Here is a 144179-nt window from a genome sequence, read left to right as displayed (position 1 = left end):
TTTTTCTGTACACATTTATAAAGTATATATATTTCATGGTATGTCTGTGTCTATAGGACTCAGGGAGTTCAAGTCTGTGATTCTCTTTAGGGCTTCCTTGACAATAAGGAGTGCTTAGGTGCTGTTATTGATGAATACACACACACACACACACACGCACACACACACAATTAGAATTTGTGTCCAACCTGTCTGTATATATTATAGAGACATCCATGCAGGCTGCTTGCTATTGTCCGCACTAGTGAGCTATAGCCCATCTCCAATTGGAACCCAATGAAATAATCATAATAATTTTGCCTTCATGTATCACCTTTCATCAGGGAGGATGAAAGGACTTCACAAACTCTGGGTTCTTCTTTGATCTAGGCGCCTATCTGGTACACCGATCTCCATTGTGTATTCTGCCCTCACCCTGCAGATGGGCCTCCCATTGACAGTAATTGAACTTCCATATGCAGAGCAGCCAAAAGGCTGGTCTGGCCAGAGAGCCTTCTGCCAGCTGCCAGGAGGGAGAGGGCTGCTTCCAGAAGGGACTTGGGTTGCTGTTCTGCATCTGCAACCGGGGGCAGGGATTATAAACGTGGGGAAAGAAGCAAGTAATTCTTAAGCTGCAACTTCAGTTTTGAGAGAGGGGTGCTTAATAGGAGGTGGAGGAACATTCTAGGTAACGTGATAAAATAAATCTCCAGAATGTGGGTGTTGCCTAAGGCTCTGCTCTTTACTATCTTCTCTTCCATATCCAGACTTTAGCTATTAGCTTTATGGGAAGGACTCTGAAATATGTATCCCAGGCTCAAACTCTCTCTTGGGTCTAGCCAGGCATCGCTAGCTGTCTCCTGGGCATTTCCATCCACATATTTCACTGGAACATCAGTTGCAACTTCTACCAAATATAATATATGATTCTTCCTCCTCCTTCACTCTCAAATAGCTCCCTTCCCTGACTTTCCTACTTGTAGTCACTGATGTTACAGCTACCAGTAATTTAGCCAATATCTGTGTTCTTGTGGAGCTTGCATTTTAGAGAGGGGTGAGAGAATCCAATAAACAAGCAGTAAATGAAGAAGAGAAACAGCAGGAAATGATAGTTTAGGTGGTTATGGATTAGGGGTATGGACCTGTTTGGACTGAATGACCAACATTGGCTTCTCCAGGGAGGCGATCAGGGAGGACACTATTCCAGGTACAGGGAACAGCAAGCACCAAAGCCCTGAGACAGTCAAGGCCCCAAACAGAAAAGATGCTGAGCTGCTGCAGCATGATAACAGGAGAGTGGGAGGAGATGAGGTTAGCGAGGTGGCCAGTGATTAGATGAGGTGAGGCTTTGGCAATGGGTTACAGAGCTTGGAATCTAAGCCAAGTGCTGTCCAAAGCCAGGCAGGGTTTCCAGCAGCGGCTTATGGGAGCTGATGTCCATTAGAAGCACCTCTCAGCTGAGACTTTGAGTCACTTCGACTCTTCTCTGTATCACACACCTCTCTCTACACAGGCAGTGTCTAATGGGGAAAGAGAGAAAGGTTTTGGTAACCCTCCAACTCCCTTTGCCTCTCCCCTCCAGGGTCCTGGACAGAGTTTTCTGTGTTCAAAAGAACTAGCAGCCAAACAGAAAATAAAGCATCCTTTTTGTGATCACTGGGAAAGGACAAGATACCCTTCAGGCTGAATGTGGCTTAGGCTAGCAGACTAAAGCTTAGTTTCCCAGTTTTTCTGAGAATTTAGATCTTTGGACCCACCTGCTCAGGCATGTTTGTTGTTGGAGGGGGTGAGAATGGGTGGTCTCATGGAGAGTGGTTGCTACCCCCATCTCCCAGCTGCTGAGAATGTTGTCTGCTAAGGAAATCACAGCTGCCCTCAGAGAATCACCCTCAGGAGGTTTCCCACCTTCCCAGCAGGGGCTGCATGCAATCCATGACTGGCATAGGGTACAAAAGGCAGACCCCTTACCACTAGGTGAGACAATTCTGTGGTACAGTTCAAGCTCCGGAGCTCCCGTGGGAACAGGTCCAAGAAGTGTCCAGCTGAGACCCCAGCCTTGCTCTGTCCTCTGCTGCACCTGGCTTACCTTCCCCTCTTCTCCTGAGAGCATTTTCTCAACAGACATGTGCACTTCATCACCTTTTCAGGATCTGCTTCTAGGGAATGCAACCTAAGACAAGTGGAGATAGAGCCAGACCTTTTAAGGAGCCCTGACAAATCTCTGCAAAATTTCCATTCACTTATCCCTTTTAAATTCATTTATTTATTCAACAAACACATTGAAACATGTTTTGCACACTCTGGCACACAAGAAATCAGGTGGGCACAGCCCATTCTCTCATAGAGCTTACAATCCAGGAGAAAAGGCAGGCATCAAACCGGTAAATGCATTCATTTGCATGCATCGTGTTGAGAGTAGTCTTCATCATTTAACAGGGACTGTTTGCCTCCAAGTCCCTGTTTCGAAGACGATGAAGGAACAGGAGTAAGCCTGGACACCAGGGCCTTTCTTCTGCTTTGGGAGCTGCTGACATGTAGCTGGGATCTCTTTGTGTCTCCGCTGGGCTGACACTCACCAGTGAGCCAAGAAGGGAGGGGCGGTTAAAGGCATGAGGACCCCGAAGGAGACCCCTTGAAAGTGCTCACTCCTCCTTTTACTAATTATTCTGTTTTTTGAAAAGCTTGCCCTGTTTAGTCTGTCAGGAGGCCTTCCTGCCCACAGGGGATATGGCTGCCTCCCAGGAGAATCTGGCCGGGATTTATACCACCCAGCCCACAAAATCCTGAACAACTCAGGACCAGCCCATGCTATTGTGAGCTGAGAGTCACTCTTCAGTTCTCATGATTGCAGGTAAATAAATGTTCCAGCCATCCTGAGCTCTCACATGGTCACTACCTGCCAAGGAATTTCTCCACCCAGGACCCATGACCACATTGCTGGGCTGAGACTTTCTTACATTCATAGAGTTCCCCTGTTCCAATGGCCACTAGTCAGCTCCCATTGCCTTTGTTTCCTGCTTGAAAGAGGTAGAAGAGAACTGCTGGCTGATGCTTGTTTAACTCACTGCCAAGGGTGCAGTTTAAGGAAGATCTCCCTCAAAGGCAGCCACATTCCAGCCTCCTCTATAAGTGCTTACTAATGGAAGAGATAATTTGGGGTCAGGGCCAGCTTCGTGGGCCTCTGACCTGTGCAATTACACAGGACTGCACACTTAGAAGGGCCCTACTCTTGGTTTAATGTTCTGCTGTTGCTGTCTTGAAATTCTTAATAATTTCTAAACAAGGGTCCCTACCTTTTCATCTTACCTTAGGCCCCACAGTTTATGTAGCTAGTCTGGTTTGGGATCATGCATCAAGTGTTGTTCCAGGTTGCCTGCCAAGAGGCAGAGAGAAATGTAAAACTTCCCTGAGATCTCTTTCACCCCAGGATGCTGGTGAATTCTAAAGGCACAGGGGCCGATTTCTGCAGTAAAAAAGTGTCCCTGGGGAGAGTATATTCACAGTACAGAACCATCAGACTGTACAGAGCCCAACATGGTGGCCAGTTGCTGACTGTCAGGGTAGCTGCAGAGGAAGAATGGAGACGTAAGAGCAGGAGAAATCTGCTTGATTGTCAACAGAACTAGATCTGTCTTTTCTTGGTCTGGCAGATGTTTGGAGCTGATCATTTTTCTTAGGGAGCATCTGGGGGCTCCTTGAAGGTCTCCTGCTGGCCCTTCACGGGTGTTCCCTTCATCCTGACAGATGCTTCTCTCTTCCTGGAGTCAGTTGAGGCCTCTTCCACAGCCCCTAGAAAGCCAGCATGTCCCCTCAGCTCCTGGGGCCCCTGTCGAGATAAACCCAAGCAAATCCCACTCCGTTCCTCTCTCCTGCAGGGTCCACCTCCACCCCGCCCCACCCCCTCAACCTTGAAACCATGGCCCATTTCATCTATAGCAGTTGCCACAGTAAGACACTGATCTTTCCTTCCACACTTCCAAATGCAGGCAATGCGTTTCACAGTTTTCTGAGTGATCCCATGGAGGCCTCCTTGCTAGATCTGAGGCAAAGACGGCACTCCCTTCCTCCTTCCCATGGGTGGAGTGGGAAGCTTATGACATGACCACAGCTTTCTCTGAAAAATGAATACACCACACATACTCACACACACGTTCAAAATTCTCTCATTCTCTCTGTCTCTTCTGTTTTTTATTCTCATAGTAGGTAAGAGGGGACTTAGAAGTTGTGAAACCAGTTCCTCACAATTTTCCTTATAATTTTTGCATGAGAGATCTGGCTTTGGAATTTCACACTACTGTGTTTCATTGTGTCTGTGGAAACTTCAATATTAACACCTTAGTACAGGTGCCAGGCCCTGGGTTAAGCACCGTAAGTTGAGTCATATATTATTCACACAACTCTGTAAAGTTTACAAAGCAGCTCACGTGCCCTGCCTCATTTGGCTGTCCCCACTGCCCAGCAGAGTGAATCTATTGAGATTCGGGAGGCTGTGTGGTTTGCTCTTGTCACTCAGCTTGTGAATGGAAGGGCTGAGGTGGAGACTTCTTCCCAGATCTCCCACTGCTGACTGTGGGCTTTGCCTTGGCACTTCTGCCCAAGAAACACACAGGGATGTTGGTGACTATTACATGAAGCAGCCACTGGTTAGCACTCTACCAGATATGGAGATTATATTAGTTTGCTCTCACTCTGCCGATAAAGACATACCTGAGACTGGGTAACTTACAAAGGAAAGAAGTTTGGCCAGTTGCGGTGGCTCATGCCTGTAATCCCAGCACTTTGGGAGGCTGAGGCAGACAGATCACCTGAAGTCGGGAGTTCGAGATGAGCCTGACCAACATGGAGAAACCCCATCTCTACTAAAAATACAAAATTAGCTGGGCGTGGTGGCACATGTCTGTAATCCCAGATACTCAGGAGACTGAGGCAGGAGAATCACTTGAATCTGGAAGGCGGAGGTTGCAGTGAGCCTAGATCTTGCCATTGCACTCCAGCCTGGGCAACAAGAGCGAAACTCCATCTCAAAAAAAAAAAGAAGTTTGATTGACTCACAGTTCCACATGGCTGGGGAGGCCTCACAGTCATGGTAGAAGGCAAATGAGGAGCAAAGTCAATGTCTTACATGATGGCAGGCAAGAACATGTGCAGGGGCACTGCCCTTTTAAAACCATCAGATCTCATGAGACTTATTCATTATCATGAGAACAGCACAGGAAAGATCTGCCACATGACTCAATTACCTCCCACCAGGTCCCTCCCGTGGCAGGTGGGAATTATGGGAGCTACAGTTCAAGATAAGATTTGAGTGGGGACACAGCCAAACCATATCAGAGATAAAGCAAAAGACCAGCAGAATGTGTTACTATTCTTGTGGTTGTTACTTTTAGTTCCTGGGTCATCTGGGTTGACTGTTTAGGATGTAGAAATTCATACTCACCTCTGGTGGCCATCTCGCTTCTGGACTTCATCCAGACAGCCCTGACCACGGCCTACCCTCGTCTTTTCCCTGTGTGCCCTGGTTGCCTTGGGCATCTTGGGGTTCTGATGTACCCTCAATATCCCCTACTGAAGTTTACTTTTCCTGCCTCTCAGTGCTCCAGGCCTCTGCTCATTCTGTCACCTAATTACCTTGCCTTCACTAAGGTGAGAAGGTTGAGGCAAGCCCTCAAATCCCTTGTAGGTGGCCAGTTAGCTTTTTAATGGTCTTTAGAGATCATAACACCAGACCTGGCCAAGTCCCACCCTAGTCACCTAATCCTAAAGAGTGTCTGACATGGTGGACAAGGGGACAGAAGCTTGGGATCAGGCTCCCAGGAGACTCACAGGTGTGGGCAGGATTTTGTATCTCTAGATCTTACACCACATGTTCAGCCATGCAGAGGACATGCTGGCCTTGAATGGAAGCTGCTTGGTAGCTGCTGAGGATGTTATGAGTGTCTAGAAAAGTTATTAGAGGGATTCAGGTTAAGGGAACATTGGCTAAGATCAAGAAACAAAAAATGGTAATATTTAGTACATAATACATTCAGTGCATGCTAAGTACTGTTGTGCATTATTTTTTACCCCCTCACTAACCTCGTGTGTATATGAGGAGGGTAAAATAATTATCTTCAATCTACAGGGGTATAGAGAGGTTAGGTAACCAGCCCAAAGTCACACATGGGTGGTAGGGTTCAAACCCCGATCTTTCTGAGTTTGAAGCTCATGTTGTAAAGCATTATGCTGTTTTGTGATCTCACCCCTTGGGAACACCAGAGATGAAAATTGCCCATGTATCAATGTGGGGAAAACCATAAGAACTGTTTTAAAGAAAAAATAAATTACATTTGTTGCAAAGTTCCACCATGAAAACATGTATGATTCCTCCAGCTTCTTCTCTCCCAGGGTTCCCACGTGTTCTGCCTTGGATTATAAAGTAAATAATGGCTCTTCATTTGAAGTTTTGCAAACTAAAGTGTCTTTAAAAGAACTCTGAGTGTGTTACAGAAAAGTGATTTTCCAGAAATACACATTCCTTTAAACTTCTATTCTGAGGGGCGGTCATAAGACCTACTGCCCCCATGGCCAAATCCACCACATTAAAGCAAATGAAAGCATAACTCAGATGATTAATATGAATTATTCCTTCCATAACCCTTTATGTTGTCAAAGTGCTTTGCCCTGTTACTGTTGGTTTATACAAATTAAGTGACTCCGCCAGCCAAAACACCAGGAAGAAAGATTTCACCAGGCTTTGATAGAATTAAATAGTCCAGCATTCTTTGGCCAACACTAAAGTTTTCATATGAAATTGAAACAAGAACAAATGCCAGGCCAAGAGAGTCCAAGGACCAGAAAAACTTCTGGAATAATATTTTCACAACAGTGAACCAAGAAAATATTCAAGGCCAGATTACCCCTCCCAACAAGGTCATAACTCTGTAAGAAAATAATTAGTAGAAGACTCTTTGTTCTTCCCTCTCTGCAGAGTGAAGGCACCGGCCCTTTGTATTTGGTTGCAAGGCTGATCTTTTAGAGAGCTTTGTTTCCTCATGCCCCAATGCAAGCTAACCTGAAGTGTAGTTGTGTTAGGCTGTTCTTGCATTGCTATAAAGAAATATCGGAGACTGGGTAACTTTAGGTTTAATTGGTTCTGTGGGCTTTGTAGGAAGCATGGTGCCAATGTCTGCTAGGCTTCTAGAGAAGTTTCAGGAAGCTTACAATCATGGCAGAAGGCTAAGGGAGAGCAAGCATGTCACATGGTGAAAGCAGGAGCAAGAGTGAGAGAGCGAGGTGCCACACACTTTTAAATAGCCAGATCTTGCGAGAAGTCACCCAGTATCATGAGTAGTGATGACACCAAGGGGATGATGCTAAACCATTCATGAGAAATCCACCCCTGTGACACAATCACCTGCACTAGGCCCTACTTCCAATACTGGGGATTACAATTCAGCATGAGATTTGGACAGGGACTCAGATCTGAACTATCTCTGGAGTGTCTCAGTTTGAGTTCTCCCAGCAGCAGACTGAGACAAGGATTTGAGTGTGAATGTTTGTTTTTTTTTTTTTTTGGGAGGAGATCCCGGAAAACACTGGCAGTGGGGGAGTGAAGGAGTGAAGCAGGAAAGGGAAACTAGCCAACAGAAGTTCATACCAACCAAGTTACCACATTGGGGGACTAGAGGTTAATCTTGCTTAGGTCCTCTGGGAGTCAATGAAGAACATGTGCCTCTGAGGGGAAGGATTTGGGGTATTTAAATACCATCTCCCATTACCTATTGTTTAAGAGTTGTGGGATAAGGATGGCAAATCTCAGCTGCCTCCAACAGCCAGAGAGAGCTCTCAGGCGAAGTGCTGTGGGTGCTGGCAGCTGGAAGATGGACTGAGGCGCATGGAGATGGTAGTAAATGCCAGTGCAAGCTGCATCTTACAGAAGAGAAGAAGGAGTAGGCAGAGCATCTAGGACCCACGATACTTTTAGGGGTTCATGAAAATGTCTTAATTTTGATTCCTTTCAAGATCAGCAGAAAAACATGAATATAATACTCACGATACATAACAATAAATCCAGTCTGAATTGTATTTGTCTTTATACCAATACCATCATAAAATATAAATTTTAATATTTTTAATGGAGGAAAGGGCCCATGAAGACTGACAAAAGTCATATGTGTCCCTGGATAGAGGAAGAGCTTCAATTATTTTTCTTGATTGTTGGCACATTCTCTCATTTAGGATGGCTCACACAGATCCCAACCACCCCACCTCACTTTACCAATTTCTTTCCACTTTTCTTTCTTTCTCTTCTGCTTCCTTGCTCCTGTGTCTCTCCTGCTGTATTTCTTTTTTTTCTATCTACAGTGAACATTTGTTATTTTTGTCTGCCCATTATTCATTCCCAAATCATCTAATAAATAGCCTCTGAATTTGCTTCAGAGGAACCAGTCTTTCTCACCGCATGCAGTCTGCCCTACCTGCTCCTCGCCAAGAGGTGGGCGCTTGACACAGATCAGATGCCTGCTTCTTGGAATTTGACTTTTGAACAGAGTAATAAAAAAATGATATTAGTTTCTGCTCCTCAGATCCCTGGCCTGCCCTCGCACCTATTCTCTTTGAAACCTGGTTCTTCAGCTCTTCCTTCCATTCTGTGAGTGGTTATTTTGTGCTTAAGTTGTGCAGAGCTGAGTGTTTGTTGCTTACAGCCAAACCCCCTCATTTATGTGTACACACACTGAATATATATACATGTATATATAAATTGTCTCCTGGGCAAAAGTGGCTCCGAGTTCCAGGTTCATCCCTCCTCTCTGAATCTCAGCTTAGTAATTCTATATGTAATTACCAAGCCAAGATTCATTCATCTCAGGTAATTACAAAAAGAAGGTAAATAAACGGAAAGAAATAATACAGAAAAACATAGATATTAATAAAATAGAAAGCAAATATATTAAAGAGAAAAATCAACAGGACCAACACATTTGATTATTTGGAAAGCTTAATGAAATTGATAAACTGGCCAGGTGAGGTGGCTCCTGCCTGTCATCCCAGCACTTTGGGAGGCCAAGGCAGGGGGATCACCTGAGGTCAGGAGTTCGAGAGCAGACTGACCGATATGGTGAAACCTTGTCACTACTAAAAATACAAAACTTAGCCGGGCGTGATTGCATGGGTCTGTAGTCCCAGTTACTCAGGAGGCTGAGACAGGGGAATTGCTTGAACCCAGGAGGCAGAGGTTGCAGATTGCACCACTGTACTCCTGTACTCCAGCCTGGGTGACAGAGCAAGACTCCGTCTAAAAAAAAAACAAAAAGAAAAGAAAAGAAAAGAAAGAAATGGATAAACTTTTGGTAAGATTGATCCAAGAAAGGAGAAAAAGGCCCACAAGTGACCAGTGTAATAATATTATACAGACATTAAAATGACAATGAAAGAATGTTTTAAACATTATGCCAAATAGTTTGAAAATTTAAATGCATGGACAAAATCCTAGAAAGATACAATTTACAAAAAAGACACGAAGTGAGAATTTTAAACACCTGGATAATCCTATTATTATTGAATAAATTAAATCCATAATTAAAAAAATACTTCCCCTGTATAAAACTATAGGCCCCAAAGCCATCATTGTTAAATTCCATAAAAATTTAAGGGAGAAATAATGCCAATCTTAAACAAACTCTTTTGGAGAATGGAAAATAATAAAAAAGACATGCCTCAATTCATTTTATGATGCTAGTATAACTTGATACCAAGCCTGCGTGTGTACACATAAAGTTATGCTAGTATAACTTGACACCAAGACCAGAATAAGAGACAAAAGTAAGTTAATTTTATTCACAATCATACATTAAAAATTCCTTTAAAAAGTTAGCAAACACAATCCAGTCATACACATACACACACACACACACATATTCATATATATGTATATAAAAATATATCATAACCAACTTAGATTTAGTCCAGACATGCAAATGCAAGGTTAGTGGAACATTACTAAACCCATTAATGTGATTTACCATATTAAGAAATAAGAATGGAAAAATCATGTTTTTCAAAACATGCAGACGTATTTGGCAAAATTCAATATTCATTCATAATCTTAAAAATAACAATGAGCTAGGAGGAGAAGGAGAATTCCTTACTCAATTAAAGAGTATCTAATTTTAAAAACCTGCAGAAACATTATAGTTAGTGATGAAATATTAAAGGCTTTTTCTTTGGGACCAGTAACAAGAAATAACTGGTACAGTTATCACGTCTTCTAGGTGACATTTTCCTGGAGGTCCTAAAAAGTTCAGTAAGTCGAGAATAATAAATAAAATACACAGTGATTAGAACGGAAGAAATAAAATTGCCTTTATTGAGATATGCTATGATCATTACACAGAACATTCAAGAGTATTAAAAAATAAATCAGACTTAATAGCAATATTGTAGAATGCAAAATCAATCTACATTTGTATCCATTTCATTTCTATGTGTATTAGCAATAAATAAATTATAAACAAAATACATTGTCTAGATAATAGTATAAAATACTTTGTAAACTAGAAAGCCTCTCCCATCAAAATTACACATCTGTGTATGTGTATGTGAAAGGCACACCACGTTCGGAGATTAGAAAACTCAATATCATAAAAGATTCTTATCAAATTGATATCTCAAATGAAATATGAATAGCTTTCTGTTTTCTGAAAATTAGTAAGTTCTTTCTAGAATTTATATGGAAGTGCAAAGGGCCCAGAATAACGAAGACATTGTTGAAGAAGAAACATAAAGCAGGATGATTTGCTCTAACAAGCAAGAACTATTATAAAGGTCTAATAATTAAGGTCTAGGCTGGGCACAGTGGCTCATGCTCTCAGCACTTTGGGAGGCCAAGGTGGGTGGATCACTTGAGGCCAGGAGTTCAAGACCAGCCTGGCTAACATGATGGGACCCCCATCTCTACTAAAAACACAAAAATTAGCAGAGAGTGGTGGCACAGTCCTATAGTCCCAGCTACTTGGGAGGCTGAGGCACGAGAATCACTTGAACCCAGGAGGTAGAAGTTGTAGTGAGCTGAGATTGTGCCACTCCACTCCAGCCTGGGCAATAGAGTGAGGCTCTGTCTCATACACACACAAAAACGTATAGATAACTAAGGTGAAAATCTAGACAAATACACAGTGATAGAGAACACAGAGCCAAGAAACAAACCTACACAGGTATAGAAACTTAATTTAAATCAAGGCAGTACTAGAGAGGATTAGAAAAAAGACTTTCCAATAAATAGTGCTGAAACAATGGCATATCAATGGGGTATCAACATGAAAAAATTTAACTGAATCCCTACTTCACACTACACAAAACTAAATTCCAGGTGAATTTTAAACATAAATGTGAAAGGCAAAACAACAAATTGTCTAGAAGACAATGTAGGAAAACATCTTCATTATCTTGGATTAAATAAGAAATAAAACCACTGACTATCATAAGGAAATGATTACTCAAAATCAGGCTCAAAATCAGTAACTTCTGTTCACAAAAATAACATTTAAGAGCATAAAAATGCAAGCCGTTGACTGGGAGAAAAATATTTGGAACACAAAATTGACAGAGGACCTGTATCTGGAATGTAAAGTTCTACAAATTCATAAGAAAAAGGCATAAAACCCAGTGAAAAAATAGGCAAGGGGTTTAGAACAAATCACTTAGAGAAGAGGATACACAAATGGCCAAAAAAACCCAAAACAAAACATGAAAAGCTGATTAATTTCTTTGTAATGAGGGCAGTATAAATTGTAACCACCACATTGAGATACCAATAGATGTTCCTGATGAGGGAATCCAAGGGTCACTGATGTTAAAAGGAAATTTACTTTTTATCATTTACTGTTTTGCGTTGAATTTATTTTACGTCATCCTTGTATTGCTTTACATTTAAAGAAGAAAATTGAATTACATGTACATTAAAGAAGGAAAACAATGAAGCTAAGAACAGAAGTGACTGGACAGGCCCTATCTCCTTGCTTGTGGATTAGTGACAGCCATTAGCTGATTGATGTTCTCAAGCTCTGACAACTCCACAAAGATAAATCAATGGCTGAGAAATCAATTGATGGAGCAGCCCAACAGGTAATTCAGGCTCTAGACAACTTTTTCTTTTTTAATAGCAGAGTGGTTTAGTAAGACAATCTGGTTTTCTTTAGCTTGTAGGGGCTAAAGATGGGGCTAAGATGACACCCCACTGGCTTGAAATAAAACCCCTATGAATATACCTATGTTTTAACTAAAGTATTTATGCAGGGGCTAATTTTTCTATTTTGATGGTCCATTTACTCACTAATATTATCTGAATGCCTATCATATACCAGACATTGCTCTAGATAATCGGGATACAGCAGTGAACAAAATAAACAAATTCTCTGCCCTCTTAAGCTTATATCTTAGAGATACAGAAAATAAGTAAATAAATATGCAGAATGATACGAAGAGTAACATGTGTTCTGAAGAAAATTCAGGCAGAGTTAGGGTTGCGGGTGGTGCTATTTCAGTTGGGATGGCCATATAAGGCCTCTCTGAGGGATTAGTATTTCAGAAGACAATGGAATGAAGTGAGGGAGGGGACCACACACATATCTGCAGAAAGAGTCCTAAGCAGAGGGAACAGCAAGTGCAAGAGGCCTGAGGTGGGCCTGTGTATCCCTGGGCTCTACTTGAGTTATTGTTTTACAGGATGGAATGTTTTTGCTGTGCTATCTCCTTTAAAGCGGTAAAGCCACAAGTGGGTTTAGTGCCTATTGTTTGTCTGGATACACCCTCCAGACAGGCCTGTGCATGATAGGTCAGTAGCAGATGGTGTCAGCAACTTGCTATGAAATAACAGATTGTCTCCCCTGTTGTCCTGGTTATGCCACTCATATCCCCAGAAGGGCTAATAAGTTGTCTTCTTCTGGTGTAAAAGGTAGTATCTGGGGATTTCCACACTAATTCTGTAATGTCACCAAAGTAAAGAAGGCATCACTAATCCTATCACATACTAGGGGTCTTGGGCCCCCCACCAACCTCCCCTCTAGGTGTTCAGATGGCATGTCTCGAGCTTCCAGGCCCTACCCCAGATCCTATTTGCTTGCTTCTATTCCCACAGTCTTCCTTCCGGTTCTGACACACAAAAGCTCTATTTTACTCTTTCACAATTAACTTTGGCTCATTAAAACCCAGAGCTCCCATATTTAGCAATCATGAAAACTGGCTCCCCTTTCCTTGAGGGCAAGATGAGCTTACTCTTTAAATTCTGCGAGCAAGTGGTGAGACATAGGTACGTACCACCCTGGTGGGTGGTAAGTGCCCTCCACTCCCAAAGTCGATAGTGCCCGGCTAATGAGACAGAAAAAAAAAAAAAAAAAAAAAAGAAGGAAAAACAGCTGTCAGCATGTACAACCAGGTTGAATAGTCCATTCCCGCTGCACTTTCTCCTGCCAGCGATCCTTTGCGCATCCCTGTGTCCTCAGGGGAGCAACTTCCTCTCATTGGGTGGACACACCACCCACCACTAAGGGAGTGACTCTCTCTCCTGGCTTCCTTGAGTGTGTGTGTTAGCAGGGCCCCTGGGTGAATTGCTCACCTCCTTTGTGCTTTTTCTCCCAGGGTGTGATTTCCTAATGATTCTATCTCTTGTCCACCTCTGGGCCATCCCTGTGTGTGTAGTTAGGCTCCAACATCATCATGCAAGTGTTCACTGAAGCTATGGAAATGTGTTTGCCTCCCTGGCCCGCCGGGACCACCCTCTCTTGTGGCTGCCTCTGTTTTCCTCAATTAAGGCTCTACTTTCTTGCCACAACCCAAGGGCATCCACCATCAGACCCACCTTTCCAGAAAGCTCCCTTTCCTGTCCCTTGTCAAGTGACCCCACCTACACTTGACATTTGCACACATGAGGACAATTTTCTTATTATCCTGCTTAGGAGAAATAACCAGTTGTTTCTAACCTGAACAACCTTAGTGTGCTCTCCTCTACTCTCCTACATATTTTGTTGAAGAATCAAATCTTACACTGGGAAGCTTTAGTATTGATCATTTTGTTCCTCCTATGCTATCCTTAGTTTTGTTCCTCAGTTGGTCCCCTTCTTGAAGCCCCTGATATCTTAGGGTAGCAACATAATATAATCAGGTCCTTGCTGTGGCAAACAATAGTGGTGGCTAACTGGTACTCTTACCATGTTTTGGCTCTGAGGCCACCTGTGCTCTTGATCCTGTGGCTCACTTTCTTTGCTTATCTTCAGCAGAGATGGTTGGCAACCAAGGTTCCCAACCAAACCTAATGGCATTTTTCTCGGTAGTAGTAGGCATGTATTAAATAGTAAAAGCACCACACAGAGTCTCTATGTCCCTTTCACTCAGGGGGCAGTGATCCTACCTGTGTGCAGGGTGAGAGGAAAGTGAGCAGGCAATGCAAAGAATGACCTCCATCCAGAAGGCAGGCGAACATGTAATGTCCTACAATCCTCCTGATGTAGTATGGCCAGGGCAGTAGATTCCAAGATAGAGTGTGTATCATATTCCCTTAGCGATCCTGTGAAAATGCAGATTTCGGAGATCCACTGACAGATATGGAAACTGAGGCATAGAGATTAAGTAACTTGCCCAAAATTTTACAGTGAAGTAAATTCTATATTATGATTTATTTTTATATTCTGAATTTGATACTCTTATTGTCTGAAGTTCTTAAAAGTCTAAATTTGCTGTTAATTGATTCTCCTATGGCTCATGGCATTTTATTCCAGGATATGTTTCATAATTTGAAATTGTGAGCTCATATTTCATAGGCTTTATTTGTGAATGTCCTGTGTAGCGTAGGGAGGAAGCATCCTACATTCTTCCCAAACGGTTTTAGTTTTGCTTCCTTCCAGATGCTCCAGAGATGTCGCTTGCTGAGAATCACTTTTTATTAATTTCTAGGTTTGGGGTCTCTTGCGATACATTTGCAAATTTTGTAGGTAGACTCATTTTCGTTAAAAAGAGTGTTTAAGAGAGATTCAAGCTTGTTGGCCATCTTCTTTTGAGAGCAAGTAGACTTTCTCTAGTTCCCTGTGTATGTTAGTCAGCATCCTCCAGGGAAACACAATCAATAGGGTATGTGTTTATGTGTCTGTGTGTGTGGGAAGGGAGAGAGAGAGAGATTTATTTTAAGGAATTGGCTTATGTGATAGTGGAGGATTGGCAAGTCCAAAGTCAGCAGGATAGGCAGCAGGCTGAGACTCAAGGAAGAGTTGAAGCTGGAGTCCAAAGGTGGTCTGCTGGCAAAATTTCCTCTTCTCCCTGTCAGGTCAGTCTTTTCCTAATTAAGGCCTTCAACTGATTAGATGAGGCCCATTCACCTTATGGAGGGTAATCTGCTTTACTCAGAGTCCACTGGTTTAAATATTAATCTCATTTAAAAACTCTCCACAGAAACATACAGAATAATGTTTGACCAAATATCTGGACACCATAGCCCAGTCAAGTTGATGGGCAAGATTGATCATCACATTGTGTCAGAGACTGTGGGACATTTGACGATTCTGGATTTATACAAAGATTCCAGTTCTAACTTTCTGCCTCATATAGGTACAAATGCTTCATCTCTTGCCCTGCATGGAATTAGTCTATTTTTAGGCCCAGGTTTCTGAGTTCCACTTAGGATGACCTAATTCTCAGAACCTGAATTTTTATTTGGAAGTCTGTTATTGCTCTCATTAAATTACTTCCCTCACCTGATGTTCTTGAGAAAACGAGCTCTTTAATGATGTGTAGAGATTGTGATGGTGTATTCCCTTGGCCCACAGATCTCAAATCAAGTGATCTGGTAATAAATTTTAGCACCTGTAATTCATACAGTATTCACTTGGTATATGAAAGGAAATTCAAGTTTAAATGTTGTCACCTCAGCGAGCAAGTATGATCTGAGCCCAGCTGATTTAGGTGTCATGTGAGATCTGGCTTTATAAACTAGGCCATAGATTAATCTGGAACCTACTGCAGAGTGTGTATACCACAGTCATTGAAAAGGACCCAATACGTGAATCTTGTAGTGCTATTAACATTGATGATGATGACAAGGCCACTCTTTTGAAGCACTTATTATATATGCTGCATGCTATATTTAGTATCTTACATATGGTATTTCCTTTGAAACTCATGGAACCAGGAGCTGCAAGAAGTGTGTACTGCAAATGGAAAACAACCAAAGTTTGGAGCAGTTACCTTATTAGGCAGGTTTTTAAAATTGTAGTGTTATTGTATAACAACCCCCAAATCCTAGTGGTCATTGAAGCTCTCTCCGGAGAGATGGGGAAAACATTCAGAATAAAACATATGGCTGGGATGACTTGTGTGCAGCCTTGCCTAAAGGTGGAGGTGGCTTTACATTGCGTGGTCTCTCCTTGAAGATTTGAAACAGTTAAATACGATCTATTACTAAGAGAAATCTTTTTTCCTTATCACACAGGGAAAAAACAAGTTCTATGGGTTATTCCTGGGATATTTATTTGCATCTATTCCTCTCCACTCCTATTAAGAAACCTTAGTCTGGATCTACATTCTTGGATTGCCATGTCAGTTTCTTCATCATTTCCCACTTCCAATTTCTCCTGCTTCCATCTAGCCTCTGTTCAAGAGGCTAGAACCTCTGTAGCTCCTAGCCTGATCAAAACACTAGTGTCATCACACCTCTTCTAAAATTCTCCAGTTGAAAATCTGTCTGCCACTTAACATTGTCTATGGTTTGGCCCACTGTGCCTTCACCGTTTCCCACCACCTTCCAACCCCTTCCATCCTCTCCTCCATTGCTGTTCTCTACAGTGGTTCCTGCTCATGTCCATTGGTGTCTTTGCACCATCATTAGCCCAGGCCTTTGGGGTCTGGACATACAGTTCTAACAGGTCTTTTAGCCGGTTTCCACTTCTGTAAAGTAGGAAACATTTTTTAGCTTGTGGGTGGATATCTAAGTGAAAAACTGTATTTGTCATGTAATTCTGTGCCTAGCACAGAATTTTTCACATGGGATGTTCAATTAGTCTTTAGTCTTCTCATATCTCTCATCACATTTTCTCCCACAGGAAGCACTGCTCTCTCCCCTTGGAGTGAACTTTAAGTGTCTGTGCTAGTTATGCCTCTGCAGAACTTCCTGAACTGCTCCAGCACCAATTCTATTTTCTTATCCCCCATCTGACACACAAGGCCTCTAACGAACTAGCAAGCAATGCCGCTTTAACGTATGTTCTAACTATCACTATGTGTGTGCCTTCTACCCACCCTGCAGTGTTATGCCATTCATCAATGATGCAGGTCCCTCCTTGCCTGGCGTGACTGTCTCAAGCGTTAGAACCTATTCTTGATCTGAACTAAACCAGCTCAAATTGATGTCTTGACCTGGAACAAGCATTAATACCACCCCCACCCCCCCGTTATTCTCCCAAGGAAAGAATTTGCACCCTCCTCTGAATTTGTGCAAATTTGGAATATCAAACTATGCTGGCTGAATACAGATTTCAAAACCATTTTCCTTTTATTTTAGATCCAGCCCTCAAAGTCTGGTTGAAAAGTCTGGCTGACATGGTTTGCTTTTCATAACAAAAGGGTGTCTTAGGAAAGGTTTGCCTATTGGGGAGAAAAGCTCTGAAAAGTCCAAGAGTTAAATTCTGCCGGTGTGGCCACAGCTCCTCCAATCCTGTATTTCATTATTTTCCTCTGCCCTTGAACAGTTGATAATATTGGGGGTGGGGAAGAGAGGAAGAGAATACAAGCCACCTTTTTAAAGTCAGCCTGCTTTGGCTCTGAGAACTGAAGACTATGAAGATCAGAGCAAGTCCATATTCCAAGTCTTCAATGGACCGTGTCCTTTGAACATGAAAGCCCTAACTTAGGCTCCCCAAGGCATGGAATTACTTAAGTGATGGTCACCCTGGGCCTACGTCCAGCTGAGAATAAAGCCAAAGATTTCAAGGCTAAAATTTTTATGAGAATGGGACATTTACCTACACCATATATTTCCAAAAATATACTGAGGACCGGAAGTGGGAGGAGACCCAGTGGCTTTGGCTTTCCTCCGGATGCCATCCAGGGCCACGTCTAGAGAGCTCTGCTCTCCCATCCTGGTTATCTACTGTAGGACTATCTGAGCAATGCCACCTCAATAAAAAAGGGCTCTACCCCTTAGATCTTTCTGTCACTATTTCTCAATTTAAAAAAAGACTGTGTTATGGAAGCAAATGTTTTAGAAATATTTATGTATCAACTCAGCTGCCTTTTGTCTCCTTCCCTTTATCTCTAGATGAAATAGGTTCTGGGTGCAGTGCATAGAAGAATAGGATCCATCTGCTTTCTCATCTGCTGCAGTCCTCTAGCCTCTATGACTGGAGACACTCTCACTAGTCTCTTCGACTCTTTCTGGATCCTAAGGTAGTTAATGGGGTTCTAGGCCAGGCATTCTGTTCTACCCACACAAGACTTGTGTTGGTCTTGTGTTGCATGCTTTGTACCAGGGGCATCATCCCGTTGGGGTTTTTTGCTTGATTTATTTTCATTTTTTGGAAGCGAGCTGCTGTTTTACACTCTACTTCCGGAAGGTTGGTTTTGGTTTTCTTTCTCCACCTGCCTTAGTTCCTACAGGAACTTTTTCGCTCTTACCCATTCTGTGTCACCTCCCTGACACTCCCTGTCTTTCCCTCTCTCTCCCATTCTGCCTCCTGCCAAGACATCTTGCTATTAATTCACCTCTACCAGGACACTCTGTCCTTCTACCTACTGTCCAGATGACATCTTACATCCTTCCAGACCTTTCTGGGTCACTTGCAGCCTTGTGATGTATTTTCAGTGCCTGAGAGGCCTCAATAGTCTGCCCTGCCAGACCGTGGTATCTGGCTATATAAGAGGCTATGATTAAGCATCAAGGAATTAGCCATAGCTTGGTGCATAGCTTGGTGCCCTGCATGGAGAACTGAAAATGTGGGCCTAGAACTTTGACTAATTTTTACTGAAGTTATAGCCCTGCATTTATTAGAAATATAAAGGTTATAGAGGACCTGGGTTTTCGTCTTAGCCCTACCTTTTATCTACTTTGTCACTCTGGCCAAATCCTTTCTCTTGGTGGGACTCATTTTGCTTATTTGTGAAATGAGTGTTGGAGTTGGAAGCATCCTGAAACATGCTTCCAACTCCAAAGTGCCTTGACTTCTATCCACTTTGATCTGAGGTAGTTCTGCTTTCAAAGATGCAGGAAGACCTTGTGAAACTCCTCAGTTTAGGTGGACAGAGCTGATCATTCTCTACTTGGTGTTTGTCTACAAACTTTGTCACTTAACTAGGATAATCCTTCCCCAATGACATTTTACTTTATATTGCTTTAATTAGCATCTCATTAAACCAATTCAACATGTATCTATTTTGTATTGATGTCAAGGTAGAATGACTTTGAGAATGAGTTGAGAAACTGGCACATGAGTGCCTCCCTCCTTATGGAGATGAAACCACCAAAACTGTCATCTGGGAACCACCCCAAAGTGGTTAAAGCTCCCAGATGCTCCTACCCTGCTCTGCCTTTCATAGACCTGCAACTGGGAATTCTATAAGCTTTCCTAGATTTGCATTTCCTCTTCTTGTTCTTTTTTTTTTTTTTTTTTTTTTTTGAGATGGAGTCTCACTCTGTCGCCCAGGCTGGAGTGCAGTGGTGTGATCTTGGTTCACTGCAACCTCCACCTCTCAGGTTCAAGTGATTCTCTTGCCTCAGCCTCCCGAGCAGCGGGATTACAGCCATCCACCACCATATCTGGCTAAGTTTTGGGATTTTCAGTAGAGATGAGGTTTCACCATTTTGGCCAGGCTGGCTTCAAACTCCTAACCTCAAATGATCTGCCTGCCTTGGCCTCCCAAGGTGCTGGGATTACAGGCGTGAGCCACCACACCTGGCTGCATTTCCTCTTCTTACAGAGGAAGAAAATGAAATCGACCTATACCTTGGGAAGGATCATAACAACAAGGGTCCTTAAAAGAGTAACTCCGAGCTGATGCAATCAAGGCAGGCTCTTCTCCATGTTTGCCCTGAGAATTCTCCTTGCAATATGGCTGGGCCAAATAATAGCACCTCATATTTCTATAGTGATTAAAAACCCACATTATTTTTGCTACCTTATTTGAGCCCCCAAATAACCCTGTGAGACACGCAAGGCAAATATCTAGCTGTGTACCTGGTGAGATAGCTATTCTTATTCCCATTTTTTAGATGAGAAAACTGAGTCTCAGGAAGATTGCATGACTTGCCAAAGTCATTTTCCAACCCAGAATCCCATATCTGAGACTTTTCTCTTCCATACTTTACCATTTTTATCTGAGAGTGTGTGCCTCCCTGTTCAGCCATGAGCCTGAGCCTTGCTCTGCAGTGATGAGCAAAGAACCTCTTCAGACAGATTCACAGATCATTTTAATGTAGCTGTGGAGAGGACAATAAACATGATCTTATAGCTCAGTGTGCAGAGGAGCAAGCAAGATTTAATATTATATATGGCCATGGAGCCCGGAGCCCCAGATCCAATCCTTCTGGTGGTGTGACAGATGACTTCAAGCTCCAAAAATATTGTTAGTCAGTTTCTCATAAGCTCCAGTTGTCTAAAGCTTTTGGAAGCATTTATGAATGAGATGGGGAGAGGGGTGGCAGGAGTGGTGCTTATTGCTGCTTTGCTTTAAACAAAATTACAAAATGAGGCTCTTAATTTGCCTGCTTCTCCAGCAGCTCTACCAGCAGATATGCGTGGGTTTATGAGGTCTTTCTTTCCTCCCCTCTGCTTTTTAATAGGAGAGTCGTTCTTGGGGTAAACCAGATGCTGCAATTACTTGGCAACAAAAGAAGGAAACAGCCATGTGTCTAATTACTAAGGCAACCCCACATGTGTGTCTGCTTCCCTCTTATTATGTAAATAGGCAGATAGTCCTATGTATGGAGAGCAAAACCCACATAAGCGCAGAGATTCATCCATGCATTGCCCCTCCAAGAATGACCCTAGAAGGGCTCCCCACATGGGCATGGCAGGGCTGAGTCTTTGAGAGTGGGAAGGAAAGGCTTGCCCTTCTGAGCATGGCAGCTGCTAATGGGGAAAGACTGTCTGGTCTTACAATGTCAGAGGTGGGAAGGCCCCTCCAGACTCCCTGCTGCAGCCTCCTAGTTGGATCTAGCTACAAGGAGGAGTAGGGGACCCCCACAGCCTGTGGGTGGCTGGTCACGCTTCCTCTCCCAAGGCAATCCCAGAGGGAACAGTGATAGTCAGTAGCCACCGACTTCCAGAGCCTCAGCACCTGCTGTGGGCCTGGGTAAGGGGGAGCATTCCAAAGATGCCTGCATCCCTTGTGTGCTAGGGATGAAGGCAGAAGGAAACAGAATGCAGGAACAGACTGGGCAGACTGCACGTGTCTCTAGTGCAGCCTACAGGGAACACAGACAATGCTCAGCTGGTCCTGCGGCCTCTATTCTGATAGAGAAGACAGACAGAGCAAATGAGTGAGCTAGAGAGAGAGAGCTATCCAGACTCACTCCTAAGTAACTAGGAAATCCAAAGGAAGCTAGAACAGTGCTTGGCTTGCTGATAAAGGTCTACACTGTGAGGCTTATCAGGTGTGTTTGTGTGTGTGTGTATGTGTGTGTATGTGTGTGTGTGTGTGTGTGTGTGTTTTCACAAAGATAGACAAACTGTCCCAGGATTCAGCTACTGAGCTAGGCTTCCTCTAAGTAGATAGAAACTACAAGGCTGCAGAAGTTCTGGTGGACTCTAGAATCTTTGCTAATGTACCTTGGAGACATAAAACACGCAGGGCAATTTTTAGAGATTGATTTAACTTCTCAAGACATTTTAAAATTCCTTAGAGACTCACTATAACAACTAGCAGTCTCTGCTATAGGTATTTGATGCAGAGGAATGAACTGGGTATCATTCTGTGTGAGCATGAGGACCCCGTTGTGAGGATTAGCCCCACTATCTGATATCAAGACCTTCCACGGAGCAGCAACCCTCCCAATGCTTGGTTTTCTCAGAAGGCTGCAGTCAAGAGTTCTTTCTGTTTTACTTTGCTTTCCCACACAGGAATGTATTTTAATTCATTCCCATTGTTGCTGTTTTTCCTCTGTTTTTACCCCCAGGTTGGCTTTTTGTTATGGCAAAATTAGTGCATTGAGAAATAAAGCTTAAAACCTGAAAACTTCCTTATCTCCAACAGTAAAAATCTCAAATCTCAATCTTATACAACTGGTATAAGCCCAGGCTTTTGGTTTGGTTAACTCAGAAAGACTGCAGACTTTGGAGAGGGATAGACTTGAAGTCAAATCCCATTTTTGCTATTTACTTCTAGGTTACTTTGGGCAAGTTCCTTAACTTCTCTGTGTCTCATTTTTTTCATCTACTAAGCAGAGATAATTATGCTGCCCTTATTAGGTTGCCTAAGGATTAGTCAGTCAGTCATGTACAGATAGCAGCACATGGCAGCTATTCAACAAATGCCACTTCTTTTCCCAGCTGTCCTCTTGTCCTCTTGTTCCTGTCAGCAGCTGTCATTCCCAGACATGGTTCACACGGCCACCATCTATCTTTGTAAAAAGTCTGACATAGGGAACCATGAAGGAAAGGGGTAGTCAGGAGCCATTAGCATCTATTAATCCAAGCATTCTAACATATTTCCTTTGAACAAAGGGCACCACTATTATATTCCATGTACATGGGAGTCCTGATTCCCTGTGGAGAAGTATTTTGGTTAAGTGAGAAGACTGAAATCAGGCAGCCTGGGATCATGTGTCAGCTCAGCCATTTATTAGCAGTGTGACATCCGGCAGATCATGTAATTCGTAAAACCTCAGTTTCCTCATTTCTGAAATGTGGGGAGTAGCTCATACCTAACAGGGTTGATTGTTATATTTATTAATTTAAATAATACTTATTAAGCACTGTTTCAGTTATCTGCTACTATACAACAAATCATTCTGAAACTTAGTGACTTAAAACAATAGTTATGATTTCTCATAATTCTGCCATCTAGGCTGGGCTCAACTGGGTGGTTCTTCTCCTCTGTGCGGTGGCTGTTGGGGCTGAAACATCTAAGATAGTGCACTCTCTCTCTGTGTGTGTGTGTGTGTGTGTGTGTGTGTGTGACCTCTCCATCTGGCAATTGGGCTTTCTTTTTTTTCTTGTTCATGTTTACTGAGACAGAGTTTTGCTCTGTCACCTAGGCTGGAGTACAGTGGTATGATCATGGCTCACTGCAGCCTCAAGCTCCTGGGATCAAGCAATCCTCCCACCTCAGTCCCATAAGTAGCTGGAACTACAAGTGCACACCACATCTGGCTGATTTTTTTATTTTTATTTTTTATGGAGATAGGGTCTCACTGTGTTGCCTGGGCTGGTCTTGAATTCCTGGGCTCAAGCAATCCTCCTGTCTTGGCCTCCCAAAGTGCTGGGATTACAGGCACAAGTCACCACACCCAGCCTTAATTGTGCTTTCATACAGCATGGTAGTATCAGAGTATTTGGTCACACTACTTGGCAGCTGGCTCCCAAGAGACAGGAAGCAGAAACTACCAGTCTTCCTAAAGGTTAGACCTAGAACCAGCACAGTGCCATTTCCACCAGTATTTATTGGTCAAAGAAACTCAAAGGGCCAGCCTAGATTCAAGGGAAGGAGAAATAAGCGTCATCTTTTCAAATGAGGAACCATGTGCATCCAGGAGGGGAAGGAATTGACGGTGGCCATGTTTGGAGAAGTGTTACTGTAAGCACTTAGTCTGGTGCCTGACTAAGGACTAAGTAGGACTAAATAGGAGTCATTTACAAAAAATGCATGGTCGAGATCAGATTGAGAGCTCTAGACACTTTAGGATAGGAAATAAAACATGGAATTTTCACCCAAAATTTCAGGAGATCTTGGGTCCTTCAGACTGATGAACCAGAAATAATTCCTAGCAAGCATTCCCAATAGAAGCACCAAGAATGCCACATTTATCCACATCCATTAAATCTATGCCTCATGTAAACGTAAAGGCTTATGTAAATGGCCTCTTGGAGTTTTGTAAGCAGTGCAGAGGTCCTGCTTTCCATGGAGGTTAATGCAAATAAATCCAAAGAAACCTGGAAACATGTGGTTCTTGCAATGCAGAGCAGAATGTGGAACCCATTTTACAGGAGCCTGTTGGCCAGAGTTGAGTCAGAGTAACTAGCAGAAAACCGTTTGGGTGAGAGATTTCTACTACAATAAGGAATGATTTTGTGTGTCTATCATTCTGTCAGGCATGAGACAGTGATGGATGTGGAAGAGGATATTGCTGCAGCTAGCCGGAGGTGGAGAGAACACGGATATTTTCATTCATTGGGCCTCAGTGCAGTCAGGGCTTCATAAAATGCCAGGACCAATCTGCTCTCATAAAAGAATCAGTTGTTTTTCCATCACGCTCCCAGATTGGCAAAGTTGTATAATGTTCTTCTGAAATAAGAATGGAATAAAGGATAAAGCAAGGCAAGGAGTGGTTGGTGTGTATGCTCAAAGCCCAAAGATGATGATCAAGAAAAATTTCATTAAAATGTTTGAGAAAATACACATATCTGCTGGACTAAATTTCCAGCTTTTCCTTTCACAGCTTATACCAGTATATTTCATTGCAGGAGGAAACAAAGCATCCCAATGATATAAAATCCTGCCTTTTGAGGTTACAAAATATTCAGTTTACAGAGTTAAAGAAAAAGATTTTATCTGTTACATGCTCTGTATTTGGACTCTGGACAAATTTAAATGTGTTTTGGGCACACAGCTTGTGGTCACAGTAAAATTGTGAAGCAATCAACTTTTTCTTAGGCCTGTTCTCTACCTTTATTCCACAATTTTACCTTTGATTTGGCCTTCCTTTCACCCTGTCCTTGAGTGCCAGTGCTCAGGTGATTCAAGACCCATAGTGCAGCAATTTATACTAGAAGAATAAGTGTATTCTTTATTTAATACTGGTAAAAGAATTTCTTTTAGAGAGGAAATTGTCTTTGTTTAGGGGAATACCTTGATAAATTACTGGAGGGTAGAAGGGAGCAGCGCCCTGAGGGCATGATCTGAAAGGAGGCAGAGAAACCGAGAAGATGACTAAAGGGTTCTGCATGGGAAGCAAATAGCAGCTGGGAAATAGAAACACAGCCAAGAAAGACAATAAACGCCTAGCCCCTTAGCCAGGAGCTGACACCTAAGATGGTAGAAATGACCCAGTGACTTTTTTTCAACAGTATTAATTACTGTAACAGCGGTTCCCAAACTTTCTTGGTTCACAGGTCCCTTGATGCCTCCGGCATTTTTTCATAGTCTCCCCTGGGCCACAAGAAAGAACAGTTCCTTTATTAAGTAGCAAACCCAACCAGCTTCATATGTCCTAACAACTTAATTGTAGTTTGAAATAATAATGTAAATTTAAATAAAAAGAGTGTTATTTTATTATTAAATAGCTAAAATGATTTATTAATCAGGTGTGTGTACCTTGGATGTGCACACCTCTCAAACCTTGGCCTAAGGTTGGACACCTCCACCCTCATTTCCTGTTCCATGTTGATTTTCACTCAGTGCTTGCTTTTTGTCTCAGTAACCCAGAACATCCTGATTCACAAAGATATCATTGAAAGGATGTGGCGCAATCTACTGTTGAAACAGTGAACTACTTTGAGCCAATAACTTCTGCTGCAGTACCTGACGGATACTGAATATCGCTTTGTTTACCTTGAAAATGTAAAATACCTCATAGCATTTTTTTTCTTTTTTCTTTTTCTTTTTTTTTTTTTTTTTTGAGACAAAGTCTGGCTCTGTTGCCCAGGCTAGAGTGCAGTGGTGCGATCTCAGTTCACTGTAACTTCCACCTCCTGGGCTCAAGCTATCCTCCTACTTCATGCTCCCGAGTAGCTAGGGCTACAGGTGCATACTACCGCACCCAGCTAATTTTTGTATCTTTTGGAGATGGGGCTTCGCCATGTTGCCCAGGCTCATCTCAAGCTCCTCGGCAGATTGCTTGAGCTCAGGAGTTCGAGACCAGCCTGGGCAACATGGCGAAAAAAATCCAAAGTGCTGGGATTTAAAAAGGCGTGAGCCACCACGCCCGGCTCCCTCGTAGCATTTCCGTAAGTTGGCTACAGCATCACAAGGTGTCTCCGCACACAGTTTGGGAACCATGGTACTGTAGTGTTTACTTGTAAGTTGCCGATGTTGGCTGCCGCGTCGAGTTCTTCTGTCTTTCCTAACTTTCAGCATATTCTCATAAACCTTGAGACAGTCTTCTGTGAGTCTTAAGAGTGGATGAGTGTCAGAGATGGTTCAAGGAGGCAGGCTGGGCACAACACACACGGGGGGGAAGAGAAGCCCAGAACATAACTAGTTCAGCAGAGACAGGAGCTCGGTGTGAGTGACCCTCTGGACATAACTTCCAGAGTCCTGGTAGAATATCAGGGCAGCATTGCACTTTCTACAGGATTCAGAATGGAATTTGAGCCAATCTTCAGACGCAATGACTCCAGTTGGCATTGTTTAAAAGAACTGAACACCTATTATCTTGGTTGTTGGCAAGGTTTGTAGAATATTGAATGTAAATTACCATCATTGCTAAGCCTAAAATTAGAGATGTGTGTCATGGGGACCAAAAAAAGAATCCTTATATAGTATGTATATATATATGTATTTTGAGATGGAGTCTCACTCTTGTTACCCAGGCTGGAGTGCAGTGGCATAATCTCAGCTCACTGCAACCTTCACCTCCTGGATTCAAGCAGTTCTCCTGACTCTGCCTCCTGAGTAGCTGGGGTTACAGCCATGCACAATCATGCCCGACTAGTTTTTGTATTTTTGGTAGAGACAAGGTTTCACCATGTTGGCCAGGCTGGTCTCGAACTCTTGACCTCAAGTAATCCACCTGCCTCGGCCTTCCAAATTGCTGGGATCATAGGCATGAGCCACAGAATCTGGCCTATAGAATATATTTTGATGACAGAGGTCAAGGTGGAAGCTAGTTTTAAGGGCTGTCATTTTACATTAATAGAGCAATAGTGCCACACTTAACTAGCAATTTGCCCTTCTTTTGCTGAATCCATTACTGTGCCTCATTCTCCTTGTCCTGTATAAACCATCCTGATAATGTTGTCCCATGAAAGACAATGCCCATATTTAGTGACCCTCTGAGTTCATACTCCCAATTCCCAGGTCAAGGTCAGGTCCAGGTCAGGAGCAGGAACTGGCAAATTTTTTTTTATAAAGAGCCAGACAGTAAATATTTTAGGCTTTGCAGACAGTACCACCTCTGCCACAATTGCTCAGCTCTGCTGTTGTAGCATGAAAGCAGCCACAGACAATACATAAAGGAATGAGCATAGCTCATTCTAATAAAACTTTATTTGTAAAAATAGACAGTGGGCCATATTTTGCCTATGGGCTGTAATTTGCAAACTTCTGATCCAGGAAGTGACAATTTGTGATAGAATGCATATGATAGAGTTCAGTAGCCACTGTAATGAAATACACAGCTGCAATGAGTTTGCCAAACTCACAGTTAAGGGCACAGTCTTCCAACACAACTATCGCATCTGCTCAAAATTCAGATACCAGCTGAAAGTTTAGAGATCTTCAGGGCCACCCTCACTTCTGACCAACTGGCTACAAATTCAAGGGTCCCCACCCACAGACTTTCTCAGGCATGACCATTTGCTAGAACTACCCACAGAACTTAGGAAAGAGCTATGTTTCTAATTATGGTTTTATTATAGCAAAAGGATACAAGTCAGAACAAGCCAAAGAAAGAGATACATAGGGCCAAGATCTGGTAGGGTGCCAAACAGAAAACTGTCAGTCATCTCCTGTGGAGTCCTTGATCATGTTACCTCCTCCCAACTACAATTAGTAATAATACTCAAGAGTACTGCCAACTAGGGAAGCTGAACTGAGTTCCACTGTCCAGTGTTTTTATCAGGGCTTGATCTCATACTGCCCATGTTAGCTGATCTTTAGTTCCTCTGCCTCTCCTGGAGATTGGGGCTAAAAGTTTTAGTTTCCAGTTCTTAAACTGAAACTGGGAAAAGATCAGAACTGATATGGCATGTGCCATAAGTCCCCATCATATTGCATTTTTAGGCTGTCCAGTGGCTAAAAACCCTTGGAAAACAAGAATACTTCTACCAAACAAGACATTCAAGGGACCTAGAGATCAGCTTCTAGCAGCTGAGGACAAAGGACAGAACTTGCTTTGGGTAAAGTTAATTCTTCACTACACAATAATATATAACAGCTTCAAAATTCCCTAATTTTATGGTTTCCATTTATTTACCTGTTTCTTCATTCGTTTCTGTATTAAAGCAACATTTTTACCATTCTAACAGTCTCCTAAATGGTCTTCCAGCTTCTACCCTTTCCCTTGTTTAGAGCCATCCCCTGTAAACCTAAGTCAGATGATGTCACCCCTCGGCTAAGGACTCCAATGGCTCCCATCTCAGACAAAAAGCCAGAGTCCTTACAATGGTGTACAGGGCCCTTCATGACCTGGCTCCCATCACCTGACTACCCTCATCTCCCTCTGCCCTCCTCTCACTCCTCTCCAATCGTATCAGCTTCCTGACCATTCTTCACACATACGAAGCCAAGGCCTCTCCTTTGCATTGTCTGTTCTCTCTGCCTGGAATGTAAATATCCTCCAGATAGCCATGTGGCCATCCCCTCCTTCCTTCAAATCTTCACTGAAACGTTACTTTCACAATGAGACCTATCCTAACCACTCCATTAAAATTGAGACCTCTCTGAGCCCCCTGCCCTCAGCACACCGGTCCTACTCTCTATTTTTCAAATATTTTTAAATTGTGGTAAAAAGTGCTTAATATAAAATGTACCATCTTAAACCATTTCTAAGTGTATAGTTCAGTAGTGTTAAGTAGCTCACATTGTTTTTACTAATATTCAGAACTTTTTCATTTTGCAAAACTGAAACTCTGTGCCTATTAAACAACAACTTCCCTTTTCCTCCCCCTCCAGCCCCTGACAACTATCATTCTACTTTCTCTTTCTATGAATTTGACTACTCCAGGTATTTTATGAGTGGAATCATATAGTACCATTCTTTTGTGTCTGGCTTATTCCACTTAGTATATTTTTCTCAAAGTTTATCCATGTTGTAGTGTGTGTCAGAATTTCCTTCCTTTTCAAGGTTCAATAATATCCCCTTGTACTATGGTCTGAATGTTGATGTCCCCCTGAAATTCATATGTTTAAACCTAATATCCAGTGTGAGAGTATTAAGAGATGGGTCCTTTGGAGAAGTGATTAAATCATGAAGGCTCCACCCTCACGAATGGGATTTGTGTCCTTATAAGAGAGGTTGAAGGGAGCTGCCTTGCCCTTAGGCCATGAGAGGACACAGTCAGAAGGCCAGATCCATTAAGCAGAGTGAAGCCTTACCGGACACTGAATCTTCTGGCACCTTGATCGTGGAATTTCCAGCCTCTAGAATTGTGAGCAATAAGTTCACGTTGTTTGTAAATTACTCAATCTAAAGTATTTTGTTATAGTAGCCTGAAGAAAGACAGAAATTGGTACTGAGAAGTGGGGTGCTATTATAACAGACAGCTAAAAATGTAAAAATGTAGAAATGGCTTTGGAACTGGGTAATGGGTAGAGACTGAGAGTCTGGGGGTGCATGCTGAAAAAAGCTTACATTGCTGTGAACAGAGCATTAAGGGTGATTAGTGTGAGGGCTCAAAAAAAGAAAAGAACTGTAGGGAATGCCTCAATCTTCTTAGAGATTACCTAAGAGGTCATGATTAGAATATTGGTAGAAATATGGATGATAAAAACTGTTCTCATGAAGTCTCAGACAGAAATTGAAACATGTTATTAAAAACTGGAGGAACAGTGATCCTTGTTATAAAGGATCAGTGATCACTTGGCTAAATTGTATTCATGTCCTAGTGTTTTGTGGAAGGCAAAGCTTGAGTGCTGAAATAGAATAGTTGGTGGAAGAAATCTCCAAGTAAAGTGTTGGGGGTGTGGCATGGCTGCTCTTGACTACTTATAGTAAAATGGAGGAAGAAACAAAAAAAATTAAAGATGGAATTTATAATCAAAAGCAAAACTTAAAGATTTGGAAAATTCTCAGCCTGGCCATACTGTAAAGAATTGAAAGGCATGTTTGGGAGATAATGCCAAGGGCATGGCCAAGTGATCATTTGATAAAGAGATTAATGTGGGTAGGCAGAAGCCTAGTGCTATTCTTTACGACAATGCATGAATGTTTTGGAGATCTTTGAGGGGTGCCCTACCCATCACAGGCCCAGAATGTCAGGGCTTTGAGAGCAGAATGAGTTCACGGCTCCACTCCCCTGACTACAGTGCAGCACTCCTTGGCCACTCCACTTGTGACTCAAGCAGGTGCAGCTTGTCCACCCCTTCCAGAAAGCACAGGTGGTAAACCTTGGCAGCATCTATGAGGTGCCATCTCCACCAGGGTGCAGGGGTGGATGAACTGTGAAGGGATGGCTACCTTCACCTCGATTTGGAAGGATGCCCCAAAGAGCCTCAAGGCCCAGGAAGAGAACCACGGCAAGGGTGGAACCACTATAATGAGCTCCAACTAGGGCAATACCCAGTGGAACCCTGAGGGTGGGACCACCTCAGAAAGTCCCCACTAAGGCAATGCCTGGTGAAGCCATGGGAGTCAGGGCTATTCCCAATACCCCAGAAATATAGAGCCGTATCGTGCAACCCCAGCCTGGAAGAACTGCAGGTACAAAACTCCAATCTGTGAGAGCTGCCACACTCAGGAACCCATAGTGGCAGGGTCACCCAGAGCCTTGGGAGACCAAACCCTACCCATGTGTCCAGAAAGTGGGACATGGAGTCAAATAAGATTATTATGGAACATTGAGATTTAATGTTTGCCCTGTTGGGTTTTAAATTTGGTTGGGACCTGTTATCCCTCCATTCTTTCCTGTTTCTCCTTTTTAGGATGCAAATGCCTGCCATATGTCTATCCCACCATTGTAGTTTGGAAGCACAGAACTTGTTAGATTTCATGGACTGATAGTTGGAGTGGAATTTGCCTCAGGATAAATCACACCTTTGAGTCTTACTCAAATGTGATTTAGGTGATATTTGGATGAGACTGTACTTTAGACTTTTGCACTGATGTTGAAACAAAGACTTTTGGGGTTATTGGAATGGAATAAATGTATTTTGCATGTGAAAAGGACTAAACTCAGGGAGCTGGAATGCTTTGATCTGCTTGTTGGTATTTCCCCCAAAATTTATATGTTGAAATGTAATATCCAATATGATAGTATTAAGAAGTGAAGGCTTTTGGAAAATGATTCTCATGAGGGCCCTGCCCTCATAGATAAGATTAATACCCTTATAAAAGAGATTGCAGGGAGCTGTCTGCCCTTCCACCATATGAGAACACAGTGTTTGCCCCTTCTGCCATGTGAGGACATAGCTGAAAGGCACCATCTTTGAAGCAGAGAGCAAACCTTCACTAGGCACTGAATGTGTTGGCACCTTGATCTTGGAATTCTCAGCCTCCAGACCTAAGAGCAATAAATTTGTTGTTTATAAATAACCCAGTCTAAGGTATTTTGTTATAGCAGCAGGAACAGACTAAGACACATTGTACATATATATATGTGTCTATCTATCTATCTACTCACATTTTGTTTATCCATTTATCCATCAGTGAACACTTAGGTTGCTTTCATCTCTTAGTTATTGTGAATAATGTTACAATGAACATGAGTGTGTACTCACCTCTATTTTTTTCATGGCATTTATCACTTTATAACATTATATAATTTACTTTATTTATCACGTATATTGTTTAGTATCTATTTCACCTCACAAAAATGGAAGCTCCATGAGGGATTTTTGTCTTGTTTGTTCCCTGATGTATTCCAAGCATTCTAAGCATGATGACATGCAATAGATAGTCACTAAATAGTGCTATTAAGTAAATTAGTAACCAACTTTTATCATATACTAGGTCCTCTGCTAGACCTTGTGGAGGCACCAGCAAATAAAATACGGAATTTACAGCTTATTTATCTTTAACCCTTGGGATAGTTAAAGAAAATTAATTGGCAGGCCCAAAATTGGCAAAACAAGCTTACTTGCAAGAATGCTGTTAGTTCCTCAGCTTACCTACTTTGCTTCATGTGGGTCCCTTGCTGGATTTCACAGGCTTACAGCTGGAGGGGAATCACCACCTGTGTTACCTAACGACCAGAATAAGCTGTTCCTAGCTCTTCAATTAAAGTATACATGATGTGAAGAGATTTGAATAATTGATTTGTAATTGAATAATGATTCCATTTTTATGTTACCTCTTCTGAAATAATTCCACCCACGGATCTGGCTTACTGGACAAGTATATTTCAGGATTCTTATAATTCTTCATTTAAGATTACCATCCATATGTAGAAAGGTTTCAAATATTTTTCTCATCACATGTCTGTAGAATTACTTTGATTTCCAAAGTTTAGGTGATAGCCATTTTTAAAATCAGCAATTTTACTTGAACAAAATTCCAGTTTCCCTGAAATAACTAAGCACCCTCATGGGGTGTACTATACTGGGAGTTTACCTGTGGAGATCTCAGGAGCTCTGTTCCACTTTTTGGGAGTATGCAATCAATGCAGTGGATTCTCTTTTCTGCTTCTGCTTGGTCTGATATTGAAATTGTTATTTTTACTCCCTCTTTTCAGCAAATAGAAAAGTTCCTTTGCTCATTTTTCCCTGTTAAAAATGTAGTTCACGATTATTCCAGAAAATACAAAATAACAGAAAAAAACAAAAAAGGACACTAATTATTCCAACTGATTTTAACAGCTTGGTGAATATAATTCTAGATCTGCACTCTCCAAATTAATTACCACTAGTCCCACATGGCTATTAAGCACTTGAAATGTGGCTAGTCTGAATTGAGATGTGTTGTAAGAGGAAAATACACATCAGAAGACTTAATATGGAAAAATGGTGTGAAATATCTCATTAATAATTTTAGGATTCATTACATGTTGAAAGTAAAATATTGTTAATATATTAGGTTAAATAAAACATATTATTTGTTATATTAGTTTATTTTTACCTTTTTTAATGTGGCCACTAGAAAACAAAACTATATTGGTGGTTTGCATTATATTTCTATTGGACAGTGTTGCTCAGAAGGTAATTTTCTGTGTATCTCTGCACATAAATACATATTGTAAGGGAAGGATCATGGTACTTCTATTTCATGACCCCCATTCTTCACTTAGTAATGTATTTCAACATATTTCCATGCCTTTGGACATATTTCTTTAAAATTATTTTGTAATAGCCACAGCATTTCATTGTAAAAGTGGGCCATAATTTCTTCAATCAACATGCTTTTAGTAAACAGTGGAATGTTCCCATTTTTCACTAAACAAAGTGCATTATAATAAATATCCTTGAACCTACATTTTTGTCTGTGTGACTATTTTATTATACTAAATTTCCAAACATGGAACTGCTAAATCAAAAAACACACATTTTTAAGGTTTTTGATACTTTATAGTTTTATAAGCTAAAAACTACCATGGCAGTCTAAAAAATATGGTGCTAATTTAAACTCCATCAGTAGACTATACCCTGGTTCATTTCCTTACAGCTTTCTTTTATTGACTGTTGTAATTTTAAAGAAAAATCTCATTGTTTTCATTTTCTTCTGTTGTAAGTAAGTTGGAAGGTTTTTATATTTTTATTAGTTTTTATTAGTACTTTGTAACTCATCTTTTGTAAACTAACTGTTCATGTCTGTAGCCCATGTTTCTTTTGGAGAATTCATCTTTTGTTATTGATTTATAAGGATGTTTTTATAGATTAATTATATTAATCCTTGGCCACACATGTTTCATATATTTTTTAGTTTATTTGCTTTCTAATCTTTTATGTTTCTTTTTGATGTTCAGAGGTTTTTAATCCCTACATAATTTTCTTTTAAGATAACTGCCCTTGAGCTTATGTTAAGAAATTCCTTTCATACTTTAAAAATTATATTGTTATTCAAGTATAACGTTTTCTAGTATGTTCTTGGTAAAACTTTTTACATTTATTATCTTACACCATATGGAATCTATTTTTGTGTAGAAATTGCAAGGCTTATCTTTTCTAAATATTTAGCTAGATATCCCAACTCCATTTATCAACCATCTGGCCTTTGCTCATTGGTTTAAAAGTCAACGAACGTGAAAGGATCAAGTACATACTAGGTCAAGTCCATGGAAACTGGTAGAAGCAGAAAGAAAGAGGTATGTGTTTGTGTCCAGGATACAGGTGGGCAGGAATCACAGGGATCAGGGTAGGCTGATCAGCAAGAAGGCGATAGGGTGCCAGCCTTCTGTCATGTCCCAGAAAAATGTACAAATACATCCAGCTTTGTATGTAATTGCATGAGATTGGCAGATCTCCTGAGTCTGTCCAGTGGAGTTATTGGGATACTGACTCAAACACGAAGATCTCTAATCTGAAGAGTTGTGGGAAGCAAATTAAAGACCTAGAGAGGAAAGCCATACTCCAGGTAAAGATAGGCACAAAGATGCTACTCTACTTTTTATGTAGTCACATTGGGATATTCAGCAGCCCCTAAACTCAGACTACACTGCTCAGTCTCAGCCATCTCTTTCTACTGATGCCTTGTCTAATCTGCGATTTTCTGCTGCAGTAAATATTGCTGGTTGCCTCTCCTGCACCCACTCTCCACCCTATCAGTGTCCGCAGTCTTGTTTAGTTATCCACCCTCCCACTCTAGGAAGCTGATTCCACTCCATTCAGCACCAGGGGCAGACCCTGGTTGACTCAGAACAATCGGAATGTTATACCCTTTGACCCCAGTCACTGGTCCAGGAGTGGACATGTGATGTAAGCCATCATCCCATTGGGAATTAAGGTCTCTTGCTTGGAACACTGGGGCGAAAGCATTGCCTCTCACCCACTGGACACAAAAGGGGAAACAAAGGCACCACCTGCTTCTGTCAACCATCAACCAACCAGCCTCAGAACAAAGTCAGCACTGTGCAAGGGAGTGAGAATAGAAGAGAAGAAATTCCTCAATGAGACAGCTAAGTCACTGAATCTACCAACCCCGAAGGCCGTCTTAACTCAGGGCTTCTGTTACTTGAGTCAATAAATTTTTGTGTGATATTTTCTGTTGTATGTAACCTAAGATTCCTAATTGATACACCCTGGCCTAGGAATTCTTGGCTTAAACACTACCTTCTCCATGGCTTCCATAGTCAAGCCAGCTATAAGGGATCCCTCCCTCAGATGACCCTTGCTCTGAGCATATGTTATGTCGAAATTCGGTCCTAGGAGAAGGATTCAAAATCAATGAACAACATGCCTACCTGTACATCTGATGGAGAGGCTGAACCTTTGGGCTGGACTCTTTTTCGTCTTGACATTTCAGGGGACATTAAGTGCTCATCTGATCTGCTGGGCCCCTTAAGGTGAAGGTCTCTGGTTTATCCATCTGGTCCACTCATAGGCAGCCTGTGATAAAAATGAACATTTAAAAAGGTACAGAAAGGCCAGGTGTGGTGGCTCATGCCTATAATCCCAGCAGTTTGGGAGGCTGAGGCAGGTGGATCACTTGAGCCCAGGAGTTCAAGACCATCCTGGACTACATGGAGAGACCCCATATCTACAAAAAAATACAAAAATTAGATAGGCATGGTAGCATGTGCCTGTAGTTCCCAGCTGCTTGGGAGGCTGATGCAAGAGGATTGCTTGAGGCTGGGAGGTTGAGGCTACAATGAGCTGTGATCAAGCCACTGCACCACAGCCTGGGCTACAGAGTGAGACCCTGTCTCATAAAATAAAATAAAACAAAATAAAATAAAATAGTAGAGAAAACTCCAGCCACTTACCCATGGTAATTGCTATAGTTATTCCTTCATAAATATGACAGGACTACCAAGATTCACCACCTGTTGAAACAAACAAGTGAAACGAAGGAGATGGGCCAATATGATCAAATAGAACAAGTGACCCCAGGAAAGCAGAATTAACTTTTGGAGAAGAAAACCTCAAAGAAATCTCATTACCTCCCAGAAAAAGTTGAGTGGCTACTGCATCCATTTACACAAGGGCACACAGCTATATAAAGGAGCAATAAGAGAATAAGAAATAGTGTACAAAAGTTCATAAATACAATTATGAAAATTAAAAATATGATCACTACATTAAACATTGAATGCAGGGGCTGTAATTTAAAATGTCCTAGGATGTAAAGCAAGAGAGGGATGGAGCAGAGGAGAGAGAAGGCGGATGAGAAAGCAATTGTTGGCAGGGCTGGAAATGGCAGAAAGGTCTAACCAGGAGGGGGAACATCCATCAAGTAAAAGTCTACAAAGAGAAAACAGAAAATATAGGGGAGAAAATATTTTAAAAATAATAGAAGACATTTTCCAGAGCTAGAGAAAGACACAAGACTTCAGATATAGAAGGTCCAGAAATTATATATATATATATTTTTTATTTTTATAATTTTATACATTATACTTTTATGTTTGTAATAACAACATGTATACATGTACATATATAATTTAGACTCTGTTTGCCCTACTAGAATGTAAGCTCTGAGAGTGCAGGGACTATTTTTTTTAGTTGCTGTGTTCCTACTGCCTAGGATCTGACACAAATAAATAAAATAAAAATAAAAATATAACTAATCCAAATCAAAAGGAATAAAAGAGGATGAAAGGGGTAGTATAAATAACCTAAAATGCTTGCTTTCCAAAGTAGAGTACCAATATTTCTTGACATTGACAAAACAAGAAAAAATACTATAGGACTTCCAGATCAAGATGATAGATTGAGCACATGGATATATTTTTACTCTGTCTTGAAATCCCAACAAAACAACAGTAAAGGGGCTTTTTACAAGCCAAAAAAAGAAAAAAAAACCCATAGGAACAAAAGGAAAGAGTAAAATGTACCATCAGAAAAATGTTGGAAGCTGGGAAGCAAATGGATTGGGACTAACTCTCAACTAACCTGGGACAGCTGAATCCCAGGCTGGTAGTAGAGAAAGTTCTAAGACAGCTTCACTGACAGGAATGGGGTGCAAAGGGTGTGTGGTTTGATGAGGGCAGACATGAGGTAAAAGAGGTCTGGGGTCTCATTTTCTGAAGAAAAACAATAGATACTGAAAAGTTAAGAAGTGAAAACAGAAAAAAGAATTCTTAGTAATATGGAGGTAACTACCAAAAGAATCAGCCAGAAGAATTGAAAGTGTTTGCCTCTGAGGGGAACAAAATGAGAAGGAAGCTTCTGTTGTTTGTAACAAACTTTATTGAAGAATTTGACTCTGTAAGTTTACTCATATAACTGTAATATTTTTTCAAATTATTAAATAACAGTAAAAAAGTTATACACCACTAGCTAAAAACATAGGTAAAAGCAGGATCCTTTGGAGAGTAGGATTATGAGGAAGGGGGCTAGATGAAGTGCACACGTATTTCCATACCCTTAAATACTGTTCGAGCTTTTATCTCCATGCATGTTAAGCAAGTATCTATATTTACTTAGAGATGTATATTGGTTACAAAAATGGTCATAATAATTGTCTTCCCTGTATACCTGCCCTTGTGTGGTACCCTTACGTTGTCTCCAGGCTCAGTCACTTGACTTGCTATGGTCAGTGGGACAATAGCAAATGTGATACATGTAGATACTTGAAAATTGCTTATGTATTGGAACTTGCCCTCTTTGCTGCTGGGACCCCTGATTACCGCTACCATGTAAAAAACCTGGGCTAAACTGCTAGAAGGTGAGAGACCAAATGGAGCAAATGTCAATGTTTCAACTGAGGCCCTCATAAACCAGCTGGTCCCCAGTCAACCTGGCAGCCAACCATGGATGCATGAGCCCAGCAAGACCAGCACAAGAGCCAACCAGCTGAGGATAGCTCCAACTCCCTAGTCACAGAATTGTGAGCTAAAAAAGGTGTATATTAAACTTTTGAGGACAACTGATTATGTATCAAGTACTAATTGATAGAGATACATGCAGATATGGAAGTAGAAAATAAAATAGAAACAAAGATGTATAACAGAGAGAACACTGTGTGAAGAAACCCAGTCCAGCTGGCTGGAGGATGAGAAAGCTTGTGGAGAGTAAGGCCCAGAGAAGAGCTGTCACCCATAGCCAGGCATGTAAGTGAGTCATGTTGGATCACCCAGCCCCAGTGGAACTGCCTGATGATAACAGTCACATGAGTGTCCTCAGGAAAACCAACAGAGGAACAGCCCAGCTGATCCCAGCCCAAACTGCTGACCCACAGAATTATGAGGAAAAACTCGTTGTATTAAACCATCAAATTGTATAGGTGCTTTTTATGCATCAATAGATAAATAATGCATTTCTGAACTCTTCAACCAGGGCTGTATGGATTTCCTGAGAACAAACAAGTCCATCTTGGTGAAAGAATCTGCCTTCACTGATGTGAAACTAAAGCTTGGGCAAGTTTACTTCTGGACAAGAAACGCTGTTGATAGACTTACACGTGACGATGGAGCAATGGAAATATTAATGCTGGGTGATTAACACAGACTCTACAACCAGTGAGTTCTCTTCAGAACTTCTGGATGACTGTTGCAAAGAAATAAAAGCCATGATCAAAATTTTCTGATATCTGATGTCTAGATTTATGCAGAGACCTCTGGCCTGGCTCTGCCTACTCTCACCCCCGTGCCTTGACCTAGACTCCTAATAGTTTCTGCTCAGATCCAACACCAACCGAAGAAGTGATCCAGGAGTCTTCAATGAGCAGTGCAGAACTGGAAAGCGTCTAAGCTTTGGAGTCACCCTGAACCGAGTTTCAATCCTGACCCCACCACTCATTAGCTAGGTGATTGGACAAATAGATTACCTAACTTCTCTGAGACTCAGTCTTCTGATTTGCCAATTGGGATTAAGGATCCTTATCTATCAAGATTGTTGAGATTATTTATCAGAAAAATGATAGCATCTAATGACTGCCCTATAAGTGTGTTCTGCATAAATGAGGCTGGGATGTGAAAGCTATAAAGTCCCTGACAAGTGTAAATTTTGAAAAGAGACAAACCCATCAGTTCCCCTCCACCAACCCCTTTCCACACTTTGAGAGCTCCTGACTTCTAAGTGTCAGGATGTTCTGACTACAGTCTGGCTGTGTTTTTCTGCTGCCTGATTGGCAGCCATTCTGCTTAGAGCCACTTGGAAGGAGGAGGGGGACAGGGTAATCAGCATTCATCTCTGGGCCACCAGGTCAAGTGGGTACTAATCAGGAAAAATGTTTGGCTATTAAATGCTCCATTGAGTCCTTTAAATATCACCTGATGTGTCATAAATTTGGATTAGCCGTAGAAAATCAATCTTCACCATATGCAAATTAACGATGAAATGAGATTCTCCTTGTGAGCCATTGCTGTCCCTCAGCATACCAGTCACTTCAACTTTATTTAACTGGCCTGAATTTCTCTTCCATTTTGCTTCACTTTGTGACTTGAAGCTCATTATCCCTTTGACAGCTTATGGTCAGAGAGCTCTGGGCCTTCAGAGGGACTCAGCTAGTGCTTTCTTGGGTTAGTTTTCTCATTCTCCCTAGTGCAGACTCAGGCTGCCACCCGGAATGAACCTGGATGTGCTGGCCTTGTCCCTGACGATTTCCCTAAAATTGGATGTTGAACCTGGTAATGATGCATATGATGCGTGTGTGTGGAGTGTGTGTGTGTGTGTGTGTTTGTACCTATGACTATAAATATGGATTCTAGGAACACATTCAGGGAGTTACCTTTTTCCATTACAAAATAAAATGCTATATTTATTAGTTACTCTTCATGATTCCACAAAACAGTGAAGCTTTGGGATCAAACTTCTTGGAGCTGGGCTGAATATGGAATGGCAAAAAATGGGCAAGCTTTTTACCACGCCTCATACTGCTCTGTTTTAGCCCATGCATTTCCCATATAGTTATATGTGTTATATACAAAGCATATAACTACAGGTAGGGAAATGGAGCAAACAGCACTGGTGACTTTTCAAGAGAATAAAATGCTAGTATCTGGTTCCAGCAGCCACTGGCTACCCAGGAATTTATTAATAGTCTGCCTTTGTGTTCAGCAAGCTTGCAATAGGATGCAGCTAATTAGCCTGCCTGGGAACCAACTGGCATGGATTAGAATGGGGTGGAATGGAATGCCTAATGATAATAAACTGTATACTACTTTATAATTTGCTAAAAAACTGACAATAAATTATCTCACTAGATCCTTTCAACAGTCATGTGAGGTTTGCATCAATATTATCCCATTTTACAATATGGAAACTGAGATACAGAGAGGGTAAATTCACGTGAAAAATCTTTAAAATGTTCATGCCGTATGACTAGTAACTACATTTCTAGAAATTTAGCTTGACAAAATAAAAAATCCAAAAATAGATTTATTGATAGATATATACAAAGAAGTTACCTATAATAGTGAACATTAAAAATAACCTATATGTCCAAAAAGAAGAAATCACTTAGGTAAATTATAGTAATTCAACATAAACATACACTTTATAATCTCTAAAAATAAGGTTTCTGAATATCATTTAAAGATGCGAAAATAAATTTGCTACATAATCTTTAATTTTTAAAAGGAGATAAAACTTTTTATGCTGGGTAATCCCAATTTTGCTATATCTCTGTATATACCTGAAAAATAACATGAAAGAGATACCTTACAATGTTAGTTATGGTTATATCTGTTTCATGAGGTTGATATTGACTTTCCATCTCTTTCTACTTTTCTCTATTTTCCTAATTCTCTGTAATATACAAGTATCATAATTTAAAAAGTGACAAACAATAAATAAAATAATAGTAATATACAAAATTATTTTTAATGTTACTTGAGCAGGAAGAGCTAGTAAAAAAACAGAATATTAAAATGTGAAACACTTGGAGTGGTTTTGAAGGTCAGAGTAAACATATGCCAAATACAGTTATTTTGTCAAAACCATTTTGTTCATTTCTAACTAATTTATCTTTAATAAGATAAACAAGGTTTCAGGAGGCTCTGGCAATGATCCATCTACAAAATCACTGGGTGTTTGGTTCATCCTCGCAATTTTCTATACTTATTTATCCTTCACAAAGCACTGTCAGTGTTTGGGAAAATGATTTTGTGAAACTTGGTAAATGGCTAGGTAAAATATTTCCTTGGATAATGGTGTGCCTGACACTTTAAACATCTGAAAACTCTCAGAGTTATTAGATCTCAGGTAGAGGAGGTCAGATAATGTCTCTGGAGATGGCTCCTATTAGTAGAGCTTTGGATGATGTAAAATACAAGGCAGAGGGTGGAGAGAAAATGGTGGGCTGCAAGAGCAGAATTCTAAATAGATACTTAGAAGGAATTTCCAAACAAGAAGCATAGTTCCTACTTCTATCAGAGTAGAGGGAAGAAAATTGATTCTGCAAGGGAGAAGTCCAGCCATCGTGAGGAGACTTCTAATGACACCCAAATTCCTTTCCTCAAAAAAAATTCTTTTTGCTTGAATTGCACTTAAAGCTATAACTTTAGGACTTTTGATTTGGGTACATTTAAATGTTAATGTATGGGGTTTTAAAAAATTTTTAAACTCATTTGGAATGTAGTGATAGTTTTTTACATTTAATTATTTAATTCTCCTGGAATGTATTTCCTTTTTTTAATGTAAAATCTTTAATACATCTAGAGTGAATATTAATGATTTTATTAATAATCACATCCACTACCACTTATCAGTACTTGCTACATGCCTGGAATTGTGCTAAATCTTTTTACACACATTAGCATACATCATTTGCTTTAAACCTCACAACACTATGCAGATCTGGGGACTGAGCCTCAGAAAGGTCGAGCAGGGACACAGCCAGCAACACACACTCTGATTCCCAACAGGCCATTCCCTTAAACACCTTACTGTGATGCCACTTGCATCACAGACCAAGTTGTTACGTCAAGCATGGTTCCTTTCTGAAATTTTTGTTTGGTTCCATTGATCTGTTAGTACAGGCTTGCATCTTATTATTTAAACAGCTGATAGGACAAACGCCTCTGATGATTCTACATAATCAAAATTAATCTTGACTATTGTTACCCATACATTCTTCTAGAAGATTTTTTTTTTTTTTTGACGGAGTTTCGCTCTTGTTGCCCAGGCTGGAGTGCAAATGGCTCAATCTCGGCTCAACATAATCTCTGCCTTCTTGGTTCAAGTGATTCTCCTGCCTCAGTCTTCCAAGTAGCTGGGATTACAGGCATGGGCCACCATGCCTGGCTAATTTTGTATTTTTAGTAGAGATGGGGTTTCTCCATGTTGGTCAGGCTGGTCTCGAACTCCCGACCTCAGGTGATCTGCCCGCCTCAGCCTCCCAAAGTGCTGGGATTACAGGTGTGAGCCACCGCACCCAGCTCATCTTCTAGAAGATTTTTAAAATAATGTTTATGTTTTAATTATCCAAGTAATACATACTTCTTATTGGCTACTTAGGAAATGTACACAAGTAAGAATAGGAAAAATTAAAATCCCTTGTGAACTTACCCAACCAAAAATGATCACTGTGGTAGCATTTTTGTGAGAATATCATTTACGTATTATCTGTCTCCATTAGAATGTAATCTCCATAAAGCAAGAGTGTATTTCTTTTTATCACTATTGCATCCCAGTATCGCTAATGGATGGCAAGATTCACTCTCCAGATCACATGCTCAGGACCAAGGTACTTATTACCGAACCTGCTCCCAGGGCTGGCTCGTATATGAATTCTTCTCTCAGAAGAGCCTTCAGCCAAGGGAGCTGCTCTGCCAAAGTTACATCTCCTCCAGAGGTAGCCCACATCCAATGAGCTATGGGTTTGGAGGTACCTAAAGGCCCAGGCCCCTCACCACAACTTGGAACAACTCCAAAGGGCCATTCCAAATCTAGAGCTTTCTGTGGAATTGGCTGGGGCCTATAATGTCCTCCTTCCCTAACTCCCCTACTGATGTTATTCTGAAATTACTCCCCAGTAAACCTCCTGCAGGCTAACTTCTGCCACACAGCTTGTTTCCAGGGAGCATAATCTAAGATAATGTAGAACTGTGCTTGACAAGTGGTTAGCTCAATAATATTTGTTGAATGAATACATGCAGAACTCCCTAGGGGCTCTTTCTTCATTCTTGCTGCTTTAACTCTTCAGCAATGAAACAGAAACTCCACTGGGTCCCCGGGAAGTCAGGAGTCAGTCATTCATGTGCAACCATCAACACTATTGCAACGTCTTCCCGTCATTGTCTCCTCTATTCTTGATGAAGCCAGGAGCCTCATCCAGTTCTTGTTAACAGCCTAACATAACAGTGGCCAGAGACAAGATCCCAACTTGGCCACCATTTCTGAGTGTCTCTGGATCCTACCTCCACTAGTCTTTACAAATCTTGAGGCTTATTATCACTGCTTACTGAACCCAAGGAATCTATAGAGATAGAAATCCTGCTCATCCTGCATTTCCTAGTCTCTGCCCAAGCTGCATGGGTCCTAGAGTGGTGGTGAGGATGCTCCCACCTCAGTGTGTTGTATAGATAAGGGCACTTCATGATTGGAAGTGCATGGTCATTCAACCTTCTGATCTTAGTTTCATCCACATGTCTACTTTTTGAGAGCATCATTTGCAAACAGAACGACTGTTGGGACAGGACTAGGACAGCCAACAGAGCCAACATGCCTCTGTTCTTGGTCAAGTCTTCACCTATTCTCCTATTGAAATCATTCTTTGTTCTATCTGAAGCCAGATAGAAACAGAGCTTGAAATTGGAGATTTATGATAAGTTAATTTATTGAAGATGATTCTCAGGGGAAGGGAATAAGGGAAGCAGGGCAGGGGAGGAGAAGGAGCTAAGCAAGGATGTGGTCTCAGCATGAGTCAATTGCACCACAGAGTTGTCCCACCTAGAGGTTCAAGGATCCAGCCTTTTATACCTCATGCAAGCTAGCCATTGGCTATGGACTATCCCCAGAGGAGGAGTGGGAAGCATAACCTTCCAGGCAAGGCAGCTTCCAGTCAGTCAAGGGCAATTCTCTCAAGAAGGGGGTAACTGTGAGCCATTAGCAGCCCAATACTCTCAGCAGGTGGATATGGGTGTTCTAACAATATTCACTACAGGGGTCTTGCTCCCTCTTCTAACAGGTGGCTTCCATCACAATGATCCCTGTGTTTCAAACATAGTTTAGTAACTTTGCCTAAAAAGGGAAAATGTTATACTTCCTTCACATTTCCCCAGAGAGTTCCTCCATTCTTGTATACATTTAGGATCCCAGAAAAATAAGCAAATGGAGGCTCTATGCCTACCCACCCTCTTATCTCCTCTCATCAGCAGTATCCAAGTTCCAAATGCTCATGGTACATTTGCTTACAAAGCCCAGCTTCATAAGAAGGGAGAGCTGATAAATATTTAACAACTGGCTCTCCAAAGAGAAAAACCTTAAGTTGTAAGCATTTGTCACTTTCTGTGGTGTAAATACTCCCATGTGATCAATTTTAAGCTAACATAGTGAAGTCACTGAACAAAGTGTTGGAAATAAAAATGCTGTAGCACACAATCATGCAGCATGTTCACCATAAGTTCACATAAATCACCTCAAAAGCATAGAAATAGTAAAACATAATAAGTAATTAATTTTGAGTATATATTACATTTTTCCTTTTTTATTATTTTTTTAAATATTATATACCCTATAATCAACAGCTTAATAAACTTTAACACATGTATAAATATGTGTAACCATCATCACAATCAAGATTCAGGATACTTGGTAGAAGACAGCTCTAGTATGCCCCAATCCTTGAAAATTTTCCATTAACATGTACATACGTATGTGTATATTTTCTCAAAACATTCTAATTCATGTATTCAAGAAGATACTGCATGCTAGGTTACAATAATAAGCAAAAAGACTAATCTCTGCCTTTACAGAAACAGGCATTAATCATATGATCATACAAAAAAAAATACAACTGAAAACTTATTTTTAAAAATCTGAGGAAAATGCTATGAAGGAAAGTCACAAGAACAAATTCCTAGAAGTGAAATTACTGAGTCAAAGAGTAGCGTATTTGCAAGGCGTTTGGCATATGTTGCCAAATTGCCCTCCAGGAAAATCATTCCAATTTACATTTCTACAAACATTGTATAAGCAATGTATATTTCCTCCTACCCTTGCCAATACTACAGAGTATCTTTTTTTCAGCTATTTTTATTCTGATATGTTAATTTTTTAAAAAATTTTGCATTTTTAATTACATTTTTGTCTTCCTTTTTGATCCAGTCTTTTCATTTTTTAGAAATTTTCTATTGGAGTATTCACCTTTATTTTATAGAAATGCGAAAGCTTTGTATAATTTGAGGCAGAGATCTATTTTCAATTATCAGAGTAATATGTTTTACAGGAAGTTAGACATACTTCTTTCAAAGAGGAACAGGTTAGGAAAACAAAAGTGCATGACCTGTAAGGTCTGTAGGACCTGGCCCAAGTACACGTGTGCAGCCTATGCCCTCCATGTTCTCCATCTCACTCCACCCACATTGGCTGCCTTTTGGTTCCCCAAAGTTTCAGTTTTCTAATTTTTGTGCATCAGTAATTTAGTTTTATCTCATTTTAAACTAGTTTCATACTTAAGCTCTTACTTTTTCACCTCCTCTTGTTTGGTTGAACTAATAGTTTCTACAAGAAGACTACATGGATTAGAGATATTTTGAAGAGTTTATCTGATAAAGTCATGTGCCTTTGCACATGGAAGACACTTTATTGGGTATGAAATTCACAATCTTTTTCCAAAGTCTCTAGGTAAGATGATCCAGAAGTTTCTGACATTTAGCATTGAAGACATGAGTCCTGTTAGGGTAATTTGTTGTTATTGTTCTGCATGACCCCTTATGAATTTTTTCTCTTACAATTAAAAAATGACAATTTAGATACTGTCTTTATCTAGCTGGTACAGTTCTGTTTTATTGGTTTTGCCTGACAGGGAAAGCTTACTTTCAAGCTGCATGCAGAAGTCTTTCCTTAACTCACTAATGTTTTATTCTGTTATGTTGTTAATTATTGTTCTGCATTCTTCTGTAATGCTTACCAAAATCTGCAAGTACATATTTATTTGTGTATTTGCTTCTGTACTATCTAATTAGATAGAAACTTAATTGAAGGAAGTAATCATATTTAATACGCTCATTGCAGCCTATGCAGCACATAGCACAGTGCACAGCACATGGTAGATAGCTCAATAAATACATGTTGAATATATGGGTGAACTAGTATTATTTTTGTTTCATTATGTCTTGCCTTCTTCAAGCAAACCAATTATCTTTGTATTCATTGTTCTATATTTATGATTTTTTTTTCCTTCAGTGTCACTTTTTAGCATATTTCTTTGCATTCTGGGAGAGTATCTTTACTTTAACATGTTACTATTTATATTTCCCTTGACATAACTTCCCTATACCAACAATATAAAGAAGTATAGAATATCTTTATAGAAGTATATAACAATATAAAACAATACATAACTTCCAATTTCAATGGAGATATTGGTTTTGTTGCTGAGATTTTCGTTTCCATGCAATACTTCCTTCTCATTCATTTCTTTTATTTCACTTTCTTTTCTTCTCTTTTTGTTGCCTTATCACCTTAGCCTGCTCTCTATGACTTTATGCTATTGATTCCTAGAGACTCTGTGTTAGTCCTTTCTTACACTGCTACAAAGAAATCCCTTAGGCTGAGTAATTTATAAGGAAAAGAGGTTTAATAGGCTCACAGTTCTGCAAGCTATACAAGCATGGCACCACTATTTGTTTGGCTTCTGATAAGAGTGTCAGGAAGCTTACAATCATGGTGGAAGGTGAAGTGGGAGCAGGCACATCACATAGCAAGGCCGGAGCAAGTCAGAGAAAAGAGAGGTCCCAGACTCTTTTAAATAGCCAGATCTCGCATGAACTAACTGAGCAAGAGCAAGCTTCTCATGAAGGGGATGGTGCTAAAGCATACAGGAGGGATCTATCCCCATGATTCAGTCACCTCTCAGCAGGCCCCACCTCCAACATCGGTAATCACCCTTCAACATGAGATTTGAAGGAGGCAAACATCCAAATCATATCAGACTCCATACTTAGCACTCTATTAAGAATGCTGACTAATTTCTCAGATTTTTCCCCTCTGGGTCCTATAACAGATCATTTTCAGAAGGGTGCTCGTCCCTTGAATCTTCTAGATGTAACTCCATTTCCTTTTCCTTCAGTATTTTTTGAAAAACCCACAAGTTGGTATTTTTCTCTCTATCCTCAAACAGGGTAGATCCATAAATATGAGGGTGAATAGATTTCCTTGGTTTCTATCAATTTTTTTTTTCAAATCTCTGTCTGAAGGACGTGTTAATGTCAGCAACAGCCAGTGCCAGTTTTAGGAAGCCTTTTGTGAAACACTCTACCTGCCTAGTTATCTGTGTTCTAAATCATGTATCACATGAAAACAATAATTCTATAGGTAGACTTTTATTAGGTTTATTTTCTGTTCTCTGTACAGCCAGTGGTGTTTCTCTGGTGGTTACACCTCTCAGAATTGGTTACCTCATTTCCGTTATAAATTTCATCACTACCATCATAAGCAACCATCAATGTTTCAGGTGTAGTTAGTGTCTGGGATTCGCAGTCTCTGCCTAGAAGTGGATAGACAAGGTAACAGAAGCAAGGTGGGGACAGAGGAGAGGGATGGAAATACGAAGTTACAAAAAGAAGATAATTGTTCTTGTTTCGTGGAGAAGCCCTTAAGAAGGCCAGTGGGCAATGGCTCTGGAACTCTGGCATATTCATTAAGTGTATGCTTACGCACTACTTCTCAGGCTATCTCTGTTTTATGAGAGACGTGGAGAAGTTCTTTATGGCACTGGAGTCAGACAGGATTTCTTGACCAAGACCTCCCACAAAGTACAAATTAGGAAAAAGTGATGAATGTTATTATCACATAGAAAGTCAAACTTCTGTTTAATTTTAATCTCCCTAATTAAAGTAAAAAGACAAACCAGAGAGTGGGAAAAGATATTTGCAATATGCATGCCTGACATACATAAAGAACTTCTGCATATCATTTAGAAAGAGATCATCAACCCAACAGAAAAATGGGCAAAAAATATGAGCAGGCAATGAACACAGGAGAAAACCAATGGGTCAAAAAAACCTAGGATAAGGTGCTTAACTTCACCAGTTATCAAAGAAATGCAAACAAAAGCAATGAAGCACTATTTTGCACCTATCACTTTGACATTTTAAATCTTATAATACCAAGTGTTTACAAGACTACAGCTTACCAAAAATCTTATTAACTGCTTATCAAAGTATAAATTGGCATAGCCTTTAGGAAGGTCATTGGCAATGTCCTATAAAAAGTGAGTTGCACTTAACCCTGCAATTAACAATTCTACTTCTAGGTTTACACTCTAGAGCTGCGCTTTGCAAACTAGAGCATGCATAAGAATCACCTGAAGGGCCTGTTAAAACACAGAGTCCTGGGACCTAACCCTAGAGTTTCTGATTCAGTATGTCTGGGGTGGGGCCTGAGAATTTGCATTGCTAACCAGTTCCCAGATGATGCTACTGGTCCAGGAACCACACTTTGAAAATCAATGCCCTTGCAGAACTCTTACGCATATGCACAAGGTTTATGTACAACCATGTCCATTGTAGTAGCATTTGTTGCAGCAAAAAGAACCCAGAAAACAATGTAAATATTCATTGACAGAGCAGATAAGTATACTGTGATATAGTCACATGCTGGGAAAGAATTCTGCAATTTAAATGAACAAACTAGATTTCCACGCAGATTGAGAGTCACAGCCTTTCTAACAAGTTTTAGAATCAAATTGTTACAAGCCATTTTGGTTGCATCACTTACTCATTCACAATTTCATTGATTTGTGTTTTCTATCTTTTGTTTTGTTAAACTGGTCAGAATATTTTCTGTTTTATTGTTTTGCCTTTTTCAGAGAACCAGCTTTTAAAGGTATTTATCAGTTCTTCTGCTTTTCTGCTTTCTAATTAATTAATGTCTGCATTTTATCATCATTAATTTCTTTTCTTTATTTGATGTTCTTTTTAGAGCTTATTGAATGGAATCAGGAGCTCATTTATTTTCATTCTGTCTGTTTATTAATGGCAGCATTTAGGGCTACTGATTTCCCATTTGGTAATGCTTTGGGGCCCATTCCACAAATGTTGCTATGTTATTAATTATTCCTATTATTCTAATTATAGTTTGAATTTTCTCTTTGACCCAAGAGTTTTAAAGGATAGCATTTTTAAAATTTCCATGTATTTAGAGGTTTTTGTTATTACTTTAAATCTTGTGGCATTATGAACAAAGAGTGTGGAATAGTGTGTGTGTGTCTCTGTGTCTGTGGGTATTCTATATGCAATAAAAAACAATATATGTTCTCTATTTAGAGAACACAAAGATCCATGGACACTTATTTAATAATTTGTATTGATTTATTATTCAAATCCTCTATCATAATTAATGGTTTGTATAATCTTTCAAAGACTCAGATAGAGCCTGTATAATTAAACAGGAGAGTGTAACCACTGATATTTCTTCAGTTGATCTCCTTTCTTCTTTGATCTCATTTCTATTTTCTGCTTTATGGGCTCTGCCTGCCTATGGGTGCCAATGAGGGCCATTGTTATGGACTGAATTGTGTTACCCCAAATTTATATACTGAGGCCTTAAAACTCCATGTGACTATAATTTGGAGATAAGGCCTGTAAGGAAGTAATAAGGTAAACGAAGTCATAAGGATAGGCCTCTAATCCAGTAGGACTATGGCTTTATAAGAAAAGGAAGAGACACCAGTGCTCTCTCTTCACGTGTGTACAGAGGAAAAACCATGTGAGGACACAGTGAGGAGGTGGCCATTTGCAAGTCAAAGAGAGAAGCCTCTGGAGAAACCAACCCTTCTGGCACCTTAGTCTTGAACTTCCAGCTTCCAGAATTGTGAGAAAATGAATTTCTGTCATTTAAGCCTTCTGGCCTACAATATTTTGTTATTGCAGCCCAAGCTATCTAATACAGTTACATTAACATTAATAACCCAAATTTATCAGCACTTGACCACACATATTTGTGGAAGACCTTAGTTTCCTCTCCAAAGGCCACCTACCCACCCAGTATTTCTGAGAGTCACAGGGAGTATCACATGGGCTTGTTTCCTGTAGGTACTGTACAGCCTTCAAATCTCTCCCTGGGCACAACAGTTTCCCACTAACTTCTGCTGCTGTCTGAGCCTCTAGATGGACACTGCAGGCTCTTGGCACAGATTGGCAGGGTTCCTCTCTCTGTTTCACTAAGAACCCTGGGGCACCCGAGCCCCTAAAATGACCAGGATTTTTTGTAGCTTGTGGATAGTATCCACTTTGTAGAGAACCAACTCAGAACACAGTCATGTGAAATAAAATAATAACAATAATGTATGTAATCATCATACACGTTTTACTATTTTAATATAAAATATGAACAATATTTACGTGAAACTGATATTATTTTGTATTATTTACTTTTCTACAACAAAAGGCTATTGTTTAAACAAAACAACAGCAGGACTAGCTAACAGCAGCATTGAGCAAATAATCGTAGGACCAATAAAATAAATATGTAATAAAATATAACATTTTTATAATTTTTTTCTATCTTCTGATAGGGCAACTTATTTAAACTCTTTTTTTAAAAAAGCTTTGAAATCAATATTCAAATTTTATAGGCTATATTGTGTATTCTTAACATACATAAATGTAGGACTCCTGAAAAGAAACAGATAATACAATGATAGTTATTAAAGAGACATTATCTGTATTTAATAAAAAATAACAATGAAATTTTTCTTTTTGTTCCATGATACAATAGGGTATTTTTATCCTTGATTTTTCTTTGCCAATAATACTTTTCTGAACTCCTTGGAACCTTTAGGATATTTTTTCTTTTCTTTTATGTAGGGGTAAAACTGAATATAGTCAAACATAAGAGTTACTTTGACTTGTAGTTCTGTTCTTATCAAATGTATGCTATACGGATTCTGATATAGGTTCAATGTGATGACATCAAGCTAAATATACTTTCAAGTCTCAGTGAAAGTGTTTGGCATGGGTTACTTAATATAATAAAAATATTTTGCTTACTAGCAGCAGCAGGTTTTTAGATTGATAGGAATTAGTTTCTAGCTCTTCAAAACAAGCCCGTATTTACCAAATGGATGGACATTTGTGGAGATCTGGAAACTAATTCCTACAAGCTGTTGCTGGTTTTCAGGATAAGATGCATTTTTTGATACAAATGCATTTTTGATAGAAAGTATGACCATTGGTAAGAGCTGAAAAAAATCTGTGCTACACTGTAATGTGTCAACACCAACATCTATTATCAAAATTTTCCATTTGGTTTACTCACAGGACATTATAATTGTGTTTAATTGCTATTTTAATCAAGAAAGGAAATTTCACTCAATTTCAGGTAACAGAGGAATTACATGATAATGCATGTTTGTGTGGTTATCTCGAGTTAATTCAGCAGGTGCTGTTTTCAGCTAAGCTTTATTGTATTGTTTAGAGATGAAAAACTATTTGATTGATTTAGAAGTATGTATCTGTCTCTTTCTGGACTTGAGGGATTCAGTGTCCATCTGTTTTCATATCTCCTTCCCCATCAGGCACAATTCAACATTTTTTTTCACATATCACATAGTATGCTATGTTTTGATTCTTTATCTCCTTAATCCAGTTGTATGTGTCCTTACATCTTTCATTAAAATTACACAGTCAATGAGCCTTTTGTTTTCCCAGTGATGTCAAGGTTATGCTGGCATTTGTATTGTAGTTGTTCTAATTTTTATTACATAAACTCTTAGAAAATGTAATCACACTATTCACAATATTAAAAAATTAAATAAGATTGGACATCCAAATTGTTAAAAGAAGGGCCTCCATAAATCTGCTCTTCCAAAAAGAAATAAAACAGTCCCAAAAATGTTTTAATCAAACTTTTCAGAACTCTAAGATTAACCAAAGCCTTGCAACAACATGAAGACCATTCATTTGATGAAAACTGATTACCCTCAGTAAGAACGACAGGGTTCATGGCACTTTAATTTGACCTACTCTCATTCCCATCTTTCTAACTCTACAGTAGCTTTGAAAATCAGCAGCCATTTAGTCAACATGTACTGCATTTGGAGCTTCTCAAAAAGCCCCACCCTAGGGTGTTGTCACTATGCGATCTACCTCATAGTTCCCTGGAGAAACCCCATGTGCAACATGCTGTCGTTACTTAACTCAGAGCTCACCCTAGAGGAAAAGCCCTTACTCCAGAAGATTTGTCAAAATAATCAGTGGCAATAGTAACAATAATACATAGTTTCAAATAGCTAGAAGGATAATATTGAATGATCCCAAAGAAATGATGAATGCTTGAGATGAATATGCTAATTATCCTGATTCAAATATTCTTCATTATACAGATGAAAGCATTGCTATGTACCCTATGAATATGTACAGTTATTTTTAGTCAGTTAAAAAGTTTTTAATGAAAAAGTTTTTTAAAAAATCAGTGTCGATTATTTAACATCACAGCTTCCCAAACCTGTAATACCAGTTGAGGTAAACAAGAACCTGACCAATAATTAAAAGGGAGATCTAGGGAGCAATATGCCATAAAGGACCTTGAAAATCTCTAACATATTCCTGGGGACCTAGAAGGATGCATGCCATGCAATGCTATATGCATTGAAGAAAAGACCTGAGAATACCCCAATCACTCCTCACTGGCTCACCTTGAGGCCCTGAGCTATTAGAAAGTAAAGTCTAAGGTAAGGTGTAAACTGTCTAAGTGTTGAAAGACATGATTTTAAACAGAGTCCCTCAGCAAAAACTGGAATATGTATTGGCTCAAAGCATTAAAAAAAAAACTCTGACTGGCCAGGCACAGTGGCTCACGCCTGTAATCCCAGCACTTTGGGAGGCTGAGGAGAGCAGATCACAAGGTCAGGAGTTCAAGACCAGCCTGGCCAACATAGTGAAATCCCACCTCTACCAAAAATACAAAAATTAGGCCAGTGTGGTGGCGGGCACCTGTAATCCCAGCTACTCGGGAGGCTGAGGCAAGAGAATCGCTTGAACCCAGGAGGTGGAGGTTGCAGTGAGCCAAAATCATGCCATTGCTCTCTAGCCTGGGCGACAAGAGCAAGACTCCGTCTCGGAAAAAAAAAAAAAAATCTCTGACCAAACATCATCTAATCACTAAACTGACTGAGCAGAAGCTTCACAAACCACAAAGAATACAAACAATAGCAACAAAAGTATGAACAACAACAAACCCTCAGGAAAGGAAGAAAATTATTCCCAAAATTACCACATAATATTATCTAAAGTACCCAATTTTCAATGAAAATTGTGAAACACACAGAGAAATAGGAAGGTGTGACCTATACAAAGAAAAGAAAGCAGTTAATGAAAATTATCCCTGAAGGGGGACTAGATGTTGAAATTACCAGACTAAGATGTTAAATTTTATCAATATATTCAAAGAACTAAAGGGATTACAGCCAAACAATTAAATAAAGTATGACAGCAGTGACTCATTATGTAGAAAATATCAAGACATGAATAGAAATTATTTTTAATAAAGAGCCGAAATACAATTATTTGAACAAAAAAATACTATCAGGTTTCAACAGCAGACTTGAGTGGGCAGAAGAAGCAACAAACTTGAAAATCATTCAACAAAGATTATCTAGTCTGAAGAATAGTAAGAAAAAGATGGAAGAAAATGAACAGAGCCTTAGAGACTTGCAAGACACTGTCCAACACATTAAGATGTGTACAATGGGAATTTCAGAAAGAGAGGAGAAACAAAAATCTTTAATCAACACATTCAAGAAGCTGAACAAACACTAAGTAATGTAATCTCAAGGAGATACTATAATCAAACTGTTGGAAGCCAAAGTCAAATACAGAATCTTGAAAATAGCAAGAGAAAAACAATCCATTACATAAAAGAAATCCTTTATAAGATTAGTAGCTGACTTCTCAACAGAATTCATGGAGGCCAAAAGATAGTGGAATGACATACTTAAAGTACTAGAGGGTGAGGGGAAGAGAATGTCTGTTAACCAAGTATTCTGCATACAGCAAAATTACCCTTAGAAAGGAATTTAAAACATTCTCAGACAACCTGAAAGAGAGAAAATTTATCAATAGTAAATCTGCTTTACAAGAAATAACAAAGGAGTTCTTCAGGCTGAAATGAAAGGATATTAGATGGTAACTCTAATTCACACAAAGAAATAACGAGCACCAGTAAAGGTAATTACATAGACAAATGTAAATCACAGTATAAATGTACTTTTTGTAATATTTTCTTCTGCTATCTGATTTAAAAGTGAGTTTCACAAAGCAATTATAAAATGGTATGGGTGGGCTTATAACATATCAAGATTTAATTTGTGATTAAAACACAAAAGAGTACAGATGGAATCAAGCAATACTGATACTAAGCTTCTAGATATTAATAAAATTAATATTAATCCAAAGTAGGATTTTTTTAGAACAAAAAGAAAACTGTTTTATTACAAAATCAAACTTGAATGTGACATGCATCATAGTCAATCTGCTTAAGAGACTGCAGAGACAGAAAGATGGTCACCAAAATTAGTCCACAAGTGGAAGAATTTACAGCACCATGTCATACATAATTCATCCTAAATTCACATGGAGATTGAAGAGGCTATCTGTGTATGTTAATTGTTTATATTCAATGACAAAAAATCTTTTCACATCTGCATAACAGGAGATAGTTTAGCAGCTTGAAGCCAGGTACTTGCTGAAGGTAGGCTTTCATTCTGCTACAAAAATGGTTGAAAAGAGTTCTATCCTTTTGGCTACTTACATTTTAGAGCAGTGGCTCTGCGCTCTATGGCATTGGCTACAGCACTCCTGCTTGCTTTTCCTGGTTGCCGGTGTCCAAAGTAGGATGTTTTAAGATGCTAATTATAATTCTCAGTGCAACTGCTAAGAAAATAACTCAAAAAATATGGTTAAAATGGAATTATAATTATATATTAGAAAATATCCTTTTAAAACAAAAGAAGGCAATAATGGAAGAATAGAGGAACAAAAAGTCATAAGGCATATAGAAAACAAATAGCAAAATGACAGCCATAAATCCTATTTTAACAATTATATTAAATGTAAATGGATTAAACCCTCCAATTAAAAGTCAGAGGTTGGAAAAATGGATTTTAAACAAATATGATTCATCAGTCTGTTGGCTATAAGGTTCCACTGTAGATTCAAAACACAAATAGGTTAGAAGTAAAAAAAAAAAAAACAGAAAAAAATGCATCATGCACATAATGGCAAAAAGAAAGCAGACACGTTTGCATTAATATGAGACAAAATCCATTTTAAAACAAAAATTTTTACCAGAAACGAAGCAGGAAATTTTATAATGATAAATTTTCAATATATCTGGTAGATATAACAATTATAAACATATGTGCACCTAACAACAGAGCCCAAAAATATATGAAAGAAAAACTGACAGAATAAAAAGGAGAAATAGACAATTCTACTGTAACAGAGATTTCAATACCCCATCTTCAATAATGGATGCAACAATAGACAGCAGTTCAATAAAAAAATAGAAGACATGAACAAACTATAAACCAACTAGATCTAAGAGATGTATATAGAAAGTAATCCACCCGACAACAGCAGAATACACATTCTTCTCAAGCACACATGGAACATTTTCCAGAATAAACAATAAACATAAAGCAAACCTCAATAAATTTTCAAGAAATCATACAAGGTATATTATCTAACCACAATAAAATAAAATTGGAAATCGTAACAGAAGGAAACTTGAAAATGTACTAATATGTGAAAATTAAACATGCTTCAAAATAACCAATGGATCAAAAAGTAAATAACAGGAAAATTAGCAAATACTTTGACATACATGTAACTAAACACAACAAATGAAAACTTTTGTAATGCAGCAAAAGCAGTGCTCAGAGGGAAATCTACAGCTATGAACAGCTACATTAAAAAAGAAGAAGAATCTCAAATCAATAACCTTACCTTCCACCTTAAGAAATGGAAAAGGAAAGAGCAAACTTAACTGAAAGCAAGGAAATATTGAAGCAGAAATAAATGAAATAGACAATAGAAAAACAACAGAGAGAATCAATGAAACAAAAAGTTGGCTTTTTGAAAAAGTCAATAAAATAGACAAATCTTTAACTAGCTTGACCAAGAAAAAATAGAGGAAACTCAAATTACCAAAATCAGGAATAAGAAAGGCTGAGGTGGGAGGATAGCTTGAGCCCAGGAGTTTGAGACTGCAGTAAGCTATGATTGTGCCATTGCACTACAGCCTGGCAACAGAGAGAAGCTCTGTCTCTAAAAAAATGAGAGAGAGGATATTACTACTGACCTTAGAGTAATATAAAGAATTATAAGGAAATATTATGTACCATTGTACACTAACAAATTAGATAGCCTGGATAAAATGAACAAATTTATAGAAAGACACAAAACACCAAAACTGACTCAAGAAGAAATAGAAAATCTGAATAGCCCTATAACAAATAACAAGATGGATTTACCAGTTTAAAAATTATCCCCAAAGTGAAGTCAAGACCCAAATGGCTTCATTAGTGAATTCTAACACACATTTGAAGAAGAAATAATACTAATTTTTTACAAACTCTACCAAAAAGAGGAGGGAACACTTGCTAAAGCATTCTATGGGGCAATATTTCACTGATACCAAAACAAAATAGGTATCACAAGAAAATAACACTACAGACCAATATTCTTCATAAATATAGATACAAAATTTCTTAACAAAATATTAGCAGGCAGAATCCTGCAACATGTAAAAGTGCCCAAGTGGAATTTATCTCAGGAATATAAAGTTGTTTTGACATCCAAAACTCTATCAGTGTAATCAATTAATATGTACATTATAGAATGAAGGACCAAAAACCCTCCTACTTGATCTTCTGAATAAATGCAGAGAAAGTATCTGACAAAATCCAATACCATTTGATGATTAAGTAGATAACAACATCTATGAATAAAAGGGAACTTCCTCAACCTGATAAAGATTACCTATGAAAAACCCACAGTTAACATCATACTTAATGGTAAAAGACTAAATTATTTCCACCTAAGATCAAGAACAAGACAATGATATCCACTGTCATTACTTTTCAATCAACATTGTACTAAAAGTTCCAGCCAGGGCAATTAGGCAAAAAAATGAAATTAAATTAAACTAGAACTGGATAAGTCTAGTTCTTATCCAGACTAGAAAGGAAGAACCTAAACTATGTCTATCTGTAGATGACATTATCTTTTATATAGAAAATGCCAAGGAATCCACAAAACACTACTAGAGTGAATAAATAAGTTCAGCAAGATTGGAGGATACAAGAACAATGTACAAAAGTCAATTTTTTAAAAAATCTGAAAATGAAATTAAGAAAACAATTCTATTTACAATAGCATCAAAAAGAATAAAAAACTTAGAATTAAATTTAAAAAGTGCAAGACTTGTCCAGTGAAAACTGTGAAATACTGTTGAAATAAATCTATAAAGGACTAAGTACGTGGAAATGCATTCAAGTTATGTGGCAGAAGACTTAACATTGTTAGTCAGGCAATACTTGCCAAATTGATCTACAGATTTAGGGTAACCCCTATTAAAATCCCAGTGACTTTTTTTGCAGAAATTTGCAAGCTGATTCAAAAATTCACAGGAAAATATGATGTATCCATAATAGCCAAAACAATCTTGAAAAGGAAAAACAAAGTTGAAGACTTCACATTTTTATTTCAAAACTTACTATAAAGCTACAATAATTAAGACAGATTGGTAGTGGTATAACAATAGACATACAGATCAATGGAACAGAATTGAGAGTCTATAAAGAAATTCTGACATTTACAATCAATTTTAAACAAGGGTGCCAAGACATTTCAATAAGGAAAGAAAATCTTTTCAACAAATAATACTGTAACAATTGGTTATTCACATTTGAAAAATGATATTGAGTTTCTACCTCATAGCATACACAAAAGTTAACTCAAAATGGATCACAAACGTAAATGTAAGAGTTAAAACTATAAAATTCTTACAAGAAAAATAGAAGTAAATCTTTGTGTCCTGAGTTAAAAAAAGGTTTCTTAGATATGACACCAAAAGCACAAACAACAAAAAAAGATAAATTGGGCTTCCTCAAAATTAAATACTTTTTACAAAGAATATCATCAAGAAAGTAAAACAAGGCAATCTATAAATTAAGACAACATTTTTGCAACTCACACATCTAAGTTCCTAAGTTACTTGTATCCAAAACATATAAAGAACCTTCATTATTCAGTAATAAAAAGACAAATAACCCAATTTAAAAAGGGACAAAGGATCTAGATAAACATCTACCTAACAAAAATATACAAAAAATAGCCAATAAGCATATGAAAAGATGCTCAGAACCATTATCCTTCAAAGAAATGTGAATCAAACTATAATGAGATACTATTTTACACTCACTAGGACAGCTACAATTTAAAAAATCAGGTCTACCCTCTTTGGGTCCCCTCCCTTTGTATGGGAGCTCTGTCTTCACTCTGTTAAATCTTGCAACTGCACTCTCTCTTGGTTCAGCTCAAGCTGAGTTGCAGCTCAAGCTGAGCTTTCGCTCGCCGTCCACCACTGCTGTTTGCTGCCATCGCAGACCTGCCGCTGACTTCCATCCCTCCAGATCTGGCAGGGTGTCTGCTGTGCTCCTGATCCAGCGAGGCGCCCATTGCTGTTCCCGATCGGGCTAAAGGCTTGCCATTTTTCCTGCACAGCTAAGGGCCTGGGTTCATCCTAATTGAGCTGAACACTAGTGACTGGGTTCCAAGGTTTTCTTCCATGACCCACAGCTTCTAATAGAGCTATAACACTCACCACATGGCCCAAGATTCCATTCCTTGGAATCCATGAGGCCAAGAACCCCAGGTCAGAGAACACGAGGCTTGCCACCATCTTGGAAGTGGCCCGCTGCCATTTTGGAAGCAGCCCGCCACCATCTTGGGAGTTCTGGGAGCAAGGAACCCCCCGGTCATATTTTGGTGACACAAAGGGACCTCCAAAGTGGTAATATTGGACCACTTTCACTTGCTATTCTGTCCTATCCTTCCTTAGAATTGGAGGAAAATACCAGGCACCTGTTGGCCAGTTAAAAACGATTAGCATTGTCACTGGACTTAAGACTCAGGTGTGAGGCTATCTGGGGAAGGGCTTTCTAACAACCCCCAATCCTTCTGAGTTGGGAATGTTGGTCTGCCTGGAGCCAGCTTCCACTTTCAATTTTCTTGGGGAAGCCAAGGGCCGACTAGAGACAGAAAGCTGTTGTTCTGAACTCCCGGCATTAGCCAGTTGAGATCATGGCACAGCCAGAAGTCTCTACTCAACAGTCGCCCATGCGTGCACCCCTACCTTTCCTTCTGACCCATACCTCCTGGGTCCCGACCACGACTTTCTTGAAAATGTAGCCCCAAAATTCTCCTTACCTCTGAATCTACTTCCTCTGATTCCTGCCTCCTAGGTACTAATGGTTCAGACTTCCATTTCCTCTAGCAAGTTGTATCTCCAAAGGGATCTAAGGAAGCTCTACGCTGCATCCTTAGGCATCTAGGCTATAAACCCAGGGAGTCTTATCCCTGGTGTCCCTCCCAATTTAGGTATACAGCTCTTGACATGGGCAGTTGTGTGAGACCTGTTCCCCAACACCTTTGCTAGGGCCCCAAGTTTGTAATGGCTAAGAGAGAGAGAGAGAGAGATGGAGAGAGAGAGAGAGAGAGAGAGAGAGAGAGACAGATGGAGAAAGAGAGAGACAGAGAGAGACATGGGGAGAGAGAGAGATGGAGAGAGAGAGAGATGGAGACAGAGACAAAGAGGGAGTCAAAGAGAAAAAGAAAGAGAAAGATAGAAATAGAAAACACACACACACAGTGTGCCCTATTCCTTTAAAAGCCAGGGTAAATTTAAAACCTATAATTGATAATTGAAGGTCTTCTCTGTGACCATATAACACTCCAATCCTACCTTGTTGTCAGTGTAAACAAAGGCGTAGACTGAAAACACTGAGACCACTGACAACCTATAGATTTCCTATCAAAAATCCTTAACCCAGTAACCCGCGGATGCATTCAATCTGTAGCGGCAACTGCTTTGCTAAAGAAGAAAGTAGAAAAGTAACTTTTAGAGGAAACTTCATTGTTAGCACACCTCACCAGTTCAAAATTATTCTAAGTCAAAAAAACAAAAAGGTAACTTACTAATTCAAAAATCTTAAAGTATGGGGTTATTCTGTTAAAAAATAAAAAAGGTAATTTAACACTAACCACTGATAATTCCCTTAGCCCAGCAGATTTCCTTACAGGGAATTTAAATCTTAATTACCATACAAAGGTCCAACCAGACCTAGGAGGAACTCCCTTCAGGACAGGAGGATGGATGGTTCCTCCTAGGTGATTGAGGAAAAAACCACAATGGGTATTCAGTAATTGATAGGGAGACTCTTGTGGAAGCAGAGTTAGAAAAATTGCCTAGTAATTGGTCTCCTCAAACATGCGAGCTCTTTGCACTCAGCCAAGTCTTAAAGTACTTACAGAATCAAAAAAGGACTACCTCAATCCTGACTCAAAAGGTTACCTACACCCTCTCTGAAATGAATTTGCATAAAAAACTATTGTTATGGGAATGCATCTTGATGAGGCAGCTGGGTTGTTATGAAATACTCAGGAACCCAGCCCAGCTCTAGGACTCACCCCTGAGCACAAAGGCAATGTTGGGCATGCTGGTAAAGAACCACTAGAATCCAGCAGCCCGGATGCCTTTCTTTGTGGTTAAGAAAGGTGGGAGAAGGGGTGCAGGACTGCGACATCGGTGAGCGTAACTAATCCGATAAGCAGAGGTCCATGGGTGGTTACTCACCCTGGAAAGGAATAAGTATTAGGACCATAGAGTATGCTCTAGGACTAATGCCCATCAGAAAATGACTAGAGGTGCTGGCATCCCTAAGTTCTTTTTTCAGATGGAAAACATTCCCTCCCGAAGGCAAAAACGCCCCTAAGATGCATTCTAGAGAATTGGGACCAATTTGACCCTCAGACACTAAGAAAGAAATGACTTACATTCTTCTGCAGTACCGCCTGGCCACGATATCCTCTTCAAGGGGGAGAAACCTGGCCTCCTGAGGGAAGTATAAATTATAACACCACCTTACAGCTAGACCTCTTTTGTAGAAAAGAGGCAAATGGAGTGAAGTGCGATATGTACAAACTTTCCTTTCATTAAGAGACAACTCACAATTATGTAAAAAGTGTGATTTATGCCCTACAGGAAGCCCTCAGAGTCTACTTCCCTACTCCAGCGTCCCCCTGACTCCTCCAACTAATAAGGACCCCCCTTCGACCAAAACGGTCCAAAAGGAGGTAGACAAAGGGGTAAACAATGAACCAAAGAGTGCCAGCATTCCCCGATTATGCCCCATCCAAGCAGTAGGAGGAGAATTCAGCCCAGCCAGAGTGCATGTACCTTTTTCTCTCTCAGACTTAAAGCAAATTAAAATAGACCTAGGTAAATTCTAAGATAACCCTGATGGCTATATTGATGTTTTACAAGGGTTAGGACAATCCTTTGATCTGACATGGAGAGATATAATGTTGCTGCTAAATCAGACACTAACCCCAAATGAGAGAAGTGCCGCCATAACTGCAGCCCAGGAGTTTGGCGATCTCTGGTATCTCAGTCAGGTCAATGATAGGATGACAACAGAGGGAAGAGAACGATTCCCGACAGGCCAGCAGGCAGTTCCCACTGTAGACTCTCATTGGGACACAGAATCAGAACATGGAGATTGGTGCCGCAGACATTTGCTAACTTGCGTGCTAGAAGGACTAAAGAAAACTAGGAAGAAGCCTATGAAATATTCAGTGATGTCCAATATAACACAGGGAAAGGAAGAAAATCCCACTGCCTTTCCGGAGAGACTAAGGGAGGCATTGAGGAAGCATACCTCCCTGTCACCTGACTCTATTGAAGGCCAACTAATCTTAAAGGATAGGTTTATCACTCAGTCAGCTGCAGACATTAGAAAAAAACTTCAAAAGTCTGCCTTAGGCCCAGAGCAAAACTTAGAAACCCTATTGAACTTGGCAACCTCGGTTTTTTATAATAGAGATCAGGAGGAGCAGGCAGAATGGGACAAATGGGATAAAAAAACGCCACCGCTTTAGTCATGGCCCTCAGGCAAGCAGACTCTGGAGGCTCTGGAAAAGGGAAAAACTGGGCAAATCAAACACCTAATAGGGCTTGCTTCCAGTGCAGTCTACAAGGAGACTTTAAAAAAAATTGTCCAAGTAGAAATAAGCTGCCCCCTCATCCATGCCCCTTATGTCAAGGGAATCACTGGAAGGCCCACTGCCCCAGGGGATGAAGGTCCTCTGAGTCAGAAGCCACTAACCAGATGATCCGGCAGCAGGACTGAGGGTGCCTGGGGCAAGCGCCAGCCCATGCTGTCACCCTCAGAGCCCCAGGTATGCTTGACCATTGAGGGCCAGGAGGTTAACTGTCTCCCGGACACTGGCACGGCCTTCTGAGTCTTACTCCTCTGTCCTGGACAACTGTCCTCCAGATTTGTTACTATCCGAGGGGTCCTAGGACAGCCAGTCACTAGATGCTTCTCCCAGCCACTAAGTTGTGACTGTGGAACTTTACTCTTTTCACATGCTTTTCTAATTATGCCTGAAAGCTCCACTCCCTTGTTAGGGAGAGACATTCTAGCAAAAGCGGGGGCCATTATACACCTGAACATAGGAGAAGGAACACCCGTTTGTTGTCCCCTGCTTGAGGAAGGAATTAATCCTGAAGTCTGGGCAAGAGAAGGACAATATGGACGAGCAAAGAATGCCCATCCTGTCCAAGTTAAACTAAAGGATTCTGCCTCCTTTCCCCACTAAAGCAGTACCCCCTTAGAACCGAGGCCCAACAAGGACTCCAAAAGATTGTTAAGGACTTAAAAGTCCAAGGCTTAGTAAAACCATGCAATAGCCCCTGCAATACTCCAATTGGATAGCTACTAGTTAGGAGTACAGAAACCCAACAGACAGTGGAGGTTAGTGCAGGATCTCAGGATTATCAATGAGGCCATTGTCCCCCTATACCCAGCTGTACCTAACCCTTACACTCTGCTTTCCCAAATACCAGAGGAAGCAGAGTGGTTTACAGTCCTGGACCTTAAGGATGCCTTTTTCTGCATCCCTGTACGTCCTGACTCTCAATTCTTGTTTGCCTTTGAAGATCCTTCAAACCCAACATCCCAACTCACCTGGACTGTTTTACCCCAAGGGTTCAGGGATAGCCCCCATCTATTTGGCCAGGCATTAGCCCAAGACTTGAGCCAGTTCTCATACCTGGACGCTCTTGTCCTTCAGCACATGGATGATTTACTTTTAGCTGCCCGTTCAGAAACCTTGTGCCATCAAGCCACCCAAGCACTCTTAAATTTCCTCGCTACCTGTGGCTAGAAGGTTTCCAAACCAAAGGCTCAGCTCTGCTCACAGCAGGTTAAATACTTAGGGCTAAAATAATCCAAAGGCACCAGGGCCTCCTCAGTGAGGAATGTATCCAGCCCATACTGGCTTATCCTCATCCCCAAACCCTAAAGCAACTAAGAGGGTTCCTTGGCATAACAAGTTTCTGCCAAATATGGATTCCCAGGTACGGTGAAATAGCCAGACCATTATATACACTAATTAAGGAAACTCAGAAAACCAAAACCCATTTAGTAAGATGGACACCTGAAGCAGAAGCAGCTTTCCAGGCCCTAAAGAAGGCACTACCCAAGCACCAGTGTTAAGCTTGCCAACGGGGCAAGATTTTTCTTAATATGTCACAGAAAAAAACAGGAATAGCTGTAGGAGTCCTTACACAGGTCCGAGGGACCAGCTTGCATCCGGTGGCATACCTGAGTAAGGAAATTGATGTAGTGGCAAAGGGTTGGCCTCATTGTTTACGAGTAGTGGCTGCAGTAGCAGTCTTAGTATCTGAAGCAGTTAAAATAATATAAGGAAGAGATCTTACTGTGTGGACATCTGATGATGTGAACAGCGTACTCACTGCTAAAGGAGATTTGTGGCTGTTAGACAACCATTTACTTAAATATCAGGCTCTATTACTTGAAGGGCCAGGGCTGCGACTACACACTTTTGCAAATCTTAATCCAGTCACATTTCTTCCAGACAATGAAGAAAAGATAGAACATAACTGTCAACAGGTGATTGCTCAAACTTATGCCACTTGAGGAGACCTTTTAGAGGTTCCTTTGACTGATCCCGACCTCAACTTGTATACTGATGGAAGTTCCTTTGCAGAAAAAGGACTTCGAAAAGTGGGGTGTGCAGTGGTCAGTGATAATGGACTACTTAAAAGTAATCCCCTCACTCCAGGAACTAGTGCTCAGCTGGCAGAACTAATAGCCCTCACTTGGGCACTGGAATTAGGAGAAGGAAAAAAGGTAAATCTATATACAGACTGTAAGTATGCTTACCTCGTCCTCCATGCCCATGCGGCAATATGGAGAGAAAGGGAATTCGTAACTTCTGAGGGAACACCTATCAAACATCAGGAAGCCATTAGGAGATTATTATTGACTGTACAGAAACCTAAAGAGGTGGCAGTCTTCCACTGCCGGGGTCATCAGAAAGGAAAGAAAAAGGAAATAGAAGGGAACCACCAAGCAGATATTGAAGCCAAAAGAGGCGCATGTGGGACCCTCCATTAGAAATGCTTATAGAAGGACCCCTAGTATGGGGTAATCCCCTCTGGAAAACCAAGCCCCAGTACTCAACAGGAGAAATAGAATAGGGAACTTCACAAGGACATAGTTTCCTTCCCTCAGGATGGCTAGCCACAGAAGAAGGAAAAATACTTTTGCCTGCAACTAGCCAATGGAAATTACTTAAAACTCTTCACCAAACCTTTCACTTAGGCGTTGATAGCAACCATCAGATGGCCAAATTATTATTTACCAGACCAGGCCTTTTCAAAACTATCAAGCAGATAATCAGGGCTTGTGAAGTGTGCCAAAGAAATAATCCCCTGCCTTATTGCCAAACTCCTTCAGGAGAACAAAGAACAGGCCATTACCCAGAAGACTGGCAACAAGATTTTACCCACATGCCCAAATCTCAGGGATTTCAGTATCTACTAGTTTGGGTAGATACTTTCACTGGTTGGACAGAGGTTTTTCCCTGTAGGACAGCAAAGGCCCAAGAGGTAATGAAGGTACTAGTTCATGAAATAATTCCCAGATTCGGACTTCCCCGAGGCTTACAGAGTGACAATGGCCCTGCTTTCAAGGCTACAGTAACCCAGGGAGTATCCTAGGGTTAGGTATACAATATCACTTATGCTGCGTATGGAGGCCACAGTCCACAGGGAAGGTCGAGAAAATGAACGAAACACTCAAATGACATCTAAAAAAGCTAACCCAGGAAACCCACCTCTCATGGCCTGCTCTGTTGCCTATAGCCTTACTAAGAATCCGAAACTCTCCCCAAAAAGAAGGACTTAGCCCATATGAAATGCTGTATGGATGGCCCTTCCTAGCCAATGACCTTGCACTTGACTGAGAGATGGCCAACTTAGTTGCAGACATCACCTCCTTAGCCAAATATCAAGTTCTTAAAACATTACAAGGAACCTGTCCCCAAGAAGAGGAAAGGGAACTATTCCACCCTGGTGACATGGTATTAGTCAAGTCCCTTCCCTCTAATTCCCCATCCTTAGACACATCCTGGGAAGGACACTACCCAGTCATTTTATCTACCCCAATCACAGTTACAGTGACTGAAGTGGAGTCTTGGATACATCACACTCGAGTCAAACCCTGGATACTGCCAAAGGAACCCAAAAATCCAGGAGACAATGCTAGCTATTCCTGTGAACCTGTAGAGGATCTGTGCCTGCTCTTCAAACAACAACCAGGAGGAAAGTAACAAAATCGTAAATCCCCATGGCCCTCCCTTATCATATATTTCTCTTTACTGTTCTCTTACCCCCTTTCACTCTCACTGAACCCCCTCCATGCCGCTGTATGATCAGTAGCTCCCCTTACCAAGAGTTTCTGTGGAGAATGTGGCATCCCGGAAATATTGATGCCCCATCATATAGGAGTTTATCTAAGGGAACCCCCACCTTCACTGCCCACACCCATATACCCAGAAACTGCTATAACTGCCACTCTTTGCATGCATGCAAATAATCATTATTGGACAGGGAAAATGATTAATCCTAGTTGTCCTGGAGGACTTGGAGCCACTGTCTGTTGGACTTACTTCACCCATACTGGTATGTCTGATGAGGGTGGAGTTCAAGATCAGGCAAGAGAAAAACACGTAAAGGAAGTAATCTCCCAACTGACCCAGGTACATAGCACCCCTAGCCCCTACAAAGGACTAGATCTCTCAAAACTACATGAAACCCTCTATACCCATACTCACCTGGGAAGCCTATTTAATACCACCCTCACTGGGATCCATGAGGTCTCAGCCCAAAACGCTACTAACTGTTGGATGTGCCTCCCCCTGCACTTCAGGCCATATATTTCAATCCCTGTACCTGAACAATGGAACAACTTCAGCACAGAAATAAACACCACTTCCGTTTTAGTAGGACCTCTTGTTTCCAATCTGGAAATAACCCATACCTCAAACCTCACCTATGTAAAATTTAGCAATACTATAGATACAACCAACTCCCAATGCATCAGGTGGGTAACTTCTCCCACACAAACAGTCTGCCTACTCTCAGGAATATTTTTTGTCTGTGGTACTTCAGCCTATCGTTGTTTGAATGGCTCTTCAGAATCTATGTGCTTCCTCTCATTCTTAATGCCCCTATGACCATCTACACTGAACAAGATTTATGCAATCATGTTGTACCTAAGCCCTGCAACAAAAGAGCACCCTTTCTTCCTTTTGTTATTGGAGTAGGAGTGCTAGGCAGACTAGGTACTGGCATTGATGGTATCACAACCTCTACTCAGTTCTACTACAAACTATCTCAAGAACTAAATGGTGACATGGAATGAGTCGCTGACTCTCTAATCACCTTGCAAGATCAACTTAATTCCCTAGCAACAGTAGTCCTTTAAAATCAAAGAGCTTTAGACTTGCTAACCGCTGAAAGAGGGGGAACCTGTTTATTTTTAGGGGAAGAATGCTGTTATTATGCTAATCAATCTGGAATTGTCACCAAGAAAGTTAAAGAAGTTTGAGATCAAATACAACGTAGAGCAGAGGAGCTTCAAAACACTAGACCCTGGGGCCTCCTCAGCCAATGGATGTCCTGGATTCTCCTCTTCTTAGGACCTCTAGCAGCTATAATATTTCTACTCCTCTTTGGACCCTGTATCTTTAACCTTGTTAAGTTTGTCTCCTCCAGAATGAAAGCTGTAAAGCTACAAATGATTCTTCAAATGGAGCCCCAGATGCAGTCCATGACTAAGAGCTACCACGAACCCCTGGATCGGCCTGCTAGCCCATGCTCCAATGTTAATGACATCGAAGGCACCCCTTCCGAGAAAATCTCAACTGCACAACCCCTACTTATCCCCAAATTCAGCAGGAAGCAGTTAGAGTGGTCGTCGGCCAACCTCCCCAACAGCACTTGGGTTTTCCTGTTGAGAGGGGGACTGAGAGACAGGACTAGCTGGATTTCCTAGGCCAACTAAGAATCCCTAAGCCTAGCTAGGAAGGTGACTGCTTCCACCTTTAAACACGGGGCTTGCAACTTAGCTCACACCCGACTAATCAGATAGTAAAGAGAGCTCACTAAAATGCAAATTGGGCAAAAACAGGAGGTAAAGAAATAGTCAATCATCTATCGCCTGAGAGCACAGTGGGAGGAACAATGATCAGGATATAAACCCAGGCATTCAAGCCAACAACAGCTATCCTCTTTGGGTCCCCTACCTTTGTATGGGAGCTCTGTCTTCACTCTATTAAATCTTGCAACTGCAAAATTAATTAATTAATTAATTAATTTAATTAAATAAAAATCAGAAAATAGCAAATGTTGGCAAAAATGTAGAAGAATCAGGATACTCATACAATGCTGGTGGGAATATGAAATATTGCATCTGCTTTGAAAAATGGTCTGGCATTCCCTTAAAAGTTTAAATACAATGTTGCCAAATGACCAGGCAGTTTCACTCATAGGTATATACCCAAGAGAATTAAAGCATATTTCTACACACAAATTTGTACACAAATAGAAATATTCATAGCAGCCTTGGTCATAATAGACAAAAAGTGGAAACAACCCAAAAGTCCAACAACTGATAAATGGGTAAATAAAATATGGTATATTCATACAATGGAATATCGTTCAACACTAAAAGAAATAAAGTATTGATAGGTGCTACAGCATGGATGAACCTTGAAAATATGATGCTAAAAGAAAGAAGCCAGTCACAAAAGTCATATATTGTATAATTCAATTTATACAAAATGTCCAGAATTGGCAAATCTACAGAGATAGAAAGTACATTAGTGATTGCCTAGGGTATGTGGGAATGGGATGGAGAAAGTGACTTCTAATGAGTATAGGTTTTCTTTTGGGGTGATGAAAGTGTTCCAAAATTAGATACGTATTCTACTAATATATAGTTGACTCTTGAACAATATTAACTGATTTTCCATGCAATTGAATATCTGCTTATAACTCTTTACTACCCCAAAACTTAACTACAAATAGACTTCTATTGATCAGAAGCCTTACTGATTACATAAACAGTTGATTAATGTGTATTTTGTATGTTATACGTATTACATATTGTATTCCCACAATAAAGCTAGAGAAAAAAAAAGTTAAGAAAATAGTAAGAAAGAGAAAATATATTAACTACTCATTAAGTGGAAGTGAATCATCCTAAGGGTCTCCATCCTTGATGTCTTCAGGTTAAACAGACTGAGGAGGAGAAAGAGGAAAGACTGGTCTTGCTGTCTCAGGTGTGGCAGAGGCAGACAAAATGAAGGAGGTGGAAGGGCAAGCAGGAGAGGCAGGCACACTTAGTGTAACTGTGGAAATACATGATAATTTCTGTCTGACATTTTGCTTTTTCATTTCTCCAAAAATGTTTCCATATGGTACCAATTATTCTTCCACCATTTGCTTTAGCTTCAGTGCCTATATCATAGAAGAGCCCATGTCACAAAAGAAGTTGTAAGTACTCTTGAATAATTAAGGCTTTTCTGCCAGATTGTCTAAAGTTTTTGGCACTGGTGCTTCCACATCTTCTTCCTCATCATCTGACACTGGTTCAGATGCACTCATCTTTATAAAGTCATCATCTGTTAATTCCTATGGTGTGGTGTCTACTAGTTCTTGAATTCCTCCAAAATCCATATCTTGAAACCCTTCACCTAGCACTTTGTTTTTGCCATTATCCACAATCTCTTTCATGAATTCCTTGCCTGACTCTGTTGTAAATCCTGTGAAGTCATGCACAACATGTGACCACAGTTCTTTCCAGCAGAAAGTTATTTTATGCTTGATGGCTTTCATGGATTTTTCCTATGACAATGATGGCATTTTCAGTGGTGTAATCCTCCCACACTTTTATGATGTTCTCCCTAATAGGGTTCTCTTCCATAGCATTGGCAATTCTTTCCATAAGGTACCATGTGTGATGATTTTGTAAAGGTCCTTATGATGCCCTGATCTGGAGGCTGAATTAGAGACATTGTGTCTGGGGGCAAATAATCCACTTTAATGCCCTTGGTATTGAACTTGTGGAATTCTGGGTGGACAGAGGCATTGTCCAATATTAAAAGAACTTTAAAAGGCAGTCTCTTACTGGCAAGGTACTTCCTTACTTCAGGGACAAAGCATCAGTGGAAGTAATCCAGAAAATGGGTTCTTATTTTTTATGCATTTTTATTGTATAACCGAAAGACAAGCAGCTCATGTTTGTCCCTTCAATTCAAGGCCCAGGGGTTAGCAGCTTTGTAGATAAAGGCAGTCCTGATCATAAACCCGACGGCATTTGTACAACATAGAGTTAGCTTATCTCTTTTTGTCTTAAATCCTGGTGCTTACTTCTCTTCCTTACTCATAAATTTCTTTTGTGGCATTTTCCCCTAGAATAAGGCACTTTCATCTGCATTAAAAATCTGTTCAGGCAAATGTCCTTTCTCCTTGGTGATTTTTTTGAAGGTGTCTGGGAACTTGTCTGCTGCCTTTTGGTTGGCAGAAGCTGCTTCTCCTGTTACCTTGAGATTTTTAAAGTTAGGCCTTTTTCTAAAATTATCAAACCATCCTTTTCTGGCATTAAATTCTCGGGCTTTAGATTCTTTGCCTTCCGTTTGCTTTAGGTTTTCATGTAATAACTTCACAATTTCTTGAATCATATTAGAGTATAAAGGTATGCCTTTCTTATATCAATCCTGCACCCGCAGAAAAGCCACATTTTCAATGTGAGATAAAAAGTACTTCACAAAAAGTGCAAGGTTTCATGCACTTTTTTTTTTTTTAATGTAGTGATGGCTTCATGAAATTGTTCTTCCTTCCTTCCTTCCTTCCTTCCTTCCTTCCTTCCTTCTCTCCCTCCCTCCTTCCTTCCCTCCCTCTTTCTCTCTTTCCTTCTTTCCTTCTTCTTCCTTTCTCTCTCTCTTTCTTTCTTTCCTTCTTCTTCCTTTCTCTCTCTCTCTCTTTCTCTCTTTCTTTCTTTCCTTCTTCTTCCTTTCTCTCTCTCTTTCTTCTTTCTTTCTTGCTTTCTTGTTTTCTTCTTTCTATGATCTTTACACTGGTTTCATTTATCTTGAAATGGTGGACAACTGCAACCACTGACCTCAGTTGATGGTGCATATCAAGCAACTCAGTCTTTTCTTGTAATGTCATGACTTTTCTCTGATGCTTGGGAGCACTTCAAGTACTGGCAAGTTTGTATGTGTCCCATGATGTTATTCAAGGTTTATGGTATTGCACGATGAAAAATACATGCGAACCACAAGAGATCATTTTTTAATGTGATATGCAATTTACTGGAGAGACAAACTGTTCACAAGGAGATGATTAGCAGCACATGGTGTTTTAAGCAGATACTCCCAACACTTGAGCTGACCCAACAGTAACAAGAGGTAAATACAAAATTATTACAGCAGTACAGTATGTATTATAATTAATGTTATGCAGTTATGATTTAATATTGCATCTTTACATTTCTTTACATTTCTCTCAACTGCAAAAGGCACCATGTATGGCCTGTATGTGTATGCATAAGTTTTGATAAATTTAAACTTTTAATAATAGATGAGTATAATTTATGATAGTAAATGATAAAAATAGACTACCATCTATATATATTTTATGCATTCATTACATACCTGTTTCTTAATTTTTTTTCCATATTTGTAGGCTATATGATTCATCTGCAAGTTTTTTTAAGCTGTTGCAAATCTCTGGGCATCAAAATGGACTGCTTGGATCCCAGTAACTTGCAGAATTTTATTCCCAAGATATCCCATCTTCTTTTTTGCTTTCATGACAGATCTCTTCTTTTTTATCTGTTCAGTCTTTTGCTAATTTTTATTATTAATACATTTTTAACAGCAATATTCATAAATGAGTTTGGTCATCTTCCTTGTACTCTGATTTGAGTGGTGGTGTTAGTTTTGGCTTCCCGTGGAAGCTCTTCCTATCTTGCTGTGCTTTGAGACAATTTAAGTATTGGAATTCTTTGTTCCTTGAACATTTGAAATTATTTACCTGAGAAACTATCTGAGCCTGGTGATTAGGGGGTGTTTTGGTCTCAATTTTTGATTATTAGTCCATTAAGAGTTCTTATTTTCTTTAGGGTGAATTTTGGTAATTTCTATGTTTTCTAAGACACTCAGTTATTTTATCCAAGTTTCAATTTAATTTGTACCCAGGTTTGCCAAACATTCCCTGAAAGGTTTTTGAGTGTCTTCTGTATGTTTCATTAATTCTTCTTTCTAATTTGTTGTTTTTTATTTCTAATATGATTTTTGTCAAGTTTTTAAAATTTGTTTCTTCTTTTTCAGTCTTGTAATTCATTAATTTCTGCTTTTACTTTATTATTTATGCTTTCCATATGTTACTCGTGATTTTTTCCCCTAAATTCGGAGCATGTTTTAAAATTTTTTCATTTGTAGTGTCCAATATATGTGTTTATGGCTTTATTTTCCTGTAAAATCAGCTTTGACCATCTTTCATTAATTTTGACATGCAGTATTTTATTATTACTAAGTCTTAGAGTTTGAAATTTCAGCTTCAATTTTCTCATTGACCCAAAAATTGTCAAAGAGGAAAATTCAGGGTTTTCCATCTATTATTACATTATGAGACAATTTAATTACTCTAATAAATATAAGAGTGTTTACTGATCTATAATAAATAGTATTCATCATGCTGGATGTATTAGTCAAGATCCTGGCAGTAAGACAATACGCCGAAAAATATTTAACTAAAGAGAATTGAACAAAGAAACTAAGCATAGAGATGTGAGCGGTGTTAAGGGAACCACACAAAGATGGTGAGGTGTCCAGGGACTAGCAACAGTGGGAATCTGTGAATACCCGTAAACGTGAAGGAATAAAGGGAGGGAAAATTATCACTGGAGCCTGTGAGAGTCAGAGCCATGCCAGAAGGTCTGCCTAGACGAGCTGTAGTTGAGGAGGAGCACATCCACTGCTGAACACTTCCACTGCTGAAACTGCAGGGGGTGAAAGGGATAGAGGAGACAAACATTCCAAGCGTCCTTCCCTTCGCCTTCCTTCCTCTGCCCATACCCGATAGCGGAGCAGAGTCTGAAGACAGAGGATCTGAGAGCCTGAAAGATGCGGTCTGTGGAGGTCAGCCACAGAAGGACACAAAACAGGAATTGAAAAGGGAGGAGAAAAACAAATCTGGAAGCAAAAACTGGGAATAACCAGCACCTCAAGTAAATATCATTCTACTCGTATTTAAACATCAGGAATAGAGGTAGACTGTGTTATGCTCTGTACTCTGCGGTCTATTTACGTGATTAACTCTATTTATAGCTTTCCTGATTTTGAAGCATTCTTGCATTCCTAGTACCCTGAACCCTACTTGCATACCTGCATATTCTTTTCACTATACTTTTGAGTGGTAGCCTCTCTATTTGGAATTTTTATATCTATACTTGTAAATGAGATGATTGGTTCAGCATTTTCTTTTGGGAATGCCAGTTGTCATAGTTTAGTACTAGGGTTAAATTTGCTTTGTGAAATGAATCAGAGGAGCTTTTCATATTTTTATATCCTAAAATAATTTATACAATAAAAAAAAGATTCCTTAAAAGTTTTTTCTAATTACTCAATTATATTCCTACTGGAAACTGGTGACTTTTCTTTCAGTTAATTCTTGGACAATGTTTTTGGGTCCTCCATAATTATTGGTCTGAACAGGTTTTCTAATTTTGAGCCAATTTTGGTCACTTATAATTTTCTAAGGAATGGCTCCTTTCCTGGATATTTATTTTCTCCTGGTAGATCCACATTTTATTTATCCAAACTTGGGGGTTAAATCATCTTTGTAAAAGGTTTTTGCATCTCCCATGGCTGCCCATAGGATTGTTGTAGTTGCTGCACGGAGAGCTCCTCAAAGGCTTGGTTAAAACAGTTTAAACTCTTAAGAGGGGTTTTATCCTGCAGATAGGATTGTTCCAGCTTCTCTGCAGCTGTAGAAAAATGCCACATCCTGTGGAGCTGACCACATGAGAATGTGCTTGAGCTGTCCTTCCAGAATGATTCACCATGTAGTTGCATAATCTCAGCACCTGCCTACCCTGGAAACTGACCTCTGAAAACTGGCTGTGATTTAGCCCTCCTGCTCAGCAAAAGCAACAAGGAAGTGTGTGAGAGGAGGAGAAAGAAAGGGAAGCAGGGAACGCATGCATGAGTAAGCCCTGCTCTAAGAAGGATGTGCCTTCCTTGATGATGCTTTCCTTCTGGCCTTGGCTTTGCCACTTTGGATGTGTCGTTGTGAGTAACCTTGCTGGGCTTTAGTTACCTGACTGTGAAATGAGAGACTCTGAGGGCTTCCTATATTTATGCTTCTATTAACAGATTCCCCCCCAGGATCATACCTCTCTCTCAAGAAACTGATGGAATTGTGTAAGTAACAGTGCCTGAGAGCTGAGATCTTATTCAGGAGGGACCAAAAGACCCTTCTGCTCCCCCTGTATCTCCCCGCCAGCCTGCCTTGAACTCAAAGGGCTCCTATGTGGGGTTCAAAGTATCAACAGCCTGGGCAAGAGTCTTGTCCCGAAGAAACAACCCTTTGAAGTGTTTAACACCTTAATGTGCACTAACCCATCCAACTGGCAAAGTTCTAAGCAGACAGGATGTTTCTGATGAGGAGGGAGAGGTCTAGTGCATGGACCACTGGAGAGAGCCAGCCTGGAATGACCACCAAAGTTGCCAGGGATGGATGGGGAGGTGTGCAGTGGGCAGGCAGGTGACAACATAGTATTTATTGAGTGTGTGGTCAAGGTAGAAGTGAAATACAACACTGTCTTAGCTTGGGCTACTATAACAAATTATCATAGACTGGGTGGCTTAAACAATAGACATTTCATACACTTCTGGAGGCTGGGAAGTCTAAGAAGGTGCTGGTGGATTCAGTTCCTAGTGAGACTTTCTTCCTGACTTATAGACATCCACCTTCTTACTGTGTCATCACATGTTCTTTCCTCCATGTATGAGCATGGAAAGAGAGAAAGATTCTTTCTCTTCTTGCAAGGGCACTAATCCCATCATAAGAGCCCCAGCCTCATGACCTATTCTAACCCTAATTACCTCCCAAAGGCCTTACTCCCAAATAGCATCACACTGGGGATTAGGACTTTAACACATGAATTTTGGGAGGACACAAACCTTCAGACCATAACAAACACAGATTAGTCTGCAAGAGTTTGAGGAATGTTTAGCATCAAAGACTCTGGCAACGTAGCATGAAAAACATGGTCTTTAGAAGCCAGTAGAGCTGGGTTTCTATCCCAGTTTTGCCACTTACTTAGCGAGCTCCTAAATCTCTGTGAGCCTCTTTCCTCACTTGCAAAATGAGAATAATAATGCCTATCATTAGGGCTGATGAGAATTAAGTGAAAAAATGTTTTAAAAGTACTTAAGCACAGTGACTGGTACAAGTGAGAATTTAATCAACTTATCTGTTATTAAAATGAATCCCACTTTTACCACCATCTCTCTCTAGAAGCTATTCTTAATCATTTAATTAATCACAAGAATTTTTGTGTTCCTGTCAGGCTGGTCACTCTAGGGTTACAAGGAAAAATATTCCCTGCACTCAAACAGCCTCTCATCCAGGGGAGTAGAGAGATTTGCACACAACCAAGTAAAACATCAAGCAAAACTAGCATGAGTATCAACTAGAGGTGTCCCAGCACATTGTGGGAAGGCCTAGGAAGGAATGATGAGCTCTCAGAGTGAGTGGGTCAGGGAGCATGTGAATTAGGTTTTACGATCTGATAAGGTCATCTAGTCTAACACCTTTGCTTTACAATTAAGGACCCAGACAGGTTAAAAAGGTTTTAAAATTCTCCACTCACATACTGCCATTTTTTTAAGCTTGACTTCGTTTTCTTTTCTTTTTTTTTTTTTTTTTTTTTGACAGAGTCTCCCTCTGTCACCCAGGCTGAAGTGCAGTGGCCGAATCTCAGCTCACTGCAAGCTCCACCTGCTGGGTTCACGCCATTCTCCTGTCTCAGCCTCCCAAGTAGCTGGGACTACAGGCGCCTGCCACCACGCCCAGCTAATTTTTTGTATTTTTTGTGGAGACGGGGTTTCACTGTGTTAGCCAGGATTGTCTTAATCTCCTGACCTTCTAAGCTTGACTTCTTAAACTTCACAGGAACCCTACAAGATATTCTTGCCATCACCATTTTATGGATGAAGAAACCAAGGTATAGAGAGGTGACATAACTTGTCCAAGGTCATATAGCTCATGGGTGACAGAACAAGAATTTGACTCCCTGTAGTCCTCTCCAGGACCAACACAACTGCCTCTCTTAGCAGCAGAGCTGGAGCCGAAGAGCCCAGCTTGCGACTGAAACCCTATGCTTTCCCATTCTCCTACACAGCCACTTCCAGCAAGTCAAATATTTCAGAAGGCAATTCTGGATGAGCTTTTCCAGGTTGAGGACAGCCTAGAAAAAGTATGGAGGACAGCAAGAGAAAAAGCATGGAGACCTAAATGGTCATGTTCTTGGAAGAGTGCAGGGAGTACCACAATTGAAGGGTGGAATGAAGTTAATTAATAACAGTAGTGTAATACTTGCACCATTACAGTCAAACCTCAGATGAAGAAGCAGCAGCAACAGCAACATTTTTATACATTTTAGAAGTAAGAAAAGGCAAAGAGTGATCTCTCAGGCATTAGTGTCTCCCCTGTCATCACAGAAACCATAGAGATATAAAGAAACCCTCAACTCTAAACCTGCTCCTCTCTTGGGTTCTACCATCCACCCTCCTGCTACTCAGAAGCAGGGGAGTGGTAGTATACTCATTTCTCCCTCATTCCTTTGCAAATTCTATTTTTAAAATATTTTTGGCTGGGCACAATGTCTCATGCCTGTAATCCCAACACTTTGGGAGGCCGAGGCAAGAGAATCACTTGAGGACTGGCCAATATGCAAGATTCTGTCACACACAAAAAAATTTTTTGAAATTGCCCTTGTGTTGTTCCAGGTTTGTTAAGAAGCAGACACCAAGGTGAACTTAAACATGCAAGGATTTTTGTTAAGGAAAATATCTATGAGAGAAAATGTGGAGGAAGCCAGTAGAAGTTCATGATGAGTGTGACCTCAAATGAAGGAAAGAGGGAGAGAAGGTTGGGTGGAAGTGTCACACTGTTGTGCAGTGCAAGGAAGGTTCCACAAAGCCACTGGGGAGTTTTAAGCCACAAACACCATTAGGGGAGCTCCGGGTCTCCCAGAAACATCCCTTGTTTGGGAGCAGTTGTATTACTGCCACCCTTGGTAACTGGCTGACATTGGTTCATGGGAAGCATGGCTTCAACACAAACGTGAGGTTGGATTTACATCACAGCAATAGGGCCCGTGGTCCATTATGTGCCCTGTAATTGGGGAGTCTAGACTGATGCCCAGGCACATAGCTCCTCATCAACTCTACAACTCCTGGCCCAGTTCAGACCCTTGCATTCTCTGGAGAACCCCAACTGGTCTCCCTGTTGCTAATGTTTATCTCTCCAAGCCTTTTTCCACACCACAGTCAGAAAGACCTTTCTAAAATACAAATCTAACATGTCAATCCTCTGCTTAACGCCTTCAATAATGATTTTGCCAATTCCCTTGAAATCCATAAATGGAGCTCTTGCTTTGTATAAGAGATTGATTGAACATTTAATCAAACAAGGTGCCCTTGAACTGGTAACACATACTTTATTCCAGCACTCTAGTCTGAGTGAGGTAAGACTCTATAGAGACTGAAAATACAATTTAACTGAGACACTTACACATTACCTTTACTGAGAGTCATTGAACTTCTTGCTGATCTTGTTGGGAAATTAAAATCTTCATAAAATGTGACTTGGTTAAGCTTATCAACAGCTGATTATTAATGACATTACAGCAAAAGCACAATCAGACTCAACATACTACATTATGAGTTATGGATTTGGAATTTTATTGAGCTTGGGACTTTCTCATACTTTATGAACATCCTGCCATCTAGAATCCACCCAGGGGGTGGAGGGTGCTATCTTTTGGGAATGTATTAACTGTCTTTGCCCATTCATGAGGTAAACCAATAATTAGTTCATGGCAAGATGGCAGGAAGTTCCAGTCACAAAATGTAAGAATGACAATGTAGCTCCCATTATTCATTCTTCAGGAACATAGTGTAGACCTTCCTTCTCATCTCAGTAGTTAAAAATGTCTGTAACTCCTGGGACAACCGGAACACTACAGGTGGCACTGATCACAAGTTTTTATCCAAAGAAAATGCCATAGTTTTAATTTTTGCTCTGATCTATGCAATGCTGAAGTCCTTTGACTTAGTGACACACCTAGAGGAGGAATTCCTAATATAAAACTTTGAATGTCACAGCATGTCCCAGATTTAGATATTCTCAGGGTGATCATTTTGCACAGTTAATTCCGTGAAATCCAAAATTGGTTCATAATGTCACTTGAATATTATTTCTAATACAAAGGATTTGAATCGTTCTTAAATATTAGGACCAGTTTATATCTGCCCCCAAAGTATCACATTTTCTCCAAAAGGCACTCACCATGTTAGTCTAACCATCATACAAGTGGTCCTTCTAGGAAATGTCCACAAGAAAGTTTGGAGAAACCCTACACTTGATGCCCCATTATTAATCCCAATATTGCAAACACTTACAGGGGATATATCTTATGCCAGTGGACTTATGACACTGGCATCTAATATTTTCTCTTATCAAGAACTCATAACAACAATTTCAGATAAACAGCTTTTTGACCATGGCAGATTCTTATTCAAAATTCCTCTAATTTATTTAAAATTGAGGAAGAGAGGACCAAGACTCCTAATCTCCCACTCCTTTGCCACTTGGTTGCACCTACTTCAGGTTCCTAGAGGAGAGATAAGAAAGAGGCCAGGGTGAGAAAAATGCAAGTTTTCTCTTGCTTTGTTCCCAAAACCATATAGAAAGAGTCCAACCTTGGTGGCTGAGCTGGGCCACAAGAGGATGACAAGGACAACCTTTGTGCATCTGACCAAGGCTACATTAAAAGTCAGCTGTGATGGTTTTATGTGTGATATTGTTAGGCTTTATGTCCCCACCCAAATCTCATCTTGAATTGTAATCCACAGGTGTTAAGGAAGACACCTGGCAGGAGGTGATTGGATCATGGGGGTGGTTTCCCCATGCAGTTCTCACGATAGTGAGTGAGTTCTCATGAGATTTGATGGTTTTATATGGCAGTTTTCCCTGCTCTTGCTTGCTCTTTCTCACCTGCCACCATGTAAGATGTGCCCGCTTCCCCTTCTGCCATGATTGTAAGTTTCCTGAGGCCTCCCCAGTCATGTGGAACTGTGAGTCAATGAAGCCTCTTTTCATCTCAAGCAGTTCTGTGTAGCAGTGTGAGAATGGACTAACACAATGTGTCAACTTGGCTTGGCCACAATGCCCAAATATTTAGTAAAGCATTACTTTTTATGTTTCTGTGAAGGTGTTTTTGGATGAGATTAACATTTAAATTGGTGGACTTTGAGTAAAATGGATTGCCCTCCAAATGTGGGTGAACCTCCAAGGAGTTTAAGGGCTCAATAAAACAAAAGACTGACCTCCCCTCAGCAAGAAGAAAGTCTGTCAGCAGACAGGCATCAGTCTTGAACTGAAACATCAGCTCTTCCTGGATCTACAGCCTTCTGGCCCACCCTGCAGGTTTTACATTTGCCAGACTCCAGATACACACACACACACACAGACACACACACACACACACACACACACACACACAGAGAGAGAGAGAGAGAGAGAGAGAGAGAGAGACAGAAGGAAAACCCAAGAAACACACACAGACCCATGGAGTGGGACCCTGAGGCTGTCCCAGGGCAAAGGGACTCTTCCCAAGCAGGCATTTCACAGTCAAGTGGGTTCTACCCCCAGTGTTATGGCCTAATTATATGCTGGATCCATGTCATCTGGATGTCCAGAGCCCCCAAGATGTCTCATGCTGGAAATGTTTTATTTGCCTCTTTAGATCCAATATCCACCTGCCTTTACCAGCACTCTGGCCAAGACACTGATCTCTGTGAGCCACGTCACAGGGTTTTCTAACTTCCAGCTGGCCACCAGTTGGGTCCAGCCTCTCATGCAGAGGTTGTTGCTCTTCAGGCAGCCATCCCCATGGAGCTTCCCTGTCTTCCAGTTCTGAAAGCCTCTGCCTCTCCTTGCTCCTGTGGGGACAGAAACTGAAGCTGTTGTTTCTAACTCCAGGTACTGCATCATCCCGTTTTCCTGGGGCTGACTACACCTTTGTAAATAATCTCTTTTCAAAACCCTCCTTAAACTACCCCGTATAAGTGTTTCATCTGTTTTCCAGCAAGACCCTGATTGACACCCACCCCATTAGGATTGTCAAATTTAGCAAAATCAAAAGACAGGATACCCAGTTATAACTGAATTTCAGATAAACAATAATTTTTTTTAGTATAAAAATTTTCCAATATTCACTGTTTATCTGAAACTCAGATTTAACTGGGCACCTTGTATTTTTGTCTGGCAACCCTAGCCTTGCCATCAACTATGAAAATATTTTGGGAATCTTGGTGAACTTCAGCTTATCCCTGAAATAAATAAAGTTAATGACAGTCACAGAATATTAATACTCATGATGCAGATATGGTCCTAATTTGTAGGACTGTTCTCTGAATTGTTTAACTTCCCCTTTGTCTCTGTGTGTGTGTGTGCACGTGTGTGTGTGTGTGTGTGTGTGTGTGTGTGTACGTAAGTAGAGAGAAAAAGAAAGTGTGTGAGAAAAAGTGAGAGCAAGAGAAAATAATGAGAGATAAGCCTGGAAGGGAAGATTGATGCTGGCTCATCAAGAACCTTAAATCCTGGGCAGGCAACAAGAGGCCTCTCTACACTATAAGACGTTCTCAAACTCTTGTATGCATGATAAGAGTTCTGGCCCTCACTGTATTACCCACATTTCCTTACCTATCTTTCATGGTTGATTCTGATGAATTTAGCTCTCCAAGGTGTTTTTGTATTTTTTTAAAAATCTCCTGAAATTTACATCAAAGGATGAAATTGGACCCTGGGAATCTTGCTAGTTCTACTAACTGCAAAACCACATTTGGATACTATGCCACATTATATTTGTAGAACATATTCTTGATAATAAGATGAGATAAGGAAGACTTGATTTAATTTCCCTTTTCTTATTTTTTCTTGTAAATACAAGAAAGGAAAAGAGAAAAGAAGGAATGAAAGAAAAAAGGAATGAAGGAAGGAAAAGAAGGCATTTATAATAAGTTTTAATAGCTCAAATAAGTGTGCAGAAAAAATCAAGTTTTGGCTCTTGTAATCTATGTTTAAAAATAAAAACATTATGTAATCATGAAAATAAGTGATTAGTTTTTACAGCCTCTAGTTATTATAATTTCACTAGATATTTTTGAGATAGTCCAAGGCTTCCTGCGAGACCTCATGAAGAAAAAAATTGCCCCAAGTCTAGAAGGTGTTTGATGAAGTATTATAGTGACTGTCTTTTCAGTCTTTGACTAGGGAGGCACCTATGTGGGTCTGTGAAAAAGGCTGTCACTTGAGCAATGAGCATAAGCAGCTCTCTGTGCTTTTTGAGATGGATTTGAAATTAAATCACTTAATGTTCCCATTTTCCATGGCTCTCAAACACACACTTCAGAGATAGTTTCAACAGTGTATTTTAGGCAACAACTTCTGCTTTCAATGACTGGGCAAACATTACATTTTGCCCCTCCTAGGCCAAATCCTAGAAAGGATAGAAAACATAAAAATAATATATTACATATCTACATAAACACATTAAAAAATAAGAAGAGGGGCTTGCAATGGACAAAAAGCTATGAGAAACATACCAACAACAGAAAGTACAGGATCACACTGAAAAGGAAGACAGGAGGGTGGGTATGCAAGACAGTGAGGCCGCAGAAAGGGAAGGCGGAATGAGGCCCAACATAGTGGAATCCAGGAGCAAGAAGCGGTACCCTTAGCTGGGGTACTGCCATCAAGCTACCACACGGGGTACCCCAGACATTCCTCGCCACCCCCAGTCTTAAGCAACCCCGTTACAAATGTGAGTGCAGGAGCTCCAAGCAGATGGTCAGACCACCAGACCTTCATGAGACTGGTCACAACACCCTGCCTCTTGTGAGGTTTGTGGTTGTCAGGCCCCCACGGGAAACTACCCCAGAAATGTCCTCAGAAGGCCCTTCAACCTTTGCATGAGCACCAGTTTCCTTTTGTCTAAGAAGTCCAGCTTGCAATAATTTTGAATCTTTATCTATCAACATTTCTTCTTTGTGCCTCCTGGCTTTATGGAATGTAGATCAGGGTCATTTACTCAAATGTTACCCACAACTATGCCAAATACAGAGCCAGTTGGCAACTACTACAAACCTTTCTCCAGGTTCATTTGGAGGCAGGAAGCAGTGCTCTTTGAGCCAGGTTGAACTAGCTGTCAGTCCATCTTACTTGTCAACATTTTTGTTTAATCTGCTTACTAGCTGTGTGACTTGAACCAGCCACTTGGTCACTCGGAGCCTCAGTATCCTCTTCCTACCTCAAGGATTGATATGAGGATAAAATAGGATAATATGCTTTGCACAGTCATTGGAATATAGGAGGAGATCAATAAATGTTCAGTTGTTATTACTATTTTGAGCATTTGGGGTACTCAATGGTTTTCCCGGAAGTTAGTCTTCCTGAAGCCCTCATGGCCCATGTCTTACTTCTGTCATATACCTTGGCTGTGCCCCTTCTTCTAGCTTTTCCTTATATACTCTAGAGTAGAATTTATCTGAAAGCGTCATGTACAGGCACATTTCTTTCTGGAGGTGACATATGCTTGGATTGTAATAATTTTAGCTTTAAAGTCTCCATGTTTTCTTATGTCATATCATCAGTTAGATTTTCTAGCCACAGGATTGTATCCATTTTTGGGGAATGTTTTGGAAATCTGCCTTCCAAAGTCTAGAACCCATTTTCTTACCACCCTTAAGATTTCGTTTATGAATCCTGGGGTAAAACGGTCACTTTATGCAAAGCTTTTATCGCTTCCATTTTACCAATTAGATTTTTTTTTGTTTGTGGTCATAATCAATTCCAGAATAATCTTTCTTCCTTTGTGGCTTCCCCTGCCTGGCTAGGAGTGGAAGTTGTCAGCAGGGCACTGTAGGAATATGCCCTGTTTTCAGCAGAATGAGGCTTGTGCAAAATGCTGGAGAGCTGAGACTCTAGCCCCAGCGCCAGCCCCAGTCCCACTGCTAAAACTCCGAAAACAATTGTTCTTCCCACATTTTAGTCTCACCAGAATAGTCTCCACTGTGTTTCTCCACATGGATCCATGAGTTTCTGGGTCATCTTCTATAGTGTGATTCTGTCTGTCTTTCTTCTGAACACAGCGTCCTTCTAGTTGTATTTCAGTTGATTTATTTACCAGAGCTGAGTGTATTTTATGAGACTCTTGTTCCCTCTTTACATTAAAATTTTAGGTCATCTTGATTTTCCCTGAGTTTTATTCCTCCCTGCCTTGGTCAAGGCACAGTCTAGCTCCCTCTTTAAGCAAGTCCTTATGAAACACTTTTCTCTTTTTCTTCATGAAATGCCCTCCATCCCCAGCCAGGAATCCCTGCTGTGTCGTCAAAGGTCACAGTCCAGGAAAAAAAATAAAATGCCTTCTTCTTGCTGGTGGCTGGAGTCAGCTGTTCACAGCCCACATGATCCAGTTATTCCTTAGGTATGACAGGTGGAAGAGGTGAAAGTGCTGAGTTTTCAAGCCCTTCAGTTCCTTTTTTTTTTTTTTTTTTTTTTGACGGAGTCTCACTCTGTTGCCAGGCTGGAGTGCAGTGGCACGATCTTAGCTCACTGCAACCTCCACCTCACGGGTTCAAGTGATTCTCCTGCCTCAGCCTCCTGAGTAGCTGGGACTATAGGCTCGTGCCACCACACCCAGCTAATTTTTGTATTTTTAGTAAAGACAGGGTTTCACCATGTTGGCCAGGATGGTCTCAATCTCTTGACCTCTTGATCCGCCCGCCTTGTCCTCCCAAAGTACTAGGATTACAGGCATGAACCATGGCCCCTGGCCAAGCCCTTCAGTTCTTTAACTGAGATTTCAGACCCCAAGGCAACATTCCAAGTCAACTCCGAAAGGATTCACGTGAATCTGCAGAACGAGGAGCAGCTTGTTTTTTCTGGCAAACTCTCAATGAAATCAGCCTCAGCAGACGTTAATGGGCCCACATATTGCCTCAGCATTCAACATTCCCCTGTACACCAATGGCTTCTTAATGTGAGCACCTATGAGTCTTTGCCTGAGAACTTTCATCAGTCCATGTGGGAACAAGCAAGAAGTGTTAGGGACCCCCAAGAGCAGCCGTCAACCAATAACAGATGAAAACTCCAACTTTCCTGCCCTTCAGGTGGCACATTTCGGCAGCCTATCCCACACTGTTTCCTAAAGACCCTCTGTCAGCCTCACCCCCAATTAACCACGGTGGTAACTTGCTCAACAAGAATAACTTTCCTTGCCTCTCTGTCTTCTTTGCTTCTTTACACTCCCAAATAAACAACTGCATTCACATAAGTTTGAGGGTCTGCTTCTGCAGAACCCAGACAAAGACACAAGCTGACATGTGTTATCTGTTCATGTGTACCTTGGTTCATAGCAAGAAAGTTGGAACCATGGTTGTATACTGTATTAATTTCCTATTGCTGCTGTAACAAATTACCATAAACTAATTGGCTTAAAACAACATAAATTTATTGTTCTGTAGCTCAGAATTCTCACTGGGCTAAACTCAAAGTATTGGCAGGGCTGTTTTTGTTCCTGGAGGCCTAAGGGAAGAATGCATGTCCTTGCCTTCTCCAGCCTTTAGGGGCCACATGCATTCCTTGGCTTGTGATCCCTTCCCCCTTCTTCAAAGTCAGCAGCATAGCATATTCAAATCTCTCTTTGTTGCTCTTGCCTCCTTCTTATAAGGACTGTTGTGATCATGTTGGGCTCATCCAGATAATCCTGGATAATTTTCCTATTCAGAGATGCTTAAATTAATCATACCTGTAAAGTCCCCTTTGCCATAGAAGATAATATATTCTCAGATTTCAGGAATTAGGACATGGATTTGGGGGGAGGGGTTGATATTTTGCTATCAACGATATTCAAAGGTCCAAATTACAACTGTGAAACTGGATCTATTGCCAGCATTTACTCTGCATGGTCCATGTGGAATGTGGGTTAGTACCCCAGATCCAGGTCTTCTCCCAAATTCCTCTCCACAAGGGGCAAGCGGGCACTGTATTCCAGCTTGCCCGGAATAAGGCTGGCCTAGCTTGCTGAGAGTATGCTGATTACACTTGTCTTCTGAGGGCTGGTTTTCCCACCTATAAAATGAAAATATTTCAATCTATCTTCCAGGGGTGTTAAAAGGTTTAAATGAGATAACAAAGTTAAAATTGCTTATTAAATTATTTTTGTCTCTTGAGGTTATATATTATTTTGACTAAGTCTACACTTCTTATGTAGTGGTAAAAAAAAATTAAGTATATAATTTAAGGCTCAGTAAATACATCTTTGCCTCAATTAGCCATTTTAGGCATTAGGGATACTGAGATTTCCTGTCTAATTACCACACTCTGTTCTGCAGCTGCCTCTCCAGAGGACCCAAAGACAATTCCCTCTTCCTGATCAGATGACCTCTTGTCTCTCCTTCCAGGGAGGAATTAACTTCATTATCTGAGTGAGGAACTTAAAGCCATGGGGACTTATGTGCAGCTAATCACATGGCATGAAAGAATAGAGATTCAGTCAGGATCTACATGCATGGGAAGGGATGCTACCCAGATTAAATAGATTGTTCCCCTCAGCATTTCAGGGTCTTCTCTAGTGACTGTGTGGCAGAGGACACAGATTTACTCCTCTCTCTGGTCCAGGGCACAGAACTGGTACCAACAAGTGGAAATTGCTGGAAGGTAGCTTTCAGATCATTCCAAGGAAGGATTTTCTGGCATGTAAGGCTGTCTTATAATGAAGTGCTTCCTTTGGAAAGTAGAGCTTGGCCATACACATTGCTCAAGCTGGTGGCTCAGCAGGTATCTTAATCTATTTTGCATCACTATAAAAGAATACCCAAGGCTGCATAATTTATAAAGAAAAGAGGTTTATTTGGCTCAGAGTTCTGCAGGCTGTTACAGGCATGGCACCAACATTTGCTTGGCTTCTGGTGAGGACCTCAGGAACGTTACAATCATGGTGGAAGGTGAAGGGGGAGCCAGCGAACCACGTAGCAAGACAGAGGGAGAGTGGGGAGGTGTCGCACCCTTTGTAAACAACCAGATTTTGCAAGAACTCACTCATTACCACAAGGAGGGCACCAAGAAATTCATGAGGGATCTGCCCCCATGACCCAGACACTTCCCACTAGGCCCCACTTCCAACATTGGGGATCATATTTCAACATGATATTTGGAGGGGACAAACATCCAAATCAAACTATATCATTCTTCCCCTGGGGCCCAAAATCTTATATTCTTCTCACTTTGCAAAATACAATCATCCCTTCTCAATAGTTTTCCAAAGACTTTAACTTTTTCCAGCATCAAATGCTGGATGTCTAAGGTCCAAAGTCTCATCTCAGAATCAAGGTAAGTTCCTTCTACCTATGAGCTTGTACAGTAAAAAACAAGCTATTTACTTTCAAGATACAATGGTGGGACAGAAATCGGGTAAATATCCCCATTTTGAATGGGAGAAGTTGGCCAAATAAAAGGGGCAATAAGCCCCATACAAGTCCAAAACTCAGCAGGGCAGAAACTAAACCTTAAAGCTCCAAAATAATCTCCCTTGACTCCATGTCCTGCATCTGGGGCACACTGGTGCAAAAGGCGAGCTCCCAAAGTTTTGGGCAGCCCTGCCTCTGTAGCTGCAGGGTGCAGAGACTGTGGTTGCTCTCACAGGTTGGAGTTGAGTGCCTGTGGCTTTTCTAGGATCAGAATAAAAGCTGCTGGTGGCTCTACCATTTTTGAGTCTGCAGGACAATGGCTCCCTTCCCACAGCTCCACTAGGCAGTGCCCTGGTGAGGATTCTGTGTGGGGGCTCCAACCCTACTGTAGGCTTCTTCCTGGGCAGCCAGGCTTTCTCATACATACTCTGGAATTTACATAAAAACTGCCAACCCTACTTCATTCTTGTATTCTGTGCACCTATAGGCTTACCACCACATGGAATCCACCAAGGATTACTCTCCAAAGTGGCAGCCTCAGCTGTGCCTAAGGCCCTTTGAACTGCAGCTGGAGCAGCAGGGATAGGGAGGGAAGCCTCCTAAAGTGGCTCAGGGCAACGGCACCCAGGGCCTGGCCCTTGGAAGCCATTCAGTCCACCTAAGCCTCTGGGCCTATGATGGGAAGGGCTGCCTCCAAGATTTCTGAAATGCCTTTGAGGCCTTTTCCTCACTGTCTTGGATATTAGCACTTGGCTCCCTTTTAGTTACACTGATCTCTCCAGCAAGTGGTTGCTCCACAGACTGCTTGAATTCCTCTCCTGAAAATGTTTTTTCCTTCTCTATCACATGGCCAGTCTGCAAATTTTCCAAATTTTTATATTCTCCTTCTCTTTTAACTTTAATTTCAACTTTAACTCATTTATTTGCTCCTGTATCTGCTTGTAGGCCATTAGAAGCAGCCAGATCACATCTTGAATCCTTTGCCATTTAGCAATTTCTTCCACCTGATACCCTAGGTCAGGGGTCCCCACCCACAGGCCACAAACCAGTACCAGTCCATGGCCTGTTAGGAACTGAAGGGCAGGAAAGCTGGAGTTTTCATCTGTTATTGGTTGATGGCTGCTCTTGGGGGTCCCTAACACTTCTTTCTTGTTCCCACATGGACTGATCAAAGTCCTCAGGCAAAGAGTTGCAGGTATTGTTCATGTGATTAAGTTGCATTATATGCCATGGTTGACTCTAAGAAAGGAAGATTATTCAAGTGGGCCTGACCTAATCTCATGAATCCTTTAAATCTGGGTCTTGAGATTAGAGACAGGGGATATAAGAGACCCAATATATTAATATAAGAGGGAATCATTGCAAGGGACAGTCTCTACTGCCTACCTGAAGATGAAGGGGTCATATGGCATGCAGTGGGCAGCTGGCCTCTAGGAGCTGAGAACAAGTCCTGGTCAACAGCTAGCAAGAAGATGGAGACCTCAGTCCTGTAACTGAGGAACTAGACTCTGCCAATGAGTTCAATGAGAATGAGCTTGGATTTCTGCCCACCCCTCCCCCCGGCCCCAAAACCTCCAGATAAGAAGGACCCCTTAAATGTGGGACCTGAGCAGGGAACTCTGTCAAGATGGGCCAGGAATTTTGACCTACAGAACCATGAGCTAACAAATGGATATTACTAGGTTGGTACAAATTGATGGCGGTTTTTGCCATTAAAAGTAATGGCAAGAACTGCAATCACTTTTTCACCAACCTAAATATTTTAAATCCTTCAGTTTGTGGTAATTTGTTATGCAGCCATAGAAAACTGATACACTGACCCATAAAGCAATTCTAGACCTGTTTGCGCTTGTTCTCACCAATGGTCACCAATGACTATCATGGAGCAGCCATTACCACTATAAGGAGAACCAAGCAGGAAGAAAAGCCTTGGGTATGAGGCAGGATTAGGGGATTGAAACCAAGAGAAAGGGGAGGCACAGTAAGGCTGCACTGGCTAATTGTATGAAACAGCTGCACGAGCAGAGGAACCACTCGGAACCCAAAGCAGTCATGGGAAAGCTTGCAGCAGCCTGGTGGGGTGAGTCAGGAAAGGGGGCTTCTTTCTTAAGAGCAGGAACTATGCTTGAGATCACTGTTTGAAGGAAGAGACGTGAATACAGGCCTTTTATGAGAAAATATACAACTGGGATGACTCAAGGAGCTGAAATTTTTGAGATGAGTATAGCAATAAGAAGGTAATAGCTAACCTAAAGGAGAGAAAGATAAAGAAGGGGAGGAGGAGGAGAAGAAGGAGAGGGAAAGAGGGCTATAAGGAAAACAAAAAAGAAAGAAATATCCACAATAAAAATGCCCATACAGGGCCACGCATGGTGTCTCATGCCTGTAATCCCAGCACTTTGGGAGGTCGAGGCAGGTGGATCACAAGGTCAAGAGATCAAGACCATCCTGGCCAACCAACATGTTGAAACCCCATCTCTACTAAAAATACAAAAATTAGCTGGGCATAGTGGTACATGCCTGTAGTCTCAGCTACTCGGGAGGCTGAGGCAGGAGAGTCGCTTGAACCCAGCAGGCAGAGGTTGCAGTGAGCCGAGGTCGCACCACTGCACTCCAGCCCGGTTCACAGAGTGAGACTCCATCTTAAAAAATAAATAAATAAATAAAAATAAAAGCCTGTATCGAAGTCTTTAAGCAATTTCTATTAATTTGTGTGTTTAGGAAGCAATTCAAAATAACACAAATACCTTTTGTTAAACCCAATTGCTAGTATACAAATTTTTGTCACAGCATACTAAATTAAAACATCTCTTAACACCACAAAAAAAAGTACCTTTCTGCTTTAAATAAATTACCTTTGTAGAGCAGTGGTTATCTTATTCCGTAACAGTCAACAAATCCACCATGTTGGTGAATTAACACATTTTCCCCTTATTAGAATGAAAGATCCCAAAGACGTGAAAGAAGCAGGTATTAAAAAGGTGGTCTCCTTAGAATCTCTCAAATACAAGTTTTCCCCAGTATTAAACAACAAAACGTCACTTAGGTCAGGATTTCTAGAAATAGAACCTGAGACAGGAATTTCAAGGTACACAATTTATTGAAGGAAGCTCTTCAGGAGAAGGGGAACAGGATGGAATGAGAAAGCAGCTAATCAAGGATGTGGTCTCAGATGGATACCAGCCTCAGTCTTGTCCCAAAAATGGGCTGGGAGCTAGCCTTTTGTAGCCCTATAGAAGTTAGTTACGCTGCCTTTTGGGACTGCGATGCAAAACCTCAGGTTCAGCCAAAGGCAATTCTCTGGAGCCACTCACAGGAGCTGGGGGAGGAGTGCGAAAGCAGGTAAAGGAAATCTGAGTGGGGTCTCACTCCAACTGTGAGCAGAGTTTGAATCTTTTCCAAGGAGGTTCCTCAGCCTCAAGATAAATCAGAGGGTAGAGACAAGGGGGTATCCAATTCCATATGCCAGAAGCATACAGGTATCCAGCCCTAGCAAAACACCTGTGACACCAGTTTTAGACCTGATCTTTGATTGTTCCCCCTTCCTGATGGCCACAGTCATCACAGTTCTGGCCCTGACTTTTATGCATTCCTGTTAACTCCCAGTCCTCTCTTTAACCTTGGCTTAGAGTCTCTTGGCCTCCAGTCTCCTCCATGGCAGGCACTATATCCTGGTGAGTCCTCATCTCTGCTGGGATCTGGTTTCAAGAGACTGTAAGAATCTTTAGGCTTAGGAAAGAAATTACAGAACATTCGAACTTGAGGGACCTTCAGAGTCTCACGTAGTCTAACTTGTTATTCACAGCGGGGAAGGACCTTGCTACATGCTGGTTTAGTCTCTTGCCATAGAGTCCAAGAATTTTGTAAGCGCAGACCAGTTCAGATGTCCACTCCTAGTCTAAGTACTTGTTGTCATAGTTTTAAGGTACATGGAGCAGCCTTGTCCAGGCAGGGACTGTGGGTAGAGCGAACATCCTCCTCTGACCCAAAGGCAGCCTATCCATTGTCAAGCCAAGAGCCAATCAAATTTCCTTCTTCAAAGATATGAACTGAGATATATATAGAGAGATTATGGTTAGCAAAAATGGATACTCCCAGCACTCCAAAGAGATTATGGTGTAGAGAGGGACCAGAGGAGGTCACAGCAATATTTACAAGTCGGGTACATTTATAGCTTAAGGGGTATTCATAGAAAAACATTTATAATTATGGAGGCAATCATGAAAAATTTATGCAAGTTTCTGTTTGCTTTTACTTATCCAGATAGCAGAAAACTGGGTTCCTGGGTCCCCAGACGGGCATTTTGGTTAGGTCTTTTAAATATCCTGCTATTTCCAAATGACAATTAACCAGTTTCTCAATTTCAAAAAATCTAGCCTGCCTGTGAATTGAGTGAGGAATGGTGGAATTTGTCTAAGGAACTCAACGGTTTAATGCATTTTGCCATGGAGATTACAGCTATTGCAGCATGGGGACAGGGCTGGCTTGAAAAAAGATGAGCCCTCATTCAGCATTCTGTTCAGGCAGCTGCCCATTATCCAGGGGGTGGATGATCCAGTTTGGGGATTTTTCATGCCTCTGGCTTCTCCTCCCTTCTACTGTCTGCCCTTTGGCCACATTACAGATCAAATTAGCATGTCTTTGAGAGGATAGAAGGGGAAGGGACAGGTAGAATTCAAATTGGTCAATTTTGTAGCTTGTTCGCTGCTCTAATACATGAGATCAAAACCAAAGGCTAACGTGGGGTTTTGGATTATCAGTGGATTATATTTAATCTATACCAGACCTCCCCTCCATTACTAGAGAAATTGAAGTCTGATGGGGACTCTCTGTATTTCATATGGATGCCAGAGCTCAGCACATAGAGGCTTGTCCAGAATCTCAAACACATACATGTTAGAAGTTTGGAGCTGGAAGGGGACTTAGAGATGATCCAGCCTTGGAAAATCGAAGCTCGGAAATCTGAAGCAATGTGCTCAAGTCATACCATGAGATGGTTGCCAGTAGTTAGTGAACAACTTGAGAGGAGACCTGAAACCAGTCAATTTTAAAGTGACATAACTGACAGGTTGATATGTGAGATATTAATTAAATGTGCTCCTTCATGACCCCTGGTGGCTTCTTGTTGGGACTCTCCATCAAATGGAAACTAAAATCAGGATCATCCATTGCTGCAGACATCCCCCCAGCACTGAGAGCAGAGACTCCTAACCCTAAAGTTGCTGAAGAACACAGCTCTGAGTTTGAGACTAGACAGACTTGATGCAAAGAGGTAGCAAGAGACAGGTTTTCCCTCTGCCTGAGGAGAGAAGAGTTTAAAGATCAAGAATGAGGAGTGATACATTCCATCATACACACACAGAGGTTGTCATCATCATCATCATCATCATCATCATCATTATCATCATCATCATCAAAGGAAGGAGCAAGAAATGGGAGAGGGCTCCTCATGAGGGTTGGGGACAGCTGAGAGAGAAGAGGAAGTCCTTTGCTTCTCTTCCAGAGGTTTCTGACAGTGGCAATCTCATGGAACTACCTCATTGGAGCCAGCAGAGTGTTAGAGAGCTGGTACAGGAGAGGTACAGGAGGCAGGCATCAGGCTGTCTTCAGCCCCCAAGTGGTGTGGAGGAGACTCTGCAGGTCCCACATAGCCAGCAGAAAGAGTCAGCATGCTCTTGAAAGTTGCCAGATGAGTGAGGTAAATTCAGGAAGACAAACACCAAAAAAGGGTGCAGCTTATATGGTGGTTGGGATAGGTAGAGGAAGGGAAGCATGGCTGATTTGATTCTAAGAGAACTTTTTGGAAACCAGACCACCCACTTGCCACACCCAGAATGTGAATTACATGAGCAACACTCCTCAGCAGACTGCCCACGTCCAGTCCACCCGCACGGAGAAGGTGGTTACCACCCTGCATGCAGACACCCAAAGTAGAAGAGGTCAAGGTGGCTGCTCCCTCCCACACATCCAATCAGGAAGACCTCCAGTCCCTCCCACACATCCAGTCACGAAGACCTCCAGTCGCCACCTGCTCCTCAGAGACTAAGTCAGGACAAAACAGGGGGAGAGGCAAGAAATCCCACAGTCATTTTGGGCTAGACTGCGACCAAATTGCAAATTGCAGATCCTAAGTTAACCCTAACAATGACTGGAGTCATTACACAAACTGGATGATGTTTCCTGCCACCCAGTAGAATTGGGGCTTATATTCCATGGGGAGAAAGAAAACGAGTTTCGTCACTGTACTTGGTGTCTGGGGGGCTGCTTTAACTGCGAAATTCCATATCCAAGACAGTCCTTTATGGGGTAGCAGTCCTCTATTTCCTGAAAATCAAGTAAGAGAGGCAGAACCCCACACTCAACCTCCAGGGACAAACCGGTAGGAGGAAATGAATATTCAGTAAGCACCTGTTATGTCCCCGCCCTGTAGTAAACACCTTCGCCATCCTTCGCGTCGTTTCTATCTGTAATGTCTCTGCAAAGAGGAAGCGCTCATCTTTGTTTTAGGGAAATGCAGCTAGGACCTAAGAGCTACATTTACATCGGTCTCAGTGATGCCAAAGCCCTTTCCTCTTCCGCCAAGCTGCCTCGGGGCAGAACTTAGGCTGAGAAACATCCTCAACCCCAGCCTCATTCCTCCCTCCGCACACTCCCGCCCTGAGTGCTTTAAGAGTAGGACAGTCAGCAGCTGAGCACACAAATGCAGCCCTGTCTGGGAACAGGGAGTCCAAGGGGATGCAGCGGTGGCCTTTGGAGGGGTCAGTGACAGCTGTGTAATCGGGGAAGCACCTTGTCCAATTGGAAGCCCACCCTCCCTTTGAACTATGCGCAGTCCCCCCCAGCTGCCTGCCTCATGCTCCCTCCTCCCAGGCTCTGGGTTGAGTTTTTTCCTTGGCAAATCACACCATTCCGTTGGGAGGGCGGCTTGCTGAGTTTGGCAGTGTTGACACAGCAGTCTCTGGACACGTTCCGGGAAAGCAGGCTACAGCATGTGAGATGAATTTTCTCCTGAACTGTGTGGTTTCCAATGTGTTAGAAAAACAAACTTGGAGAAGTCTGTTTGGCGTGTGTGCATGTGTAGACCCCACTTCCGGAGTCGAAAATGCTGTTGGCCTTCGCCCTTGTTACTTAAAAAAAAAAAAAAGAAAAAGAAAAAAGAAAAAAAAGTCCGTCCTCCCAGCGTCTGGTTCCCTGAAACCTGAGGCAGCGTGGACAATGGGAGCTCTTTCAAGTCGCAGCCCCAGGGGCCACGTGACTGCGCCTTTGTCCCGGGAGTGGAGGCAAGTGGAAGCTGCCTGGGTGTCTGGACATTGGAGCCCTTTCAGTGTTGCTGAGCTGCTGGGCCTCACCTCTCCACCGCCTGCCTCCAGGCCCTTGGCTACCCCTCTTCCTCCCAAACATCCAGTTCCTGTTCCCAAAATAACTGCCCACAGGAAACTGCCTCGAGGTGGAGCCTCTGCAGTGGGTGAATTCTTAGCGCCTCTGCAGGGATCTCGGAACCTGGTAGGGCCAGTGAAGAGAGCAGACTGCCTATCACTGCTACAGTTCACAAGCTGTGATGCCAGGAGGGCCGGCAACACCCACTCTTCATGCTCCTCCCATCCCATAACTTCTGTTTTTCCCATAAAAGCACGGCCAGGTAGCAGCCAAGTCTGACTCCTTTCACTGCTTTTCCATCCTTCAGGAACGGTGCTCAAGTACTTTTGACCTTCCGATGCACTGGCCAGTAATGCCTTCTTTCTCCACAGGGCCTGTGGCTACCTGGCCACAGGGCAGTGAAAGCACTCCGGCTGGAAACTACTGCTCCCTCACCTCCCATCTTCCCATGAAACAAGCCAAAGAAGCCCCCTTTGTTGCAGAAGAGAGAGGTCCCCGCTCCTCCTTGCCAGGGAGAGAGGAGGCAGAGCTGACTCTGGAATCAGAGTCCTGGAGGGGAGTCATCCTCGGCACTCTAAGTGATAGGATGCGCACGAGGGGGTCGCTCATCTAGATTTCATCAGTGTAGTTAAAGTAGGTGTTATCCAATTCTCTAAGCCAGTGATTCTCAACCCCAGCAGCAGCACACCGGGATCACTGGGGACCTTTCACTACTTCTTTACCCAAGCAACCTCCAAACCGAGAAAATAAGAACCTCCAGGGGGTAGTACCAGGCACTTGTATTTTAAAAAACCCCCCAGATGGTTCCAGCATGCAGCCAAGTTTGAGAACCACTGGCTTAACAGTCCTTCTCAAACTCATATATATGTGAACCACCTGGGATCTTGTTAAAAAAATAAGTTCTGATTCAGCCTGAGATTCTGGAGGCCTAACAAGGAGTGCTGACTCCGCTGGTCTATAGATCACACTTCAAGTAGCCAAGCCTAAGAGTCTGTAATGATACCCTGTACCTCTCCCTGGTTGAATGGGCAGAAACAACAAGGAGATAGGATGGGAGGGTCTATAGAGGACTTGTGGACTTCTAGGTCTTGAAGGGATTGCTGAGATAGAAGTCACATCCATGCATTTGGGAAATCTCTTCAATGGTGGTCAGTGGGATTGTGTCTGAATTCAGGATAGAGTAAAATATAAGCTTCACCCTTCAAAGCTTGGATGAGAGAAATGACATGGGAGGAAATCACCTCCTGTCTTCCAGCTCTTGGCCTGACGCTAAGGATAGTGACGGTCTTACGCTGACACACAGAGTGACATAAAGCCCTATTTGGGATTGTCAAAAACCATCTGGCCTGAAGAGGGCCATGGGATCTCAGGGAACTCAGGCAATGAGGGGGATGAGGCAAATGTGGTTCCTCCTCTCAGGGTGTCTCGGTGTTTCACATACAGCTGACGTGCTCTGCCTACAACAGGGAAATCCTTTTTGTTGCCTATTTCCTTTCTGATTCAGAGCTAGTCAGTGCCTTCAAAAATACAAATAACATCAGAGCCTCATAACAGGTTTCTCAGAGTTACACAGCCACAACATCCAGAGCCTTTGAGCCACAGTAACAGACCCTCTGGTCTAAAGGACCAAAGCAATAAGGCACTGACACAGGTGGGATTTGAGACTCATAGTTCTCCCCAAGCCTCATTTTCTCATTGGTAAGATGGGCGTAACAAAAGTATATACCTTTTCAGATTATATGAAAATTAAATAGTGTGTGTAAAGCACATTGCACAACAGTTGGTAAATAGTAAATGCTCAATAAATGCTAGCTGCTATATTATTATTATTATTAAAAGAATATTCATCTCATAGAATGTGAAAGCTAGCATAATGCTTAGCACATAGAAGATGTGCAATAAACACTTGCAAAATCTAAGCCAAAGATAAGTTTTTCTTTTATGCTCCCTTTTGCTTTCTTAGGGTATCTATCAGCCTTTAGTTGGTTTCCATCTTCCTGCCCCTTCTTTAATCATCCTGCAAATGCAGAGAAGGTTTAGAATGCAAATTCTCCCTGGAAGAAGTGTGACAACTGCCTGCTTTACAGAAAAGAGCTCTTCCTGGTGGGGGCGGGGGGAGGAGGAAAGGATAGGACTTGGGAAAGGAGCTCTTATTTACAGAGACCCTGTAAGTGAAGAGCGCAATACCAGGTGCTTTATAGACATTACCTCAGTCAATGCCAGAGTCCTTTCCTCCTTACATACAAAGGAAGGGGCAGCATCTTCTTAAGTGGAAATACCTCCCTTTGCATGGTAACACTCTGCACACATCCATGCTCATACAGAGTATGGTTTGAGGAATCATTTCTTCATCACTGAAAGTTTCTGCCTTTGTTGGAAAACACATCTTTCCCTCTTAAGTCTTGGAGGATTAAGTCTCGAGGAGTAAGTCCAGTAGGCTCAGAGTGTCTCTCTGAATTTAAATACAAAGGAAGACGTCTATGGAAAGGTTGGAGCTAGGCAGGAGCCATGGCTCTGGAATGTGACAGCACAGGGCACAAGGAATTGCAGTGTTCCCTCTTGGAGTTCTCCTTCCTGATAACCGTGTGTAGGAGGGATCTGCTTTCTGCCAAGCGTGGTCTCTGCATGTCTGGAGACATTTGGGGATGGGAAGTAGTGGGGCAGGCCTTCTGAAGACCACAGAACCACATGGGAGGAAAGCATCTGTGATGGCTCATTTTATCTCAATCTGACTTGGTTAAGGAATGCCCAGATAGCTGGAAGAACATCACTTTGGGGTTTGCCTGTGAGTGTTTTAGGAAGAAATGAGCATTTTTATCAGTAGACTGAGTAAAGAAGATTCCCCTCACCAATGTGCCATCATCCAGTCCATCGAGGGCCCTGCTAGGACAGAAAGGCAGAGGAAGTCTGAATTTGCTCTTCGCTTAGGCTGAGACTTCCATCTTCTCCTTCCCTCAGACATCAGTGCCCTAGTTTTTGAGTCTTCTCACTCAGATTGGGATGTATGCCACTGGCTCTCTTGGTTCTCAGGCCTTTGAGTCTGGACTGGACCTATGTGACCTGGGCTTCTAGTTTGCAAATAGCAGATTGTGGAACTCCTCAGCCTTCATAATGGCATGAGACAATCCTTCCTAATATGTCTTTTTCTGTGTATCTAGATATAGTCTATTGGTCTATTGGTCCTAGTTCTCTAGAGAACCCTGACTACTACTCCATCTACATGGTGGGTCATGCTTGGCCTTGATTATTAGAAGCAGAATGATGTGGAGTGATTATTAGAAGCAGAGTGAAGTACAGTGTAGTGGCTGGCCCTGGGTCTGGCCCCACCCAGCCCCATGGATTCATGTGATCGCTGGAAGAAAGAGTGCTATGTGGGAAAATGGAAAGGGCTGTCGAATGAAGAGTGGCGAAGTGCTGGAGCACGAGCAGCCCAGCTCTGGCTGTCCTTGGTCTCCATGTGAGGCAGAGTGGAGAGGTGCCTTCATCTTCTCCATGTTGCCATAGGCCATTATGCATTTTGTCATATGGAAGGCTCTAGCACTTTCTCTGGCTAGGGTGGCAGCTATCAGCGTGGGGCAGAAGCAAAACCTGGAAGAGGTGGCCATGCCCAGCAAGCATGGCAGTGCACAGGACAGGCTGCAGTGCCCAGTAGGAGGGAAGGAAGAAGGTGCCCACTATGCAGAGAAGGACCCACTGGAAATGAGAGTGGTGACCAGGAAAACCGCAGTGACCAGTGAGAGGAAAGAAGAGCAGTGCCCTGCAGAGGCCCAGCCTGGACCACAAGCCAGAGAAAGAGACAAAGGAGCCTGGGGGAACGTTGTGTGGCAGCTGAATGGACTTGGGCTCGAGCTCCCAAAAGACACCAATAAATATAATATGGGGAGGCTTTGACAGGAGCTGAACTCCTGTCATGGCTGGTGGTAGGTGGAGTGATTTCTGCTGAAGTCTCATTTTTAACCCTGGGGTTCCTGGAATGCCGAAATATTTGTCACTACCCTAATATCATTGGGATGAAGCCTCTTTTCTGTACATGGCTGTGAGCACAGCACTCACGCCTTCATCCTCCCCACCCCCTCCCTCCCTCTCTCCTTTATCTCTTTGGATTTTTGTCTGCCTCTGTCACCATCCCTCCATCTCCGTTGTCTGTCCCTCTCATCCCTGCCTCTATCCTGTTCACCCTATTTCCCATTCCCTACACTATTGCCTGACTCATGGTAGGCATTTAACAATTTTTTAAACTTCATATTATGGAAAATTTCAAACATACACAAAAGTTATGGAATAATATAAGGAACCACCATGTTCCCATCACCCAGTTTTAATAATCTTTCATTGACATCCTCACCCACCCCTCCCTGCATGTTATTTTGAACCAGGCTCAGGCATTGTATCATTTTACCCCTAAACATTTCAGAAAGTGTCTCTAAAAGATAATGGCTCGATTAAAACATAACAATACCATTAACACACTCAATAGTTAGGAATAACTTCTTGCTATTATCAAACACTGAATCAGTGCTTCAGATTTATTCAACTGACTCCACTTTTTTTTTTTTTTTTTACAGTTTGTTCATTCAGATGAGCATCTAAATAAGATTCATACATTGTGTTGTGTTAATAAGTCTTGTTAGGCTATCATCACCAAATATTTTTTGGCTGACCACATCTCTTTCTGTTTCTCTGTGTCTTTCTATTTTTCTGTCTTCCCTTCCAGAAACATCTTGGTTTCTGCAGGCTTGGTTTCTGTCTGTCTAGGTCTGTTTCGGTGTAACTTTATCTCTCTGTGAATATTTTTTCTGTCTGTCTGTGCCTTTATCTGTATCTTACTCTCCTCTCTCTCTCTCTTTTTCTCTCTCCCTCCTTCCCAAGTCCTGTCTGTCTTTGGGTCTCACATGCGCGCGCACACACACACATATACATGCACAGCCAGGATATCCTGTAAGGGAGTCCTGCACACACCTGTGGCTGAAAGTGTATGAACTTGGAGCTGAAGAAATAAACAAGGTCCCTAGCTTAAACATGAGTGCAGCTTTATCGAAGCGTCTTCTGCTTTTTGTGCTATATCCCTTCCACTGGCTTTCTTAAGACTCTCTTGTTATTTAGTCCTCCTTCAATAACCTGCACATAAGAGACAGGACCAAAACAAATTAACAAATATGATGGCTGAATGTCCTGCACAGAAGTCCATGGTGTTTGTTACTTTATCTGTTGTTCCAAGTAAAATTCCTGAAGGATCACAGCTTGGTGAATTCTTAAAACACTGTCTGTAAAGAAAGCTGCTGAAATAGAATGCTTGTCAACTAAGTGCTACTTCACATCAATCACAGGGATGGCTCTGAGTTTTGAAAGAAATCTTTTACAAAGTCTTAAATTATTTGTTAGAGCTGGAGGCAACAAACCCAGTGTTTTTCCATTCTTTTCTGTAGTGGAATTCTTTTTTGAATAAAGTCTTACATAAAACCCAAATATATAAAATGCATAAAAACAGAACTTAGTAAGTGTGGGTTGGTGGTTGGAGGGTGAATTGCTATGGAAAATAACTTAAACAAAGCAAAATAACAAAAACCGACCTGACCAAACTTATTTTGCAAGGAAGTGTGCATTAGTATAGAACCAACAGCAGAATCCAGCACCTCCTACCTTACTCCTTGCAGGCAAGTTCAGAATTTCACGGAGACCTTGAGTCTAGGGCTTTTAATATTTTTCAGGTAACCATTTTGGAAAATGAACTGAGCCAAATAGTCATTTTGGAGGTTTCAAGTCCTCAAAACTTTGAGCCATGGCCCCTTTGTTTCCTAGGGCAGAATCTGTTGATTGACTCCTTGGCAAATGACTATTAGCAGAACAACTTTAGAGTCTGATTATCAAGGTCAGAATTGCAGGATGTGAGTCTGCCTCTTAGGAGAGTTGCCTGTGCTTGTGGGAAGGTGAGTCCTGTATGTTTGGATAACAGAGCTGGAGAGTCAAAGATGAGAATAGTGACACTCCTTGATTAGGGACAGTTGCCATGAACCCACTTTGAAATGGAAATTCCAAGTGATGGGAAGAAACATGCTGGATGAGAGGCAGCTTGGATGCCTGGTCTGCAGCTACACACCTAGGACCCTAGAGAACCCACAGATGAAGCTGTAAACCTGGAAGAGACTCAAAGCGCTTGCTGTCTGCATACGTGCATCTCCAGGGGTGCTGCCAATGAGAGCTGCTGAGGAGGCAGAAGTCTCTGGTTCATACTGAAGGTTGACTGTAAGTAAGCTCAGGGAGAATGACTGCATACAGCTGCGAGACTTGAGAAAACTCACTCAGCTCAATATTGGATTGAGTTTTGGGGACCAGTGAGGTATACTAGAAAACACATGAGCTTCAAGGCTAGAAAGACTGAGTGTGTATCCCAACACCATCACTTTCTTTTATTATTATTATTATTATTATTATTATTATTATTATACTTTAAGTTCTAGGGTACATGTGCATAACATGCAGGTTTGTTACATATGTATACTTGTGCCATGTTGGTGTGCTGCACCCATCAACTCGTCAGCACCCATCAACTCGTCATTTACATCAGGTATAACTCCTAATGCAATCCCTCTCCCCTCCCCCATCCCCATGATAGGCCCCGGTGTGTGATGTTCCCCTTCCCGAGTCCAGGTGATCTCATTGTTCAGTTCCCACCTATGAGTGAGAACATGCGGTGTTTGGTTTTCTGTTCTTGCGATAGTTTGCTAAGAATGATGGTTTCCAGCTGCATCCATGTCCCTACAAAGGACACAAACTCATCCTTTTTTATGGCTGCATAGTATTCCATGAACACCATCACTTTCTACTTGAGTGACATTGGGACTATTACTTAACCTGCTAAGCCTTGGTTGCCTCGTCTGTAAGTAAGGATGATGCCACTTACCTAGTTCACAGCATATTTGCACAGTTGACTCTCAGCAGCCTTGCAAAACTGGTCTTGCAATGCCTGCTAGTCAGTGAAGAAACTAAGATCCAAAAGGAGTCCCCTTCTCAATCTCACTTACCTGGTGAGTGTCCCAGGTGAGCAGATCTTTGCTTCGCTCCTGGTCCACGATTTATCCACCACCCCATGCTGCCTCTTGTCTAATCTTCAGTTGGACAAATAAAAACACAGAGGCCAAGAACTGCATTAAAGAACAGCCAAGATTCAAATTTATAGAGAAAGAAAATATATTGGTAGTTGCCTTGGGCTGGGGTGGAAATTGAGATTAATTGTAAGTTGGCACAAGGGATCATATTGAAAACCTCGTAAAATTGATTCATAGTGATTGTTGTACAACTCTATAAATTTACTAAAAATGCATTGAATTATACACCAGAAATGTATAAATTTTATAAGTAAAATATACTTTGCTAAAGTATAGCATACATATATTGCTAAAGCTGTTTTAAAAAGCCAAGATTACAAAATACATTTTTTTTTTTTTTTTTTTTTTTTTTTTTGAGACGGAGTCTCGCTCTGTCGCCCAGGCTGGAGTGCAGCGGCCGGATCTCAGCTCACTGCAAGCTCCGCCTCCCGGGTTTACGCCATTCTCCTGCCTCAGCCTCCCAAGTAGCTGGGACTACAGGTGCCCGCCACCTTGCCCGGCTAGTTTTTTGAAAATACATATTTTCTTAGAAAGAATTGTCTATTTTACCAATCATATTTGGAAGTCATTCATATTAGTTTATTTCTTTTAAAATGTGTGCCCTGTAATTACTGATTTGAAAAAATAGAAGGGTCCAATTTCCTCTACAGTAGTCATTCATTAGCAACACAGTTAATATTGGCTCCATTTTATTCTCCTCATTTGTAAGACTACAGTTTGGCAACCATGAGATTGGTCAATATTAGAAGTACCACTTGTTAACAGCTGGTACAGGAGGTGGCACATTGTGGGCTCTCACTAGTAGCAGGGTTAGAGATCTGGAAACTCCTATATACCCTAAGATCACAGGATAAGGAATTAGCAGTCTGCATGGCTGTTGTGACAACTAGCAATACTGTATGAAGGCAGGTACCACCCTGTCTGACACTCAGTAAATCAAGGCAATGAGCATTTTTATACCAACCCAGGGCTACTGAGTCACTGGACTTCACTTGTGCTGCAGAAACCCTCACTCCCATGTCCCCATTCTAGCTGGATGAATCCTAGCCTTTTATTTCAATTTAATTTTTTTTTTGAGACATGGTCTTGCTCTGTTGCCTAGGTTGAAGGGCAGTGGCACAGTCTTGGCTCACTGCCTCCTGGGTTCAAGCAATTCTTGTGCCTCAGCCACCTGAGTAGCTGGGATTACAGACAAACACCACCACACCTGGCTAATTTTTGTACTTTTAGTAGAGACAGGGTTCCACCATGTTGGCCAGGCTAATCTTGAACTCCTGGCCTCATGTGATCCACCCACTTTGGCCTCCCAAAATGCTGGGATTGCAGGTGTGAGCCACTGCACCCGGCCAAATACTAGCCCTTTAGAAGGCTGCATTGTTGTCAGTAACATATGGGAGTGTTCCATCACTAATTTTCGCCAGTGAAGGATGAGAAGGAGAAAATCCAGCAAGGTTGTATTTTGAGAAAGAGCGACACTTGCAGGGTGCAAATATGAAGTTTATAGTTAGTATTTTGTGGTGGCTGATTCCATTTCTTCATTTAATTGTAATTGAAAATGTGACAAAGCAACTCTTCATTGTTGTTGTTGTTGTTGTTGTTGTTGTTTGAGATGGAGTCTCGCGCTGTTGCCCAGGCTGGAGTGCAGTGGCACGATCTCGGCTCACTGCAAGCTCCACCTCCTGGGTACACGCCATTCTCCTGCCTCAGCCTCCCGAGTAGCTGGGACTACGGGCGCCCGCCACCACACCTGGCTAAGTTTTTGTATTTTTAGTAGAGATGGGATTTCACCGTGTTAGCCAGGATGGTCTCAATCTCCTGACCTCGTGATCCACCTGCCTTGGCCTCCCAAAGTGTTGGTATTACAGGCGTGAGCCACCGCGCCCAGCATTGTTGTTGTTGTTTAAAGGAAGTGATTTTTGTGGTTTGGTGACCCTGGTACATTTTTCAGAGTGGCCTGGCCACGCATTGGTACTGGTTGGTGCCTTTGGTTGGAACAGCCAGTTTCAATGTTGGTATGTGGGCTAGCATATTACTGCAGCTCTGGGAGATATGAAGTGTGTCTTCAGGGTCTTAGAGGCTAACACTGAGAAGCTGTAAGCTTTTCTTTTTCTTGGCTTTGATAGCAATGACCATTGACCTAACACCAGGAATCCTGTGTCTCCAGTGGAGAGTGAAACCAGGATTAAAGTGGAAAATCTTGGGGGCCCAGGTCACCACATGTACGCTCCAGGGGTTGCATTCCTTATCTGTGAATGGAGCCTGCTGGGCTGACCATGGAGGACCTGAGGGAGGGGGCTGAGAGCTCAGACTGACTGATTGGATGTCTGTGTTCCAAATTCCTGCATCCATGAGTCTGAGACATTCCTGCTCCTCACTGTATTCCATATGGTTGCCCCTCTGCCTTTATGGGGATACTCCTGACATTTATTGTCTCCTCTATGCCAGGCACTGTTTTGAGCTGTTGCACTACTGTTAACTTACTCAGTTCCCACTACAGCCAGCTGAGGTTTATCTGCCTTTCTATCTATTGAGCGTCTCAATGGGGTTGTGCATTAATACATGCAAATATATGTGGTTTGTATTAATACATGCAGATATACGTGTATGTGTGTGAATATATATACATGCATGTATATTGCATGTATATGTATACATGAATATTCCAAATTGCAACAACTCTACCTACTTCATTGCCAGAAATTCTCATAAATTTTTCTCCAAAATACAAAGTTAGTGCTCACTGCTTTGGCTTGCGGAAGGGCTGGATGGCGGTAGCCTTACTTGAAACTGAGCTCAGCAACTTCTGGCTCCCAACATCCTTGCCAGCCTCTGGCTTCAGTTACTTCAGTGTCTGCCAGGCTGCTGGGGGAGAGGAGAACCAGCGATCTGTGGTGCTTTTCAAACCTTCTGGTAAGATCACAGGAATTTGGTTTTTACCAAACCATCCCCTCCCACTGGCACTGAGATCTTACTCCTCAACCCTGCAGTCACTGCTAAGCCGCCTGCTTCTGAAAGCTCAGGTAGAGACCCTTCTTTCTCGTCCTAAGGATTTCACATGGTGAGAAACAGGACACTCATCCCTCTGTATCATCCTCGCTGAGGGGTGCTCCATGGCTGAACATCTGATCCCCTAGTGTCACAGCTCATAGATAGGTTACAACAATGACAGTACACACTGGTGGCCATTTGGTCTGGCATGTGCCCTTGGGGTGGTGGATCTGGGCATATGCTATATCTGGGAGCAGCAGCCTGCTCCAGTGAACCCTCAAGGGAATGCGGTTTACTGAAACAAATGTACTAAGCCCTCAGGGAGGCTGCTGCCCTCTCTTGTAACTACTTTCCTATAATTTGATTTACCTTTGAAACTCGATGTCAAGTGAGTGACCAGCATCCCAGTCCCTTTCTCCCAGAGTTTTCATGGCCTCTGGGAAAATTCTTGCAGCAGAAATGTATTAGGAAAGGAGATCTGCTGTCCTTCAGGAGGCATCATTTAGTCCCTAAATACTGAGTGTACTAGAAAAGAAGACTGAACTCCACTCACCCACATCTTTTGATTCTTAGGCCTTCAGTCACCAAAATTTAGGCTCTCAGTTAGAAAACTTTAGCTCAATGAGGTTAAATTACTGGCCCAAGATGGTATGACCTATCAAGGGCTTTGCATCAACCTACATTGCTTCTAGGACCAGCTGTGGCTATAAAGAAAAAGAAACCTCAGATGTGTTTGGAGCCCTTGGTACTATTCAGGTTGCTGCAGAAACAGGAGAACAAGGATTTGAGGGCAAGTTGTTTATTCGGGAAATGATCTCAGAAATCACCAGTCAAAAACTAGGAAAGTAAGAGAAGCAGACAGAACAAGCAGGGTACCTTAATAAGCAGGTTATCACAGAGCAAACAGGGCTTTGAGGAAGCGCTGGAGACTGTAAAGGGTTGATCCTCAAACTCATGCGTGCATCAAAATCACCTGGAAGGGATATTGAAACTGACTGCTGGGCCCCACCCTCAGAGTTTCTGATGAGTAGGTCTGAAGTGAGTGGGCCCTGCAAATCTGCATTTCTTTCAGGTTCTCGGGTGATGCTGATGCTGCTGGCCCTGGGACCGTACTTTTGAGAGTAACAGTGAAGCACATGCCTCAGAGTGGTCCTGCCTAGAGGTAAAGAGTTGCATATTCATCTGTCACTTCTCATCTGTCATTGACTGAAGGCTGCTCCTGGGATGTTTAACTCCTTGGTGCCTTGCCTACTCACCACGCATAGCCCTGCAGCCAGAGGTAGCACTCAGGCTGAGTAACAGGCACCGCTGTAAGGAGCCACCGGGTGTCAGAGAACAGAGGGTGTGGGGGCCACACCACCTGAAGGAACAGTGTATCTCTGTGGCCCCAAATCATAATACCCTAGTTAGGGAGGCAGAAAGAACCCTAAACCATAGCGACAAAAAAAAAAAAAAAAAAAAAAAAAAAAGCACTAGTGTTCCAGCTGCTCTTGTACTCATGGTTGTGTGACCTCAAGCAAATCTCTTACCCACTCTAGGACCCCAGCTAGAAGATTTCCAAGGTCATATCTGTCTTGAAAATCTCAACTTTCTGTCCACAAAAGCCTTGCAGCCTGACAGCTAAATCCAAGTTATCATATTCAGCCACAGCCTGTGAAAACGTTCAGCCCTAGCCAGAGCTCTGAGAAAGCAGAGGTTTGAGAAAGCACTAATGTTCACATTTGTTGCCCCTGCCCACTCTTTCCCTGCAAGGTGCTACTTTGCTCAGGCAAGTGTTGCCTCCAGAGTGCCAAGCAGTGTGCTCCACTGCCCTCAGGCTCGCTAGGGTAGACATCCTGGGTGGGGCTCTCAGCCCGCTGGCCCCCAGCACCAGGCTCACTGCCTTCCTCTGAGTCCTTGGCAGGTGTATCAAACATTAATGAGCCACGTAGTCTCAATCAAGGAGGGCTATAAAACTATGCATTTTATTTTAATGAGTTATGCAGTTAAAACAATAAGCTGCTTAAGCTCTTCATTTGGGGTAGGATGATGCATTAGGGCAGACTTAATTGTTCTCCTACCTCCCACCTTTCCCTGAACAGCCTAGCAATGACCACTGACTGCTTGTTGAGCACCACTGGTTGATCTTTCTTGGCACCTGGTCATAAAAATCAAACCTGGGCTTTCCCAGGGTACTGGAAAGGGCAGCTGATGTAGAGGAAATACATGAGGCTTACATGCAGATAAACTAATGTAGTGGGCATCTATGGGTTTATCTTCCAAGTAGCCAGAAGCCCTTTTGTCAGAAACGGTTCCCAAATTTTCCTTGGAAATCTCACGTCTCCCCCTTCTTAATCCCAAAGGTTTGAGACAGTGAGGCCCACCTGATCCCAGCCAAATCAGCATATTTCATAACTCCAGTCCAATGACTAACTCAGAGATGAGCACATGACCTAAGTCATCCAATCAGAGTTTATCCTGGGACTTCTGCTGAGTCAACCAGGAAAGAGACACTTTGTTTATGCTAAACCTGGAGCTGTGAGGATGAGCATGTGAAGTTTCCAGGGGTCACCATGAGAGACAGCCTGCCTGAGAATGAAGGCAATCTGAAAGGCAGCGGAGCCAAGACGGGGGGAGAGGCAGCTTCTTAGGGACATTTTTCAAGTGCCTTGATCCAATTGTCCCCGATAGCTGTGCCTACCCTTAGACTTTTCAGGCATGTAAGCCACAAATAACCTTGTTTCCTCAAGACATTCTGTGTCTTGTATCTGGAAGAATTGGGTCTAGCATATTTGTGTTCACATGATACCCTGCTCTTGCCACAGCTAGCTGTGTAACCTTAGGTAAAATCCTGACCCCCACCCCTCAAGACCTCCACTCCTGCTGTGCCTCTCAGGTGCCTCTTCCGGTGGGGACATTCCACAGTTTGAGTCCCAGTGCTATGTCACCATTCAGAGAAATGGCAGAAAATCCCAGGATTAAGGTTCTGCATCTGTTAATTCTCTTGGTGCAGTCCTTATCTCTGGAAGGGCCACACCGTCACCATGCTTGACTCACTAGTAACAACCTCTTCCATTTTTAAGATTTCCCTTACAACTCTGAGTATAAAATCTCATGCTGCCATAAATACCTTTTATTGCTTAACTTGTCTTCAAATCATGGCATGAAGAGCCATCAGAGGAGCAGGAATTCATTATTTCAATGAATAACTGGAAGGCCCAGACCTTCACTGAACATCACTGTAAGAGAAGGGCAGAGGACTTGGAGTTTTTCCATGCCCATCCCCCAGTGTGGTCCACCATCTCTCCTGCTCCCTCAAGTAGCAATATCCGCTCCTCTCTCAAGATTCACTCAATATAGCACCTTTCTGAATCCAATCCATGTTCTCCTGGGCAGGACCAGATGTCTTCTTTGTTGGAGGTCCTCTTTCTCTGTCTCAGAAATCCTGAGAGTGAGTAGGGAGTCCAAGGTCATGAGTCCAGCCCTTCAAGGTCATCCTGTGACCTAACCTGCCATCTTTGTGTTTCCCTTGTCCCAAAGTAGACCTGGCCACCTTGGTAGACCTCGCTGTATGTGTGTGGGTGTGTACAAGCACATACACGTATGTGTGGTTCTTTTTAAGAGACCTGAGCACAGTGCCTGAAGACCTTCCCACACTATCAGAAGGTTAGGAGAAAGGTATAGGTTGGGGCCATGCTTCTCATAAAAGTGCTATCTGTTTATAAGCATATGATTGGTTGCCACTTGGATGGGAAGTTACTTCGTTCCTCCTGTCCCATGAAAGTGGCTGAAAGTTCCTTGCCTGACACCTGACCTGCTGCCAAGCTCTCTTGGGTCTCCCAAGTTTTGTGATGATAGGTCCATGTGCCAGGTCACCCTTGTTAATTCCCTAACATTTCAAACAGGAATGCACCCCAGGTCATACTTCCTTTCAAAACATGTGTCACCCTAATCATACGGAACACTGGAGGACACCAGGTTTGATCACATTTTTATATCCAAGCTCTGATTTTAAATCCGAACTAAGGAATCACTAATGTATGGAAACTTGAGGACCCTCAATATCACTTTTTCCCTTCTTTGTAATTTGACCTTTAGTCTCTTCCACTTTTTTTTCCCTCTAAACCTTGAAAGATCTTCTAAGTTCATGTTAACTTAATTTAGTATGTTTAATAACTATATGCTGCTTTTCTCTTTTGTGGGGGAAGAAAGCTTCTGAGTGTCCCAAGCTCATTGTCCTATGTTTAGGGTCTTCTCCACCACTTTGTTTCTCACAATAGAAGCCAATAAGCCGTGCAGGTAGGGCACAAGCAGGTGGTCAGGGCTTGGTCACTCACACCCACAATCTGTAGACTTTCAGTTGGAAGTTGGCCACCCAAAGAAGCAGAAACAGAGGAAAATTTCTTTTGATGATGGTGGGGGTGGTGTGAACGCAGAATTCAGAAGCCAGTGGCCCATTCAGAGTAGCAGGGGCATCCCCCATTACACACCTATTTCTGTGGCACAATAGTGACTGTAGTTCTCTCAGTGAAGCCACCATCTATCCACATACAACGCCAAGCCTGAGTCTCTAGAGCTCTCAGGGATCCTGTCAGCTACCCAATATTCTTTCAGTGAATTTCTTTTCCTGGTCATATCACTCAGAGTCTATTTCTGTCATATGCAACAAAGAGCCCCAGTCATGAACCTGCTACTGCTTTCTCTTCCTGCCTCCCTCAACAAAAAACCCCTTCTGTCCATTGTTGGCACAGCCTTTCATGATCTGCTCCATCTCCCCTGAGGCAGCACATATATCCTCAGCATCCCCTCTGAGGTCCCACCATACCCAGACATATCTCACATTACACCAAATTAGGAGCATTTACCTGTCTGTTTTGTTGCCAGAAGTATCACCCAAGTCATTGATAGAGAAGGGATGATACCTTCTACCCCATGCCCACCCACAAACTCAACCTGTCCTGCAAGACTTTTCTCTGTGGAACTGAACTGGGGGCAGCTGGGCATTTGTGTCAAGGTTGGTAGAATTATCTGTACTTTATAGCAACCCAAAGAGAAACAGAAGTGGCTTGGCTTACAGACCTGAGAACTCTGCTCAGAGTTCTCAAATGAGTCCAGCTTTCTCACAACCCAACAGTATTCAAGCCAAGAGTCCCAAGAGATCCTCTTATCGTATTTTTGGGCAAAGTGAGACCCACCGGGAAAGTGGTTTATTCTGAGTCACATGTCAAGATAGCAGCTGCTGATTTTAGATCTCTGGAAACCCTCAACTCAGTTAATCAAGCATTTGTCACACCCTATCAACCCACTAAAATCCTTTTCGTCTTCTTCAAGCTCTTCTTTTCCTCCATTAGACAGATCTATCAATTAAGTTCTTTTCTTTCCAGGGACCAAACACATCTCTTTTCATAAAAATAATTTTTTAATTAAAAAATCTTTACTGGGGATGATTACGTGTTTTTCTTTCTTATCAGCCTTTGCTTTTTCTTTTAGGACCTGATCAAAGCTTCAGCTTTTCCAAGGAAGAAGCAAGAATGTATCTTCTAACCCAATATCCTCAAGATTGGGAAGAGTGTCCAGAGTCAGTAAGGGAGGCTTAGCCAATGCAGAAGCCTGGGTATTCCACTAAGCACTGAGCCTCACCAATCTAGAGACCCAGCAAGCATTTGGTTAATCTGATCCACATAGATGGATGGGTTTGATAATTCAAGCTAAGAACCACCTGCTCTGGTTCTAGAACTCTCTGAGGACAATAACTGCTTCTGGTTCTTTAGAGAAATTTCAGGAGAAGCCTGAGGATAAAGAAGGGATGGAATGGAAGGTGCGAATGAAGAGGCAGGCTAAAAGCTCTCAGCTTGTTCTTTTGGCATCTGAAAAGCATGCTACAGCAGTGGTTCTCTGCAAGATAAGAGCTGGGACACAAACGAGAATTTTACGCAGGCAGGGCAGGGACTCCTACATGCTCCTGATGCATAGGCATCCCACCCTCCCAATGAGAACCACCACTCTGTGGTATTGGCCATATCCAAGAGTCAAAATTCTTTATCCTTTTCTTAAACTGTTCATCTCATGAACAGATGAGTCCAGGGTAGAGTGTCCAGGGTTGTGAACCAATTCACTTTCTTAGAACAAGAGTGAAAAGATATCTCCATCCACCCAAATTTGCAGCTGATCTTTCCGATTGCTTTGGAGAGTTTCAGTGGGAAACTAAATGCCTGAATTACTGGTTAATGTATTGTTTGTGTTCCACTTGCTCCCACAAAAGACTCAAAAGAACTTACAATAAAAACACACATGGTAGTTTGGGAAGACTGCAATAAAGATAAGAAAGATATTGGGTATTATGTGGACAAAGAGGATCATTGTTTCATTTACTAAGGAAGAGAGTTGCTTTAATCAGGAGCTTTGAGCTTCCTGAGATGGGGATAAAAGTGAAACCTCGTGGGTCCTTTAGGACCTTATTGATCAAAAAATGTTTTATCAAGGGAGATAAGCTTTAAAAGATCAATAAATGTAGACACAACTGATTCTTTTAAATGTTGGCATATTCTATAGTACGGATGACTCATAATTTATTCAGTCACCTATTGATGGCTTTCAAGTTGTTTCAAGTTTTGCTTATTTTTTCTTTCTGGATCACTTGAGTAATACTTCAATATCTACAATGCGTTATCAAAAGAGAAAAGCTAGAAGCAGACACATTTATTGACTCCATTTTTAAACAATGGACATAAAAAATTTTACATATATGTATATGTGTTTGTACATGTTTGTTTGGCCTGTAGAAATATGTGAAAGGAAACACCAAGATTGCCAATATTTGCTATCAAGTAGAATTAGGTTCGATCATAAGCAACAGAGACTAGAACAACAGGTGATACAAACAAGATAGAAGCTCATTTCTCCATATGACAAAGAAGCCTAGAGCCAGGCAGTCCAGTATAGTGGCTCTACAAAGTCACCAGGGACAGGGCTTCTTCCGGGTCACCACTGCAAAGTGCCATGATATAGCCCTCATCCTCATGGCCTGGCTATTTTCCTCAGGGTCCAAGATGGTTGCTAGAGTCCAGCCATCATATTGACATTCAAGGAAGCAAGAAGGAGGAAAAGTTGTTAGAAAGGCTCGCTTTTAAAGGAGGGCTCTGAGAAGTCCCATGTGACAATTCCACTTACATTTCATTGGCCAGAACTTAGAAAGATGACCATATGATATTGCAAAGGAAGCTAGGAAATGTAGTCTTTTATTTGGGAAGCAATGTACCAGCTAAAAATATGGGGCTTGTTAAACTAAGATGAAGAGTCAGAATGGATACTGAGAAGTCTTCAGCAATCTCTACAATACTTAATAGTTAATTTGAAGTATGAATAAGGAAGTGACATTGTCAGAGAAGGGAGGAATGGAGAGGCAAGCAGGTGGAAATGGTTAAACTTTTTTCTCTATATATGTGTTACTTTGTATTACTTCATTAGTTGTACTGAGTAATATTTTTAAAGTAACTTTGGTAAAGTTTAAAATTTTTTTAATGTTTTAATTTTATATTTTAATTTTTGTTGGTACACACTAGGTGGATATATTTATGGGGTACATGAGATGTTTTGATACAAGCGTGCAATGAATAATAATCACATCATGGAGAATGAGGTATCCTTCACCTCAAGCGCTTATCCTTTGTGCAGCAAACAGTCTAATTATATTATTTTAGATATTTTTAATTGTTCAATTAAGTTATTATTGGACTATGGTCACTTTGTTGTGCTATCAAATACTAGGTCTTACTTATTCTTTCTAATTTTTGTGTCCATTAACCATCCCCACCTCCCCATGCCCCACCACACCTCTACTCTTTCCAACCTCTAGTAACCATCCTTCTACTCTGCATAAGTTCAATTGTTTTGATTTTTAGATCCTACAAATAAGTGAAAATATGCAATGTTTGTCTTTTTGTGCCTGGCTTATTTCACTTAACATAATGATCTCCAGTTACATCCATGTTGTTGCAAATAACAGAATCACATTCTTTTTTATGGCTGAATAGTACTCCACTGTGTAGGAATATGACATTTTCTTTACCCATTCATCTGTTGATGGACTCTTAGGTTGTTTCAAAATCTTGGCTATTGTGAGTAGTGCTGCAACAAATATGGGAGTGCAGATATCTCTTTGATATAATGATTTACTTTCTTTTAGTTATATAGCCAGCAGTGGGATTGCTGAGTCATATGGTAGCTCCATTTCTACATAGTGGTGGTACTAATTTACATTCCCACCAACAGTATGTGAGAGTTCCCTTTTCTCTACATCCTCCGTAGCAGTTGTCTTTTGGATACAAGCCATTTTAACTGGGGTAACATGATATCTCATTGTAGTTTTGATTTGCATTTCTCTGATGATCAATGATGTTGAGCACCTTTTCATGGGCCTGTTTGCCATTTGAAGTATCTATTTGAATCTTTTGTTCATTTTTTATCGCATTATTAGAGTTTTTTTCTTGTAGAGTTGTTTGACCTCCTTATATACTCTGGTTACTAATCCCTTGTCAGATGGGTAGTTTGCAAATATTTTCTCCTATTCTGTGGGTTGTCTCTTCACTTTGTTGATTGTATCCTTTGCAGTGCAAAAGCTTTTAAACTTGATGTGATCCCATTTGTCCATTTTTGCTTTGATTGCCTGTGCTTATGGGGTATTGCTCAAGAAATTTTTGCACAGACCAATGTTCTAGAGAGTTTCCCCCAATGTTTTCCTGTAGTAGTTTCATAGTTTGAAGCATTAGGTATAAGTCATCCGCCAATATTGATTTGACTTCTGTATATGGTGAGACATACGGGGTCTAGTTTCATTCTTCTGCATATGGATATCCATATGTTCCCCAGTATATGTTCTTGCTACCTTTGTTGAAAATGAGTTCACTATAAGCATGTGGATTTGTTTCTGGGTTGTCTATTCTGTTCCATATGGTCCATATGTCTTCTTTTATGCCAGTACCATGCTGTTTTGGTTACTGTAGCTCTGTAGTATAATTTGAAGTCAGGTAATGTGATTCCTCCAGTTTTGTTCTTTTTGCTTAGGATAATTTTTGCCATTTTGGGTCTTTTGAGGTTTCATATAAATGTTAGGATTGTTTTTCTATTTCTGTGAAGAATGTCATTGGTATTTTGATAGGAATTACATTAAATCTATAGATTGCTTTGGGTAGTTATGGACGTTTTAACAATATTGATTCTTCCAATCCATGAACATGATCTATTTTTCCATATTTTTGGTGTCCTCTTCAATTTCTTTCTCAGTGTTTTATAGTTTTCATTATAGAGATCTTTCATTTCTTTGGTTAAGTTAATTGCTAGATATGTAACTGTATTTGTGACTATTGTAAATGGGATTACTTTTTAAATTTTTTTCAGATTCTTTGCTCTTGGCATATAGAAATGCTACCGATTTTTATGTGTTGATGTTGTATGACACAGCTTTACTGAATGTGTTTATCAGTTCTTTGTGGAGTAAGAATTTTGTGGAGTAAGGTTCTTCCAAATGTAAGATCATATCATCTGCAAACAAGGATAATTTGACTTCTTCCTTTCCAATTTGGATGCCCTTTATTTCTTTCTCTTGTCTAATTGCTCTAGCTAGGGCTTCCATTGCTATGTTGAATAACAGTGGTGAAAGTGGGCATCCTTTGTTGTGTTCCAGATCTTAGAGGAAAAGCTTTCAGTTTTTCCCCATTCAGTGTAATACTAGCTCTGTATTATCATATATGGCTTTTATTATGCTGAGGTATGTTCCTTCTATACCCAGTTTTTTGAGGGTTTTTATCATGAAGCAATATTGAATTTTATCAAATGCTTTTTCAGTATTAATTGACATGATCATATAGTTTTTGTCTTCCATTCTGTTGATGTGATGTATTACATTGACTGCTTTGTGTATGTCGTACCATTCTTGCATCCCAGGGATAAATCTCACTTGGTCATGATGAATGATGTTTTTAATGTATTATTGAATTCGTTTTGCTAGTATTTTGTTGAGGATTTTTGTATCAATATTCATTAGAGATATTTGGCCCACAGTTTTGTTTTTTTTTGTTTTTGTTTTTGTTTTTGTTTTTGTTTTTTTAATGTGCCTTTGTCTGATTTTGCTATTAGGGCAATACTGGCCTTAAAGAATGAGTTTGGAAGCATTCTCTCCCCCTCTATTTGTTGGAATCGTTTGAGTAGGATTGGTATTATCTGTTCTCTAAATGGTAGAATTCAGTAGTGAAGCCATTGGCTTTTCTTACTGGGAGATTTTGAATTATGGCTTCAATCTCCTTACTTGTTATTGAACTGTTCAGGTTTTGGATTTCTTCATGGTTCCATCTTGGTAGATTACATGTGTCTAGGAATTCATCCATTTGGTGTAAATTTTCCAACCTATTGGCATATAGTTGATCATATGGTTTCAGTTGTAATGCCTCCTTTTTCATCTCTCATTTCATTTATTTGTATCTTCTCTCTTTTTCTCATAGTCTGGCTAAAGGTTTGTCAATTTTGTCTGACTTTCCAAAAATCCACCTTTGTTTCATTAATCTTTTGTACTGTTTTCTTCATTTCAATTTCGCTTATTTCTGTTCTGATCTTTAATATTTCTTTTCTTCTACTAGTTTGGGGTTTGGTTTGCTCTTGCTTTCCTAGTTCTTTAAAATGCATCATTAGGTTGTTTATTTGAAGTTTTTCTTCTTTTTTGATGTAGGCACATAGCTATAAACTTCCCTCTCAGTACTGCTTTTGCTCTATCTTATAGGCTTTTGGTATATTGTGTTTCCTTTATTATCTGCTTTGAGAAATTTTTCAGTTTCCTTCTTAATTGCTTCATTGACCCACTGATCATTCAGGAGTATATTGTTTAATTTCCATGCATTTATGTAGTTTCAAAAATTTCTCTTGCATTTTATTTCTCATTTTATTCCATTATTATCAGGAAGATACTTGATATTATTTCAATTTTTTAAAATGTTTCAAGACTTGTTTTGTGACCTAACACATGATCTGCCCTTGAGAATGATCCATGTGCTGAGGAAAAGATGTGTATTCCACCATCATTTAATATGTTCTGTAACATATTATCTGCAGTATAGAAGATGTTCTATGGTGCAGATTAAGTCTGATGTTTCTTTATCAATTTTCTATCTGGATGATCTGTCCAATGCTGAAAATGGGGTGTTGAAGTCTTCAGTTCTTATTGTATTGGAGTCAATCTCTCTCTTTAGCTCTAATGACATTTGTTTTATATATCTGAGTGCTCCAGTGTTGGGTGTATATATATTTACAATTGCTATTTCCTCTTTCTGAATGGGCCCCTTTATCATTATATAGAGATGTTTTTTGGCTCTTCCTGTGATTTTTGTCTTGAAATCTGTTTTGTCTGATGTGAGTATAGCTACTCCTGCCCTTTTTTGGTTTCTATTGGCATGGAATATCTTTTTCCATCCCTTTATTTTCAGTCTAAGTGTGTGTTTATAGGTGAAGTGTGTTTTTGTAGGCAACAGATCAATAGATCTATTTTTCAATCAATTCAGCCATTCTATGTCTTTTGGTTAAAAACATTTTAATAAGCCTGATAGGGACAGTTTTTCCATAGATCTTTATATAGAACTCATGGAACAGCTTGATAAGCCAACAGCTTCACCAGGCTTAAAAAGACAGGAAAGTTAAAAATGAAGGGCTGAAATCCTTTTAGGATCCTCATGGGAACCTTCCATTGAGGCACAAATGCAGGTGGAGAGGCTGGTTATGAAAGGAGCTGAAGTTTAGAGCAGAACTGAGTGTAGGGAGGGAAACACTGGCTACTCAGAATCTGAACTCAAAACTTCTTGGGAACCATTTGTCTTTCCTCACCTATAGGTCCCAAGAAGATGAGCAGGGCAGGACAAGTCCTTTAAGACAAACTGGAAAATGTGGGGCTTGGAAATGTTATGATACCAGGTTCAGAGTCCATCACCAAACTCACTGGTGTCCCAGAGAAAGCAAGTCAAATGGACATGTTTGACCCAACTCCCCATTTTACAACTGAGAACAGTCTAGAGAATGAAGGGTTTCACCCAAAGGCCCTGGCTATTGGTAGCAGAACCTATATTAGAACTCAGACAACTTGATTCGCAGGCAGCACTCTCCTCCCTGCTCTGCTCCACAGCCCCTTTCCCTCACAACAATCCCCAAGAACATTTCCATGGAGAGAAGCAAGAACATTCATTCTTGGGTTCTTGTTCTGAAAACTGTGACTTCCCCATGGGTGCTAGGAGTCCAAAGTGGAACCAAAGGCTAACTGGTGTTCTCCTACTGGTTCCCATTCAGGTGCTCCACTCCCCAAAAGATAATAGAGTATGTGGTAACCTGGGGTTCCAGAAACAACCCTTTATTAATTTCCTAGGGCAGCTGTAACAAAATACCACAAATTAAATATGTCAAAGCCATCAATTTTCTCACTGTTCTGTGGGCTCAAAGCCTGAGATCAAGATGTCAGCTGGGCTGTGCTCCCTCTGAGACACTGGGTAGAATCCTTTCCTAGCTTCTGGTGGTGGCGGCCAATGCTTGGCACCTCTATACTTTGCAGCTGTGTCATTCCAGCCTCTGCCTCTCTTGTCACATGGGGCTCTCTCCCTGCATGTCTCTCTTCTCCTCTTTTATAAGGACCCTAGTCATGTTGAATTAAGGACCTGCCCCACTCTAGTAGGACCTCATCCTAATTTACATCTTAATTACATCCTACAAAGATCCTAGTTCCAAATATGGTCACATTTAGAGGTACCAAGTTTACAAATTCCATATATCTTTTGTTGGGGCCATAACATAACCCAGATCAGCCTCCTTTAGGTTCTTCCCTAAAAACTTTCTGGGCCCACAGCATCTCAGTCAGTCAGGGCCACTGTATTAGTTCATTCTCACACTGCTAATAAGGACATACCTGAGACTCAGTAATTTATAAAGTAAGGAGGTTTAATTGACTCACAGTTGAGCATGGCTGGAGAAGCCTCAGGAAACTTAAAATCATGGTAGAAGGGGAAGCAAACACATCCTTCTTCACATGATGGCAGCAAGGAGAAGTGCCAAGCAAAAGGTGGAAAAGCCCCTTGTAAAACCATCAGATCTTGGCCAGGTATGGTGGCTCACACCTGTAATCCCAGCACTTTGGGAGGCTGAGGTGGGCGGATCACAAGGTCAGGAGATTGAGACCATTCTGGCTAACACGGTGAAACCCCGTCTTTACCAAAAATATTAAAAAATAGCCAGGCATGGTGGTGGGCGCCTATAGACCTGGCTATTTGGGAGGCTGAGGCAGGAGAATGGCATGAACTGAGGAGGCGGAACTTGCAGTGAGCCAAGACCATGCCACTGCACTCCAGACTGGGCGATAGAGTGAGACTCCGTCAAAAAAAAACAAAAAACAAAAAACAAAAAACCATCAGATCTCTTGAGAACTTACTCACTATCACAAGAACAGCAGCATGGGAGTAATCACCCTTATGAGTCAACTGCCTCCCACTGGATTCCTCTCATGACATGTGGGGAGTAAGGGAACTACAATTCAAAATGAGATTTGAGTGGAGACACAGCCAAACCATATCAGCCACCAAAAAGATCACACTTGAAAGGAGTCCACTGTGGACATAATTATAAACAGAAATACTTAGAATTTTAATGTTAATAATGAAAAAAAGAAAGGTAGCATGCTCCAAGATGTGCCCTAATCCCAAGCGTGGACCACCAGGGCAGTCACCCAGGGGTGGACCTGACCTCTTCCTCAAGGTTGTCAAAGAAACACCAACAGCCTTGTCAGGGTGGACAGGATCCTTCCTGCAGGCAGAGGCAGGACAGGGACAGTGTCTCCTTGCTGTGAACAGAGTCCCTCTAGCTGTCTTGGTACAGAGGATGGAACTTCCCAGCCCTGGCAACCCTGAGGGGTGAGGAAGAGGATGAGGCCAGATCAAGGAGTGAGGGAATTCCCCCAAGTACCACAGCATATAAGTTTATGGGCTAGAGTGGGAACTCTCATGCCCTGAGCTCTTGAGCAGTTGCCAGACTAAACACAGCACGGGCTGTACTCCTAGTCAACCACATGCCTTTCCCCAGCCATGGGCCTCAGTTTCCTTGCATTCCAACTAGAGGAGTTTGGTCTCTAAAGTCCCTTCCCAATTCAGTAGTTCTGAGCTCAGAGTAAGAGCAGGAGTCTCCTAGGGGGATGTCTCCAGTGAGTTTTGCTGGAAGCAGAGATAGAGAGGGGGATTCAGGTGCATGGGAAGGAGAGAAGCAGGACAGAAAGGGAAGGGGCCAAACACATCTGGTCTCAATAAATCTAGCTGTGGCTTGAGCCTAAGGGGTCTTTGGAACATAAATCCCACCACAGAGTCAATTAAGGGCTTTGTAGCCCTTTAATATCAGTAAGTTGGTCTCTGTGGGCTGCCGTAGATGACGGTGTGCATACCTCCCGGGTGAGGTGGCCCGAGGGTAATTCTCTAGAAAAAGGGGGCTGCTATGAGTCATTTCAGCCCCTCACAGTAGCTAGGAGAGGGGAGAACCCCAGCCATCATTGCCAGGGAAATGCAAACATCAATTACCTCAGGCCTCTACCCAGAAGAGACTTGCTGAGAACATAAGAGAGATCCTGCTTTCTGTAAAGCCCTCCCCATTCACTCAACTTATATTATGGAGCCCCTGCTGCCTGCTAGGCACTGTTCTGGGTGTTGGAATATAATACCTGGCTTCCCTGAAATCACAACAAACAGTCTGGTTATGGTACTTCTCTCAAGAACAGCTGGATTCCTGCTCCAGTTAGACCCTGCGCCCAGAGGAGCTAACCATCAGCTGTGCTGGGAAGCATCTACAAGGCTGGGGAGGATGAGAGGAGGGAGCAGCTCAGGTTTGCACATGTTGGGTCGTGAAATGCCTGCAGCACATTCAAGCAGAGAGGCAGTCGCCACACTGGTACAATTTGGAGGCAAGTCTGGCTCCCCTCTCCAGGAGTTTCTGGCCAGGAAGCCTGCTGTGCAGCCAAATGTAGCCTCCATATGTTTGAGCAAATTCCACTTGGCAGGTGGAGAGGGAACATTTGCTGGGCAGGCAGTCCTTTGCCTTCAAAGCCTCATGTGCCTCCCCTCTCACCTTTTAGCTTGCATCTCTATTCATCTCTGCTGCCCCTACCACAATGGGAGCTTCTCCAAAGGGCCTCAGTGCTCACATTTGGCCAGCCTAGGACCAGCTTTCATGCCCCTAGAGGTTGGAGAGGAGGTGGTGTGTGGTGGGGACTGTGAGCCTCAGAAGCAGGGCCAGATCTGGGTCCTGCCAGGAGGTCCACGTCCAGCAGTGGCGGGGGTGGGGACCACAACGGATGGGGACTACAGCCCTGTGAAGCCAGAAGGAAGTTAAAACAGGTTGTTTAATGTTCCTTTTTCAAAGTTCAAAGTTATTCCTCATCATAGAATGATAAAGGGGATGCTTTGAGAAGCAGAGAAGGTGGCCTAGAGTCAGCATCATGTTAGTGAGAGGTGGACAGGCTTGGGGGACTGGAAAGGATGTCCCTTATAAAGCACCCACTAGCATGAAAATAAGATGCCCTTGCTGGGAAAACGAGATGCTATCTAGTGGGTTCATGTGTAGCAACAATTTTAATTGCAAATTGAATGTGTGGATGGCTCTAAGCCAAAGTATCAACTTCAGCCAACTATCACAAGCTCTCAGCTCTGTCTCTTTCTCCCCAGCTCTCCCTCTTTCTATATACACAGACACACATATGTAAAATGTATGTGTATATGTGTGTGTATATACGCAACCACACACACATACATATATGTGTATATGTGTATTTTTTTTCTCTACGATATGGAGAAGATGACTTTCCATCTTGCAGAGAAAGACCCAACAGCAAGACTTCTATATGGTCACTGGTGCATATTTTAAAATTGTTTTGTCATCCCAGGGAAAAACAAAAGACAAGACAGAAAAAGGATATGGTATTGGCCCCTGAATGAACATTTATTGGGCACCTAACGTGTTCCAGGCACTATGCCAAGCCCTTTCCTGGCATGATCTCGGTCCCTCAACCCCCTGATATGAGGCTTATTTGCATCCTCCTTTTACAGACACAGAAACTGGAGCACTGAGAAGGGGGCGAACTTGTCTGAGATCACACAGCCAATACCTGTGAGATTCCAGAACCCAGTCTCTAACCACTTTATTACGGACACAGATTCCAATATAGCCCTGCCTCATATAAACAGTCTTCAAGAGTGTGTCAAAAAACAACTTTTACAAATGAAGTCCAGGGATAAGTAGAAGAGAAGGGCTGGGCAGAGAGGGAGTAAGGATGGAGTGAGGATGGAGAGAAAAAATGACCCTCGAAAAATGAAGCCAAGCTGAGGGACTGCATTCAGCCAGACGGCTAAGCTCTAAGCTTCCTGGGAATGGCTGCAAACAAGGATAGGCAGGGAGTGACCCGCCCTCACCTAATAAGAGCGTCGTAATCTGATCAGTCACAAAAGAGACTTTCCCAGCCCCAGTTCCGGGGAATCCATGGATTTGTCCTGGAGTCTTCCTTATTTAAGGAGCATGATTCAGAGCCATTGTTGTTGAGGAGGAGGAAGAGAGTAATGATGCTTGTTATGGCTGGTGTCTTAGCCCGTTTGGGCTGCTATAACAAATTACTATAGACTGGGTGGATTAAACAACAACCATTTATTTCTCACAGTTTTTGAGGCTAGGAAGTCCAAGACCAAGGTGTCAGCAGATCTGGTGTCTGACCTACTTCTTGGTTTGCAAAAGGCCATCTTCTCATTGTATATTGTCATGGCAGAGAGCAGAGAGGGAGAGCAAGCTCTCATGTCTTTTCTGGGGAAAAGGGAACTAATTTTATTCCTAAGGGCTCTACCTTCATGACTTAATAGCCCCAACAGCCGAGCCTCCTAAAACCATTACATTGGGGGTTAGGATGTCAACATATGAATTCGGAGGAGACACAAGCAGTCCATAATATTTGGTGCCTGAGGCTGCAATTCATGAGCACTCCGTGGACATACATGTCCATATGTATGTCTTCCATTGGAATAAGACAGCAACTTAACCTTCTCCTACTTCCCTCTGATCTCTCCCACTCTCCCCCTTCTCCAGCCCACACCAACACCCCTGCAATGTTGGTGTGGTCTGGCATTTTAGGTCCACAACATTATGGACTTGTGCTTAGGTCATTACTTATCTAGGCAGTCATAAACTGTACTGGATTATTTCTTCACCTTTACTCCTCCCACATCTCCTTGCTTCCTCCTGGAGATACCTTCTCAGGTTTTTTCAAGAAGGCACTTGACATAGTATGTGTCTGTGACTTTCTATCTCTGGGAATGCCTTTTTTTCTATCCACATTTAAATGACCATTTAGATATATATATGGTTTATATATAGAGAGAGATATACATCTATATATACACATCTGGATATATATACACATCTATATATACACATCTACATATATCTAGATATATATACACACATCTAGAATATATACATATATATGTATAAATGTATATGTATAAATTTATATATGTATAAATGTATATATTCTAGATGTGCTGATATTTTCCTTCCACACTGGAGAGATCACTCCATTGTCTTCCTGCTTTCCAGGTGGCCATTGAGAAGTTTAGTATCTATTTTAAATGAACTCTTTTGCATGGATCTGCATTCTGTCTCTGGAAACTTCTCTGTCTTTGATGTGTTTAAATGTCAATATAATACGTCTAAGGGTGTGTGTGTGTAATTCTCTCCTGATTGGTGCACCATCTACCCATCTAATCAGAGGCCTCAATTATGTCATTAAATCTGGAAAATCCCCAGTCATTAATTCCTCAAATATGTATTCTCTTCCCTCCATAGACTCATTTCCCTCTTTTAGGGAAAAAAAAAAAAAAAAAAAAAAAAGTCAACACTTCTAATTCTAAACTCCATATTGTTTTCTCTCATCTTTTCCCGTCTCCACACCTTTGTGATACCTTCTGTAAGATGAATGACCTACATGTCTGTCTCACCAATTTGTGCTGCTGCAAATATCCTATGTTCTTCAACCCATCCATTGAGTGCTCTATTTTAACAATTCTACTTTTGTCTCTATTACCTCCAATTAGTTTTTTGTTTTGTTTTGTTTTGTTTTTTTTAAGACAGAGTCTCACTTTGTCACCCAGGCTGGAGTGTAGTGGCTCCAGCACGGCTCACTGCAAGCTCCGCCTCCTGGGTTCACGCCATTCTCCTACCTCAGCCTCCCAAGTAGCTGGGACTACAGGTGCCCACCACCACACCAGGCTAATTTTTTGTATTTTTAGTAGAGACGAGGTTTCACCGTGTTAGCCAGGATGGTCTCAATCTCCTGACCTCGTGATCCGCCCACCTCAGCCTCCCAAAGTGCTGGGATTACAGGCGTGAACCACCATGCCTGGTATAGTTTTCTTTATAACTACTTATTCCTACTTCCTGATCTCCCTGAGGATATTTATGATGTTTTTTAAAAATTATTATTCTATTTGTTCCATTATTTCTGCTCCTCCTGCACAAGTTGCTCCTTTTGTTGGGTGTCTTAATAGCACACACACTCCTCTCAGATGTCGCCCTGAGAGTACCTACCCTGCCCACTTTGGGATTGTCAGCTGACAGCTAGGACTGCCACCTGGCTGGGAATGGAGAACACTCACCAATGCTCCTCCAGGGCACCTCTTCAGGGTAGAGTCTGTAGAACACACTCTGGGCTCAACCCTCAGGCGGGTCCACCCAGAGTGGACCACCTTCTGCTGAAATGGATGACTCTCAGGGCTGGGTTGAGGGAGTAAGACGGGCTAAACCACCTGTCATGTTACAGTCCACTGCTTTGCTGTCACTCTAGAATCTCTCTCTGGCAGGATCCCTCCCTGCCCTGTGGGAGAGGGAGCCAGTGGGCAGTCCTCCACCCAGGAAATGTGGGAGAAAAAGGGCACTGCTCGAAAGCCACCCGTGGTCCCAGCCCTGCCACTGTTACCCCACACGGGGACCCTACCACCTTCACTGTCCTAGGGTTTTCTCCTACCGTCTGTGTCGGTTCCTGAAATCCAGACACTTCTTTTTTGTACCTGTGGTATTTCTGGTTTTGGACACGAAAACAGCAGCCCATGCTGGTCCAGAACGCTCCTCCATTTCTGAAACTCCACTCTTATGCGTAAGCATGACCCTGCCCTCCAGGTCCTTCTCAGAGAACACAGCCTTCAACAGCCAGTTGGAGCTGCCCAACCTCCACCCAGGGCCCCCCAGAACAAGAGACATTTATGGAAGCAAGCTGGAATTTTCCCAGGGCTTCTGACATCTTTGAATGAAACCAGTCTCCAGAGAGCTGATCTCGTCCCCAGTTCCCACTCCTTATCCTCCATTGGCCTCCAAAGAATTGCTCTGGGAAGCTACTGCCCACCCCAGCAGTGAACGATACCTCTGAAATCTTATACCTAAGAAATTTCTTTTAGAGTCAAGTACCAAAACCTTTACCCTCCTAAAAACCAGAAATACATTATGTTCTCTCTGATAATAAGAAATGTATGACTGACTCTTTTTCCCTTTCTACTTGGGCTGTTATAAAGTTCAGCCAGAACTGAGGCAAGATTCCAGCACTTACATGGAGACACTGATAGCCTGTGTATTTGAATTTCTTTCCTTCCTATTCCTGACTTCTTATTATCAGGTCCTGTTGGCCTTTCTGCCTATTTTATTTATACCCTGATTGTCAAAAAAAAAAAAATTAAGTTTACTGTTAGAGACCCAAAAATAGGAAAGAAAGAGAAAAAGCAAAAGAGGTGATTGCTTATATTCTTTAGACCTGAATTTTTAACTCTAAGCTATATTTTACAATTTTATTGTATGTGTTTCTTTTGTATGTTAACTCAATTCCACTGTGGAATGAGGCAGAGTATATAAAAATAGACACAAAATAAGAATACATGAAGTCTGTGGAGCATGTCTTTGTGAGTAATCCTATGAAATACCAAGACTTTCCACAGATGGCCATTTATTACATTAAGCCTTAATGAAAGTCACAGTCTACCAATCAGTGGAGTGCCCCTGATTTGCAGCTGATCACAAAGCTTATGTAAGAATAATAATGACACCTACTTTGGCCTATCTGGTGCTTGGGCAGACAGATTTCACAGGAGAGAAGGTGCAATTGTTTACAACATTTGTCCCTACTGAAAACTAGTTTCTTATTCAATGAGGGTGCTCCCAAGCCTTTGTGAGCAAGGTGTGTGCTTGTTAGAGGCAGAATTTGTACTAAGCAGCTCATGCTCTTTTAGCACTGGCTAAAGCAATGGCTGCCTGGAGTACAGGACACCAGTGAGAACATAAACCAGCCCATAGAGGAAAGCCATAACTACATGTGCAATCATGGGGAGTAGCTCTCAAAGCCACATGAGAATTTCAGGCACCAGTTGGAGCTCCGTGATTTTCCTAGGCACAGATACATCAAGATTCCTGGGTGACTCACAGTTGCCCCCTAAAGGCTTGCTTTCTCCGGCAGATTGGCATGGAAAGCACCAATGAGCTGCCTAAAATCATGCTTCATCCCAGACTTTTTTCATTGCTTTCTGGACATGCGAATAGGTGGAGGCCTGTGTGAAGCTGAGCTGGAAACAAATGCCCTTTGAGCACTAGAAAAGTCACTCCTTGAGGAGTTTAAGAGAAACAGGCAGCTTCTCCATGCTGACCATGCAGACTTTCCAGGAACTTTTTCACATGAAATTTCTTTTTCCTCAAGGCTTAGGTTAGGGAAGGCAGCCAGGAAGAGTCCATGGATGCTCAGGCAGGTGTGTAGGGTCTGTGTGTTCTAGGTCCAGATTTGCCCCCGTTCACTGGTCTGAGTCTTTCCTTTCTCTGTGCCTCTCTTTCTCTCATCTGTGAAATGGGGAGTATAACCAATGCATGGAAGGAAGGCTTGAAGACTTGAGGAGAAATGGTGAAAAATTCTACACTTCTCAAAACAGGTCCATATATAAAAATCATTCTCATTGCTTTAAATAAGTGATAGGGGAGATAGAAATAAAGTCCCATGGAAACAGAACTGCACATCAGATTCTGAATTCAGTTCACAAGGAAAACTCCTTCTTATGGGAATTGCTCCATAAACTGGAGAATACTTTTGAAATAAAATCATCCACTCTTTATTGATCTGTTATGTTAGTTGATAATTTGGCATTCTGCTTCTCCTTAAAGAGAGGCAGATGGGTAAGACCCGTAGAGGTTTGTGGAAACAAAGTGCGATGGGTCTGTGTGCTTTGGAGGCTAAGTGTGCTCAGAATCTGGCAGCAAATAGATCTCTTTCTAGCTGAGCCTTAGTTTTCATATCTGTTAAACAGGAATAATATCCACCAAATAAGGTTGTTGTGAGGCCTAAGGGAAATAATGTAAGAAAACACTTCAGACAGCGTCAGACCCATAGTAAATGCTCCACAAATGAGAGCAATAAGTATTCTTGTTAGAGTAGGAAGGCCCCATCACCATTACTCTCTCTGTCTCATTTTCTTTCTCTCTCTCTCTCTCTCTCTCTCACACACACACACACACACACACACACACACACACCCCACAGGGCCAGGACTAGGGAAAGGCAAGCTGAGAATCTAGGGTGCAAATCATTCCCAGGTCTGTGCAAATCCAAGAAGGAGTGCTTAATTAAATTTTGCAATCTAGACACGTGCCCTAGTCTTGACACACACACACACACACACGTCAAATGAGAAAACGGAGAAATTTAAGGAAACTGGATCTCACAGTTTGCACATGGAAACACTGAAGGTTCCCAGTTAGAGCCTCCTCCTCCCTTCTCCCATGCTCCATTCTCCTGGGTCTGAGTGCGGAGATTCAAAGAGAGGGCAACAAAGCCGGATAATGTGAGCTTGTTCCTGCGATCACGCCAATAATTTGCAGAGGAGAGAGACGGTGTCTTCTTGTGCACCGAGAAAGCTTTACCCACCGAAATTCTTCCGCTACCTGTGAATGGACCTTACTTTAGAAACTGACCCCACTGCACTTTCGAGTAGGACTGGTGCCCATCAAAGGCGCACTTATAGGGCCTTCTGGCCAATCACACAAGAGTCCTTTTGATTGGTCTCACTGGTTGTTAAATAGTTTGATATTGACCTGTGCAGAAGAAGGTTTCCAGAGCCCATAGAGGAATGTGATGATTTGCCCTCAATAAGGACAAAAAGCCCAATTCCAATTCAGCAGGTGAAGGTGTCCCTGCCTCTTTACAATGCCTCCTTAGATCATCTGCTCTTGATCTCAAACTCCACAGCCCTAGCTCCAGTGCTCCTCCACTTCTCATCCAGGAGAAGCTATCCATCCAGTTGCCCACCCTTTTGAAAAGCCTGCATTCTTGTGTGCATGGGTGCCACCCATTTTCTCTTCTGCCTTTACAGCTCTGCTTAGCATGGGGCCTGCAGGTCTCATCACTAGCTCCAGACTGAGCCCTGATCCAGGCAGAGGCATGTTAGGAACTCCAGCCCATGAGCTGATGGTATCAGGAATTAGCCTTACTGCTCTGAAGTCAACCAAATACAACCTTCTCTGATCAAAATCATGACTACCCGGTCCCTAGTTAGGTTTCTGCCCTTGCTTACTGAGAATACACCCATTACCAGGCTCCCTCCTCCCCACTGGGCAAGCCCAAGTCCCTAGGCCTTGACCTTGATTTCAGTCTTGGACTGTGCCAACTCCAAACCCGAGGTCTTGCTTTGGCTCCTGCCAAAAGCTGACCCTGAGCAAAGACCAGGGGAGGGTAGTTTGGTTTGGAAGATTATCCAAGGAAGCATAATGAGAGAGTAGGGAAATGAGGCAGGAAGGGAAGTCTAGAAAGCATGGGCTAATGAGCAGGTTACCACTGCAGGCACCTGGAATTCAATCTTGCCAGGAATCCTCAGAGAGACAGTGTAGAACATATCCCTTAAAACTGACCCACCAAGAGGGGAAGAGGCTGAGATATTCGTCCATCAGGGTTAAGGATTAATCTAGGAAGAGTTAATTCTCAGAACTCCTACTCTCTTCATGTGCTGGCAAGTTACTTCTGTGGCCAAGAAAGCCTTCAGGTGGAGAGAGGTGCAGGGGCTCAAGATAAGAAGGCATCAGGGCATAAACAGGGTATCGGGAACCATCAACTGAAGCTACAGTTGACCTCCAGGGTGGCAGAAGTGGTACAGCATCAGAGTTGGCAGCACCTGCTGTCATGAACAAACTTCCTGGAATGATAAAGTGTTTTTCTGGGCTTGGAAGAGCCCTTTCTACCCTGAGCCTTTATAATGTTAAGTTTTCCCCTCCAATGTCTCCTCTACCACCCTGGTCTTGATTTTTCTCATCAAGAGAGAAAGTGAGAAATTGAGAAAGGACGAAGTAAGAAAGTCAGACACAATAGTGGTCTACAGACTTCCCTCCCACATTCCACTTTCATGTCAGGCTTCTGTCTCAGGCTGGGCTCTCCAGAAGATACCCTGAGATGAAGAATTGTATGTGCTAGTCATTTAGTAAGGAAATACTCCCAGGGAGACTTATAAGGCAAAGTCCCTCTTGGGTGGCCTCTGTCTGATCCCATGGGGAGCTCTGGAGTGTAAGTTACATCTCATAGTTTTCCTGACCCAGAGACAAGAGAACTGGGCTCTCATCTTCCTGTACTGATGAATCATTGGCTCAGGGCCACTCCAGAGGGATGTAAATTCCCAGACCTTTCCAGCCTGCCACTAGTGTGGGCAAAGTGAGCTCTACTAGCCCAACCGCGAGTGCTGCCCATTGAAAATAAAAGTGCGCCTAAGCCATGGCAAGGGGATTTGATGGGCCCTGGACGGAACACCAACATTATCTGCTATTAATTGCAGATAAACTTTCATTTTAACAACAGGTTCTGCTGCTTAAAAAAAAGTTTGGATACTGCTGGATTAAATAATCTCAGGGGTTTTTGTTTAACTCTCAGCTGTGAAAGTCTCTAATTCTTCAACATAGAACTGCAGGTCACGTGGTTTTGGGGACCGGGTGCTAAATTATCCCATTAGGACTGAAAATAGTTCCTAAATCACACCCTAAGAATGCCTGAAGCAAAGGCCCAAACATAGCTGGTTGCAGCAATTTCCAGCTCAGAAAGATCTAGTCACAAAAATATAAGAATTACTGAATCTATCCATCAGAGATGACACACAGAAAAGTAGGCTTTGCAGCTGGTCCCCACCCCCACCCCCATCACTCTTTCTCCGGAGATTTTGACTAATAAAAGAAAGTGAGTAGGTGTTGGTTCCCTTGTTGCAAAATTTTATTCATTGGTGGTATATATTTTTATTGCATTTCCATTCAATAATTCCTCAGAATAGCTCTTAAGATATGCAAAAATGAGAAATGAAGATGAAATTATGAGATGTTAAAAGTATCTAGTCCTCTCTCACCTCTCTCACTCTGGGTAAAACTTGGAGGTTGGGGTAAATTTTCTGGATCCTTTAAAGGATAAAATGAGTATGTGGGGAAGTCCTCCAAACCATCAAAATATTTACCTTAAGTTTAAAAATATTTAGTGAGTTCACCATCTCATGCCTGTTTATTCCTAAGGTTATATCACATGATACAGTCATGTTTCCCCAGGAAAAAAAGAGGGACTTCAGAACCTATATTGGAAATATCGTATGTTTTTAGTTCTTTGGAAACATTTCATCACCGGCAAATAGAATGATTTAGAGGAGTTTGTTCATTTTGACTGCACATGAAAAAGTAAGCCTGTTCTTTCTTAATTGCCAATAGGAGATAATACATGAAACATATAATGGAATGTCAAAACAAATTAATTTCCTGCTCCGGCTTGTAAATACAGCACTTTGTGTAAGCAACAGCAAAAACTCATGAAAAGTGAGATCTTCGCGATACTAATTTCACTCACCTATTCAACAGGTCATCCATGTGCCAGCGTTGTCCTGAGTGCTGGGGACATAGCAGTGAACAAATCTCCAAGATGCCTTCAAACCTTGAAATACTCATCCCTTTATTTTCTGAATTTGGCATACATATTGGAAAAATGTTTCCATTTTTAAATCTCTGCCTGCTGCTCTGATAAATAATGTTTTCCCAGGTTCCCAAAAAGAGAATTAATTTGGCGAAACAAATCAGTTGTTGTTTCACACATTGTTATGGTAATAGAGAAATTAGGTTTTTAATTAAAGCTGAGGAAGGATGGAAGAGTAGTAGGCAGATAAGTGCCTCCATGGTTTGATGCAGACATGACAAGTCTCCTTTTTTGCCGTAGTGTCTAAAATTCTGTCCATTAGAGCATCCCGTAAGGCTTCATCCCAAAGTCTGTATAGTTTCTCCATCAAGCAGATAGAAGAAAACCTTCCCTACTCTTGCAAACTCGTTACTGGGTTTAAATAAGATACTGTTGAGGGAAGTGACTTTGTGGAGCTTACAGAGCTTTCCTTATCACAAGACTATAGCTTTTTAGATGGTATTGGCCAGCCCTAAAGAGGCCTAAATAGATTTTGAGCATGGTCTGAGTATAAGGAGGCCATGGAATGCATGATCTCACAGTGAACTCCTTTACCTTGTTCTAGTTCCTGTGCCAAGTCCCCATACCCAGGGTTCAATTCACAGAATGAATGTGCTGGGAACTGAGGGGGTGACTGTTGGTTTAAATCAGTAACAGGCAACTGGCAATCAACCTTGAGACAAGGTATAAGGGACATTCATCCGTTTTGACCATGAATTTTATTAGAGATTTTTTGTGTTGCTTGTTTAGGTTGTTTTGTTTTGTTTTTTAGAAGCAGATGGGGGTTTTATGTTCAGCTCAAGCCCTCCAACAAAAAGGCTGAGCGTGAGCACCTATTTGCAGGCCAGAACTTGGGTATTAGCAGTCGTGGTTCTGCACAGAGTCATCCTCACCTCCTTGAACCATGAGTCTTGCCAAGTGTACTGAGAGGGGCTGGATGTTTATTTCACCCTTCCCGGGTAAGTCACTCCAAGTTTATAGGCAGTCTTCCTTCCCTGTAGCCACACTTGATGTCAGTCTGGTGTTTGCGGGGCGGGGCCTTTCCCACTGCCCTCATTGCAGGCCATTCTTGGATCCATCTCAGCCCAATTCTGGGAGAGCAGTGCAAGAAAACATTCTGGTGTCTTGTGAAACTTGTTCAGCTGGGAACTTGGCTACAAGGGTTGCTATGGTAACCTAAGCAGCTGCACTTGGGGGAACTGTGCTTCCTGTTGGAGTGTGGGAGGTGTTTATGTTTGCACATGAATGTGTGTAGCACAGAGGAAAGGAATGACATCACTACCAAGAAGGGGCTAGGCAATCCACGTAAGGCCCGGGGATTATCCCATAAGCCATTTCCCTCAGGTCCACTCAAGTGTTCCCCCAGAGTCAATTGCAATTGTAATTTCATGACAGCATGAAGTCAATCCTTTTCAAATTGTCTGCATTAGCTCTATGCTTGTGGAAATCTTCTCCTCAATGTGTGTTTTCTCCAAGTTTTATCGGGATATAGTTGCCTCATAATCTTTCAGTCCAATAAACCTGCAGGTATCCACAGACGGATGAATAGCATGTGTATTCTACTTGTAAATATTGTTAATGGCAGGTAACAGGGATGCTGTGACTGCTTATAATAATCGAGTTCATCTTTGAATGTTAATTCACTTGATCTCTTTGAAATTATATCTAGAATTTCTACAAAGCATATCATCAAACATGATTTACAGATTTTGGATCTCATGCAATGTACTCAGGGTTTGTAAGAATTTCTTCATTCTCAGTGCTTCTTTGTATAATTAAAGAGCACTGAGTAGTATTTCTTAATAAAATTTTAAACTCCCAAATGTAGAAAGTCTGAGTCATATGTAACTGAAAAAAATGTGGAAGAAATGTTAGATATTAGAGATGTTTAAAATTAGCGACAAAGTGAAACATTACACAGATCCCTCTTCTCTCAGGTATTAATAATAACAATAAATTTATTAGGTGATTATTATGTACCAGGCTCTAAGTGTTTTACATGTACTAACTCATTGAACCCTCACAATAACAACGTAAAGTAGATATATTATTATTGTTACTATCTCCATCTTAAAGAATAGGAAATTCAAACACAGAGAAAAATCGCCCAATTCACAAGACTAAGAAATGGTGAAACTGGGATTCATACCAGGTGGTCTGGCTCCACCACCCAGTCTGATGACCCTATATCTGAGTCCTCCCCAAACAAAGAGTCTGCCTGGGGTGGGGAAAGAAACAGAACCTCTGCTCAGAGCCTACCCCAATACTTTCCTCTATTGCCCCTCTCTAGCTATCTCTCCTCGTCACCCCTTCTACAGTTCATGTTTCATTTTGGGTAGAAAACAATTTCTTTTATCATCATGTACTCCTTCAAAAATTATTGGTTAGGGCATATACTTTGGGCTTCTGGTATTCAAGCACTCTAGAACTTTAAAAGTCTTATCTCTCAGAGTTACTGCATCTGCCGTGTGCGTCAAAAGTCTGTTTCAAAACTCAAAGCTAAGCACTGGCTCATTTCTATCTCCACATTTCAGTTCACTCCTGAGGAGATAAGCCCCCACCTCATGGTCTAATTTTAGTGGAGGAAAGACTGTAGATTAAAATGAATTAGCAAGAATGAAGATACTTCCATTAAAATTTCAAATATTATTCCTCTACACGTTGTATCTGAGAATAATGAAATTACTAATTGCGTTTGTGAGAAATATAGGAATAAGTAAATGGGATGTGTTAATATTTTAACTATTCAGATCTGCTGCAATGGCATATGTTATTTAAAGCAAAGCTAGATTTGTAAGCCCTCTGTGTCAGAGGGCTGTCTCTCAACATCCACTCTTCAATTCTTCCTTTCAGAACAGTCATCCCAAATTTTAGCCACAAAGCTAGACATAGCATTTCCCAGGCTCCCTTGAGCTAAGTATGGCCATTTGACCAAATTCTAGTTGAGAAATGATTTGTCTAACTAACTTCCAGATCACATTCTTAAAAAAGGAAGCTGCTTGCTCTTCACTCTTTCTTTCCCACTGTCCAAACGTCAGATGCCACAATCTCAGAAGCAAGTCAGTTTGACCATGCTGACAAAACCAACAGCTTGATGAGACAACAACAAAAGAACCTTAGGTCCATGGTTACCCTCATGTGGGAGAGCTGCCCTGGACCACCCACCAGCTAAAACAAAGACATCTGTAATTATAAAACTTGCTTATCCTTAATAATAGAGAATTAAAACATCTACTTTCTTTAAACCACTGTTATTTTTGGCCTCTCTTGGTAGCCAAGCCAATATCTTGCTTAATACACCATCCAAAATTGGAAAAGCATCTATTTCAAAGCATCTATTATACACATAGCCTTGTGCTGACCATCGAGGCACAATGAAAAAGATGTACAAATTCATATAATATGTTATCAAATGGAGGAAACTAGACCCACAGACATGCAGTCATATGAAAACACAATGCAGTAAACAATATGACAAAGGAAAGGCAATGACAAAAAGGCACAAGGGGTTTGGACAAGTCCATGGCCTGAAGGATAGGTAATGAAAAAAGACCTGAGAAAAAAGGTGGGACCTGACCTGAAGCTTCAGGGATTGGGTGGAGCCAGGCAAGGCAAAGAGGAGAGGGAAGGGGGACAATCAGACAAACAAAGCATAGTGGAGGTAGAGTCTGTGTAAGACTGTGGTCAACAAGCAGACTGGGGAGAATAAGCCAAAAGGAACATGGTGGGACACAATAGGATCCAGTTGGGCTGGACCTTGAATGTCTGCCTATGCAGTGAGGACACCATTCTCTAGGTGTTGGGATGGATTTTCCTCTCCTGGACGCTCCTGTTCCTATAGATGTTGACACCCATGCAGCTTAACCAAGGTACCTTCCTGTAACTTCCTGGGAGTGAATCACAGAAGCCTTCTGTGGAACATGCCTTACCCACATCCCCTCACTTCTTATCATTTCCACTCATGTCAGCCCTTTTTCAATGGCTAGCCCTGATGTCTTTTTGTCTAAAGGCTTCTACTGGCCAGTAGAGCCAGCTATGCCACAAGAGTGCCCACAACTGGTGCCCTATTGCACCAATGGGAGGTGGTGGATAAATCTGGCAGCTCCATCATCTCTTGAGTGGAATAACTCTGAGGCATGTGTTCCACACTGGTATCCAGAGTTCCCCAGAGAGATTAAACCCCAGTTTCCCACAGTAGTAAGAGCCTGAAAAATTCACCTTGTGTTTGCCTACCTCCCTTCCACGCACCATTTCTCCACTCTCCTCTAGTGTTTCCCAGGATCATCTCCCAAGTAAACCCCCTGCATTAGAATCCTGATCTCAAGATCTGTTGCTGGGAGAACCAAGACTCTTACAACACCCTCAACTTTCAGAATTCCCTATGCGGACTTTATTTACATACCACAGAGGCCGAGACAATGTGAGACTAACAGGATAATACTGAGACTTTGAAGGTCTCAAAAACGCAATGCAGAGAGCCAGTGAAATAAACTGTTTGGGCTCAGATTACACCCGTGTCACCAACTCACCAACACCTCCTTTGTCTCCAGGTAGATGATGGTTTGTCAGCGAGACTGGCCTACCTCAAAAAAAGCAATCTTCAAATTAATGTTTAATTGCTCCTTCTTCCTGAATCAGGTAACCTCCCCATGGTTGTGAGGAAGCCTCATCCTCTTTGATTGGCATCTTCTCACAGAGGAATCTCTGTGGGGGCAGAGACCAAAGGCCATGGAGATTTGGCCTTTCAGCACTCCCTGTCCAGAGTCTCAGCCCTACACAAGTAATGAGGAGTCCTGGAGGTCCCTCAGGAAAGAAGTGTCATGACACGGCTGCCTATTTCTTCAGCAGACTCAAACCATCACACTCCCTTCAATGAGTACTTGGACTTAGGAGTAGAAGGAGTCATTTAGATGTGAGCAAAGTATCAATACAGGCTTCGTATTGGCTAAATAAAACAGAGAAATGGGATGCACCCTTGAGGGGAGTGGGTATAGCCCCCATCCCTCCATTCCCCATCCTAAAGACAGGAGAGCCTTCTCTCCCCTCACTCTGAGCATTCACTGTCCTTCTGCATCTTCCTCCTGTGTGCCTTCTCTTCTCCTGCTCACCAGTTCCAGCCTTACTTGATTTGAGGAAGCAGAAACTTTGCTCTGCCATCCTAATTTTCCTTTTGGTTACTGTGGCCTACAGCTTCCTCAAGTCTTTGTTTCAGTCCCATTAAAGGAAAGAATGTGGCTTTCAGAGTACCTGTGAGAGAAATGGAGGAGCAGAAATAAAAAAAACAGGATATACATAGATTCTCTACCTTTTTTGAGGAACAAAAGCATTAACACATTTAAAGTTTCTAGCTCATTACAAAGACCTAAGTCATAGTAGCTATTACTGTTTGTGATAGATTCATTGCAAACATGGGCCCAATTCTCTGTATTTTCCCATATCTGTGCCCCTTTCCAACGTGACTTTGTAGCTCCTCCTATTAAGCGGTGGAGACTACTGCCTCACTTCTTGGATCTGGGAGACCTTGTGACTTGCTTTGGCCAACAGGATGTGGTAAGATGCCAGTGATGGAATGCCAGTGCTGAGCGAGGCCTTCAAGCGGCTTTGCATGATTTTCTCTCTCAGAAGCCTGCTCAGCTGCCATCATAATAAGCACAAACTGGCCTCCTGGAGCATGAGAAATGGTGTAGAGCAGAGACAAGCTATCCCAGTGACTACCAATGCACGAGAGAGCCCAGCAGAGGTCAACAGAGCCTAGGCAAGATTAACAGAACTGCCCAACCAACCCAAGGACTCACGACCTGGAGTAAGTACTTTTCGTTGTCTGCCACTGAGGTTTTCTGGTTGTTTTTTTATACAATATAATTGTGGCAGTAGCTAACTGATGTGCTATGTGTTTTTTATTATTATTTTTTAACAGGGAGTTGACTAAAGAGAAAAGAGTATTTCTGTGTGGAGGTTGGTTGGAGGCTGCTCAGGCAGACACAGGCAGAGAGGGTGGGGCCAGGAAGGAGAAGATAGCAACTCCTGTCTGTGCAAATGTGGCCTTCCCATAGTTCCGTGGTCTTCAAATTTTTGTTGCGTGCACGTTGCAAAAAAGAATCTCGAAAAACAATATACCTGTCACATATTTTTAAGTTCATAGGTAAAAGTTTTCATGATAAGTTTAAGTGATTGCAAGGGATATAATTTTCATTTTACTGCAAATATTGACATTTAAACATACCACTATCAATCTTAAAATATTAAAGAGAATCTGGAGCTCATAAAGATTTCATGCTCATCACCATCCCATTTAAAATATATGAACAGGTTCTTCTTTACTGTTGAGAAATTTTACATTTTCCCTTTTTCTCCTTGAATTTATATTTCTTTTCTACTTCCTCCATGAACCTTTAACATAATTTAATATACTTTTAAAATTTGAAGATATTTTATTGATCATCCTATCACACATTAAAATATATTACATATGTATTTGTAATACATTTTAAAAAATGTTTTATTCTTGTGACCTTAAGGCTCCCCATGCCTTAAAATATTGCTTCTGGATGGAATTATCATACAACTGATCAAAATTGCTTTCAAATGTTACCAATTTTCATCATTTTTTAAACATAAAGTTAAATGTAATTAGAAGCGCATCTCCTAATGAGATGAACTATGTTCTAACTTTTCATATGTATTTAATGAAAGAGAAAGGCATATTCTGCTAAAAATTAATCAGTCCGGAAACTAGGATAATATTATTTCTGTTAATAGGAAGTAGAAAATATTAAATATTTCATATGGTATATTAAAGTGAGCAATAGCTATCATTGGATGATTTCATATCATTTCATAAGATGGATTTTCAATTACCTTATTGAATCACATATACTGCATACAAATAAGTGACCTAAAACTGGTATCTGTGCATATTATTTGATATATCTTGAGAATTGTGAAAGTCTGGGCAAACCTTGCAGTTATATTTAAATGCGCCAGTACAGCCCAACCTATATGCCTGGACTGTACTTTGGTACTCTTCCTTTGAGCTGGAGACCTGACCTAGGATTAGCACTGAAGGTGGTTGAAAAGTATTGCTTATATTTAAATATATTCGAAAAAGCCGCGTTCTTTTTTCCTCTGGCATTCAGTGTTTCTAGCTGATGTTCTCTTTGCTTTACTGTCATTGTACTCTCCTTTAAGATGGAAAATATCTTGACTCTTACCATAATGGTTACCATATGTCTATATTCAGAACATCCTAATATATGTCAAAATACTATTTTCTAGACTATCTTCTTCCTTAACATAAATTGCATAAGATGGGAAAACATGAGAGCTCAGGAGTTAATGGAATCTTGGCTAAGCAATAAAGAACTCTTCCTCTTATTTTTTTCCATTCTTCCTGAGGTTTGCACACCTCATAGCAATATCACCATAGTCAGATCACAGGTGAATGAGGAGTATGCCTTTTTGCTTTTTTAAAACAATAAAGTGAGAGAACAAATGGAAACTCAGAGGTGTTCTTAGGTAAATAAAACCAGAAAAGTATGTGTATGAAAATTAAGGGTCTGGAAATCTGGTTCCCTGAACAACCCATGCTCAGTATTCCTTGGAACTTTTACACAGGCAATCAGAGGTGATTGCTTTTCTTCCCTAGGTGCTTTCCTGTCTTTACAAATGATTTTTACATCCATTGTTTCATTTGTTCCTGCCACAATGGGTTGAGGGGGAGGGCAAGAGCTCCCATGTCCATTTTACAGTTGTGTAGACAGAATTCAGGCATATTAGGTGACTGTCCCAGGGCCATGGGACTTCGGCCAAGATTGAAATAATATTGATTATTCAGAAAGAAATGTATCTAGACAGATAGATTGTAAGTGATTATGTATTTCTTATTAGGGACAAAGATTTTCCACAAAATAAAAAAGAGACTAATATAAAATTAAAAGATTTCACAGAAAATCATATAATTCTAAATTTAAATGGGAGGTAACATCAAGATTTATTTATTTTTCTAGAAAATCTCTGTTTCCGGCAGGAGAAAGAAATAAAGGGTATTCGATTAGGAAAAGAGGAAGTGAAATTGTCCCTGTTTGCAGATGACATGATTAGAAAACGCCATCATCTCAGCCGAAAACCTCCTTAAGCTGATAAGCAACTTCAGCAAAGTCTTAGGATACAAATTCAATGTGCAAAAATCACAAGCATTCTTATACACCAATAACAGATAAACAGAGAGCCAAATCATTAGTGAACTCCCATTCACAATTGCTTCAAATAGAATAAAATACCTAGGAATCCAACTTACAAGGGATGTGAAGGATCTCTTCAAGGAGAACTACAAACCACTGCTAAATGAAATAAAAGAGGACACAAACAAATGGAAGAACATTCCATGCTCATGGATAGGAAGAATCAATATTGTGAAAATGGCCATACTGCCCAAGGTAATATATAGATTCAATGCCATCCCCATTAAGCTACCAATGACTTTCTTCACAGAATTGGAAAAAACTACTTTAAAGTTCATATGGAACCAAAAAGGAGCCCTCATTGCCAAGACAATCCTAAGCCAAAAGAACAAAGCTGGAGGCATCATGCTACCTGACTTCAAACTATACTACAAGGCTACAGTAACCAAAACAGCACGGTACTGATACCAAAACAGAGATAAAGACCAATGGAACAGAACAGAGTCCTCAGAAATAATACCACACATCTACAACCATCTGATCTTTGACAAACCTGACAAAATCAAGAAATGGGGAAAGGATTCCCTATTTAATAAATGGTGCTGGGAAAACTGGCTAGCCATATGTAGAAAGCTGAAACTGGATCCTTTCCTTACTCCTTGTACGAAAATTAATTCAAGATGGATTAGAGACTTAAATGTTAGACCTAAAACCATAAAAACCCTAGAAGAAAACCTAGGAAATACCATTTAGGACATAGGCATGGGCAAGGACTTCATGTCTAAAACACCAAAAGCAAAGGCAACAAAAGCCAAAATTGACAAATGGGATCTAATTAAAGACTTTCTGCACAGCAAAAGAAACTACCATCAGAGTGAACAGGTAACCTACAGAATGGGAGAAAATTTTTGCAATCTACTCATCTGACAAAGGGCTAATATCAAGAACCTACAAAGAACTCAAACAAATTTACAAGAAAAAAACAAACAACCCCATCAAAAAGTGGGCAAAGGATATGAACAGACACTTCTCAAAAGAAGATATTTATGCAGCTTACAGACACATGAAAAAATGCTCATCATCACTAGGCATCAGAGAAATGCAAATCAAAACCACAATGAGATACCATCTCACGCCAGTTAGAATGGTGATCATTAAAAAGTCAGGAAACAACAGGTGCTGGAGAGGATGTGGAGAAAAAGGAACACTTTTACACTGTTGGTGGGACTGTAAACGAGTTCAACCATTGTGAAAGACAGTGTAGCGATTCCTCAAGGATCTAGAACTAGAAATACCATTTGACCCAGTCATCCCATTACTGGGTATATACCCAAAGGATTATAAATCATGCTGCTATAAAGACACATGCACACGTATGTTTATTGTGGCACTATTCACAATAGTAAAGACTTGGAACCAACCCAAATGTCCATCAATGACAGACTGGATTAAGAAAATGTGGCACATATACACCATGGAATACTATGCAGCCATAAAAAAGGATAAGTTCATGTCCTTTGTAGGGACATGGATACAGCTGGAAACCATCATTCTCAGCAAACTGTCACAAGAACAGAAAACCAAATACCGCATGTTCTCACTCATAGGTGGGAATTGAACAATGAGAACACTTGGACACAGGATGGGGAACATCACACACCGGGGCCTGTTGTGGGGTGGGGGAATGGCGGGAGGGATAGCATTAGGAGATATACCTAATGTAAATGATGCGTTAATGGGTGCAGCACACCAACATGGCACATGTATACATATGTAACAAACCTGCCCATTGTGCACATGTACCCTAGAACATAAAGTATAATTTAAAAAAAAAAAAATAGGAAAGACTTACAAGAAAAAAAAAAAGAAAGAAAATGTCTGTTTCCTACCTTTGTTCTTTGGAAGGACCTAGAAGCAATGACAACTCAGTAGCAGTGGCACCCTTAATGCCCCCCAACTACTGGTTTACAAGAAGTGCAGAGTCTAAAGGGGCATGTAAATAACACAGTAAAGAGGCAACCAGATAAGACAAGAATATGGAAATTCTACAGGCCAAATGCACTAATTGCTTCAACAAATATTGGCATAGGAAAGTCAAGGGAAGTATGTTAGAGATAAATAGTCAATCAAATACAATGTGCAAACCTTGTTTGCATCCTACTTTAAGCAGAATAACTATAAAAGGACACTTTCGACACAATCTGGGAAATTTAAACAGACTGTATAAAATGATATCCAGTAAATATTGTTTTTTAGGTATTATAATGATATTGGGGTTATGCAAAATACATTCAACTATTCAGGTATATATTCAAGTATATACAGACAAGATCAGATGATGTTTGGAATCTGCTTTAAAATAATGCAGCATTCTGCCATCCTTTATCTTTTAAGTGGAACTTTTAGACCATTTACATTCAACATTAATATTAAGATGTGAAGTACTAGTCTCTTATTCATCTTGTTACCTAGATAGTTCTATTGTTGTTGTGTTATTGTTTTATAGGCCCTGTGAGTTTTAAGCTTTCAAGAGGTTCTATTTTGGTGCATGTCGGACTTCAAGAGACTCAATCTAACACTGAAGGATTTATATAAACTCAAGGTAAAAGGAAAATAGAACACAAATGGAAACCCAAAGCAAGCAGGAGTAGTGATATAGTTTGGATCTGTATCCCTGCCCGAATCTCATGTTGAATTATAATCCCCCCTGTTGGATGTGGGGCTTGGTGGGAGGTGATTGGACCATTGGGATAGATCCTTGAATAATAGTTCAGTAGCATCTCCGCAGTGCTATCCTCCTGATAGTGAGTGAGTGAGTTATCACAAGATCTGGTTGTTTTAAAAGTTTGTGGCATGCCCACCCGCATTCCTCCTGTTCCAACCAAGTAAGACACGCCTGCTTCCCCTTCACCTTCAGCCATGATTGTAAGTTTCCTGAGGTCTCCTCAGAAGCAGAAGCTGCTATGCTTCCTGCATAGCCTGCAGAACTATGAACCAATTAAACCTCTTTTCTTTAAAATTACCCAGTCTCAGGCATTTCTTTAAAGCAATGTGAGAATGGATTAACACAAGTATCTACTCTTATAGCTACTTCAAAGACAAAACATTTCAAAGCAACAACAGTAAAAACAAAGAAGACAATGATCGTCACTATATAATGATAAAAGGATCAATTCAACAAAGAGATATTACAACCCTAAATTTATATACACCAAACACTGGAGCTCCTAGATACATGAAACAATTACTACTATACCTAAGAAATGAGATAGACAGCAAAATAATAATAGTGGGAGACTTTAATACACTACTGACAGCACTAGACAGATTTTTTTTTTATACTTTAAGTTCTAGGGTACATGTGCACAACGTGCAGGTTTGTTACATATGTATACATGTGCCATGTTGGTGTGCTGCACCCATTAACTCATCATTTACATTAGGTATATCTCCTAATGCTATCCCTCCCCGCTTCCCCCACCCCACGACAGGCCCCAGTGTGTGATGTTCCGCACCCTGTGAGACAGGTCTTTGAAACAGAAAAAGTCAACAGAGAAACAATGGGCTTAAATGACATGCTAGAACTAATGGACTTAACAGATATTTACAGAACATTCTACCTAAGATCTGCAGAATATACATTCTCATCAGCACATTAAACATTCTCCAAGATAGACCATATGATAGGCCACAAAACAAATGTCAATAAATTGGAAAAAAAATCAAAATCATGTCAAGTATCTTCTCAGATCACAGAATAAAACTGGAAATCAACTCCAAAAGGAACCCTCAAAACTATACAAATAAATGAAAGTTAAATAATCTGCTCCTGAATACCTGGATTAATAATGAAATTAAAATGGAAATGTAAAAATTCTACAAATTGAATGATAATAATGGCACAAGTTACCAAAACCTCTGGGATACAGCAAAAGCAGTGCTAAGAGGAAAGTTTATAGCATGAAACACCTACAACAAAAAGTCTGAAAGGGCACAAATTGAAAACTTAATATCACACCTCATGGAACTGGAGAAACAAGAACAAACTAAACCTAAAGTTAGAAGAAGAAAAGAAATAACAAAGATCAGAGCAGAACTAAATGAAATTACAACAAAAAAGTACAAAATATGAATGAAACAAAAAACTGGTTCTTTGGAAAAAAAAATTGATAGACCATTAATTAGGTTAACCAAGAAAAGAAGAGAGAAGATCCCAATAACCTGAAGTAAAAATGAAACTGGAGAAACTTGAGGAAGATGGTGGATAGGCGATAAGGCTGACATACAACTCCCACTTGGATGAATGAAACAGTATGTGGAGACTCACACCATGGACTTTTGCTCCAGGAACCACCATGTACCAGGAAAACAAAGAATTCACAGATCCTTTGAAAGCAGCAGCAGGCCACTGCAAATTCCAGAAGACAGGTAAAAAAACTGAGTTCTAAAGTGTGAGGGGGGAAAACCTGCCTCCAAACACATGTCCCCACTGGAGAATCCGAAAGTCCAGATTATGGAGGAAGGATTTAACCTCACTTAGAGCTGAAATGTATTTAGTGTGAAATATAAAAGTAGAAGCAACAGTGGGAAGAGCCTTGTAGGCATTCCCATTCTCCAGCTTGAGCCCAGGGAAGCCATCTCTGACTATATCTCACAGGGGCCGTTGGGAAATCAGCTGGTGGAATTTGAGAAGGGTCATAGGGTGAAAGTAGCTTCTGTTGAACTTTGTCATAATTTTGACTGGGCTCAAACTCTCTTGAGCAGAATCCAGTGGCAAACAGCAACTGCTGAGGAAAGGAGAGTAGGAGTTGCACCCAATAGTGTGAGCAGATGGGGAGGAGTGTGGCCTGAAAGCCATGCTTGTTTTTCTCAGTAAGAAAACTTCTAGCCTGGAGCTAGGTCTGAGTTACATGCCCAGGCTGCCTGGAGATAAACTCAGTAGTGTTAGTGAGACTGGCCTTGCCAACTGCATGATTGCTGGGTGAGGCCTATTGCTACTGGCTTTCCTCCACTTCCCTGGTGACAGAAACAGCCATAATCCCCTCTGAAACATAACTCCATTGGCCCAAGAACCACCCTCCATCCCCCTCAGTGGCCATGGCAAGCCCTGCCCAAGAAGAGTCTGAGCTCAGGCCTGCTTAACCTTGCACCCACCTGGTATTTCTCTACCCACCCCAGTAGCCAATCACACAAGACATAAGCTCTTTGGGAGCTTTATGACCCTAAGCATTGCCTAAGAAACCCAAATGCTTATCCTGGTAACTTAGGGTAAGCCTATATTCCCCTTCTACAACTGCAGCTGGTATTCTCTTGAAAGTGTCACCTCCTGGCTGGAGGCCAACCAAATCAAGACATTACAGCAACTCATAACAGAATAATTCTGCTCCAAGGAAGGAGAAAACAACAGTAAATTCAACTGCCTGCAACATCCTCGCTAACCAGTGGTCCTGAGTCTGTCCATGTGACAACTTCACTACCAGCATAACCAGAATTTGAGAAAGCCAGCACACTAAACATATCTACAACTAAGGACTCTCACAGATTCTATTTAACTCCCCTACCACCTCCACCTGCTCAAGTGCTGGTATACACAGCTGGGAGACCTAAAGACAGATTGCATCACAGGACTCTTTGCAGACATTCCCTAGCACCAGCCTAGAGCCTCATAGTCCCACTGGGCGGCTAGACCCAGAAAAGCAACAACAATCACTGCAGTCTGGCTAAGAAAAAGCCCTATCCCTAGGGGAAAGGGGAGTGCACCACATCAAGGGACCACCCCATGTGACAAAATAATCTGAACAGCAGCACTTGAATTCTAGATCTTTCCACTGCAATAGTCTACCCAAATGAGAAGGAATCAGAAAAGTAATTCTGGTTATATGACAAAGCCAGGTTCTATAACACTCTCCAAAAGACCACAGTAGCTCCCCAGCAATACATCCAACCCAAGAAGAAATCTCTGAATTGCCAGATAAAGAATTCAGAAGGTTGATTATTAAGCTGCCCAAGGAAATAGCAGAGAAAGGTGAAAAACAATTTAAATAAGCTAAAACAATACAGGATATGGATGAAAAATGCTCTAGAGAAATAGAAATCATAAAGAAAAAACAATCACAACTTCTGGAAATGAAAGACACACTTAGAGAAAGACAAAATGCATTGAAAAGTTAGAAGAATAGAATTGAATAAGTAGAAAAAAGAATTTCAGAGCTCAAAGACAAGCCTTCAAATTAACCCAATGAGACAAAGACAAAGAGAAGCGAGTTTTAAAAACTGAACAAAGCTTCCAGGAAATTTAGGATTATGTTAAACGGCCAGACCTAAGAATAATTGGTGTTCCTGAGGAGGAAGAGAAATCTGAAAGTTTGGAAAACATATTTGAGGGAGTAATTGAGGAAAACTTCCTGGGCCTTGCAAGAGATTTACACATTCAACTACAAGAAGCTCAAAGAACACCTGGGAAATTCATTGCAAAAAGATCATCACCCAGACACATAGTCATCAGGTTATCTGAAGTCAAGATGAAGGAAAGAATCTTAAGAACTGTGAGGCAAAAGCATCAGGTAACCTGTAAAGGGAAACCTATCAGATTAACAGCAGATTTCTCAACAGAAACCCTACAAGCCAGAAGAGATCAGAGTCCTATCTTTAGCATTCTCAAATAAAATAACTGCCAGCCAAGAATTTTGTTTCCAGTAAAACTAAGCTTCATAAATGAAGGAGAGATAAAGTCTTTTTCAGACAAATGCTGAGAGAATTTGCCACCACCAAGTCAGCACTACAAGAAATGCTAACAGGAATTCTAAATCTTGAAACAAAACTTAGAAATACACCAAAATAGAACCTCCTTAAAGCATATACCGCACAGGGC

General features: G+C 41.3%; 1 long non-coding RNA gene across 1 annotated transcript; it reads right to left on the bottom strand.

Annotated features, from left to right (window-relative positions):
- Positions 1-35447: 35447 nt before the first annotated feature.
- LOC114676327 (uncharacterized) lies at positions 35448-129127 on the bottom strand. The gene is made up of 3 exons (XR_003727262.1): positions 129027-129127; positions 101054-101137; positions 35448-35505 (listed from the first exon to the last, which is right to left on the bottom strand). It is a non-coding gene; the product is annotated as an uncharacterized LOC114676327 (long non-coding RNA).
- Positions 129128-144179: the final 15052 nt, after the last annotated feature.

Source organism: Macaca mulatta, chromosome 2, assembly GCF_049350105.2.
Source record: "Macaca mulatta isolate MMU2019108-1 chromosome 2, T2T-MMU8v2.0, whole genome shotgun sequence".
NCBI lineage: Eukaryota > Metazoa > Chordata > Mammalia > Primates > Cercopithecidae > Macaca > Macaca mulatta.
Note: the sequence above shows the minus strand (reverse complement) of the source record. Positions and strands in the feature narration are given on the sequence as shown.